The sequence below is a fragment of the Agelaius phoeniceus genome, chromosome W (assembly GCF_051311805.1).
Source record: "Agelaius phoeniceus isolate bAgePho1 chromosome W, bAgePho1.hap1, whole genome shotgun sequence".
In the NCBI taxonomy this organism is placed as follows: Eukaryota; Metazoa; Chordata; class Aves; order Passeriformes; family Icteridae; genus Agelaius; species Agelaius phoeniceus.
Window position 1 is genome coordinate 9,993,367 of NC_135301.1, and position 144,179 is coordinate 10,137,545.

The following is a 144,179-nucleotide window of genomic DNA, read 5'->3' on the forward strand; positions in this document are numbered from 1 at the left end:
ATATCACCCTTCCGGGGGTCCAAATGACATCTCCTTGCTCCCCTCCATCTGGTCTTCTTGGTGGTGAGAGTCCCCTGCGACTGCCATGCTGCCACCGAAAAGTATAGAATCCAATGGATTAAAATATGTTTTGTCCAGGTGGGAACGCCCAGGTGCCTCCCTTGACACTGTGGCTCTGTTGCATCATGCTACAGTGCTCTGCTGCAGGGTCTGGGGACCTCTTTGGGGAGGGCCTTTGATGGGCCATGACACCCCCTCTGCTGTCCTTCATGTGTCTTTTCCCGGGGTGAAAGGGCCTCACAGCTGAGCTAGTCTGCTCAGCAGAGGATGGGTGTTCACTGCCTTAGACCAGAGGCTTTGTCACCCCACACCCAAAACCTCTCCTCCTCCCCCCACCCTTTGACATGAGGGTCTGTGAGAGCCTGGCAGCTGATAGCCCTGGGGCTGCAGTCTCCACCCTGAAGGTGCTACACTTGATCCCTCTGTGAATGGATTCTTTTCCCCCCAGCCCAGACCTGAATTGCTGTCTTAGCTTCATCAAGTAGTGGAGGTCAGAAGGCCTATTCAGGGTGTGGTGGTCTTCTCTGCAGCTTTTGTAATACAGTTGTGAAAAGTGCATATTATATGGCTCTACACAGATATTTACTATATGTATTATGTTGTATTGATTAGTAGTGCTGTATTAACATTTTAATAGTATGGTAAATGTAGTTTTGTAGTTAAAAGGTATCTTTTGTAGTTAAAATAGGACCTATGTATGTGGGATATTCTTTTAAGAAAGGAATGAGGTACTCGCACCAGATAGCAGCCACAGGACACCTAAATCTTTCAGAGAAAAAGAATTTATTGCTCCCTTATCAGAAGAAACTAACTTCTTCCCGCCTTGCTCATACATGAAGATGCCGTTAGGATTAAGAGAAAGAAGTTTGTAGAGAGCTTTTTGGATAATTGGTTAGCTGAGAAAGGACATTTCGATGTGATACCGATGGATAAGGATAGGGGAAACAAGCTGGGGATTATGTAACCGGTGTCCAATCACTGACAAAGGTCATAGTGACCTTCGCTGAAACGGGAAGATGGGGGAGAAAATCGCTTGCCAGAAAATGAAGATAGCCTAGGTAGAGTAGCTATAAGAATGTAAACATAGAAACAAAATAATCATTAGAGCATAGAAGTAGGTGCGGTTGATCTAAGTGTGCTTTAACCAATAATGAGCCCAGCTTTTGCAATATGTATAAGCTTCATTAACACCAATATAAATATGTGTGAGCTATCAATAAACTTTGGGATTTGCTGTTCACGCATATTGTGTGAGGCATTTCTTCCGCCGTTCACGACAGAAGTTGATACTGACCAGACTGACTCCTTTGTTTGAATGGAATTTATGCATCATGTATGAGGTGTATGAGTATGCAACAGGCTATTGCTTTTAAGGGTTAATCCTTTGTTAACGGGTGTCCTTTTTCCAGGCTTGTTGCCCAGAAAAAGGTACCTGGACATCCGTAACTCTTTGTTTCTGTTGTCTCATTTTGTCCTAATCTAAATTGTTCAAATTTTTATTACTCTAATTTTACCGCTATTTTTATAACCATTTTATTATCATTAAACTTTTAAAATTTTAAAAACAAGTGATTGGCATTTTTCACACAGTTTTGCTATAATAGGCAAAGGTCCTTCATGAAGATTTTTAAGCCATAAATTATAACATTCAGTCTCCAATACCCCCTTCCCCCCAGGCTACACTATGATCTGAGAAATGCTCATTAGGCATTGGCCTTGACAGCACCTGGGCTGAGCTCCTCTTGAGCTTATCAGAAACACTGTCTATTCCCAGGAACTTGTACTGTCTAAGGAGATCCTATTTTTTAACAAACAGCCTTGGAAAATTATTTTTCTTGCCCGAATAACCCAAATGGATTAACATTTTTGTTATCAAACTTTCAAAGAAAGTTACTGTTGGGAGGAAAGTGTTGAAAGTCAAAAATGTTGTAGATTCACTCAAGGGACCTTGCATCTGGGAATGCCAAGGTCTGGGAAATAACAGTGTGGGAAACCCCACATATTAAGCCTACTGCTGTTTGTCCTCTGTTTTGAGAAGTAGAATTTCTTTTTAGAGATAACGTAGGTGTTTGCAGAGACTTGGAAGCATTTTCATGGACATGCTTGAGCTCCCTGTTTTGGGAGAAAGAAGATCAAGTTCGGAGGTCATGCAAAGCATTGGGGAGATCACAGCATGGTGGCAAACTACATATGCACAGGCCACTGATAAATGGGTGCAAACAGCAGCCCCTGCCTGGTAGCATGGACTGATCCTAACCATGCCAGCATTCCTGCTTGTTTGTCTCCACCTGGATGTTGCTTCAGGATCCTCCAGTTAGCAAGGTAATGAAATAAATTTACTCTTCGCATTTCAGCCATGGTCTTGTGGTTGTTCTGGCTGCCTGCCTGTATTGTGTAAAATGTTTTTGTGATTTGTGTCAATTGGCAATGGAATCAGAAAATGCTTGTATCTGCTGTGTCGAAAGTGGATGTGTTCCCTGGGATAACTACAAAGAACGGTTTTGAAACTTTCTGATCGATTAGCCAAATTAAGCATCGAAATAGAAGAAGTATAGTAAAGAGATGAAGTAGCAAGACGACTGATGCTTAGAATAAAATAGAGGAAGTTGTGGTAAAGCTAAAGGAATATTGCAACAAAGCGACTAAATGCTTATCTATAATAAAAAGCGTGATGCACTTGATAAAAATCATGTAGCAGACACTGGTAAGGCCTCCCTCCAGACAACCACAAGAAGGACAGGAAGCCAATGACCACCTGGAAGGATTATGAAATTGCTGATCCCAGCTTATTAATATTTGCTGATTCGGACTAACACAAGCACACTGGAAAATGCTTTGTAGGCTTAAAAACAGTATATATACTCTGGTGAACTTGTAGTGGTGTGTGCCATTAGTGGAGTGGTGAGTCCCCAGCCACCCAGTGCTGCTTGCTTTCTTTCTTTAAAATGAAAGATATAGAAATAAAATTCGGTTTGGCTATCGAAATTTTATATCATGTATCAACTCACACAGTTACCAGCCTGAACTGCAGCCAGGATGGAAAATTCCCGTGACTAAAGCAAATTCTCTTGTGACCCTTTAAACAGCAGTCTTAAGTGAGACCCTTTGAGCTGTTCTGGACTGCAGCAGGCTGTAAACAGTCATCTCCTTCTGAGTAGGACACCTAGCAGAGCCAGTGAACTCTCAAGTTTGCTATACTTAGAGGACCACTGATGAATGCTGACAAAGGAGCCTGGGCTTATACCTCCAATCCTCAAGGCTCAACCCTTCGCCCATTTGAGAAAATGCAAAAGCATCCAAAGTGAGCACTGAACTAGAGGGAAATTTTTCACAGGTATTTAACTTGTACATACTCCTTTAGGTCTGTGTGCATGCAAGTGTTCATATGTTATAGTAAATGTACTAGGAATGCTTCTCTCCTGGATTCTTGAGTACTTTAGATTTTAAGTAAGTTAGGCCTGTGAGTTACTGTTGTGCTTATAGGAAATTCTATATGAATATTTTGTTAAATTGTTTAACTTAAGCTATTATTTCAGTGCTGTTATGTTCAAGTGCTGTTAAACCTTTAGGCCCAAACCGTTGGCTACATCTGGGGTTAAGTTTGTCAAGGGGATCCACACTGAACCTTGTGTCTCAATGGAAGGCTCTCCCTTATTCCTTGTTATCCTTACCGTTTCCTATCCTTACCCTTTCCCCCTCCCCCGCCCTGCCCCAGCCTCCACATAGATAGTTTTTGGGTTGATACTGGGTTTAGATTGATTGATTGAAGTTTGTTTTTTCTCTGTGTGCTGTAACCTTCGAGTAAATAGTAGAGTGAACCTGGACAATGAACTTTGTAGTGCTTTCATTTTTATATTAAACCTGCTTTTGCCCATACCATTGCCGGTGATTCTTTAAGTGACTTTTAAAAACTAATTTGCGATACACCTCATGTCAGCTGGAATCGAGACTCCCCTAGCTCGGAGGAGACAGGGTCGGCTCTGCCTAACGTCCGCCGTTGGGGGTAGTGTGTAGAGTCATTTCCGGGGAAGCTCGTAACGACCTCAAGCAACAGGAACATCCGGTTCAGGGTTGGGGAGGCTCGGTCAGTATTGTGTAGTTTGTGGTGAGGATGGCGTTGTGGTTTTCCTCCCTTCAGGGTCTTGGTTCGGTTGAGGAAGATGAGGAACGGGAATTCACTCTTACATCTATTCAGCGCCTGTCGGAATGGCAGGTACATTTCTCCCCGTACTATTTGTCATGCTGTTTTCTTGTTCTGCTGAGTTTGTATGGGAATTCATGAGCTCCTTCCTTCCTCCGGCAGGGGAGCTTCAGCCGCATGTACCAGGGGCATGGGTTTCCGTTGCTAGACCAAACTTTGGGTGGAAACACATGTGACTCCCACCGCTGGGGCATTCTGTATTGCCAGAGCCTGCAACTGCAGGGTTTGTGCCTGATTTCAGCGCTCCGGGTTCTTGGGGGAAGGGCTTTTGACTATCAGTTTACAGAATCAATTCACGGAGAAACTAATCTGTTAGGGGCTCATACACGTGTAGTTTCTTTGGTGTAAAATATAAAATGAAACCACTTAAGAGGTGCAAAGATGTGAGTCTGAGAAGTGATTAAAGTTTTTTTATTTTTCTTAAATAATCACAAATCTGGTGCATCGGTCTCCAAACTCCCTTTGAAAGTAGGCTCAGCTGTCACATATGGTCAAATTGCCAAGCCAAAATGATTTGAATACTTTTTGATGCAGAAGACATCTGGGTTGATTATCATTCATCCCATCCGAGTAGAGCTAGAGCTTGGCCAGAGCCCGAACTCTAATTGGTGGGTGTCACTTAACACATTTTAAAACAAGACTCTTAAAAATAAGAGTTATGAGTAATAAACCTTAGGGTTAAAGACCAATCAAACCATCAAGTATTCAAATCCCTCCGAAGTTTCCTTCAGGATAGAGATTCTTCAAACACAGCAAACTTCTTCTTCAAAGATCTAAAAGTGGTCACAGGCAAGATTGTGAGCCTGGATCTGGACACTGAGAATGTGAAGGTGGAGGAAGTGCAGCTGAATGAAAGACTGATTACTTAGTATGAAATTGAAACCCAAAAAAAAGAAGTTAATGTTACAGCTGGACTCTCTGCTGGAGTACCTCTGTAATAATAACTGAAGAAAACCATGAAACTAGCAGTCTGAATAAAGAAAACATATGAGTAGTTAAGAAACAAAAAGCAGGATCCCGAAGAGACACGTGTCTTGTAGGTGATCACACAAAGAGAGAGTAAAACACATGAAAGCTGGCAGTAAATACCACAACAATACCTTGATAATAATTCTTATCACAAAAATCAGAGAATTCACATTATATAATAAATTTATCAACAGGAAGTGTTTGAGGAAGTTAAGACAACCCCTTTTCTAAGCATTCATGTAATATTAACAACAATCACTATTTATCGGTATTACCTATAGAAAACAGAAATAACAAAGGTTACAAACTTGCTACCAACAATCCCCCAAACTCTGAATCATTGGGGAATCAGCTGATGACCCTGCAGGTAGGATCTGCTTGACGTTTCCCAAATGCTCTGTCTTCGGAGACATTTTGGGTTGTTGAATCATTACTAATACTTGTATCTTTACATGGTGGTTTCACTCACTGGGAAGCATTTTCCATGGTAAATGATTTCCATCTATGTCATATTTGGAATAACACTGATTTGCACAGTGTTCCCCTTTTCTACATCTTGGACAAAGATTTGGTATTTCTGCATTTTCTGTGGAGTTGCCTTGTTGAAAGGTTACTTGAAAAGCTGTGGGAGTTTTTTCTAATCTTTGATCTGAAGCTTCCATGAGTTTTCCAAATTGTTCTTCCAAGACATTCGCTTGAACTGCTGCTCCATGTGCAGGAGTGCTTATCCTGCTGCAGACTTCTATCATTTGAGGCAGGGTTGGTGGTGGACCAGGCAAGGCACTAATTATGCGCTTACATTGTTCATTGGCATTTGCAAAAGCCAAGCTTTGAAGCAGATGTGGTTGTGCTGCTTCATCAGGGCATTGTCCCTCCACTGCTTGAGTAAGGCGATCTATGAAGGAGGTGAATGGTTCAGATGCTCCTTGCTTTACTTCTGTGAAAGTGCCCTCTGGGGTTCCAGTGGATTGAACTAGCAAGATGGCTTTTCGAGCTGCTTCTTTAATATCTGTTATTACATTTTGAGGCAGATCTGTAGCTTGAGTTTCAGGTTGGTTATGAGGTGGATCGCTGCCTAGTCGAGCCAATGTGAGCTGCATTTGGACCTCTAGCATAAGATACTATTAATCTTTTCAAAGCTCTTCTCCATTTGACCTCCCATAGAATGTATTGTGAGTGTTAAAATTGTGGTTGCAATATACTTGCAATCATAAGGTATGAAATCATAAACTTCAAGCATGCCTTTCAATAGTTGTTTGAAATAAGGAGAGCCTGAGCCCCTCTCTCTAAGGGCTTGTCTCAAATCTTTTTATTACTTCATGTGCCAATGGTAGCCATCTGGCAGGTATATTTCCTCCAAAATACCTCACTGGCATGGCCATCAATTGTGTTGTTGTCATGTCAGGATTCCCCTTTTCAGGTTCCAACGCTGCATTCATTCCTTCTCCTCCTCCTGTGTGAAAAGCTGATGGTTGTATATGCTGTACATTATAATTATTTGAAGGTGTAATAATAGAAGCGACCAGTGGTGGCGCTGTAGCAGGAGGTTGAGAACCTTGTTCACAAGATGGCTTTGGAGGAACGATGTAAGCATTGTTCACGGAAGTACCTAGCGCGCCGCCATCTTGTTGTACGGAAGAGACACATATAACACCACCATCTTGTTGTACGGAAGACGCGTGCAGCGCGCCGCCATCTTGTTGAGCATAGAGCGCATACGCACAGTCTCTGCGCTGGGATAGTAAGTCTATGAAACGCCCGCGGGATAGCACCATGGTATGTGACTGAATGCCCGAAGGAGGTAGTTATCGGAGCTGCCGAAACTTCTGGGGGAACCCTCGTGTTTTGTGGTTCTAATATTGGTTGCGAATGTGTCGGAGCGGCTGCGCTAGCATCTCGTGGTGCATGTACGTTCGGGGGGGCCGGTCCACCCGCCCCGCCTATCCCGCTTGCTCCAGGCTGGGGCACGCCGGACACCCCGTGTGGGGGAGTCGCCTCGCCCACTTCAGGAGGCTGAGACTTCTCGGCCACCCGCTTCGGGGGGGGGGGGGTTATGTCGCCCGTCCTGGGCTGCGGGGCGTGTCTCTCCGCCCCGGGTTGTTCTCTGCCCACTGGGGTCTGCGGTGCCGCTTGGCTGAGTCCGGGAACCGAGATCGTATGTGCAGCTGCTGGCTGCGTAGATTTCGTAAGTTGCGAAATTTGCATATCGGCCGCTTTCTGAGTACAGGCGGGTTCCGCATCGCCCCCCTCTCTGGTCCTCGATATTCCGTGGAGTCCCCGATCTGTGGGCAGTACCCTCCCAAGGCTGGGGGATTCTTGGACTGCCTAGGCTGCCCCCATCTCCGTCTGGGTAGCTATCTGCGATTTTTCAAGTGGCAGTGAAGCTGTGGGCACTGGCAGAGCTGACGAAGCCACTCCCCCTTCCTGCGCACTCACTGCTTTTTTCTGTGCGGAGTTAGTGTCGCTGGAGGTATTTTGTGTATGTTTTATGTTGATTATAGATTCATAAACTGCTCTACTTGCTGGCAAAAGTTTTGCAGCCGTGGTGTTTTTAAATGTGGCTTCATCATATAGTTTTAAACTGACAGAGCCTCACAGATGGACTGAAAAGCAATTCTATATCTGCAGTTGTAAACTTTTCTCGGACCCAAGTTAACAGGTCTCACAATTCGTCTCTTGAAACAGGGATAGGATGATTTTAAACTATGGATTCTAATTTTTCTGTTGCTTCTTTTTGTGTCTTGGATGTTACATTCCCCATTTTTATACTGTTTTTGGCCGTGAAGGAAGATATAAAAAGATTCCTACCTGACTCAAAGGTCAGCTGATAACCTCAGTCTCACAGTCTTGCCTCTGGCCAGCAGACATGAACTTCAGATCCGAGCTGGTCTTGTCCCTGGGGATTCAGTTTTTCCAGCTTTTTGCTGCCACACACCAGCTTAACGCTGCTACACACCAGCTTAACGCTGCTTCTTCTGCATATACTGCTGATTTCTTCCTTCAGAAGTCCTGGCCTAGGAGCTTAGGCTTTCTCCTCACACGATGGGCACCATATGTTGGAATTTCAGGCTCTTTCTTGCTCCAAGGTCAGGGCGAATAATACTCAGGAAACGTTGTTTTTGAAGACTCACTCTGAAGTTTATTATCCTTATCTATTACAAACTCACGAGATTTGAGTTCTCCCTAACAAGTCGAGAAAGTGCCCTAAAATGGTGTCTGTTCAAGGCTATTTAAGTCCCAATTACCCAATAAACAGTTGACATCTATATTATTTATGCTTCTAACCCAATTATGATCACCGAAAATCCACAATGTGGACATCTTTCATCCAATTAGAGAAAACCACCCAGATCCATAAAGAAGAAGAAAGAAGAAGGTGCAAAAAGACATCTAACCCATGCCCAAAATTCTCCATCTTGGCTCCCATATATCACCATGTACCAAAACCCCAAATCTAAGTTTTTTCACCCTATGAGATCACACACTTCTAACCAACTACACACCCATAATCCCAGTGCTACTAATCAATTTTGGAAGCCTTCTCCACAGCCCCAGGTCAAATGCAGTGTTCTCCTGCGGGTCTGTGCCTTTCAGCACAGAAAGTTTAAAATTCTCAGCATCCAGAGCTCCAACAAATCTTCAGGTGATGCAGTCAAAGGTTCTCCAAACGGCTTCACATTCTTTGCTGGAATCCACTTAGGACCATTCTCTGTGGAGACAAGCAAAACCTCTACCCCAGGTGATCAAAGAATAAGGCCCCAATATTTTACGGGATTCTGGATCCTTCACTAAAACGGGGGGTTTTTCTTTTTGTTGCAATTGTGAATTGCAATTAAAATGTTGAACAATTGGTGGGTTAGGGTCCATCAAAGAGCAATTCAAAAAGTTGAAAACAAAAAGGGCTTTCTGCAGTCTCTGGGCAGGGGTGCCATCTCCGGCTCCCCCCTTCTATTGGACTAAGAGACACTTGAGGGAGCCATAAGCCTGTTCAATGATAGATTGGCCTGTTGGGGAATGAGGACTCCCTGTTTTGTGCATAATTCCCCATAAGGCAAAAAAGGTAGCAACTCGACGGGAAGTATAAGCTGGGCCATTGTCTCTTTATTTCAGATAGTATACCAAGAGTTGCTAAAAGCAGCAAAGTGTCTACAGACATCTTTAGCTGTTTCTCTTGAATGGGCTGATGCAAAAAGAGCACCAGAAAAGGTATCAGTAGAGGAATGAATGTATTTTAAATCGCCAAATTCAGAAAAATGGGTAACGTCTGACTGCCAGACTTGGAGGCTCTGAAGCCCTCTGGGATTAACGCCTCCTGCAACAGAGGCAAAAGAACACCTTTGACAATCAGGACAAACAGCAATAATTCCTGAAGCTTGAGCTTTAGTAATGCCAAAGTGTCGAATCAAAGAGATGAAGCACGGACAAACGACTCTTCAACTAATTAAGTTGAAAAGTGGTATATTTATTACAGCACCAGGCACAAGTGGAATTATTTCCATAGGAATGTGCAAAGAATCACAGGCTCTGGCTCTCTATTCATCTAAAAAAGTCTGACATATTCATATAATTTCCAAAACACCTAATACATATTCATTACTTAACCCTGCCTACCCTCACTTTGTATTAAAATGTATTACAATTGAGTCCAAAGTTCTTTCACGCTTGCGCAGTCTTTCACTTGAAATAGGTTGGTGGGTTTTGAAATGGGTCAGTGGTCTTCTGAGGTCAAAGTGACCTTTTCCTTTTGCCTTGTTGGCAGGCTTTGGACCCCTTGGCTATAGCTCAACTTTCAGGGCCCAGGTGCAGGCCACGGTCCTCTGCCTTTTCACAATTATATCAGCATCCCATCCTGCTTCTTTAAACACAGTAAAGACAAATATATTATTTATATCTTAGCCTTAACTATTCTATCTGCTAATAATTAACTACTTCTCATTACTTCTACTCTTCTTGGTATATTCTTAATTGTTTCTATCCCTCCTAACTAAATCTAGCTGAACTATTAACTCTTTGAGTTTCTGTAAACCCTTGATTCTGAGGCAGCATTTTGGTGAAAAAAGGAATGGCTCAATTTAGCCTGTTCTATCTTATCAGGTAGAGCAGATTGCAGTACAGACATTGTTAAAACGTCAGCTTGCCTGTTCCCTTCAGCTAAAAATACGGGAAGGTCTGTATACTATTGAATATGCATAACAAAGTAAGGGGAAGTTCTGTTTTCTAAGGAAAAAACAAGGAGCTGCAACCAATAAAAAAATTGTGAATTTTCGACTTCTTTCAAATCTGATGCTTCAGCTCTCATCGCAATTCCTGCAACATAAGCTGAATCTGTAACCAGATTAAAAGGAACAGAAAATTTTTGAAAAGCTCTGTCAACAGCATCAAGTTCAACAATTTGGGGGGGATCCCTCAACTGTGGATACATCTGCTCTCCAGGCACTAGAAGAGGGGTCTCTCCATATTACCATTGATTTATGAGAGCAACCAGAACCATCTGTGAATACTGTTAAGGCTTGAAGTGGAACCTCACTCCTCTTTGGTTTTTCTATCAATTGAAATAGAGGTGTTAAAAGCTTATGTTTTGGAGGATGTTTTGAGATTTGTCTGCTGAATTCAGCAAAGGCCATCTGAACAGCCTCTGCTTCCTGAAATAAAAAGAATAAAACATGCTAAGAGGCAGGAAAATAGTGGAAATTTCCACTCCTGCAAGAGATGTGAGTCTCTGTCAGGCCTTAACAACTTGTTGGGCCATCATTTCATGTTGAGTACTGATGGTTTTTGTCATTTGGTGTGGTAAAAAAATCCATTCAATGATAAGCAAAGGGTCTGGTGCCTTGGAGTCCCATTGATAAATCAAAGCATGGGGCTGTTTTGCCGAATGTAATATTATAAAAAAGAAAGGCAGTTCAGATGCCCAGTGTTTGGCTTGTTAGCTTACTAAGGCATCAGATACACATTTGCAGTGCCTGCTGAGCTTGTAAAGTTGCCTAGGTGATAAAAGGTCTGAGTCTCCTTTTAGCAATTCAAACAAAGGACTTAGCTCTGCATTTGAAATTAGTAACAAGGAGGGCACCCAGTTGATTGTTCCCAAAAGTTTTTGCACATCATGTAAGGTGCAAATGTTTGTCTGAATTTGCAGAGCTTGGGGGGAAATTGAATGGACTCCAATGTGCCACCCTAAATACCTCCATGGGAGGTGTTTTTGTACCTTTTCAGGAGCTATGCAAAGCCCTACCTGATTTACAGCTTCAGTGACAAGAGCTAAGGTTTTCTCCATGACTTCCTGTTGTTCAGCTGCTACAAGAACATCATCCATATAATGATACAAAAAAACATTAGGCATTTGTTGATGAACAGGACTGAGGACTTTAGCAACACATCACTGGAAAATAGTAGGGGAGTTTTTCATGCCTTGAGGTAAAACAACCTAGTGGTATTGCTGTAAGGGTGCTTGCATGATTGTGCTAGGAACGAAAAAGGAAAATTATGGAGCATCATCAGGATGTAAAGGAATATCAAAAAACCAATCTTTTAAATCAATAATAGTCAAGTGCCAATTTTGGGGGATCATGGTAGGAGATGGGAGACCAAGCTGTAATGCCCCTATGTCCTCCATAGCTGCATTAATTTTTAGAAGATCATGGAGTAAATGCCACTTGCCAGTTTGTTTTTTGATAACAAACACAGGAGGATTCCAAGGACAGATAGAAGGGACTATACACCCTTTCAGGAGTTGTTGTACCAACTCTGTTAATGTGCACAGGTTTTGCAGTGGTAGGGGCCATTGATCCACCCAAACCAGTTTTGCTGTTTTCCAGGTTAGTTTTAAAGTGTCTGTGCTTCAATGGCCCCCATTAAAAATCTGATTAAGTTCTAAAGCCCCATTGGGAGAGAACATCCCTCCCCCATAGCACCATCTACACTGGTAACACAAACAGTTTGACTGAGGCAAGGTGTCCCTCAGGGCCTTTGATCTATATCAAGTGCCAGCTTTGATAGCTGCAGCTGCTCCCTCCAATGCCTGAAAGTGCCTGAAGCACTTCAGCAAGGGACCATTGTGAGGGCCATTTAGCTTGAGATAACTGTAATGTCAGCCCCTGTGTCTATGAGACTGACAAGCATTATCTCTTGTCCTTTTAATGTCAGGGTACAGTGGCATGTGGGATGTTGTTCTAATATAGGTTGTACCCAGCATACTTGGGGTGTCCCAGTAGACCCAAATACCCCTTATCGAGTTACGTCTGTGAAGGGTACGTTCATGGTTTGGGGAAGTAAAATCAATTGAGCTACTCGAGTCCCTTGGGGAATGGTGCAAGGTGGTCAAGGTGTCCAGGCCATTATCATGATTTCATTGTCAGAGTCAGAATCTATAACCCCAGGGAGAACAAACAGCCCCATCAAAGAGGTGGATGACTGACCTAAAAGCAATGCATGCATACACTGCCCTGGTAGTCTGAAAACTCCTGTGGGAAGCAAATGAACAGATGAATCAAGTAAGGTTACTGTGATGGAGGTTGCCAGGTCCAGTCCTGCGCTCCCTGGTGTGTCGGGTTGTAAATTGGTGATGGTCCAGTGAAGGCTGCTTGTGGGGGCAGCTGGGCTGAGGCTTACTGTGTTCTGCTCTGAGGCATTGGCTGGGGCATTTGTGTCTTCATGCAGTGACACCTGCGCTTCACCTCCAGTTTTCCGATATCAGATGCCCTTCAAAATCATACTTGGACCAACATTGATTAGCATCATGCTTCCCTTACGGCACTGAGGGCAAATACTGGGAGCTTTGGATCTAGCCTCTCCCTTTTGGAAACAGTCCTTTTTCAAATGCCCAGATTTCCCGCATCCGAAGCATGTTTGTGGGTCCCCTGGCATAATCTTCAAAGCTGCAAAGGCATTAGCTATACCAGCCCCCACAGCCTCATAAGTAACTGTTGCTGTATGCTGAAGTGTGCCGAGGCAATTACATGCCTCAATCATTTCCAGCAGGGTGGGTTCCTCCTTAGGCAAGGACTTAAGCAGTTTTTTACAGTCCTCATTAGCATTTTCAACAGCTAATTTTAAAAGCAACACTTCTCTGGCAATGTCATTCTCAATTTGTCTTTCACAAGCTTGTTTTAAGTCAATAAATTGCATGTAAGATTCAGCTGGTCGTTGCTTTACATTAGTAAATACTTTTTGAGGGGCCACAGCATTGGGAACCTTTAAAAATTCCATACAAGCAGCTTTAATAATGCCCTCAAGGGCTTCTCTAGGAATGCGGGCTTGCCCCACAGGATCTGAGTGAGCCCCTTCCCCGGCCAGGTGGTCAATCATGAGAGCTGTGATATTCGGGTTTGTATGCCCTACAAACCTTACAAGCAAAGCTTCTAACCTCTTTTTCCACTGAGCATCAAAAATAGCATACTGAGTTAGGGTTAATAATACTTTCGCCAGTCTCTTTAAATCACGAAGGGTCATAAGATGAGTTGACAACGTAGACCGTAAAAGATTAGCAAAACAGAGAGACCCCAACCTGTGTTCTGTAGCCATGCATAGTTCCTTAATTTCCGAATAGCGAGGGGTTCCCACTGTGGGTTGTTTCCCCTGGCGCCGCAAAGCCTGACTGGCGTGACTATTTTCGCTGCGATATCAAAGCCCCCCTCCTTAAGAGCCTTTTTCTTTACCGCATCCAGTTATGAGGGTCAGGAGGGAATAGATCAGTCTTATAATCTGAATCTATTGGTCCTGGATCAAAGGGGTCCCCCTCCTCCTCACTGCTAGAACCTCAGTCAGCGATATAAGCTGCTAACGACCACGAGACAGGATGCCTTCCCCTCCTTTGTCTGGGCAGAGGGGAGGTTAAAAGGCTGCAGCTGCTCTTCAGTATCAGAGGTGCCAGTTTCAAGAGGGCAGGGAGAGTCAGAGTGGGGTAGGGGGCCGGTGGTATTTGCAGAGGATACAGCCTGAGACTGCTCTTGCTTTTTCAATGTCTCAAAAATTATTCTTCAGGACAGGGGCATATGCATTGCTGGCTCATGTCCCGTGGTAGCAAAATCGTAGGACATAACCCCTACATCATCCCAATCAGCAGTTCTAAAAATAGAGGAGGCAGTGATGTTCGAATGTTTAACAGCCACCCATTTTAGAATGAGTTTCAAGTCAGCTTTGGCAAGGATTTGCCATGTTTTGCAAGCAAAGCAAGCATTAGTTCCAAAATGCCTCTCTCTTCTTTAGACATATTTTGTCCCATGTTCCCCCTGGCTCACCTCCTTCTTCATGGAGAGATTATTTTGGGCCCACTCCTGGTTCTCGCACCAGCACTTCCAGTTCTGGGGACTCACTGCAGTGCAGATAGGCTGGTTCTTGCTCCTCTCGCGGGGGCACCAATTAGTGATGATGGGGACATCTGAGTTTGGATCAGAAGCCAATTTTTATTGAGAATACAAAGCGTTTATTTATGGTTTTACGGATATGGTAGTTATATAGGATTCTATGTTTGGTATCACTTTCCCATTGGTTACACATTCTTCATCTCAGTTAGCTGGTAATCATTACAAAGTTTCACAACATGTCTCTTGGTCACTTCTACATCAGGGAGCAGTTATGTGTCTGTCTCTCCCATGGTTTCTGCTTGATTAGGCCTAAGATATCAGGCTCCTTTATCAGTTCCATTGTACTCTCTGTTTTATCTCCCATAACAGTCATACCAGCCTACCAGATGGGATTTGTTACTGGATGTGTTGGTCACCAACGCAAGTGATCTAATTGGGGACATCAAGATTGGAGGCAGCCTGAGCTGCAGTGATCATGCACTGGGAGAGTTTGCAGTCCTGAGGGATGTGGGTCAGGTAAGAGGTAAAGTCAGGCCAGTGAATTTTAGGAAAGCAGACTTTCAGGTCTTATGGGAGATAGTCAGTGGGATCCCCTGGGAGACGGCCCTCAAGGTTAAGGGAATGGAACAGAGCTGGCAGATCTTTAAGGAAGTTTTCCATAGAGCGCAAGAGCTAACAATCCCCAGGATCAAGAGATCAGGCAAGGAAGGCAAGAGACCAGCATGGCTGAATAGGGACCCGTTGGTCAAACTAAATGGCAAGAAACAAATGCATAGGCAGTTTAAGCTAGGTTGGGTATCCTGGAAAGAATATAGAGATGAAGTTTGATCGTGTAGGGAGGAAGTGAGGAAGGCCAAGGTGAAGCTGGAACTGAACCTGGCAAGGGATGCAAAGATTAATAGGAAGGGCTTCTACAGGTATGTCAGCCGGAAAAGGAAGGTCAAAGAAGGTGTACCCTCCTCGATAAACAGTGCTGGAAAACTGGTAACAACAGATGAGGAGAAGGCTAAGGTATTCAACTTTTTTTGCCTCAGTCTTCCATGTGGATGAAGAGCAGAATGGGGACACTTGAGGTTCCTGAATACACATAAGTGTATGGGACCCAATGAGATGAATCCCAGAGTGAGGTCCCAGATGACTGGAAAAAGGGAAACATTGTACCCATCTTAAAAAAGGGTAGAAAAGAGGACTTTGGGAACTATCAACCTGTCAGCCTCACCTCTGTGCCTGGGAAGATCATGGAACTGATCCTCCTAGAAGCTCTCCTAAGGCACATGAAGGACAGGGAGGTGATTAGTGACAGCCAGCACAGCTTCACCAAGGGCAAGTCCTGCCTGACCAACCCAGTGTCCTTCTATGATGTAGTGACTACATCAGTGGGCAAGGGAAGGGCTACAGATATCATTTGTCTGAACTTCTGTAAAGCCTTTGACACGGTCCGCCACAGCATCCTCTCTAAATTGGGGAGATGGATTTGATTAGTGGACTGTTAGATGGATAAGAAAGTGGTTGGACAGTACTGATGCCTTAAGTTTTAACTTTCGTATTTCTCAGATTTTGCGCTGCCTAGGCGTGTAGCTCTGAGCTTCATATTAAGTGTCAGTAAGCTCTCTTCACAGGGTAGGTAGACAAAACAATCCTTCTCCAGCTTGAGACCAAGGACAATCATTACGAGCTTCAGGTCCAAAAGTTTAAACAACAAAGAACTGTGGAGAGCAAACAAGAAGGATGGGACTTCATAACCCAAGGCTATAATTGGACAATTAACTCCAATATGCAAATGGACCAAAACTTATAAAAGTGTGAAACCTCGTGACTGGGCATCCATTTTGTGACCATTTTGGGTCCATCTTGGGTGTAGCCCTGTCCAGGCTCTTGTACTGCCCAAGGTGTATCCTTTTAAGGCATTTTAATAAATACCTACTTTATTCTCTTAGCTCTGTCTAGTCTCTGTTCCAGGTTCAGCCTCTCAAGGCATCAGTACCATCCAGAGGGTAGTGGTCAATGGCTCAGAGTCCTGATGAACATCAGTGACAAGTGGTGTCCCTCAGGGGTCCGTATTGGGACCTGTGTTTTTTAATATCTTCATCAATGACAGACTAAGGGATCAAGTGCACCCTCAGTGAGCTTGCAGATGACACCAAGCTGTGGTGCAGTTGACACACCTGAAGGATGGGGTCATCCAAAGGGACTTGGACAAGTTAGAGAAGTGGTCCCATGGGAATCTCATGAGGTTTAACAAGACCATGTGCTGGTGCTGCACCTGGGTCTGGTGCACCACTGCTATCAATCCTGGCTGGGGGATGAACATTTTGAGAGCAGCCCTGCTAAGAAGGACTTGAGGATGCTGGTGAAGGAGAAGCTGGACATGAACTGGCAATGTGCACTCACAGCCCAGAAAGCCAAATGTGTCCTGGACTGCATCCAGAGCAGCGTGGGCAGCAGGGTGATGGAAGTGATTCTGCCCCTCTACTCTCATGACACCCCACCTGGAGTACTGAATCCAGCTCTGGGGTCCCAGCACAGGAAGGACATGGACCTGTAAAAGTGAGTCCAGAGGCCACCAAGAGGATTAGAGGGATGGAGCACCTCTCCTACAAGGAAAGGATGAGAGAATTGGGCTTGTCCAGCATGGAAAAGAGGCGGCTTGGGGGTGACTTAATTGCAGCCTTGCAGTACCTGAATGAAGCCTACAAGAAAGATAGAGGCTATTTAGAAGAGCATGTTGTGACAGGACAAGGGAGAATGGCTTTAAGCTGAAAAAGGGCCAATTTAGATTGGATATTGGGAAGAAATTCTTTACTGTGAGGGTGGTGAGGCACTGGCACAGGTTTCCCAGAGAAGCTGTGGATGCCCCATCCCTGGCACTGTTCAAGGCCAGACTGGATGGGGCTCTGAGCAACCTGGTCCATTGGAAGATGTCCCTGTCCACAGCAAGGGGTTGGAACTAGATGATCTTTAAGGTCCTTTCCAACCCCACCCATTCTTTGATTCGATGATCTGCATAGCGATTTCTTTCTGTTGCTCCTTGCTGCTTTCCCATTTTCTTTCACCACTCCTTGCTTCTTACTCATTTTCCTCTGCTTTAGCGTGGATTCTTCCATGAGTTGCAGGCCATTTGAAAGTGTGCCTTCTTCAACATGGCTTAACTACAGGGTGCAGTCTCTTCAGGGTGCAGCTGCTCTGGTGTGGAGTAATTCCTTTCAAGATTGCATCTCTAGCTGGTACCTACCTACATGTCTTGGTTTGGAAAGACAGGTGTCTGCTAAGGAAGGCAGGAGCCTCCCCTGACATGGAAAAATGTAAACCCCCTCTCTTTGAATTGTTATAAATTTGAAATTAAGGGTCTTTCAGGTAAAACTATGGGAGCAGGAATAACAGTTCTTTATTAGGGTAGAAAATAAAAAGATAAAATAAACAATGCAGTAAACCAAAACAACACTGACAGAGTCAGAATACAACCTGACACCCTGTTGGTCCGGGTGTTGGTAGCAGCAGTTTAATTGGAATTTTGGCTGCAGTCCTCCTGGAGTGTCAGGTGTGGTTCTGTTGGAGCAGGGATCCTGTAGAAAAGGGTGTATTCTTCCTCTGAAGATCCAGTGGAAGAGGCAGCTGTTCCTCTGGGGAAATCCAGTGGAGAAAGCTGTGCTGGTGTTCCAGAATCTCAAGATTATATCTGGGTAGGAATGCTTGGCTCCTCCCCCTGGGCGGAGCATCTCACAATGGGATGCTATAGTTCTTATCAGTCATGCAGTGACATGCAATAGCCTATTCTTAGTAGATGTCTCCCTGGAGGGAGGATTGGTTGTGGAAGAGATAAGGAAAACTGCTCACTTAACAGAAGACAACTGCCATACAGATGGCAAATAGAATACAATTTGCTTGGCAATTCAAGACACTACATTGTCTCCTTATACTTCTCCTCCTACCAGCTGCCACTCTTTCTTAAATGTCCTTGAGCAGAAGAACCAGATGCACCAAGTTTTGATTTGCAGTGGATTATTTACATCATCTTCAGAGCTGTCTGGAACAGCTATGACTAGCAAATAGGAGTACATGGCCTCTCCCTGCACACATCACTCCTGCAGCCCCCCTGTTACCAAACCCCTGTACTTCATGCCCAATCCATTGCATCCTTTATCTCAGTGAAATACATATTTAAGAACTGTTTGAACATATATCCATTATAAACTCTACTTTCAATGTCATCCCAATCTTAATATGCATACATTATAAGCTATCTTTTGTCCTGGATATACACTTAGTAAAACCCTATCCCTTGCCCCAAGAACCAGAGTACAGATTTTAACATCATATCAGTTCAGATTTTGATTATTTTAGCCCCTGTAATCAGCTTTGCAGGGGCAGGTGGTGGAATTTCAATTGTTACAGTGTTAATCCCTTTTGTCTAGTCTGCAAGGACAAAATATTTGTATATACAGACTCCTGAATGGTGGTTTATGCAGTGTGGAATGGTTCAAAAAATTGAATTGTGATAAATGGCAGAGTTGACAAAACCCAGTTTTGGCAGAAGAAGAAAGTAGAAAGTAATAAAATGGCTACTCTAAGAAAAACCCACTTTAAAATATCATGATAATGCTCATATTCCAAATGCAAAGGGAACTCAAGATCAGAAAACCAGATTTCTCTCTCTGTAAATTGATTCTGTAAACTGGTTTTATTGGGTCTGAATGAGTGGTTTGGGCCACTTTAACAATCACTATTAAAGGCATTGGCAGAAAGCAGGTTTTAATATTAATTTGTGAAAGCGTGATTTAACAGTTTGATGGCAAGGTTCACTCTATTACTTTACTACATAGATGAAGTATACATAGTGATTTGCGGAAAAAAAACTAACTCCACAACTTTGTAAAAGTTTTAAAGCCAGTATGTTTATTACAGAGCTGGATGCATGTGGGGATCATTCCCCCTAAAGGACGTGCACACCCCTGAGAATTCCCAAACCTTTTTTATCCCCCCTTACTGGTACATGTGCATAGACTTTCACAATAGGTTCATGCATATTCATTTTACTGGTTTCCCATTACAACTTGCAACTAGTCCTTGTACAGAGAAAACTCTCTGGTCATCCTGTCCATCTCTTGCCTTCGTTTCAAAGTTCAAGGGGCTCTTCTTGTCTCTTCAGCTTGGAAATTGCATTCCTTTTTCCTCGGCTGAGGCAGTTTTTGTGAGCGCAGCAAAGATAACAGACTAAACAAGTTCACTTATGTTAGCAAGCTACAGACTTAATAATTCAAAGCAGCACATTTCACCTAAATCTGAAATGGATTTCTACTCCACTCTGTTTCATTAGGAAAATCAGATTAGAATCAATTCAAAATGATTTAGACAGAGACTGGGGATGCAAAAGGGTAAGGGTGCAAAGGATACAAATACAAAAGAAAAGGTTACAAAAGGATTTAGCAGCACTTAATCATTGACTAATTTAACATTAAAAAGGTGGTTCAATAGGATTTACTACAATTGTAACAGTGACTTAATTATAGATTCACAATAACACTATTCATACCATAATCAATTTACACACATGCACACAGGCAGAGATATATACATCTGTATCTATGTGTGTAGAGGTACCTATAAAAAATGCTCCCTGAAGTCCAGTGAAATATTCAAGTCATATCCATTTATGTTTCTCAACCGACATGGGTTGCACCTCAAGGAGTGTCGGGGGGAGGGGGTATCAGCCTAGGTCTTGTCATCAGCGACAGTCTTTTGAGTATTGCAAACTTGAAGGTTTGTGAGCTCTGAGAGGCATCCCACTCAGAGGGAGGTGCTGGCACAGTCCACTGTGGTCCAGAATAGCTCAAAGGGCATCAGGACTGCTGAGGGTCACAAGATGGCTGCCTTTAGTCATCCACAAAATTTCACAGAATCACAGAAACACAAGGTTGGAAGAGACCTTCAAGATCATTGAGTCCAACCCGTTCCCTGACACCTCAACTAAACCATGGCACCGAGTGCCACATCCAGTCTTTTCTTAAACACATCCAGGGATGGTGACTCCACCACCTCCCCGGGCAGACCATTCCAGTACTTTATCACTCTTTCTGTGTAAAACTTCTTCCTAATATCTAAACCTGTATTTCCCTTGATGCAGCTTGAGACTGTGACCTCTTGTTCTGTCAGTTGTTACCTGGAGAAAGAGACCAACCCCCACCTGACTACAACTACCCTTCAGGAAGTTGTAGAGAATGATAAGGTCACCTCTGAGTCTCCTTTTCTCCAGGCTAAACAACCCCAGGTCCTTCAATCATTCCTCATAGGGCTTGAGTTCCAAGCCCCTCACCAGCCTCGTTGCCCTCCTCTGGACGTGCTCAAGCATCTCAATGTCCTTCCTAAACTGAGGGGGCCAGAACTGGACACACCACTCAAGGTGTGGCCCCACCAGTGCTGAGTACAGGGAGAGAATGACCTCCCTGCTCCTGCTGGCCACACTATTCCTGATACAGGCCAGGATGCCGTTGGCCTTCTTGTCCACCAGGGCACACTGCTGGCTCATGTTCAGCCGGCTGTCATCCCAGGTCCCTTTCTGCCTGGGCACTGTCCAGCCACACTGTCCCCAGCCTAAAATGCTGCAAGGAGTTATTGTGGCCAAAATGCAGGATTGGGCACCTGGACTTATTAAACTTCATCCCATTGGACTCTGCCCATCCATCCAACCATTCCAAGTCTCTCTGCAGAGCCCTTCTCCCTTTCAATAGATTGACACACACTCCCAGCTTAGTGTCACCTGCAAATTTACTAATGAAAGACTCAATCCCCTCATCCATGTCATCAATAAAAACATTGAATAGAACTGGCCCCAGCACAGACCCCTGAGGGACACCACTGGTGACTGGCTGCCAGCTGGATGCAGCACCGTTCACTACCACTCTCTGGGCCCGGCCATCGAGCCAGTTCTTGACCCAGCAAAGAGTGCTCCTATCCAAGCTGTGGGCTGCCAGCTTTTCTAGGAGTATGCTGTGGGAGACAGTGTCAAAGGCCTTGCTGAAGTCCAAATAGACAACATCCACAGCCTTTCCTGCATCCACCAGGAGGGTCATCTGGTCATAAACGGAGACCCGGTTGGTCAAACATGACCTACCCCTCTTAAACCTATTCTGGCTGGGTCTGATACCCTGGCCATCCTGTAGATGCTGCATGATGACACTCAGTATAAACTGTTCCATTATCTTGCTGGGTACTGAGGTCTGGCTGACTGGTCTATAATTAATAGGATCCTCTTTTCCATCCTTTTTGTGAATAAGTGTCACATTGGCCAGCTTCCAGTCATCTTGAACCTTGCCAGTGAGCCAAGACTGTTGGTAAATGATGGAGAGTGGCTTCTCAAGCTCATCTGCCAGCTCTCTCATTACCCTGGGATGGATCCCATCTGGTCCCATAGATTTATGAATATCCAAGCATTTCAGAAGTTCTCTGATTGCCTTCTTTTGGATAATGGGGTGACCATTCTGTTCCCTCGCACCATCAACCCACCCAAGAGGACATTTGTTCCGGGGACAAGCTGTCTTCCCACTAAAAACTAAAGCAAAGAAGGCGTTAAGCACTTTTGCCTTCTCCTCATCTGCACTTAGGAAGTTCCCTCCCTCATCCAGTAAAGAACAAAGGTTGGTCTTACCCTTCCTTTTACCACTGATATATTTGTAAAAATATTTTTTATTATCCTTTAGAGAAGTCGTCATTTTAAGTTCAAACTGAGCTTTGGCCTCCCTAATTTTTTCCCTACATGCTCTAGCAGCCCCCCTAAATACTTCCTGAGAGACCTGACCCTCCTTCCAAAGATGATACATCCTCCTTTTATTCCTTAATTCCTTCAGAACCTCCTAGCTCATCCAAGCTGGATGTTTACCTCATCGACTTATCTTTCAGCACACAGGGACAGCCTGTTCCTCTGCCCTCAGGATCTCTGTTTTGAAGCACACTCACCTTCCCTGAACTCCTTTGTTTTTCAGGGCTGCTCCCCAAGAAACTCTCTGAATAAGTCTCCTAAGTAAGCCAAAGTCTGCCCTCCAGAAGTCCAATGTAAGAGTCTTATTGGTGTTCCTCCTCATTTCACCAAATATCAAGAACTCTATAATTTCATGATCACTGTGCCCCGAGCAACCTCCAACCACCACATCTCCCACCAGCCCATTTCTATTTGAAAACAACAGGTCTAACGTAGTCCCTCCCCTGGTGGGCCCACCCACCAGCTGCGACAAAAAGTTTTCCTCCATACACTCTAAAAATTTCCTGGATTGCCTCTTTTCTGCTATATTAAGTTCCCAGCAAATGTCTGGTAGGTTGAAGTCGCCTACAAGAACAAGGGCTGATGATCCTGAAACATTCTCTAGCTACCTATAGAATAAGTTCTCCACCTCTTCTTCCTGGTTGGGTGGATGATAACAGACTCCCAGTAGGTTATCAGCCTTGTTGGCCTTCCCCTTTATTCTTACCCATAGGCATTCAACTCCATCTTCATAAGTTTCAATACCTATGGCATCCTAAGCCTCCCTAATATAAAGGGCCACCCCTCCACCACTTCTCCCTTTCCTGGCTCTTCTGAAGAGCTTGTAGCCATCCAGTGCAGTGCTCCAACTATGTGAGTCATCCCAACACGTTTCTGTGATGGTGACTACATCATAGTTCTGCTGTTGCACCATGGCCTCCAGCTCTTCTTGTTTGTTACCCATGCTGCATGCATTGGTATAAATGCACCTCAGCTGGGCTACTGATTTCACCCCTAACTCAGGCTTACCACACTTGGGCCTGCTTCCAGACAGCCCAGATGCATCCCCTTCCCCCTTCAAACCTAGTTTAAAGCCCTCTCAACAAGTTCTGTCAGATCATGAGTTAAAAACCTTCTGTCCTTAACAGAGAGATGTATCCCATCTGGTTCCAGTAAGACAGGTGCCGTATTGTTGCCCCATGATCCAAGAATCTGAAATTTTGCTGATGACACCAACCCCTGAGCCACTTGTTAATGATGTGAGTTCTCCTATTTCTTTCATCATTTTTCTCTGACACCAAAGGGACTGTGCAGAACACTCCCTGTCCCCCTGTTCTATCAACCACTTGACCTAGTGCCCTAAACTCCCTTTTAATCGCCTTGACACTCCTCTTTTCAATTTCATCACTGCCAGCCTGGAGTATCAGCAGTGGGTAATCATCAGAGGGCTGAATTAGCCCAGGAAGTCTCTCAGTGATATTTCGTACCCAGGCCCCAGGAAGGCAGCAGACCTCTCTGTGGGATGGGTCCGGTCAACATATGTGGCCCTCTGTTCCCCTCAGAAGGGAGTCACCCACTACAATTATCCTTCTTTTCGTCTTGATGTTAGAGGTGGTGATTCATCTTAGAGAGGAATCATAACTGGGAGGCTCACTGGGCAGATAATTTTCTTCTAAATCATCTGGCTGGCTCTCTAGATCCAGGGCCTCATACCTATTCTGAAGTGGCACCTGGCTAGGGGATGGGGGTCAGGAGGAATTTTTATTATTACCTCCCTGAGCAGGGATCCATTTCCACTCCCTTTCATCTACCAGGTGCTCTTCTATTGCCTGAGAGTGAGAGGCATATGAGTTCACTGACTCTTGGTGGGCCTCCCTTAAAGATGTAAGGGCTGAACTCCACCAGTCTATTTCCCTTTCACTTTCTCTGATACTCCTTATCATTTAACTTCCTCCCTAAGCTCGGCCACCAGCAAACGGAGGTCATTCATCTGTTCACGCTGTAGGCAGGCCTCCTCCCCAACACCCTGAAACCACTGATAAGCTCAAACACTTCAGGCAGGAATGGGTCTGTACAGACGCATCCTTTTTGGAGGGCTCCACTTGGTCACATACACTTGTACCCACCATAGTTTTCAACCATGTTAAAACCAATTCTAGCAGAAAGCCCAAAATCAAGCAGCCAACAGAAACACCTCAAACAACACACAGCATACCTTACTAGCAATAAAACCTGCAACCCTGCCTGCTTGCCCTGCCTGCGCGAACTGCTGCACAAACTGCTGTGACCATGCCCCAGAGACGTACCATGCCCCTGTTTGCCCGCTCCTGGTCGCCACGCTCCAGGTTGCCGCGCTCCCCAGAGGCCTCTTATAATCAGTCACTCAGGAAAAAAGGAAGCTCCACCTCCCTTTCCTGAATGGCTCTTAAATGCCAAATGCCAAAATTTCCATCCTTGGGTCAGTAATTCCTACAGTTTCCAAAACGTCTGAAAATTGTTCCCAAAACTCCAGCAACAGTAGCACTGGAGTTTTGAAAACTCCATCAGCAATGGTGCCATTCCACTTGGGCTATGATTCAGGTAGCGAATGTTCCAAGGCTGTCAGAGGATGACTGATTATCCTTTGTTCCCCGCTTTGGTTGGGCAGCTGATGTTTCTTTTATGGTCAGTGTTGTTCCCACCCTAATCATGCCTGATATGGTCAAGGATGTTTCACTGCCCAACAGGTACAGTAAAGGAGCACTTCACCACTCAGATGGTTTGGTTAAGGATTGTCAGGAGCTCCTGAGATTGTAGAGCAAGCCTGATTGGGGGGACCACAGGTGGACACCAAATTGAACATGATCGGGCAATGTGCCCTTGCTGCAAAGAAAGCTAATGGTATCTTGGGCTGCATTAGACAAATCATTGCCAAACAGGTTGAAAAAGGTGTTCCTTCCCCTCTGCTCAGCATTGGTGAGGTCACAGCTGTGTCCAGTTCTGGACTCCTCAGTACAAGAGAGACTAGAGAGAGTCCAGCAAAGGGTCACAAAGATATTTATGGCACTGGAGCACCTCACAAATGAGGCTGAGAGAGCTGGGACTGTTTAGCCTTGGGAAGAGAAGGCTTCGGAGGGATCCTATGAATGTATGTAAATACCTGAAAGGAAGGTGTAAAGAAGACAGAGCCAGGCTCTTTTTAGTGGTGCCCAGTGATAGGACTAGAGGCAGTGGGCACAAACGGCAACACAGGAGGTTCCATCTGAACCTCAGGAAACACTTCTTTTACTCTGAGGGTGACTGAGCTCTGGAACAAGTTTCCTAGTGGATTTGTGGAATCTCCCTTCTTAGAGATAGTGAAAAATCATCTGGACATGGTCCTAGGCAACTGGTTTTAGATGGCCCTGCTTGAGCAGGGGTTTTGGACCAGATGACCTGTGGAGATCCCTTCCAACCTCAACCATTCTGATTCTGAGTCTCTTTCGTCCATAGTAGTAAATGGTGAGCAATCTCCCTATCCTTATCTCCACCTGTGATATTTTTCATGTTATTTTCTCCCCCTCTGTCCTGCTGAGGAGGAAGAGGAGTAATAGAGTGCCTTAGTAGGCACCTAGCAGCCAGCCAAGGTCAATCCATCACAACGTAGTAAGAGCAAAGATTAACACCACTATTGGAGGTATCAATATGTTCATAAGTCCAATAGCTGTATAGCTATTTTCTGTTATTTATATTATGTTATATATTTATATTCTGTTATATATATTCTGTTATTTGCCTTCCTTTTTGCTACTCTTGTCCCTCCATTTCTCCACTCCAGTGTCTTCCCAAATAAACAACCCATCCCTCATTACTTTTTCCCCACTGGTCCCTGTTTTATGTCCATGCCCAAATTTTTTATTTCTGATACTGGTCCCTAGGCACTCTTGGCTTTATATGATATTACTGATATGATTACTCCGGCACTGTTGTCTTTGCAAAGTTTTGCTCCCCAAAAGGTCCCCAATGCTCTACATCAGGTGTTTGTGAAGCCTGGCTGTTTCTCACATCACACCTCCTTAACCACCTGTGCAATTCAGCCATCCCTCATGGCACCACCTGTAACATTTGTCAGCTTCTCACACTGTTTTATCTGTTATGTCCAGCAATTGCTCATGTCACATCCAGTAATTTTCCATGTCCCATTATATCAGGTATGCATGACCAAGCTTTGGTAGCAAGGGGGCTACAGGGGTGGCTTCTGTGAGAAGCTGCTAGAAGCTTCCCCCATGTCCAATAGAGCCAATCCTTGGCAGCTCCAAAGATGGACTCACAGCTGGTCAAGGCTGGGACAATTAGAAATGGTGATAATGCCTCTGTAACAACATATTTAACTAGAAGAAGAAAAAGAAAGGATTGTGCAGTTGTAATTGGGACCATGTTGCAGTGTGATTTCCTGTTTCACCTATCCCAACCCCCCCAGGTGTGCCAACCTTTCCCCCTCCCCCTTTTGCCCTCCTACTAAGAGCTGTCCATCAATCTTAACATTCCAGCAAGGGCGTCGTGTGGTTGGCAGAAGTTCAAAAGATGCCCCTCAGGTCCGGGCTCATTGGCCTGTCCAAGTGTCTATATCCCTTGAGCCTTCCCCTCCTCACACCTGGTTGGCCCTCACCTGTCCCTTCCCCTCCCCCTGTCCCCGGGGCTTAAAAAGGACACGAGACCATGCGGCGGGGTTCTAATTGTGAGCTGTTACCACATTCAGAGGTCTACCATGCTGAAATAAAACTCTGGATTAAGACTCTACGATAGAACCCGCTCTTTTCTCTTCACTGTCGCCTGAACCTTTTCCACCAGAGGTAAACTGAGTTCCTACTTTGCCTGGATTTGTTCCGAGTACCTAGCTGCAGCATCCAGCCGGCCAAAGGTATCTCTGGGGTGAAACATCACAGCTGCAGCCTTTGGTCCAGCAGCAAGGGCTAGACGAAGCCAGACATGACACACCCGGAAACATTGGGATTAATATTCTATAGGACCAGAGAAGAACGGAATGAGAATATGTGAGAGGAACAACTCTGCAGATACTGAGGTCAGTGCAGAAGGAAGGGGCAGGAGGTGCTCCAGGTGCTGGAGCTAAGATTCCCCTGCAGCAAGTGATGAAGACCATGGTGAAGCAGCTATCCCCCTGCAGCCCATGGAGGTCCATGGGATGCAGAGATTCACCTGCAGCCCATGGAGGAGACCCACACCAGAGCAGGTGGATGCCTGAGAGGAGGCTATGAACCTGCGGGAGGCCCATGCTGGCAGGGACCTGCAGACCTATGGAGAGAGGAGCCTATGCTGGAGCAGGTTTCCTGGTAGGACTTGTGACCCTATAGGGGACCCACACTGGAGCAGCCTGTCCTTGAAGGACTGCACCCCATGGAAGAGTGACCCACGTTGCAGCAGTTTGCAGAGGATTTTTGCCCATAGGATGGACTCATGTTGCAGCATTTCACAGGGATCTGTTGCTTGTGGAATGGAATAATGTTGGAGAACTTCATGGAGAACTGTCTCCTGTGGGAGGGACTGCATGTTTGAGCAGGGGAAAGACTCTCCCTGAGCAGCAGGAGAAACAACATGTTATGAACTGACCCCCATTCCCTGCCTCCCTGCACCACTGCGGGGGAGGAGGGAGAGCTGGGAAGGAGGGAGGGGGGGAAGATGTTTCTTAAGGTCTTATTTTACTTCTCATTATCCTACTCTGTTAGTCTTGTTAGTAATAAATTCAGTTAATATTCTTGGTCCTGCTGGCCACACTATTTCTGATACAGACCAGGATGCCATTGGCCTTCTTGGCCACCTAGGCACACTCTTGTTCACATTCAGCTGGCATTGACCAGCACCTTGTCATGGTTTGATGCTGGCGCAATGCCAGTGCCCCCATGAAAATATATTCTCTCTTGTGTCTGCTGTGAGATGTGACCAAGACATAGAGCAAAGCAGGCTCCAACTTAGGAATAAAGGGGAAAAACTTTATTAACTTACAATATGTAAAAGAAACGCACACATAGAACTCAGAATGAAAACCTTCCAAAAACATTCCCCCTCCCCCCCACCAAATTTCCAACACAGCACAGTGAGACAAAACCTTGGATTCTCAATCAAGTTACCAACCCTCAGATAATCAACTCTCAGTTCATCACCACCCTTCAGATAATCAATTCTCAGTTCATCAAGAAGAGAGGAGTCCCTCTTGTACCATAGGCTTCCCCTGGAAACACAGTTGAAACCTCTTGTGTTTCCATGTCACTCATGGCACCACCTGGAGAACATTTGCCATCGTGAAATCTTCCTTTCATGTACAGTGCTCTCATTACTGCACATGAATCAGAGCTGCTTCTAGGGTTCCCCTTTTTTAGGATGCTTTGCCAAGTTCCAAAAAAGCAACAGTCTCTCACTTTTGGGACACCTCTCTCCCCCAAATTTACCCCCTGGGGCCAAGGGGTCTCGAGAATAGAGATCTTCTTCCCTGAAGACCGAGGGCACCACCACCCTCCTCGCCCATCGTCTCTGTTCATGCACTCCTTCACATAACATCACTACACTCTCTTGGCTCCAAGCCATTGCCTCCCGCTAAATGCAGTCTCTGTGTCACAGGAAAAAAAAAAAAGGTTCTGTCCATGGCTATACAAGAAAAGTCCAGCCAAAGGCCACTCCATCATCTCCTCCCACCTAGGATTCTTCTCAACTTCTTCTGACATCTTTCACTTGCATGAACTTTCATCACACTTGCCCATTTCCTCCTATTTCATCTCTATCTCTCTTCTCATTCAGATCCAGGAGGATCAGCATTTGTAAGGTTTCCAACATCCAAGAAAAAGGTTAAAATCTCAGGCTCTGCCTGTCCAGAACTCCCACGCTGCCCTGCTGGGCACCTTCTCACCGCCCCCCCTTCTCCTTCTCAGCTGGGCCGTGCTGCCAGCACATGATATCAAATTTCAAGGTGGCACAAGCACAGGCACAGGCGCTCTCTCTCTCTCTCTCTCCCCTGGGGGGGGGGGGGGGGGGGGGGCTGCCCGATATCTCTCAGTGTTCCTCCACCCTTCCATCCTGCAGGGGCCTTCACCTCCCTTCTCTGTCCAAGGCTCCGGCCTACCTCACCCCGGCCGCATGGCTTCCCCTCCCCCGCCCAGCCCGCAGCTGGGCGGGGGAGGTCCGACCTCTTTCACGGGCCAGAACCAAGAGAAAGTTCCCCTGGGAGTTCTCTGCTTTTAACACCCTGTGTTCTCAGAGGCGTATCCATGTCCTCAGTGGCCACACCAGGTGCCAATATTCAAATCTCAGCACTGATTGGTTTGACCACAAACTCCCAAAAACTCACTTCCTTTTCAAACCAGGACACACCCCCAGGTCCTTCTCCACTGGGCTATTTTCTAGCTGCTCTTCCCCCAGCCTGTAGTGCTGCATGGGGTTTTTGTGACCCAAGTACAGAACTTGGAACTTGGTATTGTTGAACCTTATACAATTGGCCTTGGCTCGTTGATCCAGCTTGTCCAGATCCCTCTGTAGAGCCTTCCTACTCTGAAGCAGACATGAAACAACATTGGGATTTTGAGGAACCAATTTAATTTTTATTTGTGCCTCAATTTAATCCAGATTTTATGCTATAAATCCATTTTCTGACATTGGGTTGAGAATTACTGCATGGTCTGAGCTCTAACATGTGGCACGTGTAGAAGGTGGCTAACATGCCTGAGGGGGTGGTGGAGACTGGTGACATTACCATTTCTAAGCCAATGACCCCTTTAGAAAATGGAGGGAAGTTTTGTCTCTGGGGGAGGTGTGGATGTGACAGCCTGGTCAGAGAGCGAGAAAACTAGATAAGTTTTCCCAGAATCGGCCTGAGAGACTTTAGAGAGTTGAAGATAAACAATGATAGCCTATTATTATAAACAACCTGCAGGTGTTGTTTTCCTACTCTCTGTTTTCTTTATCACAAAGACAGGAGTATTCCAGGGACTAGTAGAAGGCTCAATGTGTCCCTGTTGAAGTTTTTCCTGAACCAATTCACGAAAGGTGACCAATTTTCCTTTTGTCAGGGGCCACTGGAGTACCCAAATGGGTTTGTCCACCAGCCACCATAAAGGCAGCATAGGATATTTTCCGCCCTCTAGCGCAGTGGCCCCAATTAAAAATCCGTCCCAATTTTTACCCCCCAGGCTGCCAATACATACCATCCCCAGAGACTGATTGGAGCTGGAGTGACATAGGGCCGAACTGCAGCTGTCTGCCCATCCATGTTTCTGATCAGCACAGACTGTTGGCTTACAAAGGTCTGCACTGCACCCCCCAACCCTTGGATGGCCGACCCTACAGAAGCCAAAGGCCACGTAGGAGGCCACACAGAGAAGGAGATGACTGTCACATTCCCCCCATGTCTTTCAAACCTCGAAGCCAGGTCTTCAGCAGGCAGACACCTGGTAGAGTCAGGGTACACATCATCTGGGGTTGCTGAGCAGAAATATCTGCAGACCAGAAGACTTGTGGCAGTCCTGTGGATTCAAAGCCACCATTCCCACAAGTCCGCTGGCCAGTCCTGGGGACACATGACTGAAAAGGCACAAGTTGAGCAATCTGTGTCCCTCCTGGAATAGTGAAGGGGGGATGGGCATGGAAACTGTGGCACAAATTTGACCCGAAAAGCCAGAGTCAATAACACCTGGGTGAACAAGGATTCCTTGGTGGGTGACACTAGATCTTCCCACAAGCAGTGCACTCAGTCCTTGTCCCAAAGGTCCGAACACGTCCAAAGGAACCTTACGTTCATGACAGGATTCTAAGATGACTGCAGATGCGGTATGTACATCCACCCTGGCGGAGCTGTGGGTGCTGCCCCCAAACTGACTGAGCAGGCCTGTGCCGGTGCCATGCCCTGAGGAATCACTTGTGTCAGAGCGCAGTTCCCCTGTGCGCTCATCCTCCCGTTTCCCAGGCCTGCCAAAGGCTGGCCATTGGCATGATATTTAGACTTACATTGGTTTGCATAATGATCTGCCTGCCCTTAGGCACTTAGAGCACAAGAAATTGGTATTTGGTCCCGTTTGCTTGTGTGTTCCCTGCTTCTTCTTGCCCTTATTTTTGCCTTTTTTCTGTTGTCCACCCCCTGAGGATTTCTGGCCTGGATGCAAAGCAACTGTCAGAGCAGACACTTTGTGATCTACAGAACCTAGTTTGGCACATGCATGTGCCATGTCATGTCATCAGGTCGCCTGGAAGATCATCTATGATCTTCCAGCACTCACTTTTTGTGTTGTCCCAAGCTAACTGCTTGCATAAAACCTGCCTCAAGATATCATCCTCTACCTGTTTCTCCAGGACTGCTGCAATTTTCTCAACAAATGGCAGAAACGGTTCATCTGCTCCTTGAGCTATTGTCTCATATCATGGCTTGGGAGAGGCCATTTCTATAGTTCTTAGGAATGCATTAAATCCTACCCTTTGACTCTGCTCAAGAATGGCAGGGTCCCTGGTAGCCTGAAGACCAGGATTGGAAAAGGCCTGTTCTCCGAGAAGAACGTCCATTCCCACGTAAAACCTAGGATCTCCCTGAGGCAATTGCCTGTTGTCTGCTGCAATCCTTTCAGCAACTTGCCTCCAGTTGTCCAGAAAAACCCTAAATTGCACAGGCTGGAACAATATTTGAGCTATATGTTTAATATCAAATGGAGCAATCAGGTCTGTGATTAGCACTCTGAGAACTTGCATAACTTGTGCAGAGCCAAGGCCATATTTTGCCACCTTATCTTGCAAATCTTGAACCACCTGCCAGGCAATCGCATCATGCCTGTCAGCTTGTCCTGTATTTGGGACAGCTTTATACACGGGAAAAGCTTGAATCACTCTTTGTGGTGGAACACTGTCTTCCTGAACCACCTGTGTCTCCACCACAGATGCTGGATTAATTGTTTGACTGACATCTGTGGCCCCTTCCCCCAGATCTGGTGTGGTGTCAGCTTCACAGCATGGCATTCCCACCCTTTCTAACAGGTTGCAATCCCCAGTCTCTAAAGCTCGCATCTTAACTGCTTCCCAAAAATGGCGAGGGTTCTTGGGGCGCACAGTCACCTGACAGGGGGTCAAAGTCCAGAGATTACTCAGGGACAATGACACCGCCTGTTGGTGCCAGCGTTCTGCCACCAGTGCACGCCCCTGCCAGGGGGCTGGCTGTTGGCATTCATCGCTGTCGCTGTCCCCATCCAGGGATGGGGAGGACAGCCTGTGGGCAGCAGGAGGTGGTGGGTTGGCTGGAGGCTCTGAAGTTGAAGGACCAACTGCAGACTGCGAAGCCGAGGGGCTGGTTACAAGCCCTGCTGTGGGGGGGCTGGCTGCCGGTGGTGCCGCAGTCAGGGGCCTAGCTGTGGATAGCGCAGCTGGAGGCGTGGCCATGGGCAGCGACACTGCTGGCACTGCCGTGGGGGCTGCAGGTGTGGCTGCCACCTGTGCAGCCTGCAATGGCAAAGCTGCAAAAGACATTAAGTCAACCAAGTCAGCCGCCATGCAGGAAGTAGGAGGAGGCAGTTGTTCCACAACTAAAGGGGGGGGGCACAAAAGGGAGCACAGCTCCTGTTGTGTGATTTAGCGATTGGAGAGACACTGCTGTCGTCTGTGCAGGTGCCATGGAAAAGGGGGGGAAAGCCGGCAGGGGGTGTGACGTTGGCTGGAACAAATGCTCACCGGCAGGTGCTGATGATGGGTGCAGCCAGTACATCTATGCAGGCTCCATGGCTGATGACAAGGGAGATGATGAAGCGACTGGTCCGGCTGTGGCGATTGACGACGATGGAGGTGGTTCTGCCCTTACCCATGGTGCAGGGGGTGGGGGGGGAATCTGAGTTGGAAGAAGCAGCTCCTGCCGGCCATGAAAGAGTCGGTCCCCGGCTTGCAGGGGGGGTAAGGCAGGGCCGGCAGGCAGGGCCAAGCAGCTTGTGGGACAGCGCAAGGCCATCCTGCTGGGTGGGGCGAGACTGGACCAAACACAGACATGTCTGCTGCCTTCTGGGGAGCAGAGGCAGGCATCACCGGTAGCTGGAGTGGGGCCAGCTTTCGCAGCGGCTTGCCAGCCACTCTTTGTGGGGCAGGGGAAAGCCAATCCTCTGGGCATGGCAGCGACAGCTCTGGCACCACCAGCGGCGGTGGAGGGGCTGAAAGCAGCATAAACGGGGAGGGGCCGTCTCCTGGGTGCAGCTGGAACGTGGCTATCGCTCTCGGCGGTGCCATTTTTGCAGGAGGAGGATATGTTGGTCTCACAGAATCATAGGGATGAGGATATTTCGGCAGAACATAATCTCTAGGTGAGAGGTAGGTTCTGCGGGGGATCCCCACATCTCCCGCTGGTCCGCAGGGACCCAGAGAAAAGCCAGCAGCCACCCAGCCTGCCGATCCTCCCCCCGGGGTGTCAGCGCCCCCAGAGGCAACATCATTGCCATCTGAGGCCCCCATTTCCATTCGCTTTCCCTCTAGGTGTGGCCTTGGAAGACACAGGACAGGAGTCCCCCATTTGATTGGCCATTCAATTAATACATTTCACCTGATTGGCTAATTAACAAGACGCCCTGCTTATAAACAATCTTTGAGAAAAACAAGAAAACAGAGTGTAGGAAAACACCACCTGCAGACTGTTTATGGTAATAAGCTTTCATTGTTTATCTTCAACTCCCTAAAGTCTCTCAGGCCGATTCTGGGAAAACTTATCTAGTTTTCTCGCTCTCTGACCAGGCTGTCACATCCACAGGGGGAGACTTCGCCTGACAGCCAATCAGGGGTGAGAAAACTTCCACCACTGGGTTGAAAGTGCCTCCCCCTGCAGGCAGGGAAATCCCTGCTGCCCAGGAAAAATTTCCCTGACTAGCCAATGGTCATCCACAAAGGATCAGATTATGGGAAGGGCCTTAGTACATAAAAGTTGTTAACTGCACCATAACTGGACCCCACTGTCTCGGTTTCTTAGAGGGGCGCTCATCTGGAGGTTCAGCTCATTCGGCCCCCTGCTTGCTTTCTCTCTGCGGTCCTGCTTCTTCCCTGCCTGTCTCCCCTGTCTGCACCTGTTCTGTCTACCCTGCTTTGCCACTTCCCCGCAACAGCCGCCCGTTGCCGCCTGCAGCAGACTCCCGCTGCTTCCCTGCAACTGCCTGCTCATTGCGATCTCACCGCGATCCTGCCGCAACACTGTCCATGGTTCTGATTACCGCCGCAAGCCTTCAGCTTGTCCTGCCCTCTGCTCCACCTGAGTGCAGACTCACCAGGCATTCAACCGCCCATCAGCACAGGAGAGACACTGTCTGCCGACCATCGAAGCCATGCTCTCGCGAGAGCTATACAGTCTCCCCCAGCAGGGAGCGCACACATGCTACCTGCCCATCAGATGCTGACGGAGCATCCTGGGGTTCTGATGGTAACGTTATGACCCTGTCTTTCTGTTTTTCTCTCTGTCTCTCTTTTCCCCCTCTGTTTAATTTTCTGTCCCTCTGCAGTTGGGACCATACCTTTCCTTATCAATAAATGGTTCTCAGATGTAATTTGCCTTGTTTGTGCTTGATTTTGTCCGAGAAATCTGTTAAAAACACTCCCCCACTATTCCCTTATAGTAGAACATGACAGGGATCGGTAGAGAATGCTGTAATTGGTTCTGTCCTGTGCAAATCACACTTCTTCCTATTCAAATTAGACAAAGCTTTCCTGTCCCATCTGTCCATCTGCAGTAGTTTAGAAAGTCAGTTCTGAGAATGACAGGGGCAGTAGGGCCGGTGGCAGTAGTAGAGGGTACCAATCCTGTATATTTAAAAATTGAGGCTCTCTTCCAGTAGAACTAGACATGTCTCTCCTCCAGTTTTTTCATGGATGACTACACTTTATTGCTGCTAAACAATCTAGGGTATCTGAGGTGGTTTGACCCCGGCTGGATGCCAGGTGCCCACCAAAGCCACTTTATCACTCCCTTCCTCAAGTGGACAGGGGAGAGAAAATATAACAAAAGGGTCATGAGCTGAGATAAGGACAGGGAGGGGTCAATCACCAATTACCATCATGGGCAAAACAGACTAAACCTGGGGAAATTAATTACATTTATTACCAACCAATATAAGAGCAGGGTAATGAGAAGTAAAAGAAATCTTAAAAACACCTTCTCCCTACCTCTCCTTCCTTCATGGGCTTAACTTTATTCCTGATTCTATAACTCCTTCCTCCCAGCAGTGCAGGGAAATGGGGACTGGAGGTTACAGTCAGTTCAACATGTTGTTTCTGCCACTGCTTCTTCTTCAGGAAGAGGAGTCCTTCCTCTGCTTCCCTGTGGAGTCCCTCCCCCAGGAGACAGTCCTCTGTGAACTTCTCCAATGTGAGTCCTTCCCATAGGCTATAGTTCTTCCCACAAATTGCTCCAACGTGGGTCCCTTTGCATGGGGTACAGTCCTCCAAGAATAGCCTGCTCCAGCCTGGGACCCCCACAGAGTCAAAAGTCCTATCAGGAAACCTGCTCCTACCAGGATGCCTGGAGCACCTCCTGCCCCTTCCTTCTGCACTGACCTTGGTGTCTGCAGAGTTGTTCCTCTCACATATTCTCACTCCTCTTTCCTCTGGCTGCAGTTACTTCTGTGCAATCACTTTTTCCCCCCTCAAATATGTTATCACAGTGGCATTGCTATCATCCCTGATTGCCTTGGCCAGTGGCAGGTCTTTCTTGGAGCCAGCTGGCATTGGCTCTATTGGGCATGGGGGAAGCTACTGGCAGCTTCTCACAGAAGCCACTCTTGTAGTGATGCCTTAAAGAATCTGGAAATAAAACAACACACTTTCGAGATAATATTAGTATAGGAGGTAATATAAAGGCTGGTCTTTATTGGAGGCCTCCAGGGGCAGTTATGGAAAATGTCCACAAAATGTCCACACACCCCCCACCCCGGGGTGAATACAGTTTTATAAGTTTAGCAAATTAGCATAACTGACAAAAATCCCAGAAAAGAGACAGAAGTGGTGAGACAATTTCCCCCGGTTCAAGCCCCCTCTGAATCCTGCCCCCACATTAGATAGGGACTAAACTGTGTTGATGAAAATGTGTCTCGAAGAGCTGGTTTTGACCTTGATTCCCAGAGAGAACCAAGATAGGATAGGGGCCTTGTACTCCCAGCTTGGAGCTCTGGACTGTGTTCCATCTTTCTGCCTAGAGAAAAGGTAAGGAAAAGTACTGGTAAAACTAGCTACAAATACAATAATAGGCTACAGAGCTACAAATATGTGTATAAGGAATACAGAGAATACAAAAAATTCATTCTGGCAACAGTAGCCCCCCTGCTACCAAAACCTTGCCACACAAGCCCAATACAGTATAATACTGACGAGGCAAAGGAGTGCTTGGCCACCCTACCAAGATAGTCCAATAATTTCAGTTATCCCCATCCCCTGCTAAGCCAGTGCCACACACACCCCCACACACCCACACATCCCAGTGCAGTAAATTCAAATCTGTTTTCAGAACAGTATGTGGTTCAGAGATGGAGATAGGGGAAGGCAATGGTTTAACTGAACTCTGACCTCTCCCCTCTTCTTGCAATTCCTTATCTCACAGTGCTAGATCTCTAAAGGGCGTTCCATCCTGCTGTCATATGTTCTTCCTTTTCTTTCAGAAACATCCAGAAGTCTCATAATGTAGGAAGGGAGTATGCAGAATTCCCATTCTTACCTGATGTTTTTCCTGAGTTTAACCATACTACCAGATCTTCAATATTATCCTTGGCCATGCTGCTAATCTGGCACTGTTCTTCTGGCATGCTCCCAACAGTATGGTACATATAAGTCACTCCTTGATCAACAAGGCATCCCACCAGGTTATCAGGTGATACCAGAGGGGTGATAGTAATTGTGTCTAACCATCAGAGCTTTTGGGCCATGGTATCCGTGCTGACCACCTTTTCAAGGTACCTCCCTTCTTGCTTGTAAATACACTCCAGCAGCCTAAGCAACTGCAATTGATTGCTTCCTTCTTCCCAGGCTTTCCATGAGGTTATTTCATTTGCAGGATCAGGCCACTGTTCAGCATATCCCTCCATCAGCCAACCTTAAAGCCTACTCCTTTGCATAGGGCTGTGTTTGCAAGTGGCATAGGTCCCAAATTCCTCAGAGCTCTGCTCACTTGAGCTATTGGCTGTATCCCAGCAGCTCTGGTTTCCCAGCACTGTCATAGCAACTTCAGTGGCATCTCAATGGGGTGGCAGCTGTAGGTGTCCTGCATTTCTACAATTTCATAAAATCATTAAGGTTGGAAAAGACCTCTAAGATCATCAGTTCCAACCATTAACCTAATGGTGCCAAGTCCACCACTAAACCATGTCCCTAATTTCACTCTGAGCAAAGGACTGCCTAGTACTCATGTTCTGGAGACCAATGCTCCCATTCACATATGTCTGCTTAAAAACTGTAACTTTCAAAGTCACTCCAATTATTCAAATCCCAGGCCGTGCTAGGTCTGAGTGTTGCCTGTATTCTCCACCATTACTTTCATAGGCAAAACAGTCTCAGCTTGGGGGATTTTGCTTCATATAATTTATTGCCAGTGGACACAAACTTAATTACTGATTCAGTATTGAAGGAAGAAAACATAAACCACTCAGCACTTAGGGAAACACTTTTCCTCTCCCTTCCCCAGACTCAGCTTCAGTCAAGTAACTCTCCTTCCTTCTTCCAAGTGTCAACTTGGTTTTGTCAGGTTACCGTCAGTTCCTGTCTCAGTTTTGAGACAATTTTAGAAGGAAAATGCTCTGAAATGAACGTCTCCTCTAAAGAAGGCAGGTTTTGGTACTCCCTCCCTTACCATCACTCCCTCCCCCACCTATACGAAAGGAATTTATTGGAGGAAAGTGACAAAAACTGTTTATTTAGCAAACAGAGTGCCTGTGGGGCACAGGAAAAAAAAGAATAATGTTAGATATTAAACCTCCTTGCTACGGAGAAAGCTGGTGGATTCAGAGTTCTTTCATTAGCTGACTTCCCCTGAGGTCCGGAGCCGGGATGCAGTGTCCCATGGTGCCCTGCCAGTCCACAGCGTCCGGGTCTCAGCAATGGTCTGGTGTTCGAACCAGAGCAAAGCTGAACAGTTCCAGAAGAAGCCACAGAAGTCACCGGAGAAATGCTATTGCAGTCCCAGAAAAACTTCTTGCCTCAGCTAACAAAAAGAAGCTAGCTAAAAGCAAAGAATGTAACTCTCTCTCCAGTTTGAAGCCGAGCAACATGGAGGAGGATGAGAGCTTGAACACAAATCGTGCTGAAGAATTCCCCCGGCTCTCTTCCCCCCCTCCCTGGTCCCAGCTTAAAGCTCCAGGACCCATTTCTGCGCATAAAGCAGACGATAGAGGAATACAGTATTATCATAAAATCACCCCAAGACAGTTCCTAGCAATTCCTTTGATGCAGTGACAGAAGGTTAAGGTGGTTGCATAATAATTTCTTTCTACTGTTCCTTGCTTCTTACTCTGGGTTCTTCCACAGGCTGCAGTCTCTTTGGGGATGTGACTGCTCTGACATGCGACACCTCCTTTTAAGGGTGCATCTCCAGCCATGTCCTTAGCAATGTCTTTTTCCATGTGTCCCATCCATTTTTCTTCCTCCAGCAACTGCTGCTCATGTCTTTAATATAGTTGAGCAGACAATGCCATGTGCTTCTCTGACTGGCTGAAGTTTTGGCGTGCAATGGGTTGTTTACATCAGTTTCAGAGTTGGCTGGAACTGGCTAACTGGCACAAGGCAGTTCATGGCTTCCTCCCATACAGATCACCCCTGCAACCCACTGCTAATGAAACCCTGAAATTTATACCTAATACACCCACAGTAAAAAGTGACCATTTTACAAGAGCTGGAGTGGAGGAGTTAAACATTTTTATGATTAAAAAATAAACACTGATACAGTGCATTTTTCCATAGGTGAGAAATCTTCTCTAAATAACTAAATTATAGTCATAGAACAAACTAGGTTGGAAGGGATGTTGGGAGGTATTAAGTCCAATCCCCTGCTCAAAACAGGTTGCTTGAGGCCTTGTTCATTTGAGTTCTGAATATCTCCACAAATAGTTTTCACAACTTCTTTGAGCCCTTGTCCCAGGGTTTGACAACTTTATTGGAAAAGAACTAAGTGGAATTGCCCTTGTTGGAGGTTGTGTCCACTGCTTCTCATCCTGTCCCTGTGCACCTCCTAGAAGGGTCTGACTCTATCTACTCTACATTCTCCTATTAAGCAATTGTTGACAACAACAGGATTCCTTTTGGGTCTTCTCTTGTGAAGGCTGAAGAAACCCAGCTCAATCATCATCTCCTCATATGTCACATAGAATAGAATCATAGAATCACTAAGGTTGGAAAAGATCTCTAAGATCCTTGAGTCCAAGCATTACATTAACTAAGCACCACTGTTTTCACCACTAAACCATGTCCCCAAGTGCCACATCCACACATTTTCTGAATACTTCCAGAAGTTCCACCCAATTTGGTGTCATCTGCAAACTTACTGAAGGTGCATTCAATCCCCTCATCCAGATTGTTGATAAAGATATTAAACAGGACTGGCCCCAAAACTGAGCCTTGGGGGACACCACTAGTGAGCAGTTGCCAACTGGATTTAATTCCATTTGCTACCACTCTTTGGGCCCAGCCATCCAGCCACTTTTTTCCCTAGCAAAGAGTATACCCATCAACACTATAGAAGGCCAGTTTTTCCAGCATAATGCTGTGGGAAACAGGGTTAAAAGCTTTACTAAATTAGAGGTAAACATCCATAGCCTTTCCCTCATCCACTAGGCAGGTCACTTGGTCATAAAAGGAGATCAGGTTGGTCATGCCTGCTTCTCCTAAACCCATGCTGGCTGGGTCTGATCCCCTGGTTGTCCTGTACTGGTTGCATGATGGCACTCAAGATGATCTCCATGACCTTGCCTGGCACTGAGGTCAGGCTGACAGGCCTGTAGTTCCCTGGATCCTCCTTCAAACCCTTCTTGTACATGGGTGTCACATTGGCCAACTTCCTCTTGCCTGGGACCTCCCCAGTTAGCCAGGAGTGCTGATAAATGGAGATGGATATGATGGACAGTGGCTTGGCAAGCTCTTCTGCCAGTTCCCTCAGTACCCTCAAGTGGATCCCATCCAGCCTCATAGACTTGTATCTTGGTGGCACAGCAGGTCAGTAACTACCTCCTTCTGAATTATGAAGGGTTTATTCTGCTCCATGTACCCATCTGTCAGCTCAGGGGACTGGTTGCCCTGAGTATAACTGGTCTTTCTGTTAAAGACTGAGGCAAAGAAGGTATTTACCTCAGCCTTCTCCTTATCCTTGGTGACAATGTTTCTCCCCACATCCAATAAGGAATGGAGATTTTCCTTGCTCTTCTTTTTGTTATTAATATATTTGTAAAAACACTTTCTATATCTTTCACAGCAGTGGCCAGATTGAGTTTTAGCTGGGCTTTCACATTTCGAATTTCCTCTCTGTATGACACAGCAAGATCCTTGTACTCTTCCTGAGTTGCCTGCCAATCCTTCCAAAGGTAGTAAACTCTGGGGTTTTTTTCCTGAGTCTCAGTGAAAGCTCCCTGTTCAGCCAGGCTAGTCTTCTTCCCTGACAACTCATCTTTCAGCACATAGGGACAGGCTGCTCCAGCACCTTTAAGATTTCCTTCTTGAAGAATGTCCAGCCTTCATGGACCCCTTTTTTATTAACGACTGTTTTGCAAGGGACGCTCTGAATCAGTGTCCTGAACAGGCCAAAGTCTGCCCTACAGAAGTCCAAGGTAGAAGTTTTGTTGACCCCCTTCCTTACCTCACTGAGAATTGAAAACTATAATTTTGTGGTTGCTGTGCCCGAGACAGCCTCTGACCACCACTCCAACCCTTCTCTATTCATAAACAACAGGTCTAGAGGTGTAGAGAGCTTTTTGGATAATTGGTTAGCTGAGAAAGGACATTTCGATGTGATACCGTTGGATAAGGATAGGGGAAACAAGCTGGGAATTATGTAACCGGTGTCCAATCACTGACAAAGGTCATAGTGACCTTCGCTGAAACGGGAAGACGGGGGAGAAAATTGCTTGCCAGAAAATGTAGATATCCTAGGTAGAGAAGTTAGAAGAATGCAAACATAGAAACAAAATAATCATTAGAGCATAGAAGTAGGTGTGGTTGATCTAAGTGTGCTTTAACCAATAATGAGCTCAGCTTTTGCAATATGTGTAAGCTTCATTAACACCAATATAAATATGTGTGAGCTTTCAATAAACCTTGGGGATTTGCCATCCACGCATATTGTGTGCTGCAATTCCTCTGCCGTTCACGACAAATGGTGACCCCGACGTGATTCAACGGCAACCACGGTCGAGCGGCGTAAGAAGTTCGGGTCCTATTGCAGCTGAGGACGGCAAAAGCACCGCTGAAAAGAGGGAAAGTGCGGGGCCCCGGGTGACCTCAAAGGAGAGCCCGGCCGATACGTGCTGCCGGAAGCCTGAAAGGGCTGCAAGAAGCGCGCTGTTATCGTTAACATGGATAAAGAAAGGCAAGCAGCATATGATTTATTTCCTAGCTTTTTATAAAAGCGTAAGGTTAAGGGTATAGAGTTGCAGAAGAAGCTTCATGGGTTGTTAGCTCATGGGTATGGACAAGGACTTTTTCGGAATCCTCACACAGTGCATAGGTTATCAGAGTTCCCTATATTTGGGGATTAGTTGTGGCAGGCAGTCATAGATACTGATAAAACCGCGAGAAAGTTGGGAAACTTATGGCGAGTCGTGCATGCTAAATTCTTGAAATACCAGGCAGAGGAAAGAGCTGCCCAGCAGGCTAGTGCAGCCTGTGAAAGAAACAGGAGTTACGGAGACTGGTTTGGCTCCCCACCAACACAAGCTCCTGCTCTAAACAGCAGCTCCCTGCAGCTATCAGTTCCTGATTCAGGCAGCAGCCCCTCCCCCCCCCCCCCTCCCCCCCCGCGCGTACTCCAGCCGTGCCGTCCGTGCCGCCTGCCCCGGTGTTAAACCCTACACCGCCTCAGCCTCCCCGCCGCAGCGCGCAGCCCGCAGCCGCCCCACCGGGGAGGCTCACACCAGCCCCAGCCCTAAGCGGCTTAGCAGCTGCAGCGCCGCCGCCTCCCGCTCCGCTCCGCAGCCGCCCCGACCCCTGAGCCGGGGGGGCAGCAGGATGGGCCTCCCACCCCCCATGGGGCAGCGGGAACCGGTGGGTCCGCCCGCCCCGCGGCTGCCCAGCGCGGTTCTGCTTCCCGGCCACCAGCTCCCTGCGCCCAGACACAGGTAGCAGCTGTCACCGCTTCAACTCCGCCTGCCTCCAGCCCGCCACCGCCGGGAGCCTGTGAGAGCCTTTCAACCAGGATTACCTAATCCGGCTATACTACCAAGGGACTGGCCACTTTTGATTATTGATCTGAAGGACTGCTTCTTTACTATTGCTCTTCATCCTCGAGACACTGCAGCAGATATTGCACTGTGTCACATAAGGCAGTGTTCGGAGACGTGATCTTGATCTCCCTATACAGCTGACAGTTTGGTGTGGACCAAAATTTTTACTGGGTGCACTTACTCAGCATAACAGAAAAACGGGGGAGATAAGGGCCTTGGAATGGATATCTCCTCCACTTTAACAACATAAAACCCTTCTTCAGAAAATTGAAATTTTAGCTGATTTGCTCAAAAAGGGTCGTGATAGGACAATGGGGTTGGATTCAATGCCCAAAAAGATCACTAAAGCCCTTATCGGATGCTATAACTGCTTACACAGATTCAGGAAGAAAATCCAAAACTGCAGGAGTGACCTGGCAAGAAGAGGGACAATGGCATCATCATATACTCCAAGCTACTGAGTTGGACACTTTGCAAACGATGGAGCTATTGGCTGTTGTATGGGCCATGATGCATTTCTCTGGACTTCTTAACATTGTAACAGATTCTTTGTATGTTGCAGGCGTGTGTGAGCGAATAGAGGATGCCTCTATAAAAGAGGTTCAGAACAGGAGGTTACATGAGCTGTTTATGCAACTGCAGAGAGCAATTAAGCTAAGAAAGCATTCCTTTTGTGTTATCCATATCAGAAGTCACAAATGGGATATTGGTCTGGGAGAAGGTAACATGCGAGCAGATGAATTAGTCTCAATCACACAAGCAACTCCGATTCCCAAACAAACCATAGCCAGGGAGGCACACTCCATGTTCCACCAGAATGCAAAAGGCCTTCATAGAGAATTTCAAATACCTATGGAGGAGGCACGGGCAATAGTCAAAGCCTGTCCTATATGTAGTCATCATAATGGAGGCTGTGGCTTAGGTCTGGGAGTTAACCCAAGAGGGCTGAGCACAAATGAGACCTGGCAGATGGATGTCACACATGTGGCAGAGTTTGGGAGGTTGAAGTATGTACATGTTACCATAGACACTTACAGTCATTTTATATGGGCCACAGCACAGACTGGTGAGAAAGCAGAGCAGGTAGAGAGACATCTCAGCAGTTGTTTTGCAGTAATGGGAGTGCCACAGCGCATCAAGACAGATAATGGGCCTGCTTACTGTAGCAAAAGAATAAAGCAATTCATGCAGATGTGGGGGATAGAACACATAACAGGCCTCCCCAATTCTCCTACAGGGCAAGCGATTGTAGAGAGAGGAAATGGTACCTTGAAAAGATATCTGAGTAAATACATGGATACCAGAGAGCCACAAGAGAGATTGTTAAAGTGTTTGTTTTGAACCACTTGTGTGTTTTTGGGGAAAATAAGGTTCCTGCTGTGATTCGTCACTATGTACAAGGAACAGATGATGTAAAGAAAGATGTATGGGTGAGATACAGAGATCCTAAAACAGGACAATGGCAAGGTCCCGCTAAGGTGTTATATTGGGGCCGCGGATATCTTTGTGTTTCTACCCCTACAGGATCTCTGTGGGTACCTGCTAAATGGACCCGAGCAGCTGTGTTTGATGGAAACTTTATGTTATTGCTTTATTAATTTTTGCTTCTTTTGTGGACGGTGTAGACTATCAGGCATGGGCCCCACCTCAGCCCAAGACTAACATATGGGTCACCCTGGCAAACCTAACTAAACAAGAGACTATTTGCCTGTCATTATCTTCTCCTGGCAATCCATTCACAACCTGTTTGGTTGGACTACCAGCAGATCCCTGGCCGTGCCCTTCACATGTACCAACTTGTAAGGTCAGCAATGCTAGGACGAGTGTGGATAATTGGGATCAGTGGATTTCCCACTTTCCTATAGCACCACAGGAGCCCCAAGAGTTAGAGTTGTTAGGGTCAGTGATGGCAGATGCATGCATTCATTTTAACCATAGAAGCCTGCTGTCAGTCAAGAACCATTCTAATGTTGTAACTTCTAGCATGGCTGTCTACCGGAATGCATCGGCCTGGTGCAATTATACAACAAAGAGAGTGTCGGTCTCATCCAATGACCCTATTCAATTGCCAGCAGGATATTTCCTGATATGTGGAGACCGTGCTTGGGCCGGTATCCCATCAATGCTGCACGGGGGACCATGTACACTTGGACGGCTGTCTCTACTTACACCTAACATGTCCATGATACTAAACATGAGCCGCCGCCATCGTAGAAGCAAACGAATGGCTCATGCATTTGCAGCTGACTGCCGGGACGATGTAAAGTTTTGGTCCCCAGCGGCCATAATCGCAGCATCTTTCTTAGCTCCAGGGGTATCAGCAGCACGTGCTCATGCTATTTTAAATAGGTTAGCGTGTTGGCTTGCTAAACAAACAAATGCAACTTCTTTAGCGATTTCTAGTCTTTTCTTGATGTATATTCTATTCGCCATGTGACACTTCAAAATAGAGCTGCAATTGATTTTCTCTTACTTGCACAAGGCCATGGCTGTGATGAATTTGAGGGCATGTGTTGCATAAATCTTTCTGATCATGCACAGTCTGTTCACTCACAGCTCTCTGAGTTACAGAGGTTAACTGAGAACTTACAGGTAGAACCAGGCCTTGGTATTGATGGGTGGCTCAAATCTTTAAGCTTAGGGTCATGGTTACGTTTTATTGTTAAGGTTAGCATTGTAGTAGCTATTGTAGCTTTGTTGTTAATATTAGTCTTGCCTTGTTTTTGTATATGCTTGCAGAATATGGTGCGAAAGATGATAACTACCGCATTTAATCAAACCATGCTTGTTCAACAGAAAAACGGGGGAAATGTAGAGAGCTTTTTGGATAATTGGTTAGCTGAGAAAGGACATTTCGATGTGATACCGTTGGATAAGGGTAGGGGAAACAAGCTGGGAATTATGTAACCGGTGTCCAATCACTGACAAAGGTCATAGTGACCTTCGCTGAAACGGGAAGACGGGGGAGAAAATTGCTTGCCAGAAAATGTAGATATCCTAGGTAGAGAAGTTAGAAGAATGCAAACATAGAAACAAAATAATCATTAGAGCATAGAAGTAGGTGTGGTCGATCTAAGTGTGCTTTAACCAATAATGAGCTCAGCTTTTGCAATATGTGTAAGCTTCATTAACACCAATATAAATATGTGTGAGCTTTCAATAAACCTTGGGGATTTGCCATCCACGCATATTGTGTGCTGCAATTCCTCCGCCGTTCACGACATAGAGGGGCCCCACCCCTGGTAGGATCCCTTATCAGCTGTGTCCAGAAGTTCTCTTCCACACACTCCAAGAACTTCCTAGACTGTTTTCTCTCCACTGTGCTGAATTTCCAGCAGATGTGAGACATTTGCCAGCCACTTGTAGAATGCTTTATCTGTCTCTTCATCCTGGTTGGGTGGTCTGTAACAGACTCCCACCAGGAGATCTGCCTTGTTGGCCTTCCCCCTGATTCTCACCCATAGACACTCAACCTTTGTGGATGCGACAGTCTGGTTGGAGAGAGAAAGCCAGATAAACTTTCCCTGGAATTGTTCTGGGGAGTTTTGAGAAGGCTGAGAGAAAGAATTAAAACAATCTTGCAGCTGGTGTTTTGAACAGTTGTTTTCTCATAAGATGTTTACCAAAGAGTGTCTTCTTAATTAGCCATTGGTGCGACGGGGTGTTGATTAAATGACCAATCATGTCCACCTATATCGAAATGGTGTATAAAAGAATAGGTTTCTAATAACTCGGATATTAGCCTCCTTAAGTAACATAGAGTCTTGTGTCGCCTCACTCCCGTTCCTGACTCAACAGTGACAAACCTTATCATCACTATCCTTGACCTCCATACAATCAAAACAGTCCCTACTATACAGAGCCAGAATTCCAGTAATGGCACCAGTCTTTGATCCACGTTAATCAGGTGGCTTCTCCTGTTCCTTTCAGTATTCTTCCCTCCTACTGAAAGGATTGAGGAAAAAAACACATGTGCTACTGTCCCTTCAACCAATCGCCCCAATGCCCTGAAGTCCCTTTTATTTGCCCTTGGACTTCTCTCTTCAACATCATCACTACTGACCTGGGCAACCAATAGTGGGTAATAATCAGAGGGCTGTACCAGACATGAGTTTCCTAGTAATGTCTCTTACCTGGGCTCCAGGGAGGCAGTAGACTTCCCTGTGGTATGGGTCTAGCCAGCATATTGGGCCATCTGTTCTCCTCAGAAGGGACTCACCTACAACAATTACCCTTCTTTCTTTCTTTCTTCACTGAGGGAGTTGTAATGCATGAGATTGACTGACTTGCCCTAGACAACCCCCTGGATGGACCTTTGCATTATCATTTGCCTGACCCTCAAGTTCCAGAACCTCAAACCTAGTGTGTAAGGGCACCTGGGAAGGCAAGGGAAGCCAGGAGGGGATTCACCTGCTGCCCAAGCAGAAACCTCTTTCCATTTCTTCTTGGCTCAGGTCACCTCCTTCTGCCTTGTGGTGAGAGGGTAGGGGATCCTCTGCTTATTGTGGTGTGTCCATCTATCTCAGGGATGGTAGACTAGCTCCATCAGTCTATCTCCTGCTCACACTCCCTGATACTCCTTAACTTTTCTACTTCCTCTTTCAGCTCTGCCACTAGGCTGAGCAGATCATCCACCTGGTTGCCCCTCACACAGATGGTAATTCTGCTGCCCTCTGATACCAGTGACAGGCTGTGGCACTGCCTGCAGCCCGAGTCCTGGATAGCCGCATGTTTGCGCAGGAGTTCCATCTGGGTCACTACATGCCTTTTGGCAAGGGCTTTCTGGCAAGTGGAAACCGTAGCTAGATTTCATCTGGGAGGGTGATGACCACGATTTGGCCTTGCCTCTTGAGTCAGTAGGGGGACTGTGTGCTCCCTGCATGACCTTCTTGTGCAAACTTCTGTGCAAACTGCCTTACCCACCCTGGCTAATGTGCTATGTGTTGTTTGCCTGCTCTGTTTGCCTCTTTCCTGGACATTCATGCTCCCTTGAGGTGGATTTTGTACAGGTGGGGTTTGGCTGCTTTCACTCTTGGCCTTCCCCCCCCCCCCCCCCCCAGCCCCGCTCTCTGCTCTAGCTTTGCAGTTTTGCCAGTTTTCAAGAAGCTCCCCATGGTCTCCCAGTGTGATCCATCACTCAGAGTATGTCTACTGGAACAGTTCACCTTGGAGACTCAAAAGGTTGTTCCTTCTCACCTCTTACTAGGGTACTGTATGTATTCTGTGGGCAGAGAGACTTTCTCACATTGCCAGAAGTCAGAAACTTCCTTTGTTCCCAGTCTTGGGAGTATCCATCCAACACCCATTTGAACATTGCTTATAGGTATCCCTCTTTCTATATAGCTATAAATAGCATAGGTAGGTCATTAGAAAGACAGCATTATTTATGATGCTGCCTTAAAGAACCTGGAAATAAAACAATACACTTTTGAGATAATATTAGTATAGGAAATAATATAAAGGCTGGTCTTTATTGGAGGCCTCCAGAGGCAGTTATGGAAAATGTCCACAAAATGCCCACCCCCATATGGGGTGAATACAGTTTTATAAGTTTAGCAAATTAGCATAATTGACAAAAATCACCAATTAGATACATAAAAGGTGAGGTAATTCCTCCCCTGGTTCAACCATCTCTGAATCCTGCTCCCTCCTTAGATGGGACTCAACTTTGTTTATAAAAACGTGTCTCAAACAGCTGGTTTTGGCCTTGGTTCCCAGGAAGAACCAAGATAGGACAGGGGCCTTGTACCCCCCAGGGCTTGGAGATCTGGAATGTGTTTTGTCTTTCTGCCTAGGGAAAAGGTAAGGAAAAGTACTGGGAAAACTAGCTACAAATACAATAATAGGCTACAGAGCTACAAATATATATGTAAGGAATACAGAGAATATGTAAAAGAAAAAAGCAAAAATCAGTTTGGCATCAATAAGAAGTTGTAATTTTTTTTCCAGATTGCAAGTAGTCAATTGTTCTTTAAAAAGAGATTTGCTGTGATGCTGGAACAAAGTTTGCATGTGCACTCTGATTAATCTGCACTGAAGTTTCCTCCAGATAAACCGTCACAATTTGCAGTATCCTTCCTATCCCTCTGCCAAAGATGCTCCCTGTCACTAACTTCAGAAAATTGCACTGGAAAGCTGAAAAGCTAATACATACATTTTATTTCTCACTTCTGGTGGGAAGACATAACAGATCATAGAATTATAGAACAGCCCAGGTTGGAAGGGACCTTGAAAGATTATGTGGCCCAAGCTATAATGGGAAAGGGAGCCTACATGAGATTATTTAGCACTCTGTCCAATAACATCTTGAAAACCCCCAGTGGTGGGGACTCTACTGTATCACTGGGGAGGTTGTACCAGTGATTGATTTCTCTCACTGTAAAAAATTTCTTTCTTATATTGAGATGAAACCTCTACCAGTGTAAGTTGTACCCATTGCCCCTTGTCTTGTCCATGTGGCTACTTAAAAAGAGAGTCTGTCACCTCTTTGTAGCCTGTAGATGGTTTAGAGAAAGAAAAGATTCTTAAATTGCTGGGCTTCTAGTGTACATTTGTAGGCAATATAAGTACTGAGGTTTAAGAAATCACTTGTATCTCCTAGCCCTCTCAATATATTTGATATAAGGAAAGGGATGCTTACATTGTGCCTTTAATGCATAGATTAAATTCCACTTTCACTCACAGTCCTGGCTAAGCTGCTAGGACATGCATTGTGTAATTGTGTTGTGTTTATGTGGCAACATTTGGGTAGTGGAGAGGCTGTAAGAGTGCCCTCTGTGAGAAGATACCAGGGACTGCCCTCATGTTCCATTCAGGTCCAAAATGGACCCGCTGCAGGCTAAAGCTGAGCCAGTCAGTGAAGCTGGTGGCACCTCTGTAAAAACATTTAATAAAAAGAAAAAAAAATACTGTGTAGCAATTGTGAGAGAGAGGAGTGAGGAAAAAATGTGAGAGAAACAACCCTGAAGACATCAAGGTCAGAGAAAAAAGAAAAAAAGGAGGTGCTCCAGGCACAGGAGCAGAGGTTCCCCTGCAACCCATGGAGAACACCATAGTGAAGCAGATTGTCCCCCAGCAACTCATGGAGAGGACTACGTGCAGAGCAGGTATTCTCTACAGCTCATGGACAGGACCATGCTAGAGCAGATATCCACACTGCAGCCTCTGGAGGACACTGCAGTGGAGCGGGTGGATGTGCCATGAAGGAAGTTGCAGCCAGTGGAGAGCCCATGCTAGAGCAGGGTCCTGACAGGAGCTGAAGCTCATGGGGGATGCACATTTGAGCAGTATTTTCCTGAAGGACTGTACCTCATGGAATGGAATCATACTGGAGCAGTTCTTGAAGAAATGCAGCATGTGGGAAGAAACCCATTCTGGAGCTGGGGAAAAATATGAGGAGAAAGGAATGCCAGGTAGGCAAACTGACCACAGAACCCATTCCCCATCCCTCCAGTGGTGCTCAGGACAGGGAGGATGTCTTGGGACAAGCAGAAGCTTTAGACAATCCCTGTCTTAGCTTCAGATTTTGGCAACAGTTTAAATGTAAGGAATCAGTCTGGTCTGCAAGTTCCAATGGTGGCAAATCAGGTATATTTATAAAAATGAATTATTTATTAAACAGACAAGAGATAACAGACAAAATATCTTAATCAGAGTTACTTACGACAGTATAAAACTAAAGAACTACTACTAGTAGTAGATTACAGCATAAAATAAAACAATGCACTATATCAAGGTACCTATATTAAAGCTAGCAAAAGAAATAGTATTGATTAGGAGTCAAATGTAACTTATCACTGAAATGATGATAATGTACACAGATTCCTTCACTTAACCCCTGGCGAGTAACTGTGAAGCAGGCGTCCCTGCTCAGGGGAGAAGCTCCACACATTTCCAGGAAAATGTATTGAAGATTTCTGCTTTGTGAAAGTTTGGTGTGGCTTCTATAGTTTGTAAAGTAAGGTGTCTGACAGTCAAAAATCTAGTTTATCATTCCCAATCTCACTTCAACAGTAAGATGTGTATTGTCAGCTTGGAGATGCCAGACCAGTGTTAACCCCATGGCACCAAAATAACTCACTACAGGATAGCTTATCCTGTTTGAGTTATCTGACCAGTTAGCAAACAACAGATTATCTCTTGTTGGGGGGGGTGAGATGCCCTGCTACAGAGGAGGAGACAGAAGAGTCAGGAACAATGGAGTGAAGTTGAGCTTGGGAAGGATGAGGGGAAAGTCCTTTCAGTTTTGTCTGTTTTTCACAATCCTACTCTATTTTTAATTGGCAATAAATTATATTAATCTTCTCTGAATTGAGTCTGTTTTGCCCATGGCAGTAACTGGTAAGTGGTCTTAGTGTTTTTATCTCAGCCCATGAGCTTTTTCTTATCCTATTTCCTTCCCCTGTCCTGCTGAGGAGGGGTAGTGATAGAGGTAACTTAGTGGACACCTGACAGCCAGCCAAGGTTTACCCACCATGTAATATTAATCCATGCTGGAAGTCAGGTAGTAATAGTTACTCTAGTATTACAATTTGACATCATAGAGTGTTACAAATAGATGTGGGGGTTTAGATAGGTCCCTGCTTTTTGCCCAGGCCTCCGGCATCAGGCAGTAGCTTTATTGAGGCATCCAGCACCCCAAAACCCACTCTTGTTTGCAAGTTCTTTAATAATGGCTGATTCGGTCTATTATAGAATTAATTATTTATTTAATAGACACAAAACTAACAGACATAAGACTTAAAACAAACTAATACTACACAGGAATAAGGACAAAAAGGGAGACTAGTAGTAGGTATATACAGCGCAGGGCTAAAGGTACCTATTAATTTTACAGCTAGCAAAGAAATAATATTACTTAGGATTCAATGTATCTTACAATCCAGTTGTTGGTGGGGCACACATCAAGATCCTTTCCCTCAATTCCCAGGAAAGTAACCACAGAATCTTCATCCAAACTTTGTGAAGAAGTCTTGAACACTTTCAGGGAGTGTGTGTAGAAGGCATGATAACTCAAGTGTCATAGTTTGTAAATGTCTTGGTTTCAAAAGACAGGAGTCTGCCAAGGAAGGCAGGAGCATCCCCTGAAATGGAGAATGTAAACCCTCCCCAACCCTCTGAATTGCTATAAATTTTAAATCAAGGGGCTCTCAGGCAAAAATATGGGAGCAGGAAATAACAGTTCTTTAATAGGGAAAGGAAAAAAAATAAAAGGATAAAATAAACAATGCAGTACACTAGAACAATACTGGCAGAGTCAGAACCCAACCTGACACTTTGTTGGTCAGGGTGTTGGTGGCAGTCCAATTGGAAATGTGGCTGCAGTCCTCCTGAAGTATCAGGTGTGGTTCTGTTGGAGCAAGGGGTCCTGTAGAAAAGGGTGTATTCTTCCTCTGAAGATCCAGTGGAAGAAGAGGCAGCTGCTGTTCTTCTGGGAAATCTAGTGGAGAAGCCATGGTGGTGTTTCAGAACCTCTGGATTATATCTGGGTAGCAATGCTTGGCTCTTCTCTCTGGGCAGAGCATCTCACAATGGGATGTTATAGTTCTTATCAGTCATGCAGTGACATTCAATAGCCTGTTATCAGCAGATGTCTCCTCCTGAGGGAGGAGTGATTGTGATCACTCAGAGAGAGAGATAAGGCAAACTGCTCACTTGACAAAAGACAACTGCCATACAGATGGTAATAGAATACATCTTGCTTTGCAACCTGAAACATTATCCACCTCTTATTCTATTTCTATCTGCATCACAATGAAACTTTACACACAGTTCTCACTTAAGACTAGGTTTCTCTGTGGTACACAACGGCTTTCTCTATGTTTCTGCATTACTCACTAAGTGTAACCAGGTCTTTGAGCAAAAACAATTCTAGGGATGGGTTTCTCTTTACTTGAGGTGGGGGTAATCTAAACAGTCTTTCCTAAAATACCTTTCATGTGTACAACAGGGACTTTATCTACTCTATGCAGGGGTTCAGACTGGGCCGGACTAGCTCCATTGATGGACTCTCTGGTGTTGACTATCTAGGTGGCCTTTGCTAAGTTAATTTCTTAATTTCTAAAAGTCTTTTTTCTAAGTGCTTTCAGGGTAGTTTTAAGTAGTCTATTGCACTGTTCAACTTTCTCGGCATCTGGTGCATGATAGGAGATATGATATATCCATTCAATGCCTTGTTCTCTGGCTTAGGTGTTGATAAGGCCATTCTTGAAATGGGTCCTGTTGTCTGACTCAGTTCTCTCAGGGGTTCTATGTTTCTACAGGATTTGCTTTTCAAGGCTCAGGATGGTGTTCTGGGCAGTGGCGTGAGGCACAGGATAGGTTTCTAACTATCCAGAAGTGGCTTCCACCATGGTCAGCACATAGCACTTGTTTTGGCGTGTCTGGGGCAGTGTGATGTAGTCAATTTGCCAGGCTTCTTCATACTTGTACTTGGACTACCGCTTACCGTAGTATAGGGGCTTCACTCGCTTGGCCTGTTTGATGGCAGCACGTCTCATAGTCATGGATAACTTGCGAAATACTGTCTCTGGTTAAATCTACTCTTTGTTCTCGTGCTCACTTATAGGTGGCATCCTTGCCCTGATGGCCTGAGGCATCATGGGCCCATCGAGCCAGGAACAACTCCCTCTTATGTTGCTAATCTAAGTCTATCTTTGACACCTCTATTTTTGCTGCCTGGTCTACTTGTTCATTGTTTCAGTGTTCTTCATTAGCTTGACTCTTAGGGACATGGGCATCTACATGGCAGACTTTCACAGGTAGCTTCTCTAACCGAGCAGCAATGTCTTTCTATTCATCAGCAGCTCAGATTGGTTTTCTTTTATGCTGCCAGCTGGCCTTTTTCTACCTTTCTAGCTAGCCTTAAAGAGCATTGGCTACCATCTACGAATCAGTATAAAGGTAGAGCTTTGGCCATTTCTCTCTCTCAGTTATGTCCAGGGCCAGCTGAAAAGCTTTGAGTTCAGCGAGTTGACTTGATCTACTTTCTCTTTCGGTAGCTTGCGCAACTTGTCGTGTGGGGCTCCATACTGCTGCTTTCTACTTCCGGGCCATCTTTACAATGCGACAGGAACCGCCAGTGAAAAGAGCGTAGCGTGTTTCCTCTGCTGGTAGATGGTTGTATGGTAGAGCTTCTTCAGCACATGTCACTTGCTCTTGTTCTTCTTCATCAGTGAGAATAAAGTTTTCACTTTCTGGCCAGTTTGTAATTATTTCTAAAATCTCAGGGCTATTCAGGTTTCTAATACGGGTGCGCTGCGTGATGAGGGTAATCTATTTTCTCTATGTAGCGTCAGTGGCATGGTGGGTGGTGGGAACCTTTCCTTTAAACATCTACTTTAGCCCCAGTAGTCGGGGTGCCAAGAGGAGTTGTGCTTCTGTGCTAATCACTTCTGAGGCAGCCTGGACTCTTTCATAGGCAGCCAAGATTTCTTTCGCTGTGGGAGTGTAGTTGGCTTCAGACCCTCTGTAGCTTTGACTCTAAAATCTTCGTGGTCGGCTTCGAGTCTCTCTAGGCACTTTCTGCTAAAGGCTCCAGGACAAGCCATTGTTCCCGGCTGCAGAGTAGAGGACGTTCTTCACTTCTGGTCCCGTCCTGACTGGGCTAAGGGCAACTGCATGAGCGATCTCCTGCTTAATCTGGGCAACAGCTTGTTGCTGGTCAGGGCTCTAGTGGAACTTGTTCTTCTTGCAGGTGACCAGATAAAGAGGGCTCACGATCTGACTGTACTTGGGAATGTGCATTCTCTAAAAACTTATGGCACCCAGGAAAGCTTGTGTTTCTTTCTTGCTAGTTGGTGGAGACATCGTGGTGATCTTGTTGATGACTTCAGTGGGAATCTGATGCTGTCTGTCTTGCCACTTTACTCCCAGGAACTGGATTTCTTGGGCAGGTCTCTTGACTTTGCTCTTCTTGATGGTGCAACTGACTTCTAGCAGAATCTGGATTATCTTCTCTCCTTTATCAAATACTTCTATCCCTGTGTTCCCTTACACAATGATGTCATCGATGTACTGCAGGTGTTCTGGAGCTTCACCTTTTTCCAGTGCAGTCCGGATCAGTCTATGGCAGATGGTGGGGCTGTGCTTCTACTTCTGGGGCAGTCAGTTCTAAGTGTACTGCACTACCCTCCAGGTGAAAGCAAACTGAGGCCCTCATTCTGCTGCCAGAGGAATGGAGAAAAACGCGTTAGCAATGTTAGCGTACTACTTCGCTGCCTTGGACTCCAGCTCATACTGGAGTTCCAGCATGTCCGGCACAGCAGCTCTCAGCAGTGGAGTCACTTTATTCAAGCTACAATAATCTACAGTCAATCTCCATTCTTTGTCAGACTTGCGCACAGGCCAGATGGGACTGTTGAAGGGTGAGTGGGTTTTGCTGACTACTCCTTGGCTCTCCAGTTCATGGATCATTTTGTGGATGCGGATCACGGCATCTCGGTTCGTCCAATACTGCTGGCGGTGTACTGTCGAGGTGGCAATTGGCACTCGTTGCTCTTCCACCTTCAGGAGACCTAATGCAGATGGGTTTTCTGATAGTCCAGGCAAAGTGTTCAACTGCTTGATGCTTTCTGCTTCTACAGCAGCTATGACAAAAGCTCATCTGAGTCTCTTTGGGTCTTTGTAATAGCCATTACGGAGGAAGTCTATGCTCAGAATACACGGGGCCTCTGGGCCAGTCACAATAGGATGTTTCTTCTACTCTTTGTCAGTCAGGCTCACTTCGGCTTCTGACAGGGTCAATTGCTGTGATCCTCCCATCACCTCGGCAATGGAAATAGGATCTTCTCTCACGTCTCGATGGTATTAGGGTACACTGCGCACCAGTATCAACTAAGGCATTGTACTTTTGTGGTTCTGATGTGCTAGGCCATTGGATCTACACCGTCTAGAAAATCTGTTTTTTTTGTGCCTCTCCCTGGCTAGAGGCAGGGCCCCTCTAACCCTGGTTATTATTTCTTTCTTGGGCATAAATGGTAGAGGTACTTTTAAGGGGATCTGACAGATCATACTCAGCAGCTCCGTCATGGGAGGTTGAGCCTACCTTCACTTAACTGGAGTTCTCTCGATTAGTGTTTCTCTCCTTGAGTTGATGCACCCGTGCTGCCAGGACAGAAGTGGGTTTTCCATCTCACCTTCCCATGTCTTCTCCATGGTCATGCAGAAAGAACTACAGGATAGCTCATGGGGTGTACTTTCTCTCTCTAGCTGGGGAACATTGGGCTCTGACTTTAGGGCCTGTGACTCGCACTGGTGCAATGTGGGAACTGTTCCTCCTTACCTCTTCCCTCATCTCCCTCATCTCTTCTCTGAGTTCTTGGACCACTGCAGAGACATGAGCCTGCATGGGGCCATTGATCATACTTTCATAATTTCTAAGCTTGTTGGCCACAGAACCCACTGTCTCTCGGTTATTATCAGCATTAATCGTTGCAATAAAGGTGGTGTACTGAGATGGCCTTAGATTTGCCAGACTCCACAGCATTTGCCGAGTGCACCTGACTTTGTCGGGGTCATTATCATGCTGTCCATCTCTCCCAAAGAGTACCTCTAATACTGCCACTTCTCTCAGCTGTTGGATCCCTTCCTCAAGGGTCTTCCAGCTCATTCTATGGTGCTGGTCCTGCTTTCTTTCCCTGTGGACAAACCTCTTTCTGACACTTATTAAAAGCCACTCCCAGAGGGAAAGGGACCCTGGTTCCGTTACAAAAATCTGATTCATACCTGAGTCCTGGGTCAAGGGTCCGAGATTCCTTGCCTCAACACCGTCCAGCTGGACGCCTGTGCCCATAAGATCCCAGACCCAAAGTAGCCAGGTTGTATAAGTCTCACGTCCCCATTGTACAATGTCTTTGTGCAGATCACAGAGACTTTTGTACGTCCAGGACTTGGTGATGATTGCAACCTCTGGCTCCCCTGTGTGTTGTGAGGGCCCTCCCCTATTTGGGTGCTCTGCTTTCATCTTAAATCTCCTTGTTTCTGCAGGGGCAACTGCTGCTGGCTGTGACTGCCTTTGCAGTTCAGCTGGATCCTGGACAGTTGTAACATCTGTAGGTTCCACTGCTGCACTATTAGACTCTCCCTCTTCAAGGCAGGGGGAGGGCTTCTCAACAGCTGGGGAAGTGTATTCCTTCAGCATCTGGCACATCTTCACCAGACTCCCCACTCAGTCTGGGTAGTTTATATCTGGGGTGGGCTGTGGGGTAGGGTCAGGCTCTGGGGTAGCAGCATCTCTAGGCTCTGGTGGCATGTTAGGTTCTGGGGTAGGTGTCAGGGTAGTTATCCAGGTTAGTCTCCCCTTCTCTCCAAATTCTAAATAGAACAGGCCTATCAGCAACACCAGCCACTGTATGATATCATTAGTATTTAGAGTGGATCTGAACCCTTCAAAAACTGGTGGGGCAGACCCAAAGAGATGGTTAAAGGGTTGGGAGAAGATTTCCCCCAGTGTAATTTCCTTACAGCAGGTGCCATTATTAAAGTAACCCCAAAAACATACAGTTAGTGTGTGATAGCTGTGAATCCATGTGCCTGCTTTCTAGATGAAGTTAAAAATCCATGAATTCCTCACCTTATTCACCCATAAAACAAACCAGATAATAGCCACAGTAGCCTTGGTTATGGGACCCATGTTTAGATAAGGGCCTATAAATGGGAGAAATATAGCCATGATCACGTGACACCCAAACCAGGGAAAGCTGGACCACATGGTGTCGCTTAATGAGGTTTCTAAAGTCGCACACAAAAAAATTAGATTACTCAAGAACTGTTCTTCCCTTTTTGTTTCTGTGCCCTCGAGCTGCATGTTGGGCGCCAAAAATCTGTCTTGGTTTCGAAAGACAGGTGTCTGCTAAGGAAGGCAGGAGCTTCTCCTGAAATGGAGAATGTAAACCCTCCCCACCTTTCTGAATTGCTATGAATTTTAAATTAAGGGGCTTTCAGGCAAAAAAATATGGGAGCAGGAAATAGCAATTCTTTAATAGGGAAGAAAAATAAAAGGATAAAAAAACCAATGCAATACACTAGAACAACACTGATAGAGTCAGAACTCAACCTGACACTCTGTTGGTCAGGGTGTTGGTGGCAGTCCAATTGGAAATGTGGCTGACATCTTCTTGAAGTGTCAGGTGTGGTTCTGTTGGAGCAAGGGGTCCTGTAGAAAAGGGTGTATTCTTCCTCTGAAGATCCAGTGGAAGAAGAGGCAGCTGCTGTTCTTCTGGGAAATCTAGTGGAGAAGCCATGGTGGTGTTTCAGAACCTCTGGATTATATCTGGGTAGCAATGCTTGGCTCTTCTCTCTGGGCAGAGCATCTCACAATGGGATGTTATAGTTCTTATCAGTCATGCAGTGACATTCAATAGCCTGTTATCAGCAGATGTCTCCTCCTGAGGGAGGAGTGATTGTGATCACTCAGAGAGAGAGATAAGGCAAACTGCTCACTTGACAAAAGACAACTGCCATACAGATGGTAATAGAATACATCTTGCCTTGCAACCTGGAACAGTAAAACAGTTTCTCAGGCAGTGTCACTATTGTATTAGGGACGGCTGAATAAAGCGACACAGAGTCCAAGGTCTTCTCAGAAGGCAACAGTGAAGTTTATTAGGCATCACATTCTTTTATAGACTGTTCCGAGAAAGCTGGACCTGATTGGTCTTCAATCAACACCCCTCACATCATTGGCTAATTAGGAACAACACCCTTCTTGTAAACATCTAAGAAGTAAACAAGTTCAAAACACCAGCTGCAAAGATTAAAGATTATTTTAATTCTTTCTCTGAGCTTTCTCAAAGCTCCCCCAGAGCAATGCCCGGGAAAGTTTATCTGATGTTCTCTCAGACCAGACTGCCAGCATCCACAAGTCAGAAATATTTATTTTCTTTTGTCTCTTCCCACATCTTCTCTCCAGACTAAGTTGTTGATTCTTAACTTGGGGCTTGAGCCATTTTGGCACCAGACAGAGGTGACCCCTTGCTGGGCTTTTCACCCAGGTTATCTCTTCCATATCTGCACCATCTGTGGTAGAGAGGCGGAGGACACATCCTGCCACATAAAGCAAATGCTTTCTTCTCAGAAGTATGTCTTGCATTGTGCTATTTTGACTATTGTTAATTTTGTAAAGTAAGGATAACCAGAGGGGAGAGAGGAAAATCCTTTCATCTACAAAAGAATTTTATGATATGCATCTGGAGATTGTATTACTGGTAGCAATACTTGATACATGATTATATAAATATCTTTCGATTAGGGTTAGAAAGCTTGAAGTAGAAGTTTCTTTTAAAAATCATCTAGTTACACAGTATTATTGTGATGGTGATTGACGAAAGAGATGTGGACTCCATGGTTTGTGCACATGAAGCCATTTATTGATTCCCAAGGCTGAGCTTATATACCTTTTCAGCAGTTACTAAAAATAGCACAACTATAACATTTATGTAACTAGGTAATGTTGCTTAATTCAAAGCCTCATACTAACTAGTGCAGGTATGCGTTATCTCATATGAGTTCTGCTTACCAAGCACATCGTACCAAGCACACTGCTAACTTCTGCATTCCTTCTTCAAGGTTCTGCTTTCTGTTGCCAAGGCTTGTAGCCTACTAATGCTAACATATCCACTTCTCTCGTGAGCTGGACAGTGCTCCCAGCTTGGCTTTCTAGCTGTATTCCTACATTATTCCCCCTCTCTTTTCCACCATTAAAATTTTCTTTGTGGATTTATCAGTCTCTGAACACATTGCAATACACATGGCAAGCAGATCATCATAAGCAATATTATGGCTAAAATATAAATTCCTGTTTTAGCTAAATGTTTAAGCCAGCCAGTAAGCCCTCAGCCCCTAAGTATATGTCTAAGCCAGTCACTATTATCTACTACTCTTAATTTGGTTACGCTATCTTGAAGGGCCTGTATGTTAGCATGAATAGAGAGTTGTCAGAAAGGTTCATTCAGCATAAACCTTCAAAATCCTCACAACCATGTCCATGTGCCAAAAGCAAAGTCTATTGCTGCTCTATTCTGCAGTATAGCATGCCTCACACTATCAACATCTGTTAATAGGACTGTTAAAGCAGAGCTAGTAGCATTAGTTTGTTTTGCAAGCCAACAGTCAAGGTTATTTAAAGTTTTTAATACATGTGCCGTGCCTATAGATGGAATAATTGAGGCAAACAGGCAAACACTTGGGCTCCAAGGTTCCAGGATTCGATGTTATCATCGCAATCTGGGCTATACATGTGCGTGCCACGCTTTGCTCACACCAACCTGTGTAAAGATGGTAAGTCTTTCCAGAAAGAGTGAAAACATAGTTAGTTTCCCAAAAGTGCAAGGGCCTCCTACAGCCCTTCCTGGTATTCCTTTCTGTGGCGGTACCAGTTGTCGGTTTCTCTGGGTCTGGATTGAAGGCACTTGAGACAGTAATTCATGTTCAGACTCAAGTGTTTATTATTTCTTATCAGTAAAACAGTCTCATTACTGTGAGTTCAGCAGCTTTTCATTAGAAGGCACAAAATGGCTAACAATCTCTTCTTACAAGGGCTTTTAAGACTAAACTATCCAATTAAGAACTGACACCTATATTATTTTCCCTTTTAACCCAATAACTGATCCCAAAGAGCCCACAATGCAGACTTTTCTGCCCAATTACAAAATGCCACCCAAACCCATGAAGAAGAAGGAAGAAGAAGCATGAAGAAGAAACCCAGGATGACACCCTGTGCCCTCCATCTTGCTTCCATCCACAACATACTAAAAATCCCAAAACCTAAATTGCTCACCAGGTGATACAATGACACTACTCTCTATAATCTATTTCACACTTTTGTGGATTCTAGTCTATCTTGAAGTCTAGGAAACTTTCTCCATGAATGAGGGTCGAAGTCAGTGCTCCCCTGGGGGTCAGGGCACCCCAGAGCAGACAGAGAAATATTCCTGGTGCCCTGGGTTTCCACACCTTTGCAGGCTCTATTTCCATATATCAAGAATATATTGTCTATTAACCCAATAGAAGCCACTCCAGGTAAAACTGGATGAGGCAGGGTATGATTACATCAGGAAGAAGCATTGGCATAAATTCCTGTGCCTGAAACATCGAGGTTAAATCTCTTATCAGCAAAGGGTCTGCTAGTATGATTTAGAAAGAAACCTGCAAAAGACTGTGTGGACCCAAAAATGTCCAATTCTTGAGGTGGTAGGGAAAGAGTAAAAAAGTCAGAATCTTTATTTACCCCTAATCCTCTGTCATTAGCAAAATTCCACCCACTGGTCTATTAGCCTTTTTGTGATACTTATCATTGCACCACCACATCCACTCAATTTGACCTGGGGCCACACAATCCCTGTGCATTGTCTTCTTGTATAAGGCATCCCATTCACCTTTTCCTAAAGGCATGGCTATTAGGCAAGTCTGGAAAGGATCACCTGGGGAAGTCTTAGAAAGGCACAGTGTAGATTCATTCAAAGCTTGAGCTACCGTAAGCCATACATTGCGATTTGGAAGGGGTGGCATTGCGACCACTTCTCCTTCATTGAGGAGTCCTACCAGAAGGACCAGTGCGAGAAAGCAGATCCGAATCCCAAAAATACCAATGTGGAAGCCAGTCATGCTCCTTCCTGCAAACCAATTTAAAAATGACACAATCACCAAAAGAATAGCGCAAAGGATCACACTGTGGGCAATCCCGATGCTGGTATTCTGATTCACAATACCACTTCTTCTGGCACGTATGACACAAACACGAAGTCCACACTTGGTGGGAATAGTTTCTGCAAATAAAACAAGGAATAGGGTTATTTTCATATGTAAGTCCAAGCCTCCTTTGACTCCGTCTCTGCCGTGTTTCCCAGAGGGAGACTTGTTCTTCAATTAGAGCTTCTACTATCTCTGGAACGAGTTGACTGTGCAGCTCACAAAGTGGGGAGACGTTGATGAATACCCTCGGGTCAGTTAGAAGCTGGTTCAGGTGGTTGCGAGCTCTCGGTGGATCTGGACTCAGCAGTCTGAGAAGGCAAAGCTGGGGGGGGGGGGGGGGGGGGGAAGTGCCAGGGTGATCAGGATCCCCAGGAGAGGTATGCAGGGATTCTCTGAAGGGTCTCATGTTCTTGTCTGGGATCGACCTCGGGCCATTTTCTGTAGAAATACAAGCAAAACTTCTTCCCCATGTGACAAGGGGATAAGGTCCCATGATTTTACCTGTTTCTGGGTCCTTAACAAGGACTGGGGCTTTCTGTTTGACTTCTAACTGAGAGTTATTGCCAAAATGTCTTACAATTGGAGGGTTAGGGTCCATGAGGGAACAATTTAAAAAGTTAAAAACATGAAATGATTTCTGCAATCACTCTTCTGGGGTGGCATTCCCCATTCCCCCTTTCTGTTGTAACAAAAGTCACTTCAGTGAAGCATGGGCCCTTTCGATTATAGTTTGTCCTGTTGAGGAATGAGGAATCTCCATTTCGTGTGTTACCCTGATTTGTGTGGAAAAAAAATAAACTCCACAACTTTGTAAAAGTTGTAAAGCCAGTATGCTTATTACAGCGCTGGACACATGTGGGGATGGTTGTTCCCCCTAAAGGACATGCACACCCCTGAGAATTCCCAAACCTTTTCTATCCCCCCTTACTGGTACATATGCATAGACTTTCACAATAGGTTCATGCATATTCATTTCACTGGTTTCATGTTGCAACTAGTCCTTGTACAGAGAAAACTCTCTGGTCATCCTGTCCATCTCTTCCCTTCATTTCAAAGTTCATGGGGCCCTTCTTATCTCTTCAGCTTGGAAATTGCATTCCTTTTTCCTCAGCTGAGGCAGTTTTTGTGAGCGCAGCAAAGCTAACAGACTAAACAAGTTTAAACAGCATATCTCAGCTATGTTAGCAAGCTACAGACTTAATAATTCAAAGCGGCACATTTCACCTAATTCCGAAATGGATTTCTACCCTGGTAAATTTCCACTCTGTTTCATTCCTCCTTTCCTAGAAAATAAGTAAATTCTTTTACTCAATGCAAATCCCTACGATAATAGGTATCCCTTAATGCTTTACCATGTACATTTTATAAGGAGGTTAACACAGCCACTCTCTGCAGTATTCTCCAATTCCAAATTAGCAATATAAAAGATAACCCTAAACTTACTCCATCTAATATCAATAAAACTACAATGGGGTGACACAACTTATTAAAGATTCCATTTGCAGTTGGTGACCATCCAAAGATTACATCCCACCAGTGATGATCTGCATCTTGTTTCATTCTTTGCAGAATTCTGGTTATTTCTTTCATATCATGATTGACAGTAATAAAGGTTTTCTCTCAACTTTTTGGATTTTCTTCCAGATCTCTAATAGGTCATGGTGTTTAATTAATTGTTTTACCAATGTGACGTCCATTCCAATAGGAGTAGGTGATAGTCTATGATACACTGTGTAATTGGTTTTAATTAACTGGTGGGATGTCACTGGGGCTAAGTACAAAAAATTACACTCGATAATCTTAACAAAATTACAAATACAAAAATTAGAATGATTTCTACTAGGCAAAATAACATTGTTGTTATCGATTTTTACAATAGCACAAGCAGTTCTCAAGCATACACAACCTTTACCAGTATATACAAGCACAATTGTCTGATCGGTGACTGGCTGAATCTCAAAGTGGCAAATACTCTGTTCAGTGTCAAGACACACATCTTGAGAATTAATAGTATTGCTTTCACAAATGAATCCCAGTTGTTCCCTAGTAGCACAAGATTCTAAGTTTACTGTTTGCCACTTTTCATTCACCTTTCATGCCCACACCCTATTTTCTGAGTGGTAGAGCACCGTTTTTTCATTATTTAATCCTAGTGCAATGATGGGGTGGATAACGTAAACAGTGGCGTTATGTATAGTAAGCACAAAGGCAGTGGCCACATTAGAAGCAGGATCATAGGTGAAATTTACCATAGTCCACCAGGACTGAAACTTTCTTTTAAAATTAATCACATTATCCCAGACAATCTTTCGAATTTCAGCTGGAAAATCACCTTCACCCCCTTCCCATATGATTAGAGCTGCTGTTGCCTGCATCCATAACTGTGCTTGTATACAACTGAAAGCTAAAGACACATTATCTTGAACCATACAAAGCGCTTTTACTATTAACTTGTGGTCTTGGTCCCTGGCCTTTTCCCACTTTGGATGTAGTTTTGAAATCTGCCAGTGGCTAGTTCTTAATGCCAATAGAGATGACTGTAAAGGCTGTTTCAATTTTGTTAGGCCACCTGCTGCAGTGGCTTGTTCATCAGTATTTCTGAATCAATTCCATTTAAAACTCCCAATCCTGTCCCTAATATCCCAGATAGATCCTTTCTTATTCTGCTTCTGAGGTGTACTTGTCTTTGTAACCACGTTCTCCAGCCCTCAAAGGATGTCCTTAGGAAAGAGGAGCAGCCTGGTTGGATTTCTGAGATGTTAATTTGCATTAGCAATTCAACGTGTTTGAGAGACCACTCTGGATTGAACAACAGTTGTTGACCCATATTCTTCACTACGTATGGGCCTATTTTATATACTTTGGGTTCAAGTTCGGTTTGGGTCTGAACTGCTTGAGTATTGATGTGAGTTTATGAGATCTTGCCATTGTAAAAGGTATAGCATCTATTTTAAATTTAAATGATAGCCCGATAGCATCATGAGCCCAAAGACAAGTCATTTCTACAGGCTGTATTAATGTGAAATTACACCAACAATCTGATTCACTTGGGCTATCAGAAACCTTCCGGTGCCCGTATACAGGAGGGGCTGAGACACTAATTTGATTTGGTCTCCCATGAGTGGTCTCCTTGACCACCCGTCATCCTACCCTCATTTCTTCTCCTCTGATCCCTTGAAGTGTCCACAGTTCCCATTCCTGCCACTCCTGCTCCTCATATACCTGATTCCTGTGTATTACTACAGTGGATAGGTTTAAATCTTTGATCTCAGAAGGTTGTCCCATGGATCCAGTATACTGATTAAAAGCCTGGGACCAAGGCCATTCAGCATTGGTTTCGATAGAGGTACTCTCTAATTCCAAGACTCCAATTATAACTATACGCAAAACAATTCTGTAAATTAAATTACAAACTACCCCTGGCTGCAATATACTCATTTCGCCCGAGTAAGTTTTAGTCTTAGTTCATTGTCTCCTGGTGTCACTTTCCAAGGGGCTTCTTGGGCCTTCTTCACTTGAGAGTGGTGGATCCAGGCATTTTGCTCCTTGATCTTGATTGCAGTGAAGGTGGTGAGAAGCACCTGGAATGGTCCTTCTCACTGTGGTTCCAAAGTCTTTTCTGTAAGAGATTTAACATATATGTAATCCCCAGGCTGTATGTTATCTACTGGCCCATCAAGCTCCCTGCTCCGAGTTCCAGCCACATGTTTTCAATTTCTCTGAGCTGTTTACTTTAATGAAATGTGGTCCTCTGTCTGAGGATATTGTGGCTGGAACTCTGAAATGTGGTATTATTTCTTGTAATAATACCCTGGTCACCTCTCAAACCTTTACAGTTCTGGTGGGGAACGGTTCTGGCCACCCTGAAAATGTATCTATCAATACTAATAAATACCGATACTTCCCTTTGTAGAGAGCTTTTTGGATAATTATCTAGCTGAGAAAGGCCACTTCAATGTGATACCGTTAGATAAAGATAGGAGAAACAAGCTGGGAATTATGTAACCGGTGTCCAATCACTGACAAAGGTCATAGTGACCTTCGCTGAAACGGGAAGATGGGGGAGAAAGTCGCTTGCCAGAAAATGTAGATATCCTAGGTAGAGAAGCTAGAAGAATGCAAACATAGAAACAAAATAATTATTAGAGCATAGAAGTAGGTGTGGTTGATCTAAGTGTGCTTTAACCAATAATGAGCTCAGATTTTGCAATATGTATAAGCTTCATTAACACCAATATAAATATGTGTGAGCTTTCAATAAACTTTGGGATTTGCCATTCACGCATATTGTGTGAGGCATTTCTTCCGCCGTTCACGACACCCCTTTCCTTGGGAGTTCTGAAAAGTCAATTTTCCGCTGCTGTCCAGGCCCATGGCCCCTCCCAATCTGACCAAGTTTTGGTCTGGGGGTAATTTTGGGGTTAGTCTGGAGGCAAAGATCACACTGTTGGGTCACTTGAGTAATAGTGGCATATAAATTGCTGGCAACGATTCTTTCATTCAAATAGGTGTTCAGGGCATCTATTCCCCAGTGTGTTTTATGGTGCTCCTTCAATAGTTGCCTCACCTTTCGCTGCTTCCTTTGCCTCTCCATCTGCCAGCTCATTTCCTTCTTCCAATTCTGAGCTCACTCTCTGGTGTGCCTTAATATGCATAATTGCTACCTTTTCAGGCAGCTGAACTGCTTCCATAGCCAGAGTATCTCTTGAGCATGTTTGAGGTTCTTTCCTTGTGAGGTCAGCAGTCCCCTCTCTTTCCAGATGGCTCTATGTGCATGCACAACTCTGAATGCATACCTCAAGTCTGTATAGATGTTTATTCTCTTTCCTTTTGCCATTTCCAAGGCACGGGTCAGTGCAATTATCTCGGCCTACTGTGCAGAGGTGACTGTTGGTAAAGGTCCAGATTCTATTACCTCTCTGCAAGTAGTGACTGCATATCCAGCATGTCGCTTTCCACTGTCAATGTAGCTACTCCCATCAGTGAACCAGGTCTCTGCATCGTCCAAAGGAGTGTCCTTTAAGTCTGGACAGCTGCAGTAAGTAGCCTCAGTAGTCTCCAGGCAATCGTGGTGTACTGTTTCTCCTTGATCCCACTGAGAAAAGAAGCTGGGTTCACAAGGTTAGGGACTACAGAATCCTTTGCCCAGCACTGACCTCATACCCCAGGTAGGTTCCCTTCTGTTTCACTACCTGTGCCTTTTTCTTTGATACTCTGTATCCTTGGGGCCCTAGGAAATTCAAATGGCTTACTCTCCAGGCCACACATGCTTCCCTCGTCCGAGTGGCTACTAGAAGATCATCCACATACTGCAATAGCCTTCCTTCTTCTTGTGGAGCTTCCCAGGACTCTAGATCTTTTTCAAGTTGTTCCCCAAACAGAGTAGGAGAATTTTGAAGCCTTGAGGGCCTTGAGGCAACACAGTCCATGTGAGCTGGGTTTTGCACCCGCTTTTAGGGCTTTCCTATTCAAGTTCAAAAATTTTCTGGCTGGCTTCATGGATAGGGAGACAAAAGAAAGCATCTTTCAGATCTAAACTGATAAACCAGGTTAGTTCAGGTGTCAAACATGTTAGCAAGGTGTATGGGTTTGCCACCAGCGGGTGAAGATCAGGCTTTTACTGCCTGACCCTAGCTGGTTGTTTTCCTTAACTTGCACAGGAGGTGCATTCTCTGCCCTCCCTGGTATGTTAGAGGCCATTAGCCCAGGAAACACCGGATCCATTATTTTCTTGTTAATTTCATCCTTATTTTCAATTTCAGTTTCACTAATTGTTAAAATTAAGCTTAGTATGTCTACATATTGTTGATCCTTTACCTCCAAAATAATCTCCCCATCTTTAAATGGGATCTTTGCTTCCAGCTGCTCCAACAAATCCCTACCCAACAGGGCCTTTGGAGCGGTGGGCATATACAAAAACCTATTAATATTTTGATGGTTTGCAAAGTATGCTTTTTAGATAGGCCACTTGCCCCCTTGCCATAACATAATCATCTGTTTTAGGCATCAAGGCTTTATTTGACACTGTGTATGTTGCCCACATGTCTACTAAAATTCCATTTTCTTAGTCTGAACATACTGTTATGGTTAGATGCTGGCGCAATGCTAGTGCCTCTATGAAAATATATTTTCTCTGGTGTGTGTAGCAGGCTCCATGGAGTTGGCTAGGGCCCCATGGAGGGCCGAGACTTAACAGTAGGAATTGCTGAGTCATGATGAGATAGCAAAATAAGCTCCTGTCTTCTGTCTCTCGGACCCTAGCTTATCTCTGTAACCCCATAGATCACTTTCCCCTAACCCCTACTATTAGACAAGTTTGGCTCCCTCTATACCCTATAAATAGGGGCTGTTTTAGCCCATTCGGCAGAAGAAGAGCCATAGCTGGAACCCTTCACAGACCCCTCAATAAACCATTGCTGTGGAACGCCAGGACCCTTCTTCTCCTCTCTCTCGTCTGCTTCTCCCCCTAGCCCTCCGGCACCCTAGCAAGCAAGCAAAGAGCTGAAATCATAAGAGCTGGTAATCACTAAAGAGCTGAAATCCACTAAGCTTGCTTAGGGTAGCCAGCGGCTACGAGCTGACTGGGTATTCTGGCACTCTGTCTCCAAGAGGGACTGAGTTATCCGGATAGGACTGCCTTGCTTGGGGCTAAACCTGATCTGAGGGCTGGGGCAGGGGGAAGACCCCCCTCCTTCAGGTGTGTACGGTGAGATATGACTAGAAATAGAGCAAAGCAGGCTCCAATATAGGAATAAAGGGGAAAAAAAAACTTTATTAGCTTACAGTATATAAAAGAAACACACCCAGAACTCAGAATGAAAACCTTCTAAAACATTCTTCCTCCTCCTCCACTAAATTTCTAACACATCACAGTAAGACAAAACTTTGGATTCTCAGTTCAGTTACTACTCTTCAGATATCTAACTCTCAGTCTATCACTACTCTTCAAATAATCAATTCTCAGTTCATCAAGAAGAGAGGAGTCTTTTTTGTACTATAGGCTTCTCCAGGAAATGCAGTTAAAACTTCTTGTGTTTCTATGTCACATGTGGCACCACCTGGAGAACATTTGCCATTGCGACATCTTCTTTCTATGTACAGTGCTCTCACTACTGCGCATGGACTAGAGCTGCTTCTAGGGTTCCCTTTTTAAGGATGCTTTGCCCAGTTCCAAAAAAAGCACAGTCTCTCACTTTTGGGACACCTGTCTCCTCCTAAATTCACTCTCTGGGGCTGAGGGGTCTTGAGAACAGAGATCTTCTTCTTCACTGAAGACCGAGGGCACTAACTACTCTTTTCACTTGTCGTCTCTGTTCACACTACTATTTCACATAACATCACTGCACTCTCTTGGCTCCAAGACATTGCTTCCCCTCAAATGCAGTCTCTGTGTCACAGGAAAAAAAAATGGTTCTGTTTATGGCTATACAAGAAAAGTCTAGCCAAAGGCTACTCTAGCATCTCTTCTCATTAGGATTCTTCTCAACTTCTTCTGACATCTTTCACTTTCACGGACTTTCATCACACTTGCCTATTTCTTCTTATTTTGTCTCTATCTCTCTTTTCATTTAGATCTAGGAGGATCAGTATTTGTAAGGTTTCTATCATCTAAGAAAAGGGTTAAAATCTTGGTCTCTGCTTGCCCAGAACTCTCTCAAGGCTGCTGGGCACCTCCTCTCCGCATCCGCCCCCCTTCTCCTCGGCCGTCAGTGCTGCCAGCACATGATATCAAACTTCAAGGTGGCAGAGGCACAGGCTCTCTCCCGGGGGGGGGGGGGGGGGTTCTTCTACTTTTCTATCTTGCAGGGGCCTTCACCCCTCTTCTCTAAGGCTCTGGCTTACTTCACCTGGCTGCATGTAGAACCAAGAGAGCTTCCTCTTAAGAGTTCTCTGCTTTTAACCCCCTGTGTTCTCAGAGGTGTATCTATATCTTCAGTAGCCACACCAGGTACCAATATTCAAATCTGAGCACCTATTAGATTGACCACCAAACTCCCAAAAACTCACTTCCTTTTCAAACCAAAACACACACTCAGCTTTAATTTTTTATGCTGGGTTTCTTAAATTACTTGAAACCCTCTTTTCTAATAATTCAAACCCTGTTACTTCTTTGCTTCTCGCGACTGGTTGCTGCTAAATTCCTTATAGCTTTCTGCCTATCCTTTGTTTCCTTAGAATAACAGAAATGACAAAGTGCCTGTCTTGGTCTCCTCCACCTAAACTCTACTATTCAAAATCTCAGTCTTTTCCAGTTCTCTTCCTGTGCAATCTAATTCAATTAAAGCATCGTTTCCACTGACACTCACTTTGCTGCCTTACAGAAGGCTGTACCTGCTACAGGAAAAACTCTGATATGCCCACAAACACAGGCCTCCTCCCCCCCCCCCCCCCCGTATCTCAAACTTCTCAAACTTCTCAAACTTACATGTGTCAGGGCTTAAGTTGCTGTGGGAGGGGAATTCCTGGAATTCCTTTAATTCGTTTTACCACAGTTAAACATAAATCACCATACTGTAGTTTTTCTGCGTAAAATGCTAGACTTATTGCAAACAAAATCCTAAAATCTCCACAAACACAACCATACAATCCTGAGAATCAAATTACCACAATGCAGGGGAAGAACCAGACAAACTCACCGGGAAAGGGGTATCTCTCCAAGTGTCCACTTTTCTCAACACAACACAGCATACAATAATACTTCAGCATTTACCCACAGCATCTTCCTCTGGTCTTCACACACTCTGGACACAATCAAAATAACAGCACACAGTAAAATTCCAGGGATCAAGTCCAAACTACTGCAGAGGAACCCCCTGAGTTCGTCTAGCCACGGTTGAAATGTGCACAATCTGCACAAATCAGCACCTTTAAACGCAATAAATGTTATCACCCACATTTCTCCACTTGTTCCACTTCTCCATGGGGCACTCCCTGCCCCCACAGCCTGCCTCAGGCCTCACCCAGCCACTTCAGACACAGGTAGAACTTCCCCCCCCCCCCCGGCACGCAGTGGGTATACTCACTCGCTTTCTCATGCACCATGCATTCACACCATTACAAACACAGGTCCGGACACCACAAACACACAAAGTTTGGGTTCACTTAACTCACCCCCAGAATCGCTAGCGGCCACTCTATTGTACAATGAACCCCTCTCCCCAGTTGCTCTATCAACTGGGGACCTCTGCCACCGACCGTGCTCTCTGCCGCTGGCTGCCGGCTTCCTGCAAGTACAGGGATGAGACGGTGCACTCAGACGTCTCTGAGTGACTTATAAGCAGCCCTAAATCTCTCTCCCCCCAGGGCCCTTTGATATACATACCATCTATCCACACATCAGCCTGTCTCTGCTGGGGGCAAGACGTGAGCGGAGCTCCTCCAGGGAAAATCCCGGGCGAGCCTAGGAGGTCCGCCCCCCCCTCCACCCCTGTGAGGACAGAGACAGTCTCCTGGCTGACCTCGCCATAAAGATTTGCAGAAAAAAAACCTAAACTCCACAACTTTGTAAAAGTTGTAAAGCCAGTATGTTTATTACAGCACTGGACGCATGTGGGGATCATTCCCCCTAAAGGACGTGCACACCCCTGAGAATTCCCAAACCTTTTTTATCCCCCCTTCTGGTACATATGCATAGACTTTCACAATAGGTTCATGCATAATCATTTTACTGGTTTCCCATTACAACTTGCAACTAGTCCTTGTACAGAGAAAACTCTCTGGTCATCCTGTCCATCTCTTCCCTTCATTTTAAAGTTCAAGGGGTCCTTCTTATCTCTTCAGCTTGGAAATTGCATTCCTTTTTCCTTGGCTGAGGCAGTTTTTGTGAACACAGCAAAGCTAACAGACTAAACAAATTAAAACAGCATATCTCAGCTATGCTAGCAAGCTACAGACTTAATAATTCAAAGCAGCACATTTCACCTAAATCTGAAATGGATTTCTACCCTGGTAAATTTCCACTCTGTTTTAACCCCCCATAAGGCAAAGAAGTTTGCCACCCTCTGGGAAATATACGCTGGACCGTTATCAGTTTTGATTTGTGAGGGGATTCCCAGGACTGCAAAGGCACTCCTAAAGTGAAGGCAAACGTCTTTTGCTGATTCTCCTGTATGACAGGATGCAAACAAAGCACCTGAGAAGATGTCAATAGAAGAATGAATGAACTTAAGTCTGCCAAATTTGGGAAAATGAGTAACATCTCTTTGCCAAATTTGAAGGCTTTCAAGTCCTCTAGAGTTAACACCTCCTGCAATGGAGGGGAAAGAGTGTCTTTGGCAGTCTTGGCACACAGCCATGATACTCGCAGCTTGGCATGTGGTCAAGTCAAAGGCACGGGTGAGTGCAGCAGCATTCTGGTGAAAAAATGAGTGACTGAGCTTTGCCTGGGAAAAGCGGTCTGGCAGTTGAACAGGTAAGGCAAGTAAATCAGCTTGACAGTTCCCTTCTGCAATGAAACCGGGTAAAGTTGTGTGAGACCTGACATGCATAACAAAGTAGGGGTGCTGTCTGGTATCTAAAAGGAAAACAAGTTGTAACCACTGAAACAATTCCTTGTTGGGCACATCCTTTAGTACAGCAGCTTTGGCTCTTTCCACAAGTCCTGCAACGTAAGCAGAATCTGCTATTAAGTTAAAAGGGATGACAAATTGCTGAAAGGCTCTGACAACAGCTGCCAATTCAGCAATCTGGGGGGAACCTGAAACAGTAGTGACATCCGAATCCCATTGGCTGAGATCAGTGTTCCACCAAAGCTGTGCCGACTTGTGGGTGCAGCCAGATCCACCTGTAAAGACAGTCAAAGCTTGTAATGGGAGCTCACTTCTCTTGGGTGGTGTTAGGAGATTAAAGCTGGTTGCCACAAGCTTGTGCTTCAGGGGATGTGTAGAAAGCTGTCCAGAAAAGTCAGTGAGGGCCATTTGAAAAATTTCAGATTGCTGCAACAGCCACTGTAAATAGACAGTAGTGAAAGGCAAACAGATCAAGCAAAAATCCACACCTGCAAGTGTGATAAGTCTCTGTCTAGCTTTTACAATGAGCAAAGCAAGCATCTCATCTTGAGTGGTGACAGTTTTTGACATCTGGTGGGGTAAAAAAATCTACTCTATGATCAGCAAGGGGTCAGGTGCTTTAGGATCCCTCTGAAATATCAAAGCATGGGGTTGCCTAGCCGGATTCAGAACAATTAAGGAAAAGGGAAATTCAGGGCCCCATCGGGCCACTTGCCAATTTGAAATAGCATCAGCTACCAATTGCAGTGCCTGTCAGGCTTCTGGTGTGAGCTGCTGAGGTGACAGGAGATCTGGTTCCCCTTTTAGCAGATCAAACAAAGGGTTCAGGTCAGCATTTGATATTTCTAACAAGGAGGGAACCCAATAGCTTTTGAGCATCATGCAAGGTATGAATGTTTGTTTGAATCTGTAAAGGCTGAGGAGAAATACTCTGGGTCCTAATGCGCCAGCCAAGGTATTTCCAAGGGGGTTGACGCTGGATTGTTTCAGAAGAAACACAAAGCCCTGCTTGGGTTACAGCAGCAATGACAAGGGCTAAGGCCTCCTTCATGACTTCCTGTTTTTCTGCTGCAATAAGAATGTCATCCATGTAATGATATAATAAGGCAGCAGGCATTTTTAGGTGAATGGGTCTGAGGACACTCGCAGTAAACCACTGGCAAATAGTGGGACTGCATTTCATTCCTTGAGGAAGGACAACCCAGTGATATCTTTGCAAAGGTGCTTGCATGTTAATGCTTGGAACAGAAAAGGCAAATTTAGGAGCATCATCAGGATGCAGAGGACTTTCAAAAAAGCAGTCTTTTAAGTCAATGACTGTTAAGTGCCAATCTCGAGGGATCATGGTAGTGGATGGGAGACCAGGCTGAAGGGCTCCCATGTCCTCCATGGCATCATTAATTTTGCAGAGGTCTTGGAGCAAGTGCCACTTGATGGTTTGTTTTTTAACTACAAACACAGGCAAATTCCAGGGACTGGTAGAGGAGACAATATGTCCCTTTTGAAGTTGTTCATTAACAAGGTCGGTGAGTGCACGTAATTTAGGTAGCGGGAGGGGCCATTGATCCACCCAGAGGGGTGTTTCAGTTTTCCAGGTTAATTTCAGGGTGTCATACTCCACAATGGCCCCTATTAAAAATCAGACTGAATTTTGAGACCCCATTGAGAAAGTACATCTCGTCCCCGTAATACCATGGGCACAGGCAGAATGAACGGCTTCACAGAGGCTATGTGACCTTCATGCCCTGTCACCTGAATTAGATGACAACTTTGGTAACTGCAACTGCTCCCTCCAATCCCAGTGAGAGCTTGGGGTACCTCTGTGAGGGGCCAAGTGAGGGACCACTTGACTTGAGAGATAACACTGACATCTGCTCCAGTATCTAAAATACAAGTGAGTGTTATCTGTTCCCCCTGTGATGACAAGGTACATTTGCAAGTGGGACGTTAATTAGAAATTATCTGCGCTCATAATATTTGTGGGGTCCCTGTAGAGCCAAATCCTCCCATCCTAGTATTGCATTCTGTTAAAGGGGATGACAAACTGTGAAAAAGGAATCAATTGTGCAATACATGTACCTTGAGGGACAGTACAGGGCGGAAAGGGAGTCCAAGCCATGATTTTAATTTCCCCAACAGAGTCTGAGTCTATAACTCCCAGGAGGACAAAAAGACCTAAAAGGGTAGTTGAAGACCTCCCCACCAGCAAAGCACTTTTCTGGGGTCCTGGTGGGCCAAAAATTCCTGTAGGGAGTAAATGAACAGAAGAGTCAAGCAATGTTACTGTGACTGAGGTTGCCAGGTCCAGTCTGGCAATGCCTGCAGTTGCTGGGCGAAGACTTGAGGCGATCCTGGATTGGGTATTCTCGGCAGCTGCACTTGCAGAGTTGGCATCTGCGGTGGCAGCTGAGGCACTGGTGTCGGCTGAGGCATTTGTGTCAGAGCATGGCACCAGCCTGCACTGCATTTCCAGTTTCCCTGGATTGGGCAACCTTCAGAATCGTACTTACCAGCGACATTGGTTAGCAAAAGGACAACCTTTACAACACCGCAGACATACATCAGGGGTTTTTGCTTAGCTCCTTTCTGAGCAAAGCAGTCTTTTTTAAGGTGGCAAGGCTTGCCACAGCTGTAACAAACTGCCAGAGTTCCAGAGTCACCTTTGATGGCTGCAAAAGCTGTGGTCATAGTTTCATATTGATGGTCTATTGTCCCAATGCGGTTGGTTCTTGGTTAGGCAGGGACTTAAAGAGTGTTGTACAGTCTATGCTTGCATTTTCAACAGCAAGATTTAAAAGCAACATTTCACAAGCGTCTGCATTATCTATTTGACATTCGAGTGTTTGCTTAAGGTGGTCAATAAACTCCATGTAGGGCTCCTGAGGCCCCTGGACAATGGTTGTGAACGCTTTATGAGGTGTTTTTGAATCGGGGACCTTAAGAAAGGCTTGGCGAGCTGCATCCCAGGCTCCATCAAGGGCTTCCCTTGGGTAGTCTTGTGCCTGGGCAGCAGGATCAGTATATGGTCCTGTTCCCATAAGCTGCCTGATTGTGAGGGCTGCCAGGGTCTGATCAGCATGACCCACATAAGTTATAAGAAGTCTTGGCAGACCCTTCTCCCACTCCTTCTCCCATAAGCCATATTGAATGGGAAACAGCAGCAGCCAAGTGAGAGTTTTTAAATTGTGTGGGGTCATTTTGTGAGCAGCAAACACAGAATCTAGTAGGTTTGTAAAATACAGTGAACCAATACCGTGCTCTGTGGCTGCCCAATGGAGCTCTTTAATTTCTGGGAAAGACAACTGTTCCCAATGAGCAGTTTGTTTTCCAGTGCCCGAATATATTAATGGTGCCACAATTCTTTCAGCAATGTCAAACTCTCCCTCCCTTAATACTTGTTGTTTTAAGCGTACCCAGTTGTCATGAGGGTCGGGGGGATATAAATCAGGTTTTTTATCAGAATTGATGTATCTGGGATTAAAGGGATCCTCCTTGGGGCCCTCCTGTTCACTTTCCTCACTATTTTCTGGACCCAAGCCAGCAGCAAAAGCCCCTACAGAGCGCGAAGGGCCCCCCTTCCTTCCCCTCATGAGAGATGGTACGGAGGCTGAGGGTCATGTTCGCCATGGTGTGGGAGAAGGAGACATAGTCTCTTCAGAATGTATGGAATTTTGAGACTGCTGTGAAGGAGGGGCGAACAACTTTAGTGGCAGTCTCTTCAGATTTTAAAGAGCATTAAGTTTCTGCTGTAGAGGGAGAGCAGGTATTCTCTGCAGCCTGGGAGGTTTCATGAGCCTTTAAGGTCTCAAAAATCACTCGCCAGTAAGGGATCATTTCTGCAGCCGCTTTACTCCCCTTGGTAACAGAATCCCATAGCTTAATTCCCGCTTTGTCCCACAGATCTGTTGTAAAGACTGTGAACTCGATGATTCCTGGGATCTCAGCAGCTGCCCATCCTAATAGGACTTTTAAGTCATGTGAGAGTACAGTTTTGCCATGCTGTTGCAACAGCTTAGACATAAGTTCAAAAACATCTCTTTCCTGAGCAGATATTCCCTGACCCACTGTCCCCTGCAGCGGCTAACCTCCTATATCCCGGAGAGGTACCTCACCTCCTTTATCCAAAGGGGTTCATCACCGGCCGGCTTTCCTGCTTCCTCTCAGCAGCACTTAGTTCTGCAGGGCTTGTCGTCAGTCGCACAGCTAGGCGATCTCCACTTCCTCACAACGAGGGCACCATTTGACGACTACTGATGAAAGAGACATGGACTCCATGGTTTGCACGCACTAAGTCATTTATTGATTCCCAAAGCTGAGCTTATATACCTTTTCAGCAGTTACTAAAAATAGCACAACTATAACATTTATGTAACTAGGTAATGTTGCTTAATTCAAAACCTCATACTAACTACTGCAAGTATGCATTACCTCATATGAGTTTTGCTTACCAAGCACATCGTACCAAGCACACTGCTAACTTCTGCATTCCTTCTTTGAGGTTCTGCTTTTTGTTGCCAAGGCTTGTGGCCTACTAATGCTAACATATCCACTTCTGTCATGAGCTGGACAGTGCTCCCAGCTCGGCTTTCTAGCTGTATTCCTACATTACTGTAACCAAAAATTCAGTAAAATAAAAAAACTCCTTAAAACCGATGCAACATTAAGAAGCAGGCATTCTTTATTTGGCCAGATGCATGTGGGGATAGCTCCTCCCAAAGCTGTGCACGCTGAGTACAGGGAAGTTTCTCTTTATATACTGTGTTTTACATACACATTCATTGACTGTCCTGGACTAAACATACATATGATAATCATTTCCCCAAAATCATTAGCATATTTTCCCTCCCCTTTACACATGCGTTCTGTCAACCTGGCTGAGTGGGCAGGGCACTGGGGCTGGTGAACTTTCAGTTCTCCTTACACAATGGGCATTGTGCAGTTCCATAGGCCAGTGGTTATGGTAGAATAAGCATTGTGTTAGCTCACCAGGTGTAGACAATTTATCATCTGGTAATATGTTTAGTCAGTTGTGAATATAATATTGCTTTTAAGATGCCTTCCATCTCAGTGTTCTATTTGGGAGTCAAAGTCTTCTCTTTCTATATGCTTCATAAATTCTGTTTTCCTTCCTTAAACAGCATGTTTTGTTTTCTACACAGAACTATGATCAAGGGATTGAATTAATCTGTCAAAACCAAGAAGAGTTTGTGAAGAGTTCCATAGAATCCAAATGGAATCTAGCAGAAGCCCAGCAGAAACTTGGTAGTTTAGCACTGCATAATTCAGAATCCATGGATCAGGAATATGCCAAAGCACAGACTGAAGCTTCAGAACTGAGACAAAGAGAAGAAGAATGGAAGAGAAAAGAAGCAGCCCTAATAGAGAGGGAAAGACAGAATCTATGGAACACAGATTCTTTTAGTAAGGAGGTATTTAATAAGGTATGTCATATAAATTTGTATGAACACAATTATAAGCCTTTTATATTTCATTTATTTCTCATCTTGAATGTTTTCTATATCTAGTGCAGTGCTTACTGTAAGGTGTTGAATTTTTTTCTTTCTTTTTTTGTCCTTTTAAAGGGGGCATATTACACTGATATAAGAAATATATGTGACACTTCTCCTTTAGTTTGGAATCAGAAATTTTATTTGTCCCTTCTAGCAATTGCTGCCTAAACCAAGGATGAGCAATTGTTCTTCGCGTGAAATTTGCTTCTTTGTTATGCCAAATTCTCACATTTGAAACATGCACAATTGACCTCTGAGAACATTAATTTCTTAATAAAGATTATTTTAGCACAAACTGCCTTCATAGTAAATTCCAGTTTTGTTTTCAGCACTTAATTTGAATATGAATTATTAATGCATCATTTTTCTAATTCCACTGAGTTAGCTTTATTGGGACTGGACTGTATAGATGTTTCTCATCATTTATAGATCAGTAAGTTCCTACTAGTGTGTTGAACTTTGAGATAGATTATTGCTTAGAAGAAGAGTATGATAAGTAGTTTTTCACCCTATTATTAATTAGACAAGCTATGTTTTGGTAAACAACCTTCATAGGTACATTAAGTGTTGGCTACATATGTGTTTGCTGGGCTATGCTTAAAACTAGAACGTTGCACTTTAGATAGTAATGAATTAAAATAATCTTATAGTTCAAAAAGGTAAATGTGGAGATTCTATGATAGCTTTTTTCTTATCTTTAGAGTTTTATTAGTAAATATAAAAGAAAAGAAGATGAAGATGAAGATATATCTAAATCATTTATACAGAAGCATGAACAAAAGATTAGATACTTTGGTAAGTATGTTCCTTCCAACATTTTGCAGTTTAACCTCCAGTAGAATTTGTGTAGGTCTATTTATTTTTTATTATTATTATTATTCAAAATGGGTGTTAACAAATGAAACATCTGTCAAGTAGAGTATCTAGACTCTTGTTTCTCAGGACAGGAGATTTAGCATTATAACAAATAAATATTTCAAAGTAAAGGAAACTAAATCACCCAAGTCTTTAAATTCCTATGATCAATGAAAATTTCTTGCACCAGTATAGAACTGAAAAAATTTTTAAAGTAATGAAAATTAAATTCTAGCAACTTCTTCTGCTGTTCCATGAGAAATGATAGGGGCATTAGTGGAGATGCAATTCCTGCATGTAAAAGTACCTGGGATTGTCTGTACCTGCCTCCTATAAGTAGGTGGAGTTTTACTGTCTCATAATCCATGAGGGGGATGAATGATAAAAAGCAAATATCTGCAAAACAGCTGTTAAGACTATGTAGAGATGCAGCCACTTTTAATTTTAAAGCTATATTTATATGAGTGATAGAAGGGTAAAACTTTGTATCTAGTATTGGCAAGCAGTGAAATATCACTAATATATATTTTAGGTCAATTAACTCATGTGAAGGACAATGGGGGCAAAGGTGATCTCACTGCTTAAATTCTGAATTCTGGCTTTCAACCTGCAGCTCTTTCCATTAAGGTAGTTTTATGCTACTTACTACAATTCAGTCTTCAAGTTAACTTTCAACCACTGAGTTTGGTCTCCTGTTTTGACCTTAATGCTAGAACTTGGTTATAAAAATAGCTTTGTATTTCCTAAAACCTGGCAAACCATGCCAGAAGCATATTAGTTTTAGATTATGATTATGTTTTCATTTCTATTTGTCTTACTTGCAAGAACTTTAAGAACGTTTCTGTCAAATCACTGAGTGTATATCCATCAACTTAGACATGCCATCAAATTCTTAACAAATATGGATAGATACTACTTTGTTACAGTGTGTGAAAACCATTTACAATTAACTTGTTTTTAACACTGCCAGAGATACTAAAATATACTTAGCTGCTACTGTTAAGGTCTTATTCCTATTGTATCTTTACAGTTTGTGCATACTTGATTGACAATGGTCTTTCAGCATTGTGTGGTGTTTTAAAAACAACAAAAAATTTGAGTTCAGTTTGATTAGTATGCAGTTCTTCTGAGGTATCAATAAAGCATGAAGGAGATCATAGTAGTATGTAAATTTCAATAATGTCCTCACTGCATTAAATCATTGAAATATTGAATGTATTAATTAATGCTGTTGTGTTTTTTTAATTAGGCATGCTGGGCAGATGGGATGACAGTCAAAGATTTTTGTCTGATTACCCATATCTTGTATGTGAAGAAACAGCTAAATATCTCATCTTGTGGTGTTTTCATCTAGAAGCTGAACAGGTACTAGGAAGAACTTTAAACTGCTTAAAAGTATGCAGTTTCCCACTTACACTACAGAAAAGCTGTCCAAATTGATGAGCCAATTTAATTACTCTTCTCCATGTCTTCCCATAATGAAGGAAGCCTCAAAAACACATTACTACATTAGATCTAATCATAGCTAATTAAGTTTCTTTGTTTCTCAGCATCAGTTCTTTTCTCTTTAGGAATCAAATGTAAAGATTATGTTGAATTTTAGGTAGACTTATACTTTTAAAGATATTTTCTCTAATTATGTACTTTCTCTCCAGAAAAGAGCTCTGATGGAACAAATAGCACACCAAGCACTTGTGATGCAGTTTATTATAGAAATGGCCAGAAGTTGTAATGTGGATCCAAGAGGCTGTTTTCGTCTATTCTTCCAAAAAGCCAAAGTAAGTCAGAATTTGTATATCACTGAGAAAAACTCTTATACCCTTACAAAGGATCAGTGTTCTGAAGGAGGTTGGAGGTTAAATATGTTACTGACTGAATCAAGCTTATAGGGAAGTGTTGTTTTGTTGGCATTCTAGGATGAATGTTTTGTGTAATTCTGGTCTTGAGAATGGAAGTTCCATGTATTCTTGTTAGGCCAGAGGGAAAGCAGAACATAGCATGGGAACTACAGGAGTATGGAATAATGAAGCACCACCTAAATTACATTGGTAATGTGAATGTGTGAGGATCATGTTACTTATCTGTATCATGAATGTGTCTAAGGACTGAGTATCCTATTTTGCTTGTCATCATGCGTCTCTATGCAGTTCATGGCAGGGCCTAATTTGAAATCTGTTTCTCTTCAGTCAGTGATAGTTAGCTCTGAAATGCTGAGAGAGGGAGAGATGTGTGGTGAAGACTGGAGCTGTGGTTTGATTCAGGTTCTATATTAAGTTACACAAGACTGAAGAATCAAGTCAGGCTGATCTTAATGCTGCCCTAAGGACTTAAGCTGACACCCACTTTGATTCATGCTTTGCTTTTGAAGTGAGTGCTGCCACGAGTACCTTTTCTCTTAAGGGTATTGACTTCTGAGGTAGAATAAAGGAAGGGTTAAAAATATGTTTGTTTTGTTCTTGCATGTTCTCAGATGAATGAATATCTCAGTTCCTATACTTATCAAATGCCAAAGTCTGTCTTTAAAACAAAGCAAACAAACAAAAACCATCATACCTGAATTGTCGAGTTTTTCTTGGGTCTGGGGTCTTCAAAGAGGCAAGAGCAGTTGTTGGTTGCTATAAAGTTGTTTATTGCATGAATACATCAGTCTCAAAGGCAAAGAGTGTGGGAAATTCAGGACTCCTGGACAACAGACCAATATGATTAAGCAGAAGCCATTTATTGTTTACATGATGCACTTATTTATACATTCTAACTCTCTGTACACACTAGTCACCCATTTCTTATTGGTGCCTTTGTCTTGTCCACGCATTCTGCATGCACCTCTCAGAATATGTGATTGGTTACAGTCCAGGTGCTTTGCCACCCCCCATTATCAAGGTCTTGTGGTCTTGGAATTTGGTTTCTCAGTTTCATCTTTCTTATTTTAGCACAGTTTATGTATTAGTAACCTTGATGAATTCCAGAGGGCGCTGAGAAAATTCTGATAAGAGCAGTTACAAGCAGGATGGCTGGTGCACACTGTAGTCTAAGTTGTTCAGATACATTGCTCCACAAAGAGTTCTAAGTTTAAAAGTCCATGTTAAAGCTTTCTGGCGTAGAGTCCCGAGCAGAGGCAGCAGCAGCAGCTACCCGACACAGTCCCAAGCAGAGGCAGTAGTAACAGCTCCGTAGCATAGAGTCCCAAGCCAAAGCAGCAGCCACCACAGCCCCACAGTCCTTTTCTTCTTTCTTCTTGTTGTAGTTCATCTTCATCTTCTTCTTGTTGTTGTGGTTCTTGTCCTCTTCCCAATACAGGGGGATTTTTATACGTAAAACAACCAATCAGCTATAAACGCGATTCTAAAACATTCTTTCGATCCCAATCTGAAGTTTATTCTAATGTGCGAAAGTAGTACGAAAGTAGTGTCAGTTCTTGCCCAAAAAACAACATATGTAATATTATCTATTGTCCTGGTTTTGGGCAAATTTGGGAGAAAACCTCCAAAAGGGGTCCCCCCAGAAAGCAAACCCACATGGCTCCGCCCCCAACCGGTTCGGGAAAACTTTCCTCGGAGAGAAGTGGAAAAAAACCTGTTTATTTAAACAGGCAAAGCACTCGCCAGCAGAAAAAATGAACAATACCAGATGACAAAACTCATTCGCCGCTCTGAAGAGATGACAAATTCAGAAAATCTCTCCTGTGGGTGGTCAATCTGTTATCAGTTCCTCCAGCACTGGGAAAGTCTGCTGCCCAGAGTAGGCCCCAGTGGCAACAAAGTGCAAGCTCTCGGTGCTCCCCCTGGGTCCCAGTCTGGAGCAGGTTTGAACAGTTCCAAAAGGGAAAGAAAACCAGTCCAGGGAAAACTTCTCTGCCTCAGCTAACTAAACTAACTAAAAAAGCAAAGAAGGGCCCTGTTCTGCCCCATCCGTGCCCAGACAACACAGTGGAGTTCTGTGTTCCAGCAGACTGTGGAGGAGTGAGTGCAGGCTGATAACAAACTCCGTGCTTCTTCTCCCCACCTTCACTCTCAGAGCCAGTCTTGAAGGCACAGAATATAATATCCAGCATAAACAGAACAGACGATTGGGGATACAAGCATCATAACGTCACCCTAGGACATCTATTTATGCAAATGTACTATCTGTTTTCTTACTAAAAATGTATGTATATAAGTTTATCTATTTACGTGAATAGTTCTATCTATTTACGCATTAGTTCTATCAATTCTAGAGATGCAAGCAAAGTTCTGCTATGTTTTTGTTATGTCTGGAACTGTTACTGAACTTTAAACTGGGCCTTAGGGCCTTTACTACCTAACACAGTTTCTTAAAGCACTTAAAATATATTTCTACTTACTTGAAACTATAACTTACATTTCTACTTACTTAAAACTTAAACCTACACTTCTACTCCATATCTATGTGGCTTAATAGATCTTAATTTCTCTGAAGGCTTTAATTCAACCCCTACATTCATTTCTCTCTCTGATGGACTCAGAGATGCTTGCATTCCAACACTGAATCCTCTTTTTAAGCTGACTGCTGCTAATATTGTTATTGACTTGTCCAAACCTCTATCCTTCAATGAGTATAATATGCATTACTTCAGGACTTCTTTTTAGCAGTATGTATGCTTACAACTAGAAGTAAATCTGGCTAAGATGAAAAGTATTTCACTCCTCTCTTTACAGGCAGGGGAAGAAGGCTATTTGGAAGCTTTTAAAACTGAGCTTGAAGCATTCAAATCAAGAGTGAGAATCTGTTCACAGTCTCAAGGCTTTCAAGCTATATCAGTAGAGAATTCCAGTGTCTATACTGGTATTGTAGAAGGACTGGAGTCTTTGTCACAGGTAGACTTTTTATTTCCAAAAATGAATATAAAAACTCTATTATGAACAAAGTTTTGGCATACTCTTGAGAAGATGTACTTTTTGATATCTAGGAATAGGTCTCTATACTTGGAGCACTGCTAGTTCTAGTGTGCACTATTAACAGTATGGGAGAGACATTGTTTCTGAAAGCTCTCACAATTTATAGTGTCAAAAGGCATACATTAGTTCAGTGCCCTTGAATAATTGTGCTAAATAGAAAACTGCATCATTAACCTCTTCAGGTACCAGAATTAAATATACTTTGAATCACAGGAAGTGAAATGAGCTTTCAACTGCAAATTACTAATTCCATTAATGGAAATATGCAGGTAATCAAATCTAAGGAAAATTTGCACTGTTATGCAATTTTGCCCTTGTTTTTATCTTTATCTTGGAACACTGGGGTGCTTGGTTTCAGTGTTAGTGATGATCATATCTGAAAAGAAAATTTTAAAAGCTTTTAAAAGCTGGATGTTAGGAAATGGGACACAATTTAAAGTACTTTGAAATAAATTTACTCAAGGTACTTGTTTGGTAAAATCTGGTAACTGAACCCTAAGAAAATTCACAATAAGGTCATAGTATGCTTGCTAAATTTAAAGAAGCTTTTGATGTTCACATTATAATGATGTCTAGGGTTTTATTTAAGAAATTATATTTTTTACAAAATTATCTCATCTTAACAGACAAAATAGCTTGACTTAATTCTCTGTAAGTGTATGTATTGAGATTAAGCTTTCAATTCTTCATTTGTTGCAGAATGCAAATGATCTACAAGGTTGCATAAACAGAAGTGTCTGCAATTTAAATTCAATGCTACAAAAAGATGAAGAAGCCAAAATTATGGACACAGTATAGCACTGTTAAGACTGAGGCAAAGTACTCATTTTTTATTGCAAAGAAAAGAATGTGGCTATTTTCTTGACACATTTTTATTGGTATTGCACTTTATTTTTGGTGTTTTGAGCATGGAGGGTATTTGGAGGGAGAGTAATCCAGAAATGATTGTAATAATGTTTGAAAATGTGCTGCTAGGTTTTTGGTTGTATATGAAGAAGGTTCTCATTGCCAAATGTGGAAGTGGATGTGTTTTATGCTACTAAATTTGCCTTTTATAATTTTGGGAATTAAAGTATGAAAAATAAATTGCACAAATACAATGTTTACACAATAGGTGATAGATTTCCAGTAGAAACTGCTATTGTTATTAGATATGGCTATGTGTTATTCTATGAATATTGGAAATCACAATTATACTTCTGCTATATTCCTGGTATAGCTCTTAAATCTGATTTTAACACAAATAGCAATAAATTGGTATGACATCAGTACTGCAGATCTGGATGGCATCAATGAAAACACTGGCTGTCTACTTCTTCTAGGAGGATTTAAATGTTACATTTTGCTTTCATAAAAACATTGTTTGGTGTTCCCCCCCAACTAACAATTGCTTACATATGATCTTTGGGTTGTATGGTCACTGAGAAACTTTCTTTTTTTATTTTTTAAGACTTTTTTAGCTTAAATTCACTAATTTTTTAAACTATTTTTTTAAAGCTAGATCTGTAATGGAGTGAAAAACATTCGCTAAAGAGAACAAAAGGGGACCATCAGGCACAGTGGATGGGATGAGACTCTACTTTCAACAAAAAGCTTGATTACAGTCAGGAGCCAAGCACTTATAAGTCAGGTTTTGGCAGGTATTTCATACACTGCTAAACTAAAGTTCTTTTTATTAAGTGAATGTTTTATGAAATTACCAAGTATTGAGAAGTAGGAAGATCTTTAAAAGCCTTCCATTTTAGAATCTTACTTCCAAGTGGTATTCCCAGAACAAGTCTGCTGTCAGAGCCTATGCAATCTAAAATTTCTACCAAACTTTTCAAACTTGCTGCTTCTATAGCAACTCTGTCCATAAACATGTACTCTGTAGCTGAGATATTTCAAGGGAGAGTCTGTACCTTGAATGTCAAAATAAGTGTTTTCTTCACGTGTGTATTGGTTTGGCATGGCCTGGTTTTTGGCAGCAAGGGAGCCACAAAGATTGCTCCTGTGGGAAGTTGCTAGAAGCTTCCACCATGTCCAGCAGAGCCAATCCTTGATGGCTCTGAAGATGGACATGCTGCTGGCCAAAACTGCGCCAATGAGAGAAGTTGGTGATACGTCTGTGATGACATATTTAAGAAGAAAATCAAAACAAAGTCACAGGTTTTTTCTCCTAGTCAGAGAAGAGGAGGTGAGAACATAATAGTGAAAACATGGCAACACGAAGGTCAGTGGAGAAGGAGGGGCAGGAGGTGCTACAGGCACCAGAGCCGAGATTCCTCTGCAGGCAATGGTGATGACCATGGTGAAGCAGCTGTACTCCTGAAGCCCATAGGGGTCCACGGGGAATGCAGACATCGACCCGCAGCTCATGGGGGAGGTGCCTGGAGGAGGCTGTGATCCAGTGGAAGACCCAGTGGAGAACGGGGGCCCCTGCTTTCAGGCTAGAGCAGCCTGTCCTTGGACAACTGCATCCTGTGGAAGAATGATCCATGTCGTGGCAGTTTTGGGAGGACTGTCTGCCCATTGGGGGAGTTCACATTGCAGCAGGTGCAGTTTGGCTGTTGCTTGTGAGAGTGGAACTACACTGGAGAAGTTCACGGAGAACTGTCTCCCGTGAGAGGCACTCCATTGTCTCACAGGGGAAGGATTCCTCCCCTGGAGCAGTAGAAGAAAATCTGATGAACTGACCAAAACCCCCACACCCTGTCTCCCTGCACTGTTGGTGGGAAGGAAGGAGGGGCTGGGGGGGGGGGGGGGAAGAAGGTGTTTTAAGGGCTTATTTTACTTCTCATTATCTCCTCTGATTCTGTTAGTAATAAAATTCACTTTGCAACTTAAGCTGAGCCTGTTTTGCCCTTGAAATATTTCTCCTGTTTCTTAGCTAACTCATGAAGTGTTCATTAGGTTTTTTCCCTCTGTTGCCCAGCTGTGGCAGGGTGAGTGAACGACTCTCTCGAGGGTGCCTTGAGTTGGGCCAGCGTCAAACCACTACAACATGTCTTTACAGGAGTCTTTTATTTGAATGTTCATTTAGCCAGATCTTCTATTGTTTACTTGGCCCTCTGCTGCATTGCTCTGACCACTGTCTTGGTTTGAAAAGACAGGTGGGATGATGTAATTTTATCAGTGAGACTCAATGCCCCATTAACAGAAGATATCTCCCCAGAGGGAGGATTGGTTGTGGAAGAGAGAAAGAAAAACTGCCCAATTAACAGAAGATAACTGCCTCACCTCTAACAGATGATGACAGAATACAGACCCCAACCCACATCTTGCAACCCAGGACAACCACAACCACACACAGGGTTTGGAATGCATTTTAGAGTAATAGTTTTATTAACTCAAATAAATAAATTTATATAACTAGCTAGTTCTTATAGAGGCTGCACACAGTTGTTGACACAGGCAAATTAAATGTTATACAACACTAGCCTTTTTTTCTTGTAGGCTCTAATTTTGATTTAGTGAAGTCTAAGTCTGTTGTAGTATACAGTGAGATAAATATTAGTTAAAAATTAGCAATAGATCAGCTGATGGAAACCCCTTTCTTGGCCCTAGTACTACTGTCTAGAAGACTTGTGTTTTATCCTCAGGTTGTTTGCTATTCTGTTTAGCTGTTGGGCAGACGAGGACTCAAGGAAACAGCAAATTCTATCCAGGATGTCAGCAAAAGAGGTTGTTTATAGACACAAAACCAGAATCTATATGGAACCAATTATAGTAATTGTATTAGATGCTGTCTTACACTCCTTCTGATATCAGGACCCCCAAGGTGATAGCATCAGATAGATCTCTGTTCTGGTGTGCAGCATGCTGCATAGGCCTGTCTATGGAGACTTGAGCTGATAGGTGCTTCCTCACTTTTACTCCATCATGTGCTGTTTTTATGTCCTTTCCTTATACAAAGAAAACAAACATTAAACATGTTGCTAGATCTTTGTCCAAGACCACTAAGTCCTCATGATAACAAATATCTTAGGTGTGCCACGGCAATAACTGTCTCAGCTGCAAACTGCAGATAATGAACTATATTTCTCTACTACTGAACCCAGTTAAGTATTTCACGGGCATTCCAGAAAGGAAGAGAATACAACAGGGCTTAACTTACATTAATATAGGATCATAGTAAAATTCCATTTGGAAGGGATCTCAGGAGGTCTTCAGTCAAATCTCCTGCTCAAAGCAAGGTCATCTCAGGGTTAAACCAGGTTGCTCAAGACTTTGTCCAGTCTGGTCTCGAAAGCCTCCAAGGATGGGGACTGCACAACTACTCTGGACACCTTGATCCCATGCTTGACCAGCCTCACACTGAAAAAGTTTCCTATTCAGTCAGGGCCTCTCTTGTTTCCACTTACGCCTGTTGTCTCCCGTCCTTCCACCATGCGCCCTGTGAAGGGCCTACCTCTGTCTTCTTGATAGCCTCCTTGTAGGTACTGAAAGACTACTTTTAGGCCTTCTTCTCTTCAGGCTGAAAAAGATCAGTTCCCTCAGTGTCTCCTCATACAGCATGTGCTCTGGATAATCTCAGTGGCCTTCCACTAGACATGTTTCAGCTGATCGATGTTTTTCCTGCATTGTACTGTGCCCTAAACAGTGTTCTAAATATGGTCTAATGAGTGCTAAGTGAAGGGGGATAATCACTTCCCTTGATCTAATGTCTACACTACTGCTAATACAGCCCAGGATTATTTTGACCACCTTTGCTGCCAGGGCACACTGCTGGCTAATGTTAAGCCTGCTGTCTATCAAGAATTCCCAAGCCCTTTTCAGCACAGCTGCTCCCCAGCCAGGCAGGCATCAGCCTATATCTTTGTAAGGAGTTCTTCCTTTCCAGGTACAAGACTAGGTGCTTGTTGTTACAATCATAGAATGATAGAATCATTAAGGTTGAAAAAGATCTCCAAGGTCATTGAATTCAGATGTTAACCTATTGCTGCCATGTTCATCACTAAATCATGTCCTTAAGTGCATGTTTTTTTAACAGTTCTAGGGCAGCCTGTTTCAATGCCTAATCACCCTTTAAGTGAAGAAAATTTTCCTAATATCCAATCTAAACCTTCCCTGGCAGAACTTAAAGCTAGGTCCTGTCACTTGTTGCCTGAGAGAAGAGACTGACACCTGCTTCACTACAACCTCCTTTCAGGTAGTTGTAGAAACCAGTAAGATCACAGAATGACTAGGTTGGAAGAGACCTTTAAGATCATAGAGTCAAATCCATGCCATAACACCTCAACTAAACCATGGCACTGAGTGCCACATCCAATCTTTTTTTAAACACATCCAGGGATGGCGACTCCACCACTTCCCCGGGCAGACCATTCCAGTACTTTATCGGCGATGAAGAGAGACAGGGAGACTCCGATATGGTCAGAAAAATCCAAATTTGTTGTGGACTACAATGCTTATATACTATTTTAGGAAGACTAGCAATGTTTTACTACAATGATTGGGTTAATCATCACATAAACAAACTTATACATTTTACAAAATCTCTTGCTTGCAGAAGTTTTGATGTAATTTTCTTTTCTGGTAAGTCCTGATTTAATCTTCAGCTTAGTCTTGATTTAATCGTCAAAGTTCTGTTTGCCAAGGCATCCTGTTATCAAATCTCTTATGCTAACCAGGTCCAAAGTCTATCATCTGTCTTATGTGTCCCAATATCATTTTATCACTCTTTCCCTAAAATCTTTTTCCTAACATCCAACCTATATTTCCCTTGGTGCAGCTTAAGACTCTGTCTTCTGGTTCTGTCAGCAGCTGCTTGGAAAAAGAGACCAACCTCCACCTGACTACAACCACCTTTCAGGTAGTTGTACAGAGTGATAAGGTCACCTCTGAGTCTCCTCTCCAGGCTGAACAACCCCAGCTCCCTCAGTTGTTCTCCATAGGGTTTGTGTTCGAAGCCCCTCACCAGCCTCGTTGCCCTCCTCTGGATGTGCTCAAACATCTCAGCATCCTTCCTAAACAGAGGAGCCCAGAACTGGACACAATACTCAAGGTGTGGCCTCACCAGTGCCAAGTACAGGGGAAGAATTACTTCCCTGACCCTGCTGGCCACACTATTCCTGATACAGGCCAGGATGCCATTGGCCTTCTTGGCCACCAGGGCACACTGCTGACTCATGTTCAGTCGACTGTCGACCAGTACCCCCAGGTCCCTTTCTACCTGGGCACTGTCCAGCCACACCGTTCCCAGCATATAGCGTTGCAGGGGGTTATTGTGGCCAAAATGCAGGACTCAGCACTTGGACTTATTAAACTTCATCCCATTGGACTCTGCACATCCATCCAACCATTCCAAGTCTCTCTGCAGAGCCCTCCTATCTTCCAACAGATTGACACGTTCCCAGCTTAGTGTCATCAGAAAATTTACTAATGAAAGACTCAATACCCTCACCCATATCATCAATAAAAATATTAGAAAGAACTGGCCCTGATGCCTTAAGTTTTAGCTTTCATATTTTTCAGATTCTGTACTGCATTAGTGTGTAACTCTGAACTTCATATAATGTGTTAGCAAGTTCTCTTCATTGTTTAATTAGACAAAACAATCCTTTTCCAGCCTGAAGACCAAGAACACCATTGCAGCTTTGGGCCCAAAAAAAGTATAAACAATGGAAAATTGAGGAAAGCAATCTAGGAGGATGGGGCTTCCTAACCTGAAGCTGTAATTGGACAATTAACGCCAATATGTAAACGGACCAAAACCAAAACTTATAAAATTGTGAAAACTTGTGACCAGTCGTCCATCTTAGGTAGATCTACTAAAAGTTCCTTTTTGTCTTTATTCCTTCCTATGATTAGTTTTAAGTCTTATGTCTGTTAGTTTTGTGTCTATTAAATAAATAATTCATTCTATAATAGACGGAATCAGCCATTATTAAAGAACCTGTGAAGGAGAGTGGGTTTTGGGGTGCTGGCCACCTCAGTAAAGCTACTGCCTGCTGCTGGAGGCCTGGGCAAAAGGCAAGGACTTATTTAAACCCCCACATCTATTTGTAACACAAAGGCAATCACTCACCACCTCCCACAGGTAGACCAATGACCAGCCAGTTCTCAAGCAAAAGATGGCTTACTTCCCTAAACTTTTCATTGCTGAGAACGGTGGCATATGTAATGGAATCTCTCTTTGATTAGTTTGGGTCATCTGTCGGGCTGTGTCCACTCCCAACCTCTTGTGCACCCCTAATCTATTCATCAGGGTGGCAGAGTAATAGACAGAGAAAGCCTTGACACTGTGCCAAGCACTGTTCAGCAGTAGCTATATTAGTGTTCTATCAGCAATTTTTTGGTCAACAATCTCAAACAGCACCATGTGAGCTGCTATGAAGAAAATTAACTCCACCCCAACCAGACATAGTACAGAAGAATATTGGCATACTGGATGGAGCAAGTTCAGCAGAAGGCCACCAAGATGATTAAGATGTGGTATTTTCTGGGGTCCCTGTCGTTGGAAGGAAAGATGAATCTGACTCCATATTTTTAGAAGGCTAATTTATTATTTTCTGATTATATTATATTATACTATACTAAACTATAGTAAAGAATAGAGAAAGGATACAGACAGAAGGCTACAAAGAACAAATAATGAATCTTGTGACTCCCTCTCTAGAGTCTGACACAGCCTGACTGTGATTGGTCATTAAGTTAAAACAATTCACGTGAAACCAATCAAACAACCACCTGTTGGATAAACAATCTCCAAACCACATTCCAAAGCAGCAAAACACGGGAGAAGCAAATGAGATCATATTGTTTTCCTTTTTCTCTGAGGCTTGTCAGCTTCCCAGGAGGAAAATCCTGGGCAAGAGGATTTTTCAGAAAATATGATAGTGACATTAAGGGGCTGGAGAAAGAACATGATGTACAAGGATAAGGCTGAGAACTGGGCCTGCTGTAGTGCTGTTGAAGCCAGGCTGCTCTAAGAAAATGGGCAAGGCAAGGTTTGTAGGGAAATGTAGAACTCCTACACTTGAAGTAGATTGACAAACAGATAAGGTCTAGGGCACATAAGTCCTTGTATTAGATCAATTGATGGAGCTGAAGACATACTGCTTTTCCCTATAAATCTCAACTCATATACACATTCATTTCACAGGGACTCCACTTCCCCAGCAGTCCCTTCCAATGCTTAACAATCCTTTCAGTTAAAAAATTCCTCCTGATGTCCAACCTGAACTTCCCCTGGCACTGCTTGAGGCTATGTCTTCTCATCCAGTCTCCAGGCTGTGACTCCATGGGCGGCCCATGGAGAGAGGTGCCAAGGTTGGAGCAGCCTGTCCTTGAAGGACTGCACTCCATGGAAGAGTGACCCACACTTCAGCAGTTTGGGGAGGACTCACACTGCAACAGTTTGCAGAGAACTGTTGTTCATGAGATGGACTCACGTTGGAGAAGTTCATGGAGAACTGTTTCCCTTGGGACCCCCACAGTGCAGCAGGGGAATGACTCTTCTCCCTGAGCAATGGGAGAAAAATGGGTGATGAACTGACCATAACTCCCATTCCCTGTCTCCCTGCACCATTGGGGGTAGGAGGTAGAGCTGAGAAAGAGGGAGGGGTGTGGGGAATGTGTTTGAAGGGTTAATTTTAATTCTCATTATCCTGCTCTGATTCTGTTATTAATAAATTCACTTCATAGATCTAAGTTGAGCCTGCTTTACCCGTGATGGTGATGCTGTAAGTTTTAGCTTTCATATTTTCCAGATTCTGTACTGCATTAGTATGTAACTCTGAACTTCATATAAAGTTAGCAAGTTCTCTTCATAGTTTAGTTAGACAAAACAATCCTTTTCTAGCCCAAGGACACCATTGCAGCTTCTGGCCCAAAAAGGTTTAAACAACGGCAAAGTGAGGAAAGCAATCTAGGAGGATAGAATTTCATAACTTGAAGCTGTAATTGGACAATTAACGCCAATATGTAAATGGACCAAAACTTACAAAAGTATGAAAACTTGTGACTGGTCATCCATCTTGCATCCACCTTGGGTCCATCTTGGGTAGAGCCACGGCTGGGCTGTTGTACTGCTTAAGGTGTATCCTTTGACGGCCTTTCTAATAAATACCTACTTTATTCCTTTAGCACTGTCTAGCCTCTGTTCCAGATAGCCTCTCCAGGAATCAATGGTATTTGATGACCAATCTCTCCTGGTCCTTATCTCAGCCCATGAACACTTTGTCATATTTTCTCTCCCCTGTCCAGCTGCGGAGAGGAGTGAGAGAGTGGTTGTGGTGGGTGCTTGGCATCCAGCCAGTGTTGACCCACTGCAAGCCTCCTTTCACGTGATTGTATAGAGTGAAAAGGTCTCTCCTGAGCCTTTTTTTCTCCAGACATAACAAACCCAGCTCCCTCAGCCATTCCTCATGTGACTTACTCTCCAGACCCTTCACCGGCTATGTTGCCCTTCTCTGGACTTGTTCCAGTACCTCAATGTCCTTCTTGAAGTGAGGGGCCCAGAACTGGACACAGTTATAATTTCTTATGTCCAATCTAAATCTATCCTCTTTCAGTGTAAAACCATCTAAATCTAGCCTCTTTCAGTGTAAAACCATTACACCTTGTCCTGTCACTATAGGCCCCAGTGTTAGCATTCAGGAACACGTAATCACAGAATGAATATGTGAAGGTGCTTTTATGAAAGAGCTCTGGGTGTCAGGGGACACAGACCCAAATCTGACTCCTGTAGCAGGCCCAGAATCTGCAAGGGCTCCCTGGCGGTCAGAAGCCTAAGATAGGAAATGCTAAGTCATGGTGACTGGAACCTTAGAAGCCCCTCTCTTCCGCCTTTGGACCCCTGCTTATCTCTCTGTTACTCTATAGGTCACTTTCCTTTAACCCTTGCTATTGGACAATTTCTGATACCCCTGAATCCTATATAAAGAGCTACTTTTGCCCAGTTCGGGCAGAAGAGCTGTCACTGGGAACCTTCACAGAAGACTTCAATAAAGACGCTTCTGTGGAACCTCACACAGCGCTTCTCCTCTCTCTCCCTGCGTCTGCCTGCCTAGGCACCTAGCAAGCTGAAGAGCTGAAATCACAATGAGCTGATAATCACTAAAGAGCTGATCTCACTTAAGCTTGCTAAGGTTGCCTGCGGCTAAGAACTGCTTGGGAGCTCAGACAGTCTGTCCTGAACAGGACTGTGCTATCCGGGCCCTGTGCAGCCTGCTGGGGACAGAACTCCAGCAAAAGGCCGCAATACTTGGCGACCCAAACAAGAAAGGAGCCCTGGAGCAGCATTTTTTTGAAATCGTTACTGCCTTCGGATCCTTAAGACCCCCAAAGAAAAGCCTCCATTATAGCAGGACTCTTCTGCAGGGAGGGGGTCAGTCGACCCTCACAGCTGACATCTGAACGAGTGTTCGAGGAGACTGACACAGGCAAGACCACCTCCAGCAGACCCTTGACCCACACTGGGCTGAAGAAGTGTAAGTTTTAAAACAGCCTTAATCACGCGCATTTTTCCTTGGGTCCCTTTTTGGTTTTTTTTTCTCATTTTGTCTGCTGGTAGGGAACGGGAAAACATGGGATCAAAACTTAGTACATTGAAACGATCCCAGAATGAGAGAGATTTATACTTACTAATCCTAGAAATCCTATCCTCTAACAATTTTTCTTTCTCTAAAGGTAATATTTCAAAAACTAACCTGAAAAAATTTATAAAATGGATTCTTTCTCAGTTTACAGAGACTAACACAGACATCATTACTAAAAACTTCTTTTGGGACAAAGTTGGGATCATGATATATACCCTCCAAACTAACCAAGATTTTTCTGTAACTCAGTTTATTCCTATGTTCCACATTATAACTAAAGATGTAGAAAAAGCCAACAGAGTTAGCTCAAACCCCCTGCAACCTTCCCCTGCAGGGACAGACAACCTCCCTTCAAATGCTAATCACACTGATTATAATCTTTCCCTGGAATTCAGCCGTCTGAGTCAGGGGGGTGCCGCCTCTGCCGCTGTTCCACCCTCCCCCTCTCCCTGAGATGGAGCTCGCACCGCCCTCCCCCCCCCCCCACTCCCTCCACGCCCGCGAGGTTCGCACGGTCGCCCCTTCCCCCGCCCCCCCCTTCCCCCCGGACGCAGCAAACATGAATTCCGCGGCATTCCGTGTTATCTGCGAGTGCAAAGGTGCCTGTTTCCACTGGGTCGGCTCCCCCCACCCTTCCTGCCGCTTCCCCTACCCCTGCAGCGGCTCCCCCCACCCCCCCTCCGCCTGCCCCCGCTGCAGCTCCCACCGCTACGGCTCCCCCTGCTTTCACCGCAGCCCCCCCCACCCCTCTTCTCGCTCCCCCCACCCCTGCCACCGGTGCCCCAATCCCAGCTCCCACCCCTAATGCTGGCCCCCCCACCCCCATCCCTTACTGCCTGACTGCCATAGCAGGAGGTCTCCCTGCGTGCCAGCACGCCGCAGCCACAGCACAACATGCTGCACCCGCGGCAGCCCATGCTGATCCCACCAGCCCCTCTCCCCCGCTTCTCCCTTACCCCCACCCACAGGTTTTCCAGCTGCCCACACACCCTCAATGTCACCTGAATGGAACCTCTGAGACACCCCACGGTAGCACCCACCTTCAACAACCCTGTGCATGTTGTGCCACTCGTGGTGCAGCCATTCCAGCTCCACTGCTGCCTCCCTCTGGCCAAGCTCTCCCATGTGCTTCCTCACATCCTCCCCAGCCACAAAAAACCCTGCAAAATCCCGCTCCAACACGCTGTAAAAAGCATAGGACACTGCCTGATCACTCTCCTTCCTCCTCTGAGGACAGCAGTGACAGTGACTCTGATTCTGATACAGAGGACATTGATCCATGGGCGCTAATTAAGATAGAAGCAATCAAGGCAGGATACTGGCAGATGGCACAAAAAATTAATGCCTTCCCAGTAGATTATAAAAAGGGAAAAAGAGGTGGGGCCACTAATAGAAAGATGTGGGAACCTAACTCAAACAAGGAACTCATACAATTAAGAAATATAGCCAAAGAACATGGCAGAAGTTCACATATTTTTAGCAATTTCCTAGAAGCAATCTTTTCAGCACATGTTTTAGTACCCCACAATTTTAAAAATATTGCCCACTGCCTCCTTTCCCCAGCAGAATATATGTTATGGGAAAGGCATTGGAAAAGACAATTAAAAACATTCTACAAATGCTGATAAGCCAAATTTTACAGTCAAACAGCTGTCTGGGGAAGGGGATTTACAGAAACCCTCTGACCAAGCTGACACCTTACCTAAGGAAGCATTACAAGATGTGGCACTTGCAGCAAAAACCTCCTTACTTCTTACCCCAGATGACTCTATCCCTACCCAACACTTTTCTAATATTAAACAAGGAGTAGATGAAAGCTTTATTAAATTTGTGGACAGAATTAAAGATGCTCTGGAAAAACAGATAGAGAGCACAGAGGCAAGAAAAGAACTGTTATGCAAGCTTGCCATGAGTAACTCAAGCGAACATTTCAAAACAATTCTGAGGGCTCTACCCTTGGATACAGAACCTACCATAAAGCAAATCCTGGAAAGCTGTACACGTCATTTGTCCACTGAAAATACAGTGGCCCAAGCAGTTGCTAAGGGTATTGCTGAAGGAGTTTCTGGTACATAAGCAGTAATGACTTCTAAAGACCAGGCCCACTGCTTTCACTGTGGAGATTTTGGACATTTTATAAAGGACTGTCCAGACAGGTTGTGGTGGTGTTCGCAGGGGTCTTAGGATGAGGGAAGAGACGAGAATGTTGACTCCATGTTTCAGAAGGCTTGATTTATTATTTTATGATATATATTATATTAAAACTATACTAAAAGAATAGAAGAAAGGATTTCTTCAGAAGGCTAGCTAAGAATAGAAAAAGAATGATAACAAAGTCTTGTGATTGACCGAGACAGTCCGGACATCTGGACTTTTGTTGCAGTGTGATGCCATTTCCTGTTTCACCTATCCCAACCCCCCAGGTGTGCCAACCTCTCCTTTCCCCTCCCCCTGTCCCTGGGCTTAAAAGGAGACAGGACCATGCAGTCTGTATTCTGTTGGGAGCTGTTACAAGATTCAGAGGTCTGTCATCCTGGAATAAAACTCTGGATTCAAACTCTGCGGCAGAATCCTCTCCTTTTTCTCTTCACCGTCGCCTGAACCTTTTCCACCAGAGGTAAACTGAGTTTCTACTATGCCTAGATTTGTTCCGAGTGCCTAGCTGCAGCATCCAGCCAGCCAAAGGTATCTCTGCGGTGAAACACCACAGCTGCTGCCTTTGGCCCAGCAGCAAGGGTCAGACGAGCCCAGGCACGTCCCACCCGATAATATTGGGATTAATATTCCATAAATTGGTGCCCAAAGGTGTGGCTGCATGAATCTGCAGCCCCAGAAGGAATTTCAGAACCTTGGAAAAGCTTTAAGGCAGCTTAGCGTCCACTGGTAGAGCTGTGGATGCATAGCTCTTCAGAGAAACTTTGGGACTGATCCCACAAGAAGTTTCGTGGAATGCTCAGTGCCTCTGGAAAGTGCAGCTCCTTTCTGGTGAGCGAATTTTCCAGGGGAGAATAGGGGAGCCCCTCCTGCCCGAGGGGTCCTATTCAAGTGAAGAGACCGGCCTGCCTCACTTTGCCAGCAACAGTTTCAATTTCAGTGAGTATTTCTGCTCCCTGGGGGGAGTAGAAGCTCAAATTCCGTCTCTGCCGTGAGACTTGTTCTTTTTTGCTCTTGCATTTTAGGCTGTGCAGCCCTGCGGAGTGAAAGCGATACCCTGTTAAGCTTTAACTCACTGCGGCGTATTTTTGCCGTTTTTAGAATTGGCGGCACCGGCTCGGAGGAGCGGGACAGCTCTGCCTGCCCCTCCCTCCGGCTCGGCAGCACAGCGTGCTCGGCTCTCGGTGTGGGGGGGGAGCTCTCTCGGTGCGGGGGGGCTGCTCTCTCTCGGTGCGGGGGCGGGCGGTGCTCTCTACACGCAGTGCGGGGCAGCCCCGGTTTCGGCTTGCCGCGCGGTGTCGGGGGGTGCTCTCTACACGTGGTGCAGGGAGCTGCTCTCTACACATGGTGCGGGGGGGCTGGTCTCTACACGTGGTGAGGGGGGGCTGCATTCTTGGGCGCGGAAGGCTTTGCCTGTCTCTCCACGCAGCGGGGCGGGTCCCGATTCCCTGCTCCTGCTGCTGCTGCCGCGGCAGTTTTAAAAGCAGTATATACAGCTGCATGGTAAAAGCTTTCATCTGATCGTTATCGCTTTTTAACGGTGGTCTTTTTAGAAATCAGTAGCTGATTTTGGCTTTGCATTCGGTCGGCAGGACTTTGTTCTGTGCCATTTACATCTAAAATGGGCTCGAAGTTAAGCACAGCACAAAAAGGAGTGTATTATCATATTGTTGGAATTTTAGTCAGTGAAAATGTGAAGTTCTCTAAAGGAAAATTGAAACAGTTTATAAGGTGGCTTTTTCTGCACTTCCCACAAACTTCTCCTGAGGAAGTCCACAATATTCAATTTTGGGATAAAGTAGGGCATGAATTGATAACCTTGGGACAGTCTGGGAATACATCTTCAGCTGAATTTGTGTTCTGGAGCTTACAAATTCGAACAGCCTTGTGTCGCGGTGAGGGAAACTTGGACGCTCAATACGAGTGTTTAGCAAGTTTCGTTTATTGAAGAGAGCATCAGACTTTCATGCACAACAAGTAATAAGCTCATACATATTCTGCAAGCTAAGCAATCTATTTGCTATACTACAATATCAGCTCTTCCTCATACCTTAGGGGTTACATCTTTCTTTTCTCATGTCTCTCACTACTTGTTATTGTACCACAGCTATGCTCAAGGACACAGTGTTTTGCAGGTGCAGGGACCCAGATTAGCTGCATCCTCCCGATTCTTGGTCCAGGACATGGCCCCTGTCACGTAGCCATTCTTCCACAGCCTTGCTCAAACAAAGGGAATTGGAGAAAAGGCCAAATATCAAGCCATGTACCTCTGCTCTCCCTGTTTCTCCCCCTTCCAGCCCTAAACCTCTTACCCCTAAACTTGGTATTTTAAAGAGAGCAAATTCTGCTCATGTGCTGGGAAGTCGACTCCCTGAGCCCGTTAAAATGCCTGAGTTCCCTTGTCCACAAGGCCCTGGCCAGACTGCATGGAAACTTCCCAAAACGCTGTGTCCCCTGCTCTGAAACCCAGAGCACGTGTTAGTTTTTCAGAGAGCAATGATGCCCAAAATGGCCCCCAGTCCCTAGGGGGTACACAAGATGGACGATGCCACGTGGCACCATCCCAAACCTGATCGTCTTCTTCCCAAGATCCCCTTAAGCATCCCAAAATTCCTTCCCCATCCCCCTCTCCTCCTGTTCCTCGTGACACCTTCCCTCCTCCCCCCTTTCCTGCAGTACCCTCAGCTCCGCCCGTCTACTCCTACCAGGGGGCGTCTGCCGATATGACATCACCAAGTGTCCCCGCCCCCTGTTCCCACAGTATCCCCGCCCCTTGCCAGCCCCCTGTCCCCGCCCCCTGTTCCCATTGAGTCCCCGCCCCCTCCCCCTGTTCCCACGGTGGGGGCATGCCCACTGCACTTCCTCACTGCTGTATCTGTGATCCCATTGCTTCCAATTCAAAGGATACAGGGCAGGAAGCTGCAGACCCAATACAGGGTCCCACTTTGTCATTCGCTCCTGTTTCATATCAGCCTGCAGCACAAGGAGGAGTGGCCCCAACTGCTAATTGGAGCTCTTTTGAAAGACAATTGATTAAAGAGGTCTGTAAATCTCACCGGGAGTACGGCCCACACAGTCCATATTTCCGTGGCCTTTTAAATTCTGAATTGAGTAGGACTGTAGTAGTCCCACATGATTTAAAATAGCTTTTCTCATGCCTCATGACCTCCACAGAATTCAAATTATGGGAAATAGCATGGAAACAACTGCTAAAAGAGGCTCTCCCAGGCTTGCATGCTGATCCAAACACAGCGAAAGATGCTAATGGCATGCCAATTACCATTGAGCATCTCTTCGGTGAAGGCCAATGGTCTTCACCCTCAATCCAAGCTACCGCAATTCCTGTAGAAACACTCGAGAAAGTAAAGGAAGCAGCTGAAAAAGCATTCTTTTCCCTCCAACCTGAGGGGCCTTTTGAGCCCTACAGTAAGATTAGGCAGCTACCATCAGAGCCTTTTCTGAAATTTGTAGAAAGGTTCACTAGAGCCATTGAAATACAAGTTAAAAAAGAGAATGCAAGGGAAGAGGTTTTAGAGGAAATGGCATTTACAAATGCAAATGAACAGTGTCGAGCGGCAATTCTGAGTCTCCCTCTAGAACCTCCCCCTACACTAAAAGATATGCTTCTAGTCTGTAACAGGAGAGTGCCTCTGATGAGTGTTGCTGAAGACACCAGACCAAGGCTGCTGCCAAGACCACCACAGCGTGTCGCCGTTGCCAGTCCTGCGCCCATTCCCTTAGCACAGCAGTACCCTGGGCAGCAGCGAAGACCACCAATGGTTGACCCCACAAAGCCATGCCTGCTTTGCAATAACCTTGGGCATTGGAGTAGCCAGTGTCCCCTGAAAAGGCAATTTGATGAATTTAGAAATGGCACGGGAGGAAAACTACAAGCACTCCCAGAGGGTCAACAACAACAAAAAAACTGAAAGGGGAGCGCCGGCCTGCCAGGCATGCAGACACAAAAAGAGCAGGCCAAGGGAATAAGGGAAGCAAAACAAACCAAGCGCGTGGTAATATTACTATTTCTGTAAGTGAAGCAGATGCTTCAAAGACCACGTCTGCTGGTCCACTGTTGAGAGTGAAACAAAATAACCTTTGTTATGATTTAGGTGAACCTATGTTAACCACGTCTTCTGTCAATGAGCCTTTCAGGTTGCAGCTGACAGAATCACTCCACCTGAAAGACACTGACTGGCATTTTGTCTCTGTCAATCCAGAACAGAAGGGCACTTGGCACTGAATTCATTGTAAGTACATGTCCGGTTCAGCTGTCTGTCTCTGCCCGGACACGGGTAGGGTGGTTCTTGGGTGGCACGCGATTCAAAGGACGAGTCTGGACTCTTCAGCTTTTCGATCTTCAGATTGTTTATTGTTTCTTATCTACAAAATTTTCTGTCTGCCCAACAGAGGTCTGACTTGCAAGGCAGCCAAAGGCACTCTGACCACCCACGGGGCAGTCATGTCTTTTTATACTAAAATCTACATACATATTTACCTTTATTTTCCAATACTTTTCACCCATGTTAGCAAGTGCACCTTCACCATGAACCAATCCCCAAGTGCCAACATCACCACAGAAGATGGAAGACAAGAAGAAGAAAGAAGAAGGACGAGACACGCCCTGATCCCTCCATCTTGTCTCCATAACCTCCCTGTACCAAAAACCTTAAAGTTTATATTTCACCGTATAAATGTGTCCCTTTTACACCCTTCACTCTAAAGTGATTCTCATGTCCTCAAACTGCTGTCACTTCTGTGGATGGATCAAAATCAAGCCACCAAACACTCCTGGCAACATTCCAGGATTTCCGAGACCCCCCAAGGGTTCTCTCGGTAACTCTGGACATCCGGAGTGATGTGCTGAGTTCCCACAAGTACATGGTCATTGGGGACACCAAACACACATCGCATGAGATTGAAATTGCTCCAGGAATGACAACATCAGATCCTGAGCAATTTGTTCTCGGGCTGCACTGTTTCCACCCACCCCTGTTTCTTCCCAAAGGACAAATTGTTGCACAAGCTATCCCTGTGCTGTTTTTGCCTGAAGGCACCGAAAAACAAGGGCCCACAGTTGCCCGGGTCCAAGTTATTGGGAAAGACAAACCCAAATTATGGTGTAATGTCAGTGGGGGTGGGGAGTCAAAATGCATTGAGATGCTTGTAGACACGGGTGCAGACTGAACAGTGATCCCAGTACAAGACTGGCCAGCACATTGGCCTTTGCAAAACGTTGCTGGTCACGTTCAAGGTGTAGGAGGCCTGCAATTGGCGAGACAATCCAAACACATCATCCAAATCAAGGGACCAAACGGACAATTGGCAAAAATCCGTCCATTTGTGTTAGATTATTCCGAACTTTTGTTAGGGAGAGATTTAATGACCCAGTGGGGTGTCACAATTGATATTCCAGACTCTCCACAGGATTTTTGTACAGCGGCCATTGAACAACAGTGCCCCACCCAAAAATTGAAGTGGAAAACAGACAAACCAGTTGAGGTGAAACAGTGGCCGCTCAGTAAACAAAAACTGAATGCACTTGAGGAACTAGTGGAAGAGCAACTGAAAAAGGGTCACATTGTGGAGACCACATCCCCGTGGAACTCTCCAGTGTTTGTCATTCAGAAAGCTGACAAAAAAAGATGGCGGCTCCTCCACGACCTCTGACAAATTAATAATGTCATTGAAGATATGGGCTCTCCCCAACCTGGTATGCCATTCCCAACAATGCTTCCCCAGGACTGGAAATTAGCTGTTATTGATATAAAAGATTGTTTTTTCCATATTCCCCTACACCCTGACGATGCACGGCGTTTCGCATTTTCGGTCCCCACCATCAACATGGAAGCCCCTATGAAAAGGTACCATTGGACAGTTCTCCCTCAGGGCCTTAAGGTCTCACCAGCGATCTGCCAGTGGTATGTCTCTTCCCTGCTTTCCCCAGTGCATGCAGCTGCAGAAAAGGCCATCATCTATCATTATATGGATGATATCCTTGTGTGTGCCCCCAATGATGATTTACTCACACATGCGCTTGACCTAACCATCGATGCATTGATTGTTGCAGGGTTCGAGCTCCAGGAAAAGAAAATTCAAAAGATGCCACCTTGGAAATATTTGGACCTAGAAATTGGAAATAGGACCATTGTTCCTCAAAAACTAGAAATCAATCCAAAGATCAAGACCCTTGCGGATGTCCACAAGTTGTGTGGGTCTTTGAATTGGGTAAGGCCATGGCTCGGTCTGACTAACGAACACCTTGCCCCTCTTTTCAATTTATTGAAAGGAGGAGAGGACCCGGGTGCTCCTAGGTCTATTACCCCAGAGGCACGGAAAGCTCTAGAAAAGGTTCAGATTTCAATGTCCACATGACAAGCCAACCGATGTCAGCCTGACCTGCCATTCAAATTTATCATCTTAGGTAAGTTGCCACACCTCCATGGAATCATTTTCCAGTGGGAGGAAAAACAAACACCTACAGCAAAGGACACACCTCAAAAGGATCAGGACCAGAGGGACCCTCTCTTGATCATAGAATGGGTTTTCCTCAGTCACAAAAGGTCCAAAGAATGACAAAGCCTCGGGAGCTGGTAGCAGAACTGATCCGGAAAGCAAGGACCCGGATCAGGGAGTTAGCAGGATGTGACTTTGAGTGCATTCACATTCCAATTGAGTTAAAATCGGGTCAAAATTCTATGCAAATATTGGAACAATTGCTTCGAGAAAATGAAGTGTTGCAGTTTGCTCTGGATTCCTACTCAGGAGAAATTTCTGTAGTGTGGCCTGCCCACAAAATGTTCAAACAAGATGTTCAATTTACTCTGAAATTGAGAAGTGCTCAGAGTAGGAGACCTTTAAAAAAGGCTCTGACCATCTTTACAGATGCGTCCGGGAGGTCCCACAAGTCTGGTATGACTTGGAAGGATCCTCAAACCCAGCAGTGGGAGACGGACATTGCTGAGGTGGAAGGTTCACCTCAGGTTGCTGAATTGGATGCAGTTGTTAGGGCTTTTGAAAAGTTCTCAGAACCATTCAATCTGATTACGGATTCTGCATTTGTGGCAGGAGTAGTATCCAGGGCACATCAAGCAATACTGCAAGAAGGGTCTAACATCGCGCTTTTCGAATTGCTCTCAAAACTTGTAAAGTTAGTCACTCGCCGGGAACAACCATTTTATGTGATGCATGTCAGGTCACACACCGACTTGCCAGGGTTTATCGCTGAAGGCAACAGAAGGGCAGATGCTCTTGCTGCACCTGCACTGATGGCCATTCTCCCAAATGTTTTTGAACAGGCAAAAATCAGCCACCAGCTTTTCCACCAAAATGCACCTGGCCTAGTTTGTCAGTTTCACATCACTCGAGAACAGGCCAAAGCGATTGTGGACACATGCCCAAGTTGCCAACAACATGCACTCCCTACAGTGAGTAAGGGAGCAAACCCTAGGGGGTTGAACAGTTGTGAACTGTGGCAAACAGATGTTACACACATACAGTCATTTGGATGGCAGAAATACGTTCACATTAGTGTAGATACCTTTTCTGGAGTGGTCTATGCTTCTGCCCACACAGGAGAATCATCTAATGATGCCATTAAGCACCTCTTACAGGCTTTTTCTTTCATGGGCATCCCCAAGGAGTTGAAAACTGATAATGGCCCTGCCTACAAATCCAAGGAATTCGGGAGCTTCCTGCAGCAATGGGGAGTAGAGCACAACACTGGCATCCTCTACTCCCCTACAGGTCAAGCCATTGTAGAAAGGACTCACTGTGATATTAAAAGAGTCCTGGACCAGCAACAACAGGTTCTGAAGGTGGAACCTCCCCACATCCGGTTGTCCAGGGCGCTGTTCACAATCAATTTTCTGAATTGTTCCTTTGGCAGCCTGAATCCGCCCATCCTCCGCCACTTTGGGGAGAGCAGTCATACGTTGATGAAAGAAAAGCCTCCGGTTTTAGTAAAGGACCCTGAGAATTGGAAGATGGTGGGACCTTACAAATTGGTTACTTGGGGACGTGGATACACCTGTGTGTCCACTCCCTCTGGGTTAAAGTGGGTTCCTTCCAAATGGGTAAGGCCCTATGTTCCCAAGGTCTCAGAGAAATCGACAGAAGTGCCCCAGGTTGCTAACGCTGCCTGGAGAAGGAAACGCCGCATGCGTTCTCTGGAGGAAATTCCATTTAAGCCTCCTATCTGGAATAGTTTGTAATATATGTTTGTCTTAAGTTTCCTTTTACTGGTTTAGATCCCGCTGTTCGTGTGCAGTCTTGAGACACCATGAGACCAACCCTGCTCCTCATCCTACTTGCGATCATTTCTCCAGCGATCTCCTGGATAGTCCCTCAGCCCAAAGCGAACGTATGGACCACCTTGGCCAGAGCCCTTGGACAAGATCACATTTGTCTCTCCACAGGGACAGCCTCTGACCCCCTGTCAACTTGCCTGGTGGGAGTTCCCTTTAAATCCTCAGAGTTCCCAAATGAAATGTGGAATGCTTTAAATGAAGTTAACTTACTCGCGCCTTCTCCTGGCCGCTATCCTGCTGACAATCCTTTACTGCTTTGGCAGGAGTGGGCGAGAAAGTTACCAGTGCCAAAAAGGGAGCCACAAGAGTTCCATCTCTTAGGCTCCATGAATGCAACCTTTTGCATTCACTTTAAATTCAATTCCCGGTTACCATATCAGGAAGCTAAACGAAACACCTATCCTGACCCTAGAAACCCACACTACACAGACAAAAACTGGTGTGAAAATTCAGTCCTAGTAATGCACTCATCAGGTGGTGATAATAAGCCTCGTGAACTCCCAAAAGGTATGTTTTTAATATGTGGAGACAGAGCATGGGCAGGTCTCCGGCCTCGTCTGCTCGGAGGTCCATGTACCTTTGGCAAGCTGAGCCTGTTAACCCCAAATCGAACAAACCTAATTCATTGGCAAACAAAAAACAACACACATACATTGGCTATCCAAAAAAGAGACCTAAGGCAATTAGACCCTGACTGTAATTTGGAAATTGTTCACTGGTCCAGACCTAAAACCACCTCAATTACAGTCCTTCTGCCGTGGATCTCAGCAGCAAAAAGCATGGGAGAATTAAGCCGATTGGAATGTTGGGTTGCAAAACAGGCAAACCTTGCTTCTACTGCCCTGAGTGACCTCTTATCAGATGAGGAAATTACCAGGCAAGCCACCATGCAGAATAGGGCAGCCATAGACTATCTGCTCCTTCTGCACAACCATCGCTGTGAAGAATTTGAAGGTCTCTGCTGCCTCAACTTGTCATCAAAAGCAGAGAACGTCCATGCCACAATCGACAAGATGAAAACCATGGTGAGTGACATCAAGCAAGAAACTGACGACTGGCTGAGTGGACTGTTCAAAGGCTGGGGACTCTCAGGCTGGTTGGGATCTATTCTGAAAACTGTAATTTTAGTATTGTTTATTTTAGTTATTGTTATTGTAGTTAGTATTGTCTTCAGACTAATCAAATGCATGGTTCTCAAGTTGATTTCAAGCTCATCTCCCCCTCCTGAAGTTTACCATTTGGAAGCCCTTAGAGCTCCAATGAATGACATGGAAGCCTCAGTGGAAAGCACTGAACCTCCTGTAGAGGAGGAACCGATTTACCAACCATGGTTTGGCAAGCATTCTGCACCACAAACCCAGTCCTCTTCTTTTTAAACAAAACTAGGGGGAGATGTTGCAGTGTGATGCCATTTCCTGTTTCACCTATCCCAACCCCCTAAGTGTGCCAACCTCTCCTTTCCCCTCCCCCTGTCCCTGGGCTTAAAAGGAGACAGGACCAGTCTGTATTCTGTTGGGAGCTGTTACAAGATTCAGAGGTCTATCATCCTGGAATAAAACTCTGGATTAAAACTCTACAGCAGAATCCTCTCCTTTTTCTCTTCACCGTCGCCTGAACCTTTTCCACCAGAGGTAAACTGAGTTTCTACTATGCCTGGATTTGTTCTGAGTGCCTAGCTGCAGCATCCAGCCGGCCAAAGGTATCTCTGAGGTGAAACACCACAGCTGTTGCCTTTGGCCCAGCAGCAAGGGTCAGACGAGCCCAGGCACGTCCTACCCGATAATATAAGGATTAATATTCCATAGACTGTGATTGGCCATTAATTAGAAGCAACCACATGAGACCAATCACAGATCCACCTCTTGCATTCCACAGCAGCAGATAATAATTTTTTACATTTTGTTCTTGAGGCCTCTCAGCTTCTCAGGAGAAAAAAATCCTAAGGAAAGGATTTTTCATAAAGCATGTCTGTGACAACAGGTCACCCACCCTAAAGCCCTGTAACACCTATCAAAGACCCCAGAATCAGCAGTGCTACCAACCGCGTTCAGGAAACGCTTCATAGAGCGCGGTGGAGCCCCGCGCAAGGACAACAAATCAAAAGCCGTCCAGACACAGCCACGCACCATCCCAGGAGATTCCGGACCACAGGAAGAGGATCCAACGCATGGCAAGAGACAGATAGGAACCCAGCGCCAGCTGGTAACTGCTCTGTCCATTGACTTTAATAATGAGAATGTTTATTGTGTTCCCACAGGCAAACATGGGCCAAAAGGTGGTCCTTTTAAAATCTTAATTATAGGTGACACTCTCCATAGCCCAAAGGAAATCTTTGTTGTTCCAGAAGTACAAACAGTGCACTCGGGACAAGAAAATCTCTTTCCAGCTGTGCTGCATGGACTTTCCATTTTACCTTTCACGGGGAACTCCACACAAGCCTTACTACTCTCAAAGAATCACAAAAAACAGCTTCCTCTCAACCCTATACAATGTGGGCACAAGTTGTGAGGACCATCCAAGTCTACCATCAAGTGTGGTCTTACCTGCAGAGGAGACAAGATCCACCTACCAGAGATGCTGGACACCAGTGGTGACGTGACCATCATTGCTCGCTAAGAATGGCCAGCACACTGGGAACTACAACCTGTTGCAGGCATGATTTCAGGGATTGGTGGAGCTACAGTATCCATGCAAAGCAAGAACAACATCCTTGTCGAAGGACCTGAAGTCAAGGTGGCAACCATCCACCCATTTGTGTTAAGAGCCTCCATCACCCTTTGGGACAGGGACGTTGTATCCCAATGGGGGGTTTCCTTACGTATACCCATTCGGGATTTCTAATTGGGGCCACTGAGGAGCGCACACTGCTAGATACTCCTCGTCGCACCTGGAAACGCCATGATCCGATCTGGATCGAACAGTGGCCCCTATCTAAAGTAAAGCTGCGTGCACTACAAGCCCTCGTGGAAGAACAGCTTGCCAAAGGCCACATAGTCAAAACCACCAGCCCTTGGAACTCTCCAGTCTTCGTACTGAAAAAACCTGGAACGGACAGGTGGAGGCTCCTCCATGACCGTCGCAAAATCAATGAGGTCATCGAGGACATGGGCCCCCTCCAGCCTGGCTTGCCCTCCCCATCGATGCTGCCTAGAGACTGGTCATTTGCTATCATAGATATTAAAGACTGCTTCTTCAGCATTCCACTGCACCCCAAGGACGCTCCACGGTTTGCTTTCTCCGCTCCCTTTCTTACCAGAGAGGCTCCACTCAAAAGATATCATTGGTGTTTTCTTCCCCAAGGACTTAAGAACAGTCCCACTATATGCCAGTGGTACGTTGCTCGCATCCTGTCTCCTGTTCGGAACTTATTTCCAGATGCAATCATCCACCACTATATGGATGATATCCTGGTTTGTGCATCAGAAAATGCTTACTTAGACAAAGCAGTTAAAAAAACCATCGAAACCATGGAAAAGGCAGGATTCGAGATCTGTGAGGACAAAATACAGTACACCAAGCCATGGACTTACCTTGGATTCCATATCTGGGAAAGGACCATCATACCCCATCAACTCGCTATCAGAGATGACCCAAAAACCCTGAGAGACTTGCACAGTCTGTGCGGATCCATCAACTGGGTACGTCCACTGCTAGGATTTACAACAGAGAACCTCGCTACCCTGTTCAACTTTCTCCGTAGCAACAAAGACCTGGACTCTCCATGCACTCTCACAACTGAAGCCCGAGGTGCCATCACCAAGGTCCAAGAAGCCCTGTCTTCACGCAAAGCCCATCGCTTTGAGCCCAGCCTGGCTTTCCAGTTCGTCATTCCGGGAAAAGCACCCTGATTCTATGGACTGATTTTTCAACGGGCCACTCAGCTTCAAGACCCTTTGCTGACACTGGAATAGATCTTTACAAACAACCAACCTACAAAGACAAATACCACCTTCCAAGAAATCATGGCACATCTAATAAAAAAGGCTAGAACTCGCCACTTGCCTCCGCTCTCTTGCAGGGTGTGAGTTCACATGCATATACTTGCAACTGACCACTGGGGACTTGGAGAATTTGCTGCAGACCAATGAAAACCTCCAGTTTGCCCTAGAGAGCTATACAGGCCAAATTTCAGTTCATATCCCAAAACACAAACTTTTTAATCGTGAAGTAACCTTTCATCTGACCCCAAAATTAGTCCAAAGTAAAACACCTCTCAAAGCTCTAACCATCTTTACAGATGGCTCAGGGTCATCCCACAAGTCGGTAATGACATGGAAAGACCCTCAGACCCAAAATTGGGAATCTCTCATCCAAATAGTGGAGGGATCTCCAGAGATTGCGTAGTTAGCAGTTGTTGTCAGAGCCTTTAAGAAATTCAAAGACAAACCCTTTAATCTGGTCACAGATTCAGCTTATGTTGCTGGTATAGCTATGAGAGCAGAACATGCTCTTCTCAAAGAGGTTTCCAATCCAAAGTTATACCAATTGATTTCTACATTAACAGACTTAGTCTCCCACAGAAAGCAACCTTACCATATAATGCATGTGAAGTCACACACTGACCTCCCAGGTTTTGTTGCAGAAGGTAACAGGAAAGCGGACGCATTAGCCATGGCAGTAGAAACTGCTAATGTCCCTAACATCTTTGCTCAGGCAAAGTTGTCACGTGCATTTTTTCATCAAAATGTACCTGCCCTTATCAGAATGTTCAAGCTTTCAAAAGATCAGGCAAAAGCTATTGTTGCTACATGCCAGAACTGTCAAAACTACCAGATACCATCTATGGGGACGGGAGTCAATCCCTGAGGTCTGAACAGCTGACAGCTGTGGCAGACAGATGTGACTCACTTCACACCTTTTGGAACATCAAAATACATGCATGTATTGGTCGACACGTTTTCTGGAGCAGTATTTGCATCAGCACATCTAGGAGAAACTACACAGAACACAATAAAACACTTCCTCCTCACCTTCGCTACCCTGGGAGTACCAAAGGAGATCAAAATGGATAATGGACCTGCCTATACCTCCCGCAAGTTAAAAGAGTTCTTCAGTGAATGGGGCATAGAACACAAGACAGGCATGCATATCTGCAAATCCCACAGGACAATCCATCATGGAAAGGACACATCAAACCCTCAAAAGAGTCCTCAATCAACAGAACAGAGACACAAGAATCATATCTCCAGTTGAAAGACTTTGCAAGGCTCTCTATGTCATCAACTTCCTAAATTGTACAGCATCAGAGCCTGACCCACCGATACTTTGCCATTTTGCAAATACCACCCAAGCAAAGCTCACTGAGAAACCACCTGTACTCGTGAAGGACCCAGAAATACATCAAATTTCGGGGCCTTTCCAGTTGATTACCTGGGGCAGAGGGTATGTGTGTCTTCTACTACCATCTGGTCCAAGATGGTACCCAGGAAAAAACATAAAACCATACCTAGGCCCTGCAACCACCACTCCTATAAACAGTGACAAGAATTCCTCTTAGTCAAACACAAGACCTCCTAAAAACCAAACCAGTTCTGCCTGGAGACGAACACATCGCCAAATACCCACAAGCAGAAGAGCAGACCGTCCCATCACGCGACAGCAGACAAAATAGAAAGCTGAACAACATTCTGCTGCATCAAACCATAAGCCAGACATAGCCTGAACACAAACCCATTCTCTGAATTATATGTTGTTACCCCTTTTTTACCCTAAAAAACCCTATTATTCCCTTTTTCTTTACTCTTACCAAAACCCCCTAACCTTATACCCTCTCCCCCTCCCCTTAGCTTAGAGGAAAGAAAAAAAAAAAAGGGGGGGGAGGGGGAGGGGAAGGAACAGAGGAATGGAACAAGGGAGAAAACCCTCCCCTCCCACCATAAAGATAACAAATTTTGCTTATATTCCCTATCAGAAGCCCCATTCCTGTCCAAAGATGAAAAACATCTCTGTTGGTGCTGTCCTCACTGCTGCCCGGATGTTCTTCACAGTACCGTATGCCTTCAGCTGGATTAGCCCACAGCCTAGGCATAATGTTTGGGTAACCTTAGCAAGGACATTAAAACAGGATAACATGTGCTTGTCCATGGGAAGCATTGATAACCCACTTTCCACATGTCTAGTAGGAATTCCCCTTGTAGCAGATGACTGGCCCATCTATAACTCAGAGCTCCTCCGCACCACAGGTAAGAGACCCAATGTGGTAGATACTTGGGACAAGTGGACAAAAATGCTGCCCAATGCTCTAGAGGAACCCCAAGTATTGGACCTGTTGGGGTCCTCCAAGGCAACATACTGTGTCAAGTTTTACTTTAGATGTCCAAAAAATAATTGGCCAGAAATTGACCAGAACAAAAACACATACCGAAAAGACATATCACCAATTAACAAAGCCTGTAACTATCCTGACTGGTGTAATTACACTGCTCATGTGATCTCTGTGTCCTCACTCCACCCCAAAGTATTACCCAAGGGAACGTTTCTCATCTGTGGTGACAGAGTATGGGCTGGGATCCCCTCCCGACTCCAGGGAGGTCCCTGTACCCTTGGAAAACTTTCTACCCTCACTCCAAATATCGCCTTGTTACTGTCGTGGTTTGAGAGGAAGTGAGTTTTTTGGGATGCTGTGGTCAAACCAACAGGTGCACAGATTTGAATATTGGCACCTGGTGTGGCCACTGGGGACATGGATACGCCTCTGAGAACACAGGGGTTAAAAGCAGAGAACTCCCAGGAAAACCCCTCTTGGGTTCTGGTGAGTGAAGAGTTCAGACCTCTCCCCTGCCCAGCTGCTGCCAGCTGGGCAGGAGAGGGGAAGCCATGTAGCCAGGTGAGGTAGGCCTGGGCCCTGAGGCTGGGAGGGTGGAAGGGTGGAGGAGCACCAAGAGGCATCGGGCAGCCCCCCCTTCCCCCCCGCCAGGAGAGAGAGAGAGAGAGAGAGAGCCAGCCTGTGCCTGTGCCACCTTGAAATTTGATAGCAGGCTGGCTGAGAAGGAGAAGGGGGGGTGCATCAAGAAGGTGCCCGGCAGGGCAGCCGTGGGAGTTCTGGACAGGCAGAGCCTGGAGATTTTAACCCTTTTCTTGGATGATGGCAACCTTACAAATGTTGATCCTCCTCCTGAATGAGAAGAGAGATAGGGATGAATAGCAGGAAATGGGCAAGTGTGATGCAAGTTTGTGCAAGTGAAAGATGTCCAAGAGAAGTTGAGAAGAATCCTAGGTGGGAGGAGATGATGGAGTGGCCTTTGGCTGGCCTTTTCTTGTATAGCCATGGACAGAACCATTTTTCCTGTGACACAGAGACTGCATTTAGCGGGAGGCAATGGCTCAGAGCCAAGAGAGTTCAGTGTTGGTACCCCTCGGCCCCAGGGGGTGAAATTTGGGGAGGACAGGTGTCCCAAAAGTGAGAGACTATGCTCTTTTTTGGAACTGGACAAAGCACCCTTAAAAGGAAAACCCTAGAAGCAGCTCTGGTCCATGTGCAGTGGTGAGAGCACTGGACATGGAAGGAAGATGTCATGATGGCAAATGTTCTCCGGCTGGTGTCACGAGTGACATGGGAACACAAGAAGTTTCAACTGTGTTTCCTGGGGAAGCCTATGGCACAAGAAGGACTCCTCTCCTCTTCATGAACTGAGAATTGATTATCTGAAGGGTGGTGATGGACTGAGAGTTGGTGATCTGAGGGGTGGCAACTGAATTGAGAGTCCAAGGTTTTGTCTTACTGTGATGCATTGGGAACTTGGTTGGGGGGGAGGAGGAATGTTTGGAAGGTTTTCATCCTGAGTTTTGTGTGTTTCTTTTATATATTGTAGGTTAATAAAGTTTTTTCTTTCTTCTATTCCTAAGCTGGAGCCTGCTTCGCTCTATTCCTGGTCACATCTCACAGTAGACACCGGGGAGAATGTATTTTCATGGGGGCACTGGCATTGTACCAGCATCAAATCATGACAGTTACATAATTGGAAAAAAGAAAGTGAATTAAAATGCCACAAAATATCCTACACAGAATTTGATGAAAATTGTGATCCCAAATTATATGACTGGAACAAACCAAAAAAGATCGCTGTCTCCCTATTCTTACCCTGGGTAGCTGCAGCTAAAGCCCTCGGTGAAATAAATCACCTCAGGTGCTGGCTCAGTAAGCAAGCTAACGCTACATCTGCTGCCTTGAGCAATCTCTTAAAAGAAGAAGAAACCACAAGACATGCTTCACTCCAAAATCAAGCAGCGATTGACTTCCTGCTGCTTGCCCACAGACACAGCTGCCAAGACTTCAAGGGGATGTGCTGCTTCAATCTCTCTTCACACTCGGAATCCATCCACGCAAACATCCAGAAACTGAAAGAACTCGTGAAGGACTTGAAAATAGAAAAAACCCCAGACTGGGTCAATGACCTTTTCGGTCAATGGGGATTAACAGGATGGGTTGCATCTTTGGTTAAGGGAATGTTGTGGATTTTCCTTGTAATTGTCATTGTATTAGCTATGTTCTCATGCCTTGTTCATTGTTTCAAAAGAACTATAGGGAACGCCTTTTTTCTAAAAACAGAAAGTGGAGTTGTAGCAGGCCCAGAATCTGCAAGGGCTCCCTGGCGGTCAGAAGCCCAAGATAGGAAATGCTAAGTCATGGTGACTGGAACCTTAGAAGCCCCTCTCTTCCGCCTTTGGACCCCTGCTTATCTCTCTGTTACTCTATAGGTCACTTTCCTTTAACCCTTGCTATTGGACAATTTCTGATACCCCTGAATCCTATATAAAGAGCTACTTTTGCCCAGTTCGGGCAGAAGAGCTGTCACTGGGAACCTTCACAGAAGACTTCAATAAAGACGCTTCTGTGGAACCTCACACAGCGCTTCTCCTCTCTCTCCCTGCGTCTGCCTGCCTAGGCACCTAGCAAGCTGAAGAGCTGAAATCACAATGAGCTGATAATCACTAAAGAGCTGATCTCACTTAAGCTTGCTAAGGTTGCCTGCGGCTAAGAACTGCTTGGGAGCTCAGACAGTCTGTTCCTTACAGGACTGCGCTATCCGGGCCCTGTGCAGCCTGCTGGGGACAGAACTCTATATAACTTACATATTAATTATTAAACTTACATTTTTCTATTGTATACATTGATTTCATCCAAACATGGATTTCTCGTGATCCCCCTCAAACCCCTAACACAGATTCTCACGATTCTTCTTATGACTAAACAATAATTACATCTAATTTCTAAATAATCATCACATCTAATGATCATATCATTTATCATATACTGATTACACAGGTGCAGTTTCACATGATCTAGCAAACACAAGGCCTAACATTTCCCAGGGCCTACCCTTAACATTTCCCAGGGTTTACCAAGCCTAACTTTCTTTCTAACTCCCCGAATTTTCTATGATTTTAAAATCTTTTACTATCACCAGGGAAAAAGAAAAAGAAACAGAAACAAGCGATATTAAAGCAATCAGTCACCACCCAATGTCCATCCAGTCTCTGAGAAATAGCTATCTCTGAAAAAATCCCCCCCCCCTCCATTTGATTGCTGAGTGCGACATCATATGGTATAGAATATCACTCTGTCCATTTGCCTCCGCTGTCCCAGCTGTGGGTCCTCCCTGTCTCTTGCCCACCCCTAGCCAAGCCCCTGGAATGGGCAGAGTGAGAAACAGAGGAGACCTTGATGCTATGCAAGTGATGCCTTGTGAAGGCTGACCTAGAACAGAGGCTAGATGGACTTAAAGAATAAAGTAGGTATTTATTAAAAGGCCTCAATGGATACACCTTGGGCAGTACAAGAGCCTGGACAGGGCTACACCTAAGATGAACCCAAAATGGTCACAAAAATGGATGACCGGTTGTTGCAGCATGGCTGGGTGGTAGAAATGCTTCAACCTTCTTTAAAGCGTGTCCTTCAGAAGCCGCTCAGAGTAAGGCCACAAGAACAGCCATTTCAAGTCCATACACACACGCCACAGATAGCTCAGCAGAGGAAAGACAGGAAGGGTCTTTGTATGATGTATTCCAGTGAAGATTTATTCCAAAGCATGCTGAAAGGATCAGAGACAAAGACAAAACCATGTGGTCTGCACAGACTTAAGTATGGGGTCAGTGACCAATGACCTGAGGGCACAGGGGTGGGCAAAGGGCAGGGCAAAGGGCAGCAACCTGTAGGGGCAATGAGGGATGAATAATTGGGGTGGGCAGTGTCAACTAGCCAATGGGGGAAGCAGTCTAATGCAGATTGGCAGTAGTGCTGCAGAGCACCATGGGTTAAGTCCTCTCTATCAGCCTAGGTGGGGAAAACCATGATATATTCTTCCAAGGCAAGGCCCTGGGGATTTCCCTGAGGGGGAGGATCCAGAGGATTCCACAACCGGTCATGAGATCTCTCACTTTTGTAAGTTCTGGTCCATTAGCATATTGGAGTTAATTGTCCAATTACAGCTTTAGGTTATGAAGTCCCATCCTTCTTGTTTTTCTCTCTTCATTCTGGTGTTGTTTATGTTCTTGGGCCTGAAATTTGGATTGGTTTTCCTTGGTCCCAAGCTAGAGAAGGAATTGTTTTGTCTACTGACTGTGAGGAGAGCTTACCATCCCTTAATATGAAGTTCAGAACTACACACTAAAGCAGTATAGAATCTGAAAAATATAAAACCTAAGGCATCACAAGCACTGTTCAGCAATAGCTAAAACATTAGTATGTTATCAACACTGGTTTGGTCACTGATCCAGAACACTGCACCATTATGGGCTGCTATGAAGGAAATTAATTCCATCCCAACCAGACCTGGTACATACAAGCTGCATGCATTTCTGTATCTATGATTGAGGTGAGCCCCCTACTGCCCTGTTTTATTGTTCACAATGTTTTTCTTGTATCCATCACACTGCATCCTTTGCTTGCCAACGTAGTGGCAATGGGTCATCATCCCCTTCCCCATCACTCATAACTTAAAGTTCTTCTCACCAGGTTGTCCACACTGCTGTCAAAGATGCTCTTGCCCCACTTTCTAAGGTGGCTCCTATCTTTCCCCAGCAGTCCTTGATCCTCAAAGTACCATGGTAGTAAAAGCCAAATCCCTGTTGACTATACCGCCTTCACAAACAATCCACAGGATCCATCTGTTAGGTCACATGGAGGGAGAGTGGCGCAGGAGGCAGAGACCACTCACCCCCAAGTTCATGTGGCAACAGAGAGATTTTATTTCCCAAGCCCTCCCTTATATAGTGCATTTGAAAGACCCAGTCTGGATGCTCTCATTGGTTTGAACTCCATGCTCCTTCAGGTTCTAGCCAGTGAGATGCCTACAGCCTTGGGAGATATTTGATTGGGCAAGATCCCCGTTAATCACAACGACATCTCAATCTTCTGGTCTTTAAAAAATTTTGTGAATTGCTCTCTGTCACCCATCTGCAAGGGCCCTTTGCAAACAGGGTGACAGAGGACAGCTGAATCTAATTTACACTGGAGTTGCAGTATTACGGCAGGGGTTTTTGGGGTCTCTCTGACCCCAGCTGCTGCAGATGTCCAGATAGCGAAGTCTTGCTAAGTACAACCTGTTTGGGCCCCTCAGGCAGGCTCCTAGCTGCAGGCAATCTTAGCAAGCAGCTCAGCTCTTTAGTGAGATAAGCTCTTTGGTGAATTCAGCTCTTTAGTGATTTCAGCTCTTTGCTTGCTAAGTGCCTCAGCAGACACGGGGAGAGAGAGGAGAAGGCTGTATGAGGTTCCACAGAGGTGTCTTTATTGGCAGCTTCTGTGAAGGGTGACAGTGACAGCTCTTCTGCTGAACAGCACAAAAATAGGGGTTTATATAGGGTATAGGGGTTTTGGGAAACAGTCCAATAGTAAGGGTTGAGGTGAATATGACCTATCGTCTTACAGAGATATAAGGAGGGTCCAAAGGCAGAAGAGAGGGGCTTCTTTGGTCCAGTCATCATGACTAGGCATTTCTTATCTTAGGCAACTGACTGCCAGGGAGGCCTTGCAGGCCCTGTGGCTGCTACACTGCAGCATTCACTTCCAGGATCTGTTAGGGGAGAACTCAGGCCACAGGCATAATGCTTATTGGTTACAAATTACAACTTATCTCTACAAGCAGAAAGCTATTTAACCCTTAACCCATTTAACCCTTATAGAAAACCCCAATTATTAAAAAAAAAATTGTAACCCATTTATCCCTTGGAAAAAACCCAATTCCCAGAAAACAATCTGTAAAAAGAAAAAGTTTGTAAACAGGAAAAGAGTGTGTAAACATGAAAATTAATTTGTAAACAAATCAAGTCCTTATATGATCTGTCCACGAGGTAGGTGATCATTTGTGATCAATTATTTTGTTGAGGAGACAACAGGATGTCATCTGTGATTTTCAGTGTCCATTGAGATGTATTTTAAGCAGTTGAACATCATAGGGTTATTTACTGTTATATGATTTATTGTTAAACATGAGAACTTAATACTTCTAAGGCTCAAAGCGGGGAGTGTACCTTCACTCCAACCTTTTTTCCCCTTTTTTCTTTTTATAATAAATAAAAATAGGAACAAAACATGGAATTTGAATACTATTACTTACAGGGTTATGAAGGGATCTCTTTTTCATTGTGAGGACTTGAAAAAAACTGTTCCAGATGAGGCTTTCTCATTTATCTCATAGGAAAAAGGGTTTAACTTCTGCAAAGTTTCCCCAGAATCATCTAGGTTTACTAATATATTTTTCTTTACCAGCCAGATTCATGGCTTGATCAGGGCCATGAACTTGGTTGGGGGAGGTTTTCTGTATTTATATTTTAAAAACAAGCTTTTATTAATATCTAGTGCAAGAGAAATTTAACATGAATAACAGTGCAAGCAATATACTTTTTCCATTTTTTAGAAGTTAGAAATTTTGTTATTAACTTTAATAGATGACTTCAACATTAAAAAATTTTGCAACTGAAATTTACTTATGATAAATTGATGTTCTTCTATGCGTACCTCAGTAGATATTATTTGGATTTTACCCATATATCTTGAAGCAATGCAAGAATAATTACTAGGAGTACCAAGAAAAGACATGTTAATACACATACTAGGGTTTCTTTAAGACACAGTAGTACTTGTCTGAGACAGAAATGTAATATTTTCCAAATAACTTTAGCAGAACTAGCAATCACAGGCTTATCAATTTTGGTTTTAGCAAATGCAAACAACAATAATAAATATTGTACTATGAACTCTAAGGGAAATTTTACAAACAGCTGTACATTTTTGTAACTCTTGTGTGATAACCCTTCAGTATTTTTACTTTTACCACATGTTATTAGTTTATCAGAGTTTGTGGAATATGAAAATCTTGATATATCAGGAGGTAGGGTGGTTGCAAGGCTCTTGAGAGGTGGAAACTTGGTGTTTTTCTCCTCACCATCCATTTGCAGAGAAAAGCTGGCTTCTTGCTGGACTGGGTGAGAGGGTGTGTTGATTTCAGCTGCTGTGAAATAGTTATGCCATGCATTCAGCCTCGTCTCTTTAGGCAGATTCCAATGTTTTTGCTCTCACGGCACCAAACCCCCGCACGTTTCTTTCCACTGCTTTTAGCTGGGCGGGCTCCTTGCAAGGGCTTTTCCCACTCTCTACTTCCGGGTTTGACGTTTGCAGGAGCTACTGTTGGTGACGTTCCCAGACCCGGCCTTGGGGGCAGGGTTTGAGACGGGGCCACTCCCACTAGAGGCGCAGCTGTGTTCCACAGAGGCTGGCTTGGATGCAGTGCCCCACCCCCTGACGCAGGCGGGATCAGGGGTGTAGGCACATCCCCCAATGTAGGCGCGGCCAGGCTCCACAGAGGTGTGGCTTTGGAGCCAGCCCACTCAGTCTCCAGAGGGAGAAGTCTTGGCATTTCCATGGTGATGGGAGGTGCCAGTGGCCCCATTGCAATGGCCATGGGATTTCCCTCTATCCTGGGAGGAGTCTTTGCCGTTGCCACATGGTCTGGTCCCCCAGAACAGGATGGCCTGACGCGCCTGCCCGGGTGGCTGCATAATGATTACAACAGTCCGGAGTGGACACGGGGCATCTCAGAGCTGTCGGGGCTGCGATGGCTGCCATCTCTCCACGTGGCCAGATTGCGCAATCGGTCCGTCCGCCTCCCTGGGCAATGCCGGCAGCCGCGGCTCAGGCAGCCTGTGGATAGTCTCCGTTTGCCGGGATTCCCCCACTCCCCAGGGCTGTGCCTCTCCCCACGGTCACTCTGCAGTGGTCAGCCACAGTCCCATTGTAGCAGGACACGTTTTCGCACTGTCCGGGGCCGGCCGGTTCCCTGGGCAGTGTCGGCTCCCACACGGGGTTGCACAAAGAAACGGCTGCGCTGCTTCCCTTCCCCCTTTGCCTCTCATATTCCAACTGTTTTAGCAAGTCCATAACTATTGACCAAGGCTTTATAGCACCAATGGCTGTATCCTTATCATTATAGGCTGCAGCAAGTATATATTGTCCAACCTCCTCCCAAAGGGGTACATTTAAAGCAGTCTCTTCAGACACATTTAGTTCATGGCTCTCACACCATGTGAGCAAAGTTTGCAGAGCCCGTTTACTGTAATTAATCCCTCTTTTTTTAAATGAAGAAAATCCATACCTTTAAGGTGGAGTTTTCTGGTGTCGTAGTCCAGGCTCCCATGGTCTCAGTAATTATTCTAATCCACAAAAACAGAGTTTGAAACCACATAGCACTTACTTCTGTCTTCCGAGGGAATTTTTTGCCACAGTTTTCCACTGCCTGCAATAGATTCACCTCAATTCCGCTGTCTACCCAGCAAAGTCCTGGTTTTACACCATGCCAGTTCTCCTGCCGTTCTGGCTATCACGCTGATTCCCAGCCTTTACACTGTCTATATCCCGGTTCTGGACCAATTTCCAGCTTTTACACTGTTCCGGCTATCATACCGTGTAGTAGTAAGGGACAGGCATTCGGAAGATTTCGGGCTGTGACGGAAAATTACAGGAATCCTTCTGCCCCCCTCCCCATAGATAAAGATCACCCTTGGAATGTAGCCAAACAGGTAGCCCCCTTAACCTATGGATGCCAGTAACTTTCCACTCCATACTAACCCTAGAATGTATAGCCAAACCCCTGTCTGACGTAGAGAAACCCCTTAGTCCATAAATACCCTTGAGACCCCTCAATAAAGGCCTTTAACCGTCCACCACATTGGTGTTAGCGTCCGTTATTGGCCACGAGGGATCCCAAGGAGGAGATCGCCGTGCTGGACTCTGAAACCAGGTCATTGCGGCCTTCACAAGAAGGCAACATAGTGGTGCCGAAACCCCGGGAGCAACGCAAGTCCGGGCGACGGGGGTACTCCTGGCCAGGGGACAGCATTCACAGCACCGGAACGACTGTAACGAAGCAGGGGGACGCCCCGGGACCCGCGATTCGTATGGAAGCGATAGCGAAGGTCGTAAGTTTGATACATATGCAATGGGGAATCAAATGTGAGCTCAGGAATTTTAATCTCGCATTGACGAGACTCCTAGAGATTGGGGTCATTTCTCGACCCATAGATATATTACACTCTGAGGTGTGGCAGAAATGTACTGTCGCACTAGCAGAGGACACAAAAGCCACAGGCAGCAGCAAAAGCCTGAAAGCGTGGGGGAAAGCAGAAGCAGCCCTACGCAAAGCATTAGAAGAACGGGAGACGTGGAACGCTGCGCGTTCCTGTCTGTTAATCACGCCACAGCTGGGGGAGGGGGCGATAACGCGAAACTCCCCTGGTGGCGACCCGATTGAGAGCGGGGAGACAGGGGGGCCGGGCGCATCCCATCCCTCCCCGAGCCCAGAGCCCCCGGAGCCCCCAGGGGACCCCCTGACCCTTTCGGGGGACCCGCCAGGGCCCAAACCCCCTCCGGAATCCCCCGGAATGCCCGGGGGCCCCTCGCCTATCCCCTCCCCGCCGCTAGCCGACTTAGCGCAAGAAGCGGAGGGACTCGCGCGGTCCTTTTGGGAGGGACTGGCAGCAGAAGCCCGAAATATCGAGAAGGCAAGCGTATGGGCGGGTGGTGGAGGGGATCCACCGCCTTTCCCGTTCAAATATGGCGCGGGTGGCCGGGAAGAGGGGTGGAGCCCGTCGGCCCGTGGCGGGAAGAACCTGAACCCAGCAGACACGCATGCGTGGGGGTGCGACAGAGGGCGGGCACTCGCTCGGGAGCCGCGCCCACTGCCGCCACCATATACGGGAGAGATCCCTCCCTGCGGGAGGCAGGGCGAGCCCAGGGGGCGGGAGCGGCACCGCCCCCGAGGGGAGGAGCGGGGCCGTAGCTGAACAAAACGGCAGGGGAGACCGGAAGTTCATTGGCAGTTGACTTCCGTCTCTGAAGAGAACCACACCTCCCCAGACCGCTCTGCGGAGCCGACCGAGTCCAGCAGCGACTCGGAAACAGAGGAAACAGAATCAATGCGGTTTCGGACGAAACCAAATAAAACTTTTAACACAGCCGGGAACCAGCCCCAATACGAACTCACAGACTGGGGTAAAATAAAAATCGAATGCGCGGAATGGGCGCCCGCAGCATCGGTGCATGCCTTCCCGGTGAGAATTACAGGACCCCAGGGGAACCAGCAAAGAACGTATACTCCCGTTAATTCCAAAGACGTTCAGACAATAGTAAAAGCTATCTCAGAAAAAGGAATTAACTCAGGGGTGGTTTCCACTCTCGTGGATGGTCTTTTTAGCAATGATGATTTACTCCCTTTCGATATAGTGCAAATAAGCCGTATGCTTTTTGATGGGGCGGGTTTGATAATATTTAAACAGGAATGGACGGACCAATGTGCAACCATGCTCGCTCAGACAGCGGGGGAAGGGCAGCCACTCCACGGGTCGAGTTTATCTAGGTTGTTGGGGAAGCACGACGAAGTAGCCACACCCCAGCAACAAGCTGCGCAGCTTCGGATTGAGGAAGTCAGGGCGACTTCCCGGGCAGCCAGAGAAGCTATACGAGCCGCATCCAGGGTGGTGGCCAGACCGACACCATGGTCGAGCATCAAACAGGGGGAGAGTGAAGGCTTTACACAATTTGTCGATCGCCTTCAGGCTGCGGTGGACTCTTCTAACTTACCCGCTGTCGCAAAAGGCCCGGTGATAACCGACTGCCTCCGGCAACAATGTAACACCGTAACCAAAGATATATTGCGTTCCCTACCGGCCAGGGCCAGCCTGGCTGACATGATTAAGCATGTTGTGAGGGAAGAGCAGCTGACCCCGCTTCAGGCAACCGTACACACCCTAACCAGTGTGATGGCCTGCTTCAAATGTGGTCAGTCAGGTCATGTCGCGGCAAACTGCCCCCAGCCGGCGCAGCTTCCCCAGGCAACACCCCTGCCCCAGCAGCGCCCCAGAGGGGTCTGCTGGAGCTGTGGGAAGAGAGGTCACCTCGTTAGGGACTGTAGATCCCGGCCCCGGGGAAACGGGAGAGGGGGGGGGGGCGTGCGGGCCATATTCAGCCCCCTCCCGCTATGGATGCAAGACGGCCCATCTATGCCAACCCACAGTGGGGCAGGGGATCCTCATACCCTGTGCTCCCACAGGAGGCGGTCAGCATCGCACCCCCGCCAGCGATACAATGGCAGGGCTATGCAGTACCACCAACCGTACTCTCGCACCCCCCACCATCACAAGCCACGCAAGCGCTACAGGACCAGCAGGGAACACCCCAGACCGGGACCCCTGGGTGGCCCTGGCCATGAAAATAGGGAAGGAACCCCTGAGGGTGTGGGGGACATGCCGCCTCTATGGCAGTCAGGACCCCCACATTGTAGGACTTCAGTTTTGGGTAGACACGGGATCAGACTGCACGATTCTCCCCCAGTCACATTGGCCCAGGCATTGGCAGTTTAAGGAAGTCCCTCCAGTGAATGGGGTGGGGGGGACAAACCCGGGCGTGGAAAAGCACCCAGCTGGTGGCTATAACACTTCACACAAACAAGGGACCAGAACAGACAGTAGCGATTTACCCCTACATTTTGCAAAACTCTCCGCCACTAATAGGAAGGGACGTCCTTGCTATGCTAGGAGTCAAGATTACAAATTTATCATAAGGGCCACTGCTGTACACCCTCAGCTGCTGATCAAATTGACTTGGAAATCATCAGATCCTATTTGGAGGGAGCAGTGGCCTTTGTCAGAGCCTCGAGTGGCAGCTTTGCTGGAACTGGTCAACCGTGAACTGCAAAAGGGTCACATAGAACCCTCCACCAGTCCATGGAACACCCCTGTGTTTGTAATCCCCAAAAGGTCCGGAGAGGGTTATCGTCTCGTCCACGACCTGAGAGAAGTGAACAAGACGATTCGACCCATGGGTCCAGTCCAGACACTGCTACCCATGAACTCAGCTATCCCTGAAGGACAGCTGTGCCCAGTACTGGACATCAAAGACTGTTTCTTCTTGATACTCCTGCATCCGGACGACAGAGAACGCTTTGCCTTTTCCGTTGCGTTTCCAAACGGTAATCGGCCTAACCTCCGTTTCCAATGGAGGGTGCTTCCACAGGGCCTAGTGGACAGTCCTGTTATCTGCCAGGTCACCGTGGACAGAGCACTGATGCCAGTCCGACATTCCTACCCTGCCGCAACCATCATCCAAAACATGGACGACATCCTAGTCGCTGCACAATTGACGAGCCAGGTAGATCACCTGGTGTCTACAATCACAGAAACCCTCCGGGCCAACGGCTTCAAGATCACAAGCGCAAAGGTCAAGAGAGGGCCCTGCGTGACCTTCCTGGGAGTGGGAATCACAAGCTCCTACGTGACTCCTCTCAAGGTAAGGATCAACCGGGATATCAGGACACTTCACGATGTGCAATGCCTGGTGGGATCGCTGCAGTGGGTCCGCAACGTCGTCCTGATCCCCCCCGAGGTCATGGACCCCTTATATGACCTCCTGAAGGGACAACACCCCTGGGAACCCAAGGAGCTGACACCACAAGCAGCGAGCTCCCTTGATTTCATCGATCAGCAAATGTCCACTAGCACGCTGGCCAGGTGGAACCCGGCCATGCCCCTGGACTTATACGTACACTTCACGCCAAAGGGCGGAGTGGGGGCACTGGCACAAGGGCCTTCCGAAAAGGCCCGGCCGATCCAATGGGTGGTCCTCGGGAGACCTGCTCGTGCATTCTCCCCAGGAGTCGAATGCGTCGCCAACCTCATCAGGAAAGGCAGGAAACTCACCTTGAGACACCTAGGAACTGAGCCAACAAGAATACACCTTCCTTTTCGCAAGCAACCGTCTGCGGAGTCACCCGCAATTTCAGAGCACCTAGCCCTTGCTCTCACTGGCTTCAGAGGAGAAATCTCCTACTCTGCAAAACCACCCTGGACTTGACTGCTGACCATCGTTGACATAGACATACCGCCAAAGGTCAAGGACCGACCGCAGCCAGGACCGACGGTCTTCACGGACGCTTCCTCCACGACTTCTACGGCAACGGCAGTGTGGCAGGCAGGAGAGCAATGGCATTGCATCAAAGCATGTGACCCCACACTGTCAGTGCAGCAACTGGAAGCAGCAGCAGTGGTCTTAGCGTGTGGACTTTTCAAAGATGAACACCTCAATATAGTAACGGACTCTATATTCGTGGCAAGGCTTTGCCTAGCCATGGCAGGACCAGGTGCGTCAACATCTACAGCAGCCCTAATGCTGGAGGAAGCGCTCTCCTCACGACAGGGCACCGTATCCATCATTCACGCCAACAGCCACGACCCAATCAAGGGTTACTTCCAGATAGGCAATGACAAGGCAGACGCCGCAGCAAAAGGCGTATGGACGTTGCAGGAAGCTCTTCAGCTGCATGAATCACTCCATATCGGGGCCAAGGCCCTGGCGAAGAGATGCGGGATTTCAACAGCAGACGCAAGACACGTGGTGGCCACCTGTCCTCACTGCCAGAAGTCACCCCTGTGGACCAGTGGAATTAACCCGAGAGGTCTCAAGCCTTCACAAATCTGGCAGTCGGACTTCACCTTGTGTCAACTGCTGAAGCCCCGAGCATGGCTTGCCGTGACGGTGGACACTTTCAGTGGAATGATCGTGGCCACACAACACCCCAAAACTAACTCTAAAGCCACAATTCAGCACTGGCTGACAGCCATGGCGTGGCTTGGCATCCCCAAACAGATCAAGACTGACAACGGTTCCAATTTCACCTCCAAACCAGTGCAAGAATTCGCCTCGAAATGGGGCATCACATTAGTACAGGGTATCCCGTATAACAGTACCGGGCAGGCCATAGTCGAGCGGGCGAATCAGACCCTGAAAACCAGGCTAGAGGTGTTGGCAAAAGATGAGGGCTTTGCCAATTCTATTCCCCCGGGAAGATCAGGCGCGCATACTAGCAACCGCTTTGCTAGCACTGAATCAATTTCCTAGGGGGGATGAAACAAACAGCCCCGTCCAAAAACACTGGGCCACCAGAGAGCTAGAGGAAGGCCCGCAAGTTGTAATTAGAAATGAGCTAGGCGAATGGGAACAGGGCTGGAGGTTGATGCTCACGGGACGAGGGTACGCAGCTGTCAAAAAGGACGGCAAAATTAGGTGGTGTCCACTTAGGTCGATCAAGCCCAACCTTCACAGTGGGCAAGACAGAGCTGATGAGAATTGTGAGTTTCTATTTACAGGACATGCTTATGGGTCGTCCCCGGGATGCGTACATTCCCCTTCCAGAGGAAAGTGACAGTCCACCAAGCTGCCGGACAGCGCCCGAGAGACCCGCACGGGTGAGACCCAAGCAGCAACGGTGTTTCTGCGTGATTATGCTGTTGGGGCTTGTCGCCAGAGGGCAAGCCAGCCCAGACTACTACCCCCATCAGCCCTTCAGGTGGGTCATGCAACTTCTTGCTGGAGACAAGATGCTCAGAGACATCACCACGCCAAACGCCCCGTCCTTCGTGCTTCACGTCACCGACCTGTTTCCAGAACAACCAAAGGTAGACCCCTATTCTTCACACGCCACGCACATGTACCTATCTTACTGGTGCCCAGCCTCAAACCCAGGAAAAAGTTATTGCAATCGCCCAGGGTGGGGATACTGTGGGTACTGGGGCTGTGAAACAATAGTTACAGACGCCAGGCCATCAGGACCTGGGTGGGACCCACAAGAGCCCGACAGATTCCTACAGTTCACCTGGGCACCCGCAGGCTTCAAAACACCCGTCTTCCTTCAGGGAAGTTTCTATCGAAACCAACATAAAGTCCCCAAATTCCGGAAATGCACTCACTATAACATGGCAGTTTTGCAGCCGAATCACCCTAGCTGGGCCGTGGGCAAAGCATGGACAGTAGTCCTTCAAGGGTCAGGAAAGTGGGCGAATATACGAATTACCAGACTCCCACCGTCAGCACCCAGAGCAGTTGGGCCCAACAAAGTGATCAAAAGCACACAGAAAGGGAGAAACATGACCTACCCCAAAGACTTGCCCACAAGGGTCACCGACGTCCCGACGGGCGATGAGGAAGCCTTCCAGATAGGCCGCTCAGCCAGGTCAGGCTCGGACCCAATCCTTCGCATGTTAGAAGCTACCTTTCTATCCCTGAATGAATCTAACCCTAACCTAACCGATTCCTGCTGGCTTTGCTACGATGTTAAACCCCCCTTTTACGAAGGAGTCGCTTTAGATACCCCCTTCAGCTATTCCACAGCCGATGCCCCTCGCCAGTGCAGATGGGACACACCCCGCAAAGGAATTACCCTGAGTCAAGTCACAGGTCAGGGCAGATGCTTCGGCAATGCAACCCTAGCTAAGCGGAAAGGCGACGTCTGCACCGAAGTAGTTGAGCCCGACAGGAAGAATAATAAGTGGGTAGTCCCATCCACATCTGGGATGTGGGTTTGCCAGAGATCTGGAGTGAGTCCCTGCGTGTCTCTTGCCAAATTCGATAACTCTAACGACTTTTGTGTTCAAGTTCTGATCATCCCTAGAGTCCTGTACCACTCAGACGAAGAGGTGTACCACCTTTTCGAAGATAACAGCCGGCTCCACAAGAGAGAAATATTAACAGGTATAACTATCGCAATGCTGCTCGGCCTAGGGGCGGCTGGAACGGCAACAGGTGTCTCAGCCCTAGCAACTCAACACCAAGGACTGTCCCAGCTGCAGATGACCATCGATGAGGACCTGCAGAGGATCAAGAAATACATTTCTTTTCTAGAAAAGTCAGTCTCTTCGCTCTCAGAAGTGGTCCTGCAGAACAGGCGAGGACTGGATCTCCTGTTCATGCAGCAAGGAGGCCTGTGTGCTGCCTTGAAAGAGGAATGCTGTTTCTACGCTGACCACACAGGAGTCGTTAGAGACTCCATGGCAGAACTCCGAAACAGACTGGCTCAGAGACAGAAAGACAGGGAAGCCCAACAGAGCTGGTTCGAATCTTGGTTCAATCAATCACCATGGCTAACCACCCTAATTTCTACCCTAATAGGTCCATTGGCAATGCTGCTTTTAGCTATTACCTTCGGGCCATGCCTGCTGAACAAGCTAGTCTCATTCGTTCAGGCCCGCCTAGAACGGGCTAGCATCCTGTTCGTGGGACAGCAACAATTCCTGTGAATCCAACAGGGAACACTGCCAGTCACGAGAGACTTGCCTGGCAGAAACTTACTCAGGTTTCCCAAGACCCTTTTCCCTAGTCAGATCTCAACCTCCTACCTCATTTCAGTGCCTATGTATAGGATTACCTCGTTCATTTGTGAAAGAGGGGGGGGAAGTGTAGTAGTAAGGGACAGGCATTCGGAAGATTTCGGGCTGTGACGGAAAATTACAGGAATCCTTCTGCCCCCCTCCCCATAGATAAAGATCACCCTTGGAATGTAGCCAAACAGGTAGCCCCCTTAACCTATGGATGCCAGTAACTTTCCACTCCATACTAACCCTAGAATGTATAGCCAAACCCCTGTCTGACGTAGAGAAACCCCTTAGTCCATAAATACCCTTGAGACCCCTCAATAAAGGCCTTTAACCGTCCACCACATTGGTGTTAGCGTCCGTTATTGGCCACGAGGGATCCCAAGGAGGAGATCGCCGTGCTGGACTCTGAAACCAGGTCATTGCGGCCTTCACAAGAAGGCAACAATACCGATTCCCAGATTTTATGCTGTCTGTCTCCTTTGCTCTGTGCCAGGCCATGGCTGAGTCCTGATCACTTTGTGGGTCACTATGTGTTAGGTCGCGTGGGGGAAGGGGGGGGGGGAAAGCCACGCAGAAGACAGAGACCACTCACCCCCAAGTTCATGTGGCAACAGAGAGATTTTATTTCCCAAGCCCTCCCTTATATAGTGCATTTGAAAGACCCGGTCAGGATGCTCTCATTGGTCTGAACTCCAAGCCCCTTCAGGTTCTGGCCAGTGAGATGCCTGCAGCCTTGGGAGATATTTGATTGGGCAAGACCCCTGTCAATCACAGTAACATCCATCTTGAGACAGAGTGGAAATTTTCCAGAGTAGAAATCCATTTTGATTTAGGTGAAATGTACATCTTTGAGTTAAGTCTATAGTTTGAAAACATAGCTGTTTAGTCTGACTGCCTGTTCTCGTAAAAAGCCTATGCTCAGAGAAACTGCTTCAGCGGAAGGACAGAGATGGGGGGGACAGACAGAGAGACTGCTACGAGAGCAGGTCAACCTGACCCAGGAATTCTTTCTGATAAAGAAGAATTAGTGGCAAATGTCACCGAAATCTGTAAAAATTAATATGTATGAACCTATTGTGAAATTGCATGCATATGTATTTGAGAGGGGGATAAAAAAGGATCTGGAGTTCCCAGAGGTACGCATGTCTTTTAAGGAGAGTAATCTCCACATGCGTCCAGCGCTGTAATAAACATACTGGCTTTACAACTTTCACAAAGTTGTGGAGTTTGTTTGCTTCCACAAAACAATCTACTCTTCTGGACCTTCTCCTTCACTGTCAGGATGGAAGGGAAAACCACTTGGGCCGCTATGCCCTTGACCCTGGCCCCCAGAACCATGTCATCACTCATGCTACTTTCCAGATCTCCCCTGGAAGTATTATTGGTGCTCACATGGATAAGCAACAGGGGATAATAGACTGCTGAGGGGCAAACAAACCTTTTCAGTCTCTCCACAGTGTCCCAGATCCAAGCCTCTGGCAAGCAATGAACTGCCTCAGGCAACAGGTCAGGTTAGCAGATGGAGGCCTCTGTCACTCACAGGAGACAGTCTTTAACTACTATCACCTGTTTGTTCCTCTTGTTGCCAATGCATGGTTAGAGCCTGGCTGGCCCTGATATTTCTCCAGATATGGCTTTCTTTCCATCATGTCCCACCAAGGCACTGAACCTATTCTGACATTGCATATCTGCAGGTGGAGTAGCAGCCTTCCTCCTGCTGCCAGAAGTCATAGGCCTCCAGCCTTCTACCCCACAGGAGTCTCCATTTGTCACTCAAACACAATATTTGATTGCTCCGCCTTCTGAGCAGTTAGGAGTTTGAACTTTCATCTCTCCTAGGTCTCTGTGGAAATCCTGTGCAGGACCTTAAGGCTTCTAAGTCAAGTTATATGTTTGGTATGGTAACAGACATCAGACCAACAGCTTTAGATTTACTGTTAATTCAGAGTAACTGCACAATAACAAATGCAAATCATCAGTACAGTAAAACATGTCAAAATGACAGCAAATCCAGTAATTCACTAATACTGGGCTAAACTTAATATCAGGATGTGTGTCCTGGGGTGACTTTATGATGATTGTATCCCCATTAATCTGTTTAGCCCAGAAAGAAATTTTGCACCTTTAAGACTGGTTCTGAGAGCAAAGTGGGGAAGAGAAGAAGCGCGCAGCTTGTTTTCAGAAACTGCACTCACTCCTCCACATTCCTGCTCCTGGACTGTGTTGTCTGTGGACAGACAGACAGTGGAATATAGCTTTCCTTTTCTTTTTAGCTAGTTTTTAGCTAGCTGAGGCAGACAAGGTCCCTGGACTGTGGTTTTTTTTCTTTTTCTTGGAACTGTTCAAATCTGCTCTGGACTGAAAACCCAGAAGAGCACCGGCAGCTCTCCCCTGTGGCCCACTGGGCCAAGCCTGGGCCACGGCATTTCCATTGCTGGAGGGACTGATAAGAGACTGAGTGAGCCAAGCTTACGGCCCACAAAGGGGGCTTTCTGTGTTTGTTGTGGATGCTGAGAACTGGTCAGAGAAGAAAGTCAGAGAAACTTTCCCAGGCATTGCTCTGTGAGGTTTTGGAAAAGTTCAGAGAAGGAATTAAAACAATTCTTAATCTTTGCAGCTGGTCTTGTTTTCTTGTAAGATGTTTACAAGAAGGTGTTGTGCCTAATTAGCCAGTGGTATGAGAGGTGTTGATTGAGGACCAGTCAGGTCCACCTATATCGTAACTGTCTATAAAAAGTGTGTGATTTTTAATAAAATTGCATTTTGCCTTCTGAGACCTAGGAGTCATTGTGTTGCCTTCTTCACCCATCCTCAATACAATAGAGACAGTTTGTCATCTCTTTGGAGTGGCCAGAGGTTTTATTGTTTAATATTGTTCAAATCTTATGCTGGTGATTGCTTTGCCTGTTAAATAAGCAGTTTTTTCCACTTTTTTTCTCCAAGGAAATATTTTCCCAAACCAGTTGGGGGAGGGGCTGTTTGAATTTTCTTTCTGGAGGAACCCCTTTGGAGGTTTTCTCCCAAATTTGCCCTAAACCAGGACAATGTGCAAAGACTTACATAAGCATGGCTATCAGACAGGCTGGCAGAAAGCAGTGTGGCTTCTTCAGATGAGTGAGTCATTAACCTTGGGGAATTCTAACCTCCCTGATCAGACTGTTCTTGGCTGAGTCACAGAAGCACTATCTGGACTTGTTTACCAATTGACACATTCTACCTCAGCTCCCCTTCTGTGCCGGTTCTGCCCTTGGTGTGCACAGGCCTGGAAATATAAGGCAATACTAGTCCAACATTTCTACCCCTTGCTTATGTAACTCAGTGGAGGAAAGGCTGTTGTCCTGGTTTAGGGTAAATTTTGGAGGAAACATCTCAATGGGGTCCCTCTAGAAAGCAAATTCATGCAGCCCCTCCCTCAAACTGGTTGGGGAAAAATCTCCTTGGAGAAAAGTGGGAAAAAATGTTTATTCAACAAGCAAAGCACTCACAAGCACAAAAAAAAAAAAAAAAAAAGAATAATAATAAACAATACAATCTCTCGCTGTTCTAAAGAGATGTCAAATTCAGAAAGTCCTTTTAGTGAGGTGTAGCTCGGCTCGCTCAGTCTCTTATCAGTCCCTCCAGTGCTGGAAATGCCACGTCCCAGGCCCCGGTGGGCCACAGGTGTGAGCTCCTGGTGTTCTTCTGGGTTCTTCAGTCTAGAGCAGGTTTGAACCATTCCAAGAAAAAGATAAACAACAGTCCAGGGAATTTCTCTGCCTCAGCTAGCTAAAAAAACTAACTAAAAAGCAAAGGAGAGCTCTCTCCTGCTGTCTGTTTTGCAGACAACACTGTCTGTGAAGAGAAAAATGCAGGGGAGCAAGTGCAGTTTCTGAAAACAAACTGTGCTTCTTCTCTCCCCCCTTCGCTCTCAGAACCAGTCTTAAAGGTGCAGAACTTAATATCCAGTACAAACAGAACAGACAATTGGGAATACAAGCATCAAAGTCGCCCCAGGATGGGTGGTCGTCTTGTCATGGTAGCATAAGGCCAACACTGATGTCAGTGTCTCCCACCTCCCCAGGGGTATCAGGCACAAAGGAGAGTTTGGTTCTGGAATGTTGGGAGTTGGGTTTTCTTTTCTGTTTGTTCCTTATCACTTCTGGAATTTCTTCCCAGTGAGTTGCTGATGGGAGCTGATTGCTGGGTGCTTGGGACAAGGGGGGAACTCTGGCTTTTTGGGAGTTTCCCCTTGGGGGGGGGACAGAGATGCAGGTGGGGGGGGATTTGGGCTGGGGGAAGGGGCTGGGCACAGCTCCTGGCCCTCTCTCAGTTTTGGAGAAGGATGGTGGAAGCTGCTGCTCTTGGGCAAGGGAGTTTCCCTGCTGCTGCTGCTGGAGCCCAGTCCAGAGCTGCTTTCTTCTGCCGTGGGGTGAGCCTCTGCTTGTGGGAACAGCTACTGAACTGGGACCTTATTAACACCTACCTCACTAAAAGAGAGCCCTATCACCATCTGCTCAGGCGCCCGGGATCCTGAGCTCAGCTCTCCCTACCCTGCTGGGATCCCCTCACCCCCTGCCTGCCGAAACATCCTGCTTGCTGCTTTCCAAGAGTCCTGCTAGGGGCATCGTAACCGGCTCCCCAGGGGTTTGTGAAGCAAAGCCTCTCTTCCACCGCTTCCCATCTTTGGACAAAACCACCATTGCCATGTGCTCCCAGAGCCAGCGCCGGACTGCGCTCTGCAGCCACGTGGGAATAACCTCACCTGCCCAGCCCACCAGGAGCCTGCCAGCGCCCCTGCTGGCTGTGACTGCAACTACACCAAAGGGGAAAGTGCCGCAGACGAAAGGCTGTTATTGGGTTCCTGGTTCTGTTTGTTGTTAATTTGCTTTATTATGCATAATAGTAAATAACTGTTATTCCTATTCTCATATCTTTGCCTGAGAGCCCCTTAATTTCACTATTCTAATAATTTGGAGGGACGGGGTTTACATTCTCCATTCCAAGGGAGGCTTTTTCTGCCTTCCCTAGCAGACACCTGTCTTGTAAACCAAGACATGAAGTAATTAAAGGTTACATTGAGTCAAGGCAGTCAATAAGGTTATGTGTTGAGAAACCAACAGGAAAGGCCAAAAGCAAATATAAATATATAATATAATGACTAGAACAAGTAAGAAACCATTCAAAATAAGGATAACAACTAGAGGGATGAAGTTCAATATCCCTGTAGCAGCGGAGACCATCCTAAAAGGGACTCCCACCAGCTATGTCTGACTATTTTTTGAACACATTCCAGGATTTACTTGATTGCTGTGATGTCATGGTTGGAAGCTATTAACATTTGCTGTGTCTGCTCCTTTGCGTGTTTCAATAGTCTTCATGCGGCAAAACCCATTCAGAGAGAAATTCATATTAATAGGGGTAGGGGTGATGTTGTGCTAGAGGGTGTAGTTAGTTAACTGTACTTGATAAATGGTAATTGAAGAAGGATAGTTAAAATCACATCCAGATAGGGTTGTAAAATAACAGGTGCATAGATTACACTAGTAGATAAAGTATGATTATACAAATGACATGAAGAGCATAAAGATGCACAGCTGTTCCAGGCATAGACAAGTGTTCTCTCAGTGTGTTTATCGAGGTCTATTGAGAAATTACAGGCTCCACTATGGGAATTAAGGCACATATCAAAAGTTCTAAAAGAATTCCCTTCACATACAACCCCCAAATTTGGCTCAGGTATGCAAGCTTCAGTGCCTAACAATCACCATCTCTTCATTTTCTGCCAGGCCTGTTGTTCATGATCCACAGGATAGATCATGGATCAGTCAGTCTTAAAGTAGTGGGGCTCTATGAGCCAGGTTTTCCCATTTTCCTGTAATTTTAGTGAACCAAGAGTCATAGGAAACTGGGATTTTTTTCTTCAGAGTAGCAGGATGTAAAAGGAGGTAATCTGTAAGAAAAAAACAAAATGCATTCTGTCTAGGCTACAAGCAAAGTAGAAAATAGTTATTTGATCTCCTCCTTTCAAAATTCCTTCATACAAATTAGGTCCTGGTACCCCTGTAATTAGAGTGGTGGTGATGATGTTGCTAGGGGGAATATGTGATTGCACTGTAGTCAAGCTGCACCTAAACACAAAGAAATAGTATAAAAGTAAGTTAAGAATGGGGAGAAGTTAGAGAAGACTCCATTGTAACTTCTAGGATCAGTTGATGGGCTGAACCTGTCTTCCCCCCCCCCCTAGGGATACCTATTGGAGAAGAACCATACTCTATGTGTGCTGAATTATTATCTCAAGACAGCTTTTGTTAGGGATTAGAGCTTATCCGTATATTGCTTTGAATACGCTTTTGTAGCCAGATGCTATCAGTGACAATCTTCAAACTTATCTTGTCACAATTTTCTATTATATTAATAGTGTTATTCTGTAAACTGTTTAGTGTGAGTCCTTCAATGGCAATAACAGTTGCCAGCAACAGAGAACATACTCAACTGTGGAGACCCAGGAAGGGGTCTCTCTGTTGGCATGTGACCCTGAACAAGTCAGTCGAACCACCCTCTGATCTAATGGACTGCTCAGTGAAGTCTCCCCATAACAGGATGCTGATAGACTGGTCAGGCACAAGGGTCTCAGCTTTCCTGCAGCACTGACAGACAAATTAAACACTAATGGTTTGAGGAAATCTCCCCTTTTCATGTGACACTGAGATTATTAAGTGTGTTCGATTTGTAATTAAGTTAGGCCTATAAGTGAATTATTGTTGTGCTTATAGGGAATTCTTTAGGAATCTTTCATTAAATTGTTAAACTTAAGCTATCAATTAAATGCTGCTAACTTTAAATGCTGTTAAAACTTTGGGCCTAAACCATTGTTCAAATCTGGGTCTAAGTTTGGCAGGGGGGGTCCATTCTGAACCTTGTGTCTCAATGGGAGGGTCTCCTTTATTCCTTTTTATCCTTTCCCTTTCCTATCTTTACCCTTTCCCACACCCCAGCCTCCTCGTAGATAATTTTAGGGTTGATTTTGGTTTTTGATTCATTTGTTTTAGATTTTTGTTTTTCTCTGTGTGCATTAACCTTCAAGTAAGTAGTAGATTGAACCTTGCCAATGAACTTTGTAGTGCTTTCATGTTTATATTAGACTTGCTTTTGCCAATACCATTGCTGGTGATTCTTTAAGTGACCTGAGACACTCATTTGTGACACACATCCTTCAGGAAAGGAACATTATGTTAACACTGACCTGTCGCTGTCGTGGCAGTCACGACACAAAGTAGAGACCACAAGCAGTCTCAGATGGCAACTCTTTATTATTGAACATGGCTGACCTTTTATACACTTTCCAATTGTTTATGCTTCTTCTACCCTAACTATTTGCCACAATAAATCAACATAACACTATTGGTGAAAAGTTACAGTGACTTCAACTAACTTTCTAAAAATACTTCATCCAGCTGCAAAGTTCTCTTCTTTCTTCAATTCCTCACTTCTCTTGGTCTCCTTGGTTACAGCCTTGGAGAGAGCTCCTTATCAGCTTCTTGCTTCTCAGCTTCTTCTCGCTCCTTTAGCTAACAGGCCCACTGTTAGCCCCTCCCACAATTCCCCCTTTTTGTTTTTGAACTGTAAACACAGCTGCTATGGATTTTTGCAGGGGCCTTTGCAAAAATCCAAGCAGACAGGGGAATCACAAAACAACAATCACAACCATCAACAAAATTAACATTCCCATTCTTAATACAATTCTTCCTGTCCTTCATCCATCTATAAGTGCTTTTAAATTTCTTAACTCGTTTATCCTTAAAATTGGTGAAATACATGTCCTGATATATGGCCTTAGTCAGTGTCATCCGCACGTTCTGCTTCAGCTGCGGAACCATCCATCCTGTGCCTTCCTGCATGCTCCAGATAAGGTTTAACACAGCAAGCAGGAACCCATCGAGGACCATTATCTGTCAAAACACAAGCATAACCCCTCCCCCAGGTTATTAGTTCCACTGGACCAGACCACATACCAGTAATTAAATCCTTGACCCATACCTTGACATTTCTACGGAAAAGGAAAAATGGTAAAAGATTGGAGATAACTGTGAGTCAGGTAGGGAACGCAAAATGTTTAACACATAAACAGCTTTATCTAATCTCACTTGAGGTGACTCCTGTTGCATTCCCCCTTTTTGTTTTGGAACCTGACATTTAAGAAGATCGTGAGCCCTTTCAATGATTGCCTGGCCCGTGGGGACATGTGGAATGCCTGTTGAATGCTCAATGCCCCAAGCACGAAAGAATGCTTGCATTTTCTGCGAAGCATATGCTGGGCCATTATCTGTTTTTACATGGCACGGAACACCTAGGATAGAAAAGGCATGATAAAAATGACAAATAGCATCACGAGTTTTTTCTCCTGTGAATGCTGAAGCAACCATTGCATGAGAAAAGGCATCAACTGTGACATGAACATACTTAAAGTGACCAAATTCTGGCATTTTAGCAACATCAGTTTGCCATTCCTCTAAAGCAGAAAGACCCCTAGGGTTGGTACCATAATACTGAGTGACATGAGTCATGTGACAGTCAGCACAAGAAGAAAGAATTGATTTTGCTTCACCAGGAGACAATTTAAATTGCTGCTGTAAAGCTTGAGCACTCTGATGAAAAAACTGATGAGATAAAATTGGCTGCTGCAACACATTTGGTACAGTTTTGATTGCAACAGCAGCTACTAGAGAATCTACAGAGGCATTGCCTTCAACAAAAAATCCTGGTAATGATGTATGGCTGCAAATGTGCATGATGAAGTAAGGATGTTTTCAAGCACCAATAACTGTCCATTACTTCACTAACATGATAAACAATGGTTTCTCTCTAATATTATACAACACTGCTTGATCTAAATGCTTAACCAAATTGGCAACATAAATGGAATCAGTAACTATATTTACAGAACCAGGAAACAAAGTAAAAGCCAAAAGAACAGCACAAAGGTCAACCAATTGAGGAGATCCCTGCTGAATCATTGTCTCATATTCCCAGTGCTCATCCTTTCTCCAAGCCACAGCTGCTTTTCCAGTTTTCCCGGATCCATCTGTAAAAACTGTTGTACCTTCCACTGGAAGAGGAGAACAAATTTGTTTCCCTTCAAAAGGAATCTCTTTGGTCAGTTTTAGAACAGGATGAAAAGGCAAATGGTATGTTATTTGGCCTGTAAAACAAGATAAGGCAGATTGCAATTCGTGATTATTTTGAAAGCACCATTCAAAATACCACTGTTGTACAGGTATCACAATGGTCACAGGGTCGTGTCTCAAAATCTCATGACAACGCCTGTGGCCTTTGATGATAATATCTGCAAAAAGCTCATAAAGTCCTGGAGCTGTTTTCCGATATCTGAAAGATAAAAATATCCATTCCAGAATATGCAGCTGATCTTCCCAATTATCACTCCATTGACACAGTATTCCACATGGTATTTCACAGTCCTTCAAAATAAACAATTGCACACCAACAGAGGTATCTATTCTGTTAACAAATTTGTGTGCTAAGGCTAATTCAATTTCTTCTAGGGTCTTTTTTGCTTCTGGGGTCAATTGCCTCTCATCAGTAGAGGAAGTGATGCCTGAGACCAAATCAAACAATGGTTGCATCTGATGATTAGTTATGCCTAAATATGATCGAATCCAACCTATTAAACCAACCAATTTCTGAACATCAGTAGCAGTTTTAACATCAATGTCTAACTTCACAGGTTGAGGCATAAGTTGAGTGTTAGTCACCAACATACCTAGATATTTCCCAGTCATGTGTTCCTGCACTTTCTCTGGGGCAATGATCAGACCAAAAGTTTTCAAATTTGTCACAGCACATTGTTTAAGAGCTGATAACTGTTGTTTGTTATCAGATGCCAACAAGGTATCATCCATGTAATGATAACAGTAGCAGTTATTAAATTGCTCCTGCACTTTTGACAAGGCCTGTGCCACAAACCATTGACAAATAGCTGGCGAATTTTTCATGCCTTGGGGGAGTACCCTCCATTGATATCTTCTATTGGGTTCAGCATGATTTATGGAAGGCACAGTAATAGCAAATTTTTCTTTGTCCTGCTCAGCCAATGGAATAGTGAAGAAACAATCTTTCAGATCAATGACAACTATTTGCCATTCCTGTGGAATCATTGTAGGTGTAGGAAGGCCTGGTTGTAAAGCTCCCATTGTTGCCATTACATCATTTATCTGCCGTAAATCATGTAAAAGTCTCCATTTTCCCGATTTCTTTTTTATTACAAAAACAGGGATATTCCAGGGACTGAATGATTCTTCAATATGTCCTGCTTGAATTGTTCTGTGACTAATTCTTGCAGGGCAGCAAGCTTTTTGGTAGTAAGGGGCCACTGGTCAACCCAGACAGGTTTATCTGTCAACCATGTCAAGGCCACAACTGGACGTTCATTGCCCTGCATCACAGTGGCCCCCATTAAAAATCGGTAGTAATTTTGACACCCCATTGAGATAAACAATCTTGTCCCCACAAACTTTGAAGAGCATCGGCAACATAGGGTCTGACGTTAGCTTGTCGGCCATCAGGATGTTTCACATTAATTACAATGGCTGACAAACCACCTGTTGTAGCACCACCCAACCCCAGAAGTCCAAAACTTGCATGAGTGAGAGGCCACGATTGAGGCCAGCAAAGTTGCGAGAGTATTGTGGCATCTGCTCCAGTGTCAATCAAACCTGTTACTGATATAGTTCCTGGATGACATCCACTGGCGATGAGAATGAATGCCTTTTCTGGATGGTTCTCCATTACTTTCTCAGTCCAGAACACTTGAGGTACTCTTGTTGATCCAAAATTTCCTGTGCCGCGACTTCGGTCCACTGTATTTGGAACAGAACTCACAAAAGGTACAATTTGAGCAATACAAGTTCCTTTCTGAATAGACAGGAGGGTCATCAATGGATACCATAGCATGAATCTGTCCTAAATAATCAGCATCAGTAAGTCCTAGATGCACATGAATACATCAAAGTGTAGTACTTGATCTCCCTATCAAAAACACACTCAATCCCTGTCCTATTGGACCATAGGCATTGAGGGGCACTTTACATATTTATTTTGTCAGAATGGTTACTGTGTCAGTGGTGGGTATATCAATCCCTGCGGACCCACTTGTTGCCCCTGAGTATTGTTCGCAAATGGGTAGCATTGCAGTGCTGGGAAGGCCTGTATCTGCTGCTGTGGTTGTTGGAGTATTTGTTTTCCCACGTGCCCCTTCGCGCTCTTCTTCCAGTTTCCCTGCAATAGCTGACCATTTGCATGATATTTACTCCTGCATTGTTTAGCATAGTGCCCAGGGTTAGCACAACAATTGCACACAACATTGCTGCTTGCGCTTGACTTAGATGTTATTTTCTGGGTATTACACTGTGCCCTTATGTGCCCTTGTCCACAATTATAGCATTCTGATGAAGGTCTTAGAACTGCAGCAAGAGCTGCCATTTTATGCTCTACTGAACCAACTTTGGAGCAAGCATTAATCATTTCAGGCAATGTGGGTTCCCCAGGTAGTGTCAATAATCTTTCTGCAGTCTGTGTTTGCATTTTCTTTAGCCAACTGAATACACAATTTGTGTCGCAAAGATTCATCATCTACCTGTTTCTCAATAGCTGCAGCAAGTTTTTCCACAAATTGTAAAAATGGTTCTCTCATCCCTTGTTGTATAGTGACATATTTCTGTTTTGGAGCTGCCATTTCCATTGTTTTGATTAAAGCGCTCATGCCAATTTGCTGAGCTTGCGCCAAAATTGAAGGATCCCACCTTGCCTGTAAATCTGGGCTAGCAAAAGGCTCCGTGCCCAGTAAAGCATCAACACCCACAGCATGACAAGGGTCGTGTTGAGGCAACTGCATATTTATTAAAGCGGTGCGCTCAGCCACTCGCCTCCAAGTTTCTTGAAATACACCGTATTGTACTGGCTGGAATAAAATTGCAGCAAGATGCATGATGTCATAAGGTGCAAGCAGATCTGCATTAATTACTCGTACTAATTGCATTACCTCTGAGGAATTAATACCATACTGAGGCACTTTCGATTGGAGATCTTGCACAACCCTCCAGGCAAAGACGTGATGACTACCATCCTGCCCTGTTCCAGGAACTGCTTTAAGAACTGGAAAAGCCATAGGGTTATCACAGGCAACATTTTCATTAGCACTGTTTTCCTGAGGTACTTTTGGAACACCTAATCTTTCTATGATGTCCCAATTCTTTTCTTCAGCTTCTTTCCTCCTAACAAATTCCCAAAACTCCTGAGGCTGTTGAGGAAGCACAGTTACCTGACATGGGGGCAAAGTCCATGGGGCAGTAGGGCTAGAGCTATTAGTAGGTGAACTGTCAGCAGTTACTTGCCCCACCTCAGGTGTTACTGCGGGCAACTCATCACTTGATTCACTGTTGCTGTCACTGTCAGGTAATGGAGGATACGACCTTGCAGATCGTTCATGCAGCTCAGAGGGGAGCGGGGAGCAGACGGCTGGATTAGAGTGGAGGGAAGCAGGGGGGTAGATGGCTCTGCTAAAGACATTTCAGCAAACTGGAGTAGCAGTGTAGTATATACAGGCACCATTGCGAGCTGCTGTGCAGGCGTGAGATAGAGGTTTAGGGGTCTGATAAGGAGATACTATGGCAGGTTGCCCAGAAGTTTTGGCAGCTTGCCCAGAAGTTTTGGCAGCTTTCCCAGAAGCCTTGGTAGCTTTCCCAGAAGCTTTGGTAGCCTGCCTGGTAACTTGCATGGCACCCGCACCTTCATCAAAGATAGATTCACCAAGTTCCCCATCAGAGGCCCCCTCTACCTCATCCCCCCCGTCAGTTTTCTGTTATCAGTCCTGATTCTTCGTTCGCATCCCGCTCTGCATGTTCTCGCTGTTTTCCATTCCTTTAATGCCTCAAAGAGCCATCCCCAAATAACAGCTAGATCGACAACAGTTTTATCTCCTGCTTGGATGACTTCCCACAGTCTGTCCCCGACTTTTTTCCATGCTTTAACACTAAGTGCTGTGTCAGGATCAGTGCCAAAATCCTGTGATTTAGCCCACAGCAATATACTACGAAGGGCACAGTCTGAAGTATTAATTCCCTTATTTCTTAACAAAACTTTCCATGTAGCCAAAACAGTCTCTTCCTCTTTAGATAAATTATGTCCCATTATTACTAGTTGGTGGCTCACCTACTTCCTGGTGTCTTGATAGGAGAAAATCAGGTCTGGACCTCCCTGTGGCTTCTACTCGCCACTCTCAGCTGCACCAATGCCGCCTCCCCCACTACATCCCAGTGGGTCACGGTTGCCAGTTGCTAGGACCCCGTATGGGTCCAGACTAAGTATGTTCTTAAGGGTGTTGTGTCACTCGGTGATCACCAGATGTCGCTGTTGAGGCAGTCACGACACAAAGCAGAGACCACAAGCAGTCTCAGATGGCAACTCTTTATTATTGAACATGGCTGACCTTTTATACACTTTCCAATTGTTTATGCTTCTTCTACCCTAACTATTTGCCACAATAAATCAACATAACACTATTGGTGAAAAGTTACAGTGACTTCAACTAACTTTCTAAAAATACTTCATCCAGCTGCAAAGTTCTCTTCTTATCTTTTTTCAATTCCTCACTTCTTTTGGTCTCCTTGGTTACAGCCTTGGAGAGAGCTCCTTATCAGCTTCTTCTTGCTTCTCAGCTTCTTCTCACTCCTTTAGCTAACAGGCCTGCTGTTAGCCCCTTCCACACTGACCCACATGACATCCTTGTCTCTAAACTGGAGAGACATGGATTTGATGGATGGGCGACTCGCTGGATAAGGAATTGGCTGGATGGTTGCACTCAGAGTTATGGCCAGTTGCTCAATGTCCAAGTGGAGAGAAGCGATGAGTGACATTCCTCAGGGGTCCATATTGGAACTGGTGCTGTTTAACATCTTTGTCGATGACATGGACAGTAGGATTGAGTGCACCCTCAGCAAGTTTGCTGACAAGACTGAGCTGTGTGGTGCAGTTGACTGTTGTGGATTGGTAAAAACTTTCAAAATAAGGGCCTTGTTACCCTTGTAAAATCATGGCTCAGACCTGTTACTTTGGCTAAGTAGAAAAGGACTATGGGAAAGTGACTCAGCTGAATTAGAGGTAGAAAAACAAGTTATATAACCAGTACGTGTTCACATCATGGTTTATGGTGGTTGGTTGAATTACATTTGTTGTGCTTAAATGGAATGTAACTGATAACAGCATAATTACTTTAAAAGGCCTGGTTTTTGCAATAAAGGGCTCTCTTTTGCACCTGCCTGTGGACTCTGCATCTCTCAGCTTTGTAACAGTTGACACGCTGAAAGGAAGGGATGCCACCTAGAGGGATCTTGACAGACTTGAGAGATGGATCTTTGTGAACCTCATGAAGTTCAACAAGACCAAGTACAAGGTCCTACACCTGGGTCTGGGAAATCCTAAGCACAAGTACAGACTGGGCAGAGAATGGATTGAGCGCAGCCCTGCAGAAAAGGACTAGGGGATGCTGGTAGAAAAGAAGCTTATTATGACTTGGAAATGCATGCTTGCAGCCCATAGAGCCAACTGCATCTTGGGCTGCATCAAAAGACACATGACCAGCAGGTCAAAGGAGGTGATTCTTCCCCTCTGCCTTCATTTGTGGGAACCCAGGAAATTCCTCTGGTTGCCCTGGAGGACATGAGACCCTGTCAGGGGGCTCGGAGACCTTGGCACAGAGTCCAAGACCCCTGTGCCTTTGATTTAGCCCGTGGAAAAAAACAATTACCAACCTTGTATGAAGAATTGCAAGCCACGAAATTTTAAGTAGAAGGATAGTGAATTTATCACAAAGTGGAAAAATAGATTTTTGGGGTTTTTAGAATGGGGGTTCAGGGGGCAAGAAGGAGGAATTGGGGTGTGACCAGCCTTTCTCCTTCTTCTTCCTAACCTCCATCTTCTGCTGTGATGTTGGCACTTTTAGATTGGTTTAGAGTAGAAGCTCACTGTCTAACATAGATGATAGGTATTGGAAAGTAATTGTAAACATTGTATACATAGTTTTTAGTATAAAGACATAACACCGCCCCGGGGGCAGGCAGAGTGCCTTGGACTGTCTTGCTGAACAGACCTCAGCTGGACAGGAGAAAAATTTTATAGATAAGGAACAATAAACAACCTTGAGACTGAGAACTGAAGAGCTCTGACTCCTTCTTCGAGCGCCAGGCTGGGAAAAGAGACTTTATAACATTTTCTCAGGGTCACTCTGACCAGCGAGAGATCCTGAGACATTTATTAGACCCTACTTGTAATACTGCATCTAGCTTTGAGGCCTCCAACACAAGAAAGAAGTAGACCTGTTGCAATGAGTCCAGACACAAGCCACTAAGATGATCAAAGGACTGGAACACCTCTTCTACGAAGACAGGCTGAGACAGCTGGGGCTGTTCAGCCTGAAGAAGAGAAGGCTTCAGGGAGACCTTATAGCAGCCTTCCAGTACCTAAAGGGGGGCTGCCACAAGGCTGGAGAAGGACATTTACAATGGAAAGCAGTGAGAAGACAAGGGATAATGGCTTAAAGCTGAAGGAGTGTAGGTTTAGATTAGATATTAGAAAGAAATTCCTTACTGTGAGGGCAGTGAGGCACTGGAACAGGTTGCTCAGAGAGGCTGTGGCTGCCCCATCCCTGAAAGTGTTCAAGGCCAGGTTGGAAGGGGCTTTGAGCAACCTGGTATAGTGGAAGATGTCCCTGCCCATGGCAGGGGAGTTGGAACAAGACGATCTTTAAGGTCCCTTCTAACTCAAGCCATTCAATGATTCTATGATTGCAAAAGACACAGTGAAGAATAGGATGTTAAACCTTAAGTGTAAGGGGGTGTGGGAAAATTACTGGGGCCTAAAATTAGAGAAAACCAGGGAGTTATATTCACATTCTAACAAAGAACAGTATGGAAATTATAGGGCGAAATGCAGTTGCTACACTCTGGATGGGATGTGGTCAGTATGCCAAACTTCCCACACACAATACATGATAAGCGTGACTAAATGGAGGGTGGAGTGGAGACACTGTGGCCAGACTTTGTTGAAATCCCTGCAAGAGGGGGAGCTTGGTGGTAGTTTGTAGCTGATCAGCTGCACAGTAGCTGTCAACCAAGGCAGGAAAAAGAAGATGTCTTGCTGTTGAACCAGCAACTGTGGTGTCATATGTTGATGCTGGCTGGATGCCAGGCATCCACAAAAAGCCACTCACTCCCCTCTTCAGCTGGACAGAGAAGAGAAAATATAAGAAAGGGTTAATGGGTTGAGATAAGGAATAGGAGAGATCACACATCAAATACCATCACTGGCAAAACAGGCTCAACTTAGAGATATGAAGTGAATTTCTTAATAACAAAATCAGAGGAGGATAATGAGAAGTAAAATAAAACCTTAAAACCACCTTCCCCCTCATCTCTCCCTCCTTCTCAGCTCTACCTCCTACCCCAGAGGCACAAGGAAACAGGGACTGGGGGTTGTGGTCAGTTCATCACCCATTGTTTCTCCTGCTGCACAGGGAGAGGAGTCATTCCCCTGCTGTACCATGGGGTCCCTCCCATGGTAAGCAGTTCTCCATGAACTTCTCCAGTGTGAGTCTGTTAGGAAAATTGATCCACAAACATGAGAGGTTTATGTCCAAAAAGGAAACAGAGGAGTCCTTTTACTTTATTCAAATAAAGGGAGAGGCCATGGGGCATTCCCCTGGGATTTCTCAAATTTTTGGAGGATGCAGTCTCCTTTTTATCCTAATTTCCCAGCTGCATTTCCCTTCTCTCTTTCCCCATTGGCTGAGGTACTTGAGAGGTACAGACTTCCCGATAAGCCTGATACCGAAGATTTCCCTCTGATGTATAACCCTCCCTTTAAATTCTTAATTCTTACAGAATTTAGGGGTTTTTCTTCCCCATTGTTTCTTTCATCTTGCAATGTCTAATTTCATTTATCAGCAAACCTACAGTTTATTTGTAAAAGCAAATATCTTTTTCCATTCATCAATCAGTGGAATCCTTCCCATTGTTTCTTTTATCTCCCAGTGCTAGTTTTATCTACCAGCAGACCCACAGCTTGTTTCTAAAGACAAATCCGCTATTCCTCTCAATCCCTCCTCTTTTATTTTTAATAATTGTCTTTACAAACTTTAGTTATCATTGGCTTAATTTTCTGTTCCTGGGTCTTTTTTCGTTTTGCAATTATTTGCAGTGATATCAATTTCTGTCCTTTTGTAGCCATCTCTGGATCAGTAGGCATGGCTATTACCTGCATCCCTTTGATCACATGTTGAAGAAGTTGTACTAAGCAAGGGATCACACTTGGTAAAAAGATTAGAGTTGTTGCACCACATATGATGAAAAAAAGCAGTTGTTTAACCCATAGTCCACCAGGTAACCACGAAAACATGTCCCCT

The 144,179-nt window shown here is 45.3% G+C and overlaps 1 protein-coding gene and 1 long non-coding RNA gene across 2 annotated transcripts; both read left to right on the plus strand.

Moving 5' to 3' along the window:
- Positions 1–4,144: 4,144 nt before the first annotated feature.
- On the plus strand, positions 4,145–80,130 carry LOC129133622 (hsp90 co-chaperone Cdc37-like 1). Its single transcript, XM_077193194.1, has 6 exons — positions 4,145–4,273; positions 76,991–77,272; positions 78,043–78,136; positions 79,446–79,561; positions 79,852–79,974; positions 80,113–80,130. The coding sequence occupies exons 1-6, from the start codon at positions 4,172–4,174 to the stop codon at positions 80,128–80,130; spliced, it is 735 nt and encodes a 244-aa protein (XP_077049309.1). The 5' UTR covers positions 4,145–4,171.
- A 2,816-nt stretch (positions 80,131–82,946) lies between these two features.
- LOC143696598 (uncharacterized) lies at positions 82,947–84,380 on the plus strand. The gene is made up of 2 exons (XR_013185998.1): positions 82,947–83,028; positions 83,809–84,380. It is a non-coding gene; the product is annotated as an uncharacterized LOC143696598 (long non-coding RNA).
- The last annotated feature ends 59,799 nt before the right edge of the window (positions 84,381–144,179 follow it).

Bases quoted from the DNA above. Each gene is read 5' to 3' on its own strand.
- LOC129133622 (XM_077193194.1), top strand. From the start codon at position 4,172: ATGGCGTTGTGGTTTTCCTCCCTTCAGGGTCTTGGTTCGGTTGAGGAA. The intron at 4,274-76,990 runs GTACATTTCTCC...TTTTCTACACAG, and splicing joins AGCGCCTGTCGGAATGGCAG to AACTATGATCAAGGGATTGA. The intron at 79,562-79,851 runs GTACTAGGAAGA...CTTTCTCTCCAG, and splicing joins TTCATCTAGAAGCTGAACAG to AAAAGAGCTCTGATGGAACA.